We start from the raw sequence: 138,025 nt of genomic DNA on the forward strand, positions 1-138,025 counted from the left end.
CAGAGTGCTGAGTCAGTGAGGGTGGTAGTCCTATTCCAAGTGCACCAAACCGCCTCATTTACATATCTAATAAACTACAAAGTTCCCCAAAATGGCGCCAAGGATCAAGGTAAGAAAATGAACTTCATTCTTAGCACCCTATGTGCTATAGGGACATATCAGCAGGTTAGATGATTCTAATCTACTGTTAGTTTCCCTTTAATTTTAGGCACAGTAGCAAACATTGTACTACCTATGTGTTTTTTTTTCTATTCTGACAGCTTCCTGTTATAGCTCCTCATTCTCTCACTAAAGTATCCACTTCAGTAATTTATCAATGAATATTTATTGGAAATTCGTGTCTCTCTAAATTTAGAAGTTGCACGTGGCTTACAAGCTAGAAAAGATGGGGGACAAGGGGCTCCAATAAACTGTTTTTGCTGTTTTTATGTTGTGCCGCTGTTATACTGTAGCCATGTGAAATTAGGAAGCAATGCTATGCACCTTGGTTACAGTGGTTACAAATCCCATCTGCCATCCTCTGCTTGCACTGCTTTTTGTCCAGGCTACGGCTAGGCTCTCACAACGTCTCTTTTGCCTCTCCGACTTTGTGAGTTGAAATAACGTCCGATATTTTGCAATAACGTACGTAATTTCAAAATGACAGACGTTATTTAAACCTCAAAATGATGGACGTTGTATGAACCTATCCATGCAAAGAGTTACATTATACAATGTTATATTGGGACATCACTTTCTGGTTGTGCTGTGAGACGGTTCTCTCTGTAGCTTTGTCCTTCAGGTCTGTGTAAGGTTGTATTCACACGCAACAGGATCTGCTTTAGCATTATTGTACAGGGAGTGAATTCCCCTTACATACAGAAGTATGGTAAGTAGTTTGGAGTAGTAAGCCACCATCACCATCCAGACCACTTTGTGTGCCCACTTCCTTTACATACATATTATCAGCAATCCTCTAGTGTAGGAGGTAGATTGATGTATAACTCCGCTCCCTTTCCTATTCTCAGCATGGCTCCTTATTGTACAGAAACAGTTATGGTGATTATAACATAATCCATGAAGTGCTGATAATGCAGCTCTCTAATATAGTATGTAAAGTGGCTCCAATGTAAGATAATGGCTTTATTGATCGGTCATAAATGCTGGGTAGCGAATAATGCGATAAAACCCAAGATGCTTGAGAAGTCGTCTGAGGTTTACTACAGTTTGTGTGAGATCCCCAGACTGCATTAGTCTCCATTGATGTCCATATCTAATGCCATCGATGATTTATACAGGTACATCCTGGAAATTATAACCTTACTTTATGGCTCTGTGCAAAATTACCTCTGAAAGCCCCGTCCATCCTTAAAGGGGTACTCCGGGCTGGGGGGCCTTTTTGCCTATGGCCGCGGAGGAGGTGAATGAGAGAAATAACGTACCCTTACTTCCCTGGTTCCAGCGCTGTGTCCAGATCACGCCGTTCCGTTCCGTGCTGCCCGCCCGCTTCCTGGTCTCTGCAGGCCTGGCAGCGTGGACTGGAGCATCCGGGAAACTGCGCTGGAACCAGGGAGGTAAGGGGACATCATTGCTCTCATCCACCTCCTCCCCGACCCGGAGTACCCCTTTAAATACTTGCCCCATGGCCATTACCTGCTTTAAAGGATTTCATGGGTTTCTGATACAGTGTAACATCTTGCATGAACATTTATTGTATGGTTGGATTTCACCCTGTATAATACTGCTTATTAAAGCGAATGTCATCAAGATTTATGTTTTATTTATTTCTTCTTTTACTAAAACATGTCTTCTTATTGTATTTTTCATTTTTAATTATCATTTTTGGACTATTTCATGGAAGCATCCATCCTGCCTGGGCTTCTAAATGAATGCAGTCCTTGGCATTTCCATAGAAAATGAATGGAGCTGTGGTCAGGTCTCTGCGCTGCTGCTCCAATTCAAGGTAAGGGTATGTGCACACGGAGGAATTGTAGAGGAAAGTTTTCTGCTTGAAATTCCTCGTCTACTCAGCTTAGGCAGAATAGAAGCAGAATGCAAGTAGAATGGCCCCGTTCACACTGAGCAAGAACGGCAGAATCCCGCAGTGCTTAGTGTCCCGCTGTGAGTGAATGAGAGGGCGCGCTCCTCTGCTGTCGCCACTCTCCGTTCTATGAAGTGACTTCATTTCTTTGAGCGGAAAGGGGAGGAAGCAGACGCGCGCGCCCTCTCATTCACTCACAGCGGGACACTGAGCGTGGCGGGATTCCGCCACATTTGCTTAGTGTGAACGGGGCCATTTTGAGCAGAATTTACGCCCTATTGACTTCTATAGGATTCCTTTAGCAGAATCCGCTCAAAGAATGAACCCGTTCATTCTTTGGGCGGAATCTGGACGGAAATTTTCACTGTGTGCACAGACAGACATTTTGCTCTATAGAAAATGCTGTGTATCATCATGTACTCCTCTATAGGCAGTAATGTGTTGACAGATAAGCTGTGCAGCTGCGTACAGGGACAGGCACCCCATATGCTAAACTATAGGGTTTCCATGTGCTATTGTCAGCTGTACACACAGCTCATCAGACAACTGGCATATGAGATCACATCTCCCCTTAAAGAGACTCAGTCAGCAGGTTTATGCTGTATGCTGTCCTATCTAACCGTAGCTTAAACTAGTGAGAGAAGCTGAACAGAAAGACATAACTTACACAAGTAGTCCTCTCTATTATGTGCATGAGCCCAGTAGTCAATAGTCATGAGAATCAGAAAAGTCCGCCCAGCAGCTGCTGATTGGCAGTTATCTATCTATGCTGTGTACAGGCAGTCACCTGTCAATCAGCAGCTGGAGGGTGGGGGGAGGGGTGTGACGAGAACCCTAATCTTCTGCATATTAGAAGAGCAGCTTAACAGAATGATGTCAGTAATACACTGATCTGTTCAGCAATTGTGTCAATAGTTTATGCTGCCCTCTTTTAAAGCTGCATAAACCTAGTGACAGATTCCCTTCAAGCATTTTTTTGTCATGCCTAAAAAATGTTTTCTTAATAACTAAGACTCTCCATGCCCCTTATCAGTTTAATGGGGTGTCTGTACATTTTTCATCACAAATCCTTTTAGACTAAGGCTACATAGCGATTCCTGGTCAAACTATCAGGAACCACCATCTCCCTACCTGATTTTGGACTCTCGTTTAAGTGAATGGGATCGTGTAGCCACAACTGTAATCAGTCACTCCCGGATGGATTTTTTGGAACACAGGTCATGGTCGGGTTGAAACTCCATGGACTTTAATGAAATTGGCAAGTAGCTCTATCCATAAAGAAAACCTGTCATCACTTTAATACTGCCCAAACTATGAGTGATTGGGGCCCACCGGGCTTGACTGAGAGATCTCTCCCTGTGCCCGAAGAAAGTGAGACCTATCAATCAAGACCAGCAGGGCAAGAAGAAGTCCCATGGTTTGGCCAGTGTGGAAGTTATGACAGGTTTCCTCTAAAGCTATGACATAGTGTTGTGGTTCTTATCCTAGTGTTTACTGGCACCGATATGGTCTCAACTTTGGTAACAAGCTCATGTACTTTTCTAAACTCCTCGGTGCCACAAGTACACAATTGTATATGTCGCTGCCAATAACCAGGGAGCCACTGGTTGAGGATGGGATAGGACCAGTGTGATTTAGGTGTCTTCTCTCTACAACCCCATAGCAAGTAGAGGGCTGCATCTATGGTGGGACCTACATAGATGCGGATAGTCATGTATTACTGACACTCTATATTATTCCTTCACAGTGTTACTATGTCCATCACCTTAGATCTCCAGTTCCCTCATCTAGTAATAAAGAAAACAACTATTAAAATGATAAAAAATAAATGTTATGAAAGTAAAAGGCTTTTATTGTGTGGTATTAAAAACACAGTAATGGGAATAATGCTCTATGGAGCGTGCATGACACGGTCACCCCATAATGTTCTTCTTGGAACATGACAACCTGTACATCACCTATAATGTGCACACATAACCCTGCATGTAGAATTGGATTCCGTCTTTATTTACCCAGTGCTACATTTCGATAATAGATGATGCCTTACCAATCACATTGCCCCATTCATATACATACGTTATCCCCAATCACCAAATGAAAAAAAAAAATAGATATCCCCTTAAAATACCACGTGCTACACACATCCCGTCACATAAGTTTTTGGCAATTTTAATAAAGTACAATTATATATATATTACAACAAAAAAGTGAAAATTAAAATATGTCAATGTTAATAACAGCGGGAATTTCTTTGTCGTCTTGTAAGAAGAGAATTGGAGTTTTGGTATGAGAGGTAAGAGAAGAGAAACTTATTTTACGAGTTAGCTTGGATTACTCTTAGTGAACTACTGGGGACGTTGTGTGTCTTTATATCAAGTTAATTTACACATATTTGGATATTCTTGGCTTTTACTAGTCGGTAGAGACTAAACCACTTGGTGAACCGCTCTATTAACTACATCTAGTCATTTGGTAGTAGGTGAGTGATACTGTACATGTGTTAGGCAAGTAACTTGTTACTCTCAAGGTGCTTTTATAAGGAACTGGGAATGTGAGCACAAGAGGGCCAGAGAGAAGAAACATGGTGGAACAATCGTGAAATGATTCAGACGTCTCTGAAGAGAGGGTAAAAGACTTAAGACCAACACAAGAACCAAAGAAAGTCGACAAAAGGCAAACAAGGTCTCCGGGGAAGGTGGGAGAGGTCAGGAACAGTGGTGGATCTTGACATTCTCTAGATGTGGTTTCCGAATGTTTGTTTTTCCAGGCTAACCAATAGGAAGCATCTCGGGGCTAAGCACATGGCCTTTGGCAGCTCACCTGTCATGCGCTGCATATTAACAAGAGCACCCGGCATCAGCAACTTGCGGTTCTTGGGGTTTGTCAAGTTTTATATCAATCACTGTGGTGGAGATGGTTAAGGAACAGAAATAGAACCATTTTAATAGCAGATCATATGTATTCCTGATTAAATGGAACCTGTTACATTAGAAGTGCAGTCTAGCATGTCAAGACAGTGAGAAGCTAAGAAGAGTAATATAGAGTTTTATAGGAAAAGGTTCAGTATAACTTGTTGGTTATTTATGTAAATCTTCTAGGCTAAGAAGTCAAGTGGGCGGTCCTACTGATATGTCAGAGCAGAGGTTTTACATGAATAAATGACAAATGCCTACTGAACCTTATCTCTTCCTATTCTATAACACAATGCCTGCAGATCTAATACTCACTGGGACCTCACTCATCCCCACTTTTTAGTCCTGTCTCAACATGCAAGTAATAGGAGTGTCCTGCCAAATAAATTGCTAGCCACACTAGTTATTTTAAGGTGAGCTTCTGAATAGCAATAGCGGGGATGAGAGAGGTGAATTTTGGTTGTTTTATCAATGTATTTATTTTTTTACCCCATTCTACCCCTGCTGCACAACCCCTTTAAGTTATTTACCTGATGGCCCATGTCATATGGACAATATGACAGATAACCTCTTCCTATCACCATCCCTATCTGTATGTACAGTCCTATGTGCTCTAAAACCCAAGTGGTCCCCATACTGCCCATCATGATGACCTGGTTAACTATTACTGCTGAGCGCCACCTAGATCCGCTGCTTTTGGCAGGGGAACAAAATTGTGCAGTCTTGTTTTTGTACCCCCATATTATCTTTAGGCTCACACAATTTTACCTTTATGGTCACACAATGTACTATTTTTGAAAAGAACGGCAGCAGCAGCCCTTCTTTTCAGCCTGGGCGGCATTGCATTGAAATCAATGCAATGCCACACGTTCCATGCACACGCCACACTGATGTGTGGTTCATTGAGGCCGTGCACAAAAACGAGCATGTTCATAGAACAGCAGCCGTTATTAATCTTCCATGCACTCATTGATGTACTCTGATCATCCGTGGTGTGTATGGAAATCAATGCTTAATTGATTTCTAGACATACCCGAAGGGTCCATTTTGGAAATAAATGCTCCTGCGGCTGTTAGAGCTCTGACAGGCCTCAGGAACATACAAACAACGGCCGGTGTTATAAAGTATTTACACATAGCCTAAGTTTAGAAGTAACAAAGAATATGGGCCAGTTCACACAGAGAAAAAGCAGTGGAGCTCTCGGCCACGGAGTCCCGCCTGCCTCAGTGTCACACAGTGTCTCTATGGGAGGGCTCTCACGCCTCCGCTTCTGTTGCTCTTCACTCAAAGAATTGACATGTCAATTGTTTGAGCGGAGAGCAGCAGAATCGGAGGCGCGCAAGCCCTCCCATAGAAACACTGAGGCTAGCGGAATTCCGCTGTTTTTGCTCTGTGTGAACCGGCCCTTACCCCCTCTAGACTTCTTGCATGTTAATAATAAAAAAAACAGATAAAAAATACTAATTGAATACTAAAGTATGAATGAGGCAAACAGTACAACATCTCAGCCAAAGGATACTTCCATCCTTGCTCTTCTCTTCTGTGCACTCCATGCCTGGCAGGGCAGAAGCCACCCTACGAAATAGCTGGAAAGGAAAGTGGACAATAGTCATAGAACAGGATCCATTTCTGCTACAGATCCTAATGCACCCTAAACAGGAAAATTGAGTATATTTAATATAGATCCAATGATGTCATCCTACCTGTTTAACATTGTATCCGGTTTTGGCACTAGTTTCAATAAACATGACATTCAGCTCCTTAGCTCGTTGTTCTCCTTCCTCGATGGTGATCTGTCTATGGAGGAGAGAACGTTCCATGTGATATTGTACTGAAACTTAGTTCTAGAAAATATTGTCACTAAAATTCTGAAGCAAACCAATAACTGAGCTGTATGGTCATTTCAGACGTGTGGTTTGTGAGATGTCAGACATGTAATCTCATTGTTGTCCTTGTTGCATCTAATAGTACAGTTAGGATATAGCATCTGTCTGATGTAATAGGTATTGAGCTGATAAGAAACTAACCCTAGTGGGAAGTTATTGGCTCCAAATAGTGTCAAATTGGGCTTACTCTGCTGGATCTTTGGGACTCATTATTATGTCTGGATTCACTAGAGATTCCACAAGTACTCGGATTAGCCAGTGCAACCCTGCATAGGAGACGTAGACATGTCCCTAGTTTGTGTCTACAGTACATATAGTCTCAACCCTTGTTAGAATCTTGTCTACAGGGACGCTGTTCATCTATTTTCTGTCTAGTGTATGTGTACATGGCTGTATTCAGCACATTTACAGGTTGTTGGTTATCTAGGCTTTGAAAAATGTGGCTGCTTTCATTCCAGAAACACAACCTCTTCTGTCCTCAGTTTGGGTGTGGGTTTGCACTGTTCCATTGAAGTGAATGGAGTGGAATTGTAATAACACAACCTGAGGACAGGGGTGCCGCTGTTCTTGTTTTTCAAGAAAATAACTGTGCTTTTTCTAATCCTGGATAACCCCTTTAAATTGAAACCAATAGTATTATTTAACATTTTAACTCCATATAAAATGTAAAAACATTATGCAGTTCTGTATAGAAGCAATATTACCATTGTAATATTACAGTACCTGCGCACCTATCGTCAGGTACCAGTGTAAGGTAAGGTGTGCACTTTACTGTTTCACCACTGAGTGACTCCCTATTTCTATGCACTTAGCACGGCTGAAGCTGAAAGCATTATATGGGGTTAACTATTGTGGCAGCTGCAGCTTGTACTTTCTGCTGAGGCCACGCTTGTGTCCCCGGCCGTGGTCCCTCCTCTTCCTTGGCATCTTCCTCTGGTCCGGGGCCTGTCCTTCTTCATGTCCTACTCCCACCTCCTTCTCCTGTTCAGCAGGCCGACACACACGCCCCTGCATCCTTAAGTACACATGCACCAGCTCTGCTTCCTCATTTTCCAGCCCCCTGTCTATAAATCCTGCCTCTTCCTATATCCTGTGCCAGATCTTTAGTGCCCATAGCCTATTGAGAAAGCATTCTGCCTCACGTTTCTGTACTTCGCTCCACCTCGCTACGTAGGCAAGCATGTCAGTCACCAGGGGTAGTGACCTGGGAGTTCCTGCTGCAGCAAGCCCATCCTGCCATGTGGAGGGCTCTGGTGAAGACCAGCGGCCCTTTAGACTCATCTCCCTGGTGCGGAGGCCAGTGGATCCACTATACTCCAGCCATTACAACTGTGCACTTGTGATATATTGGGTATGCCGCTGTATTGTACAATCCTTGAGCTGGGTATCTTACTCTGCTACACATATCAAAAGCCTAAGTTAGGGCCCTCCAGCAAGTTACCAACCAAATGGTTCCCTGTGTAGTATATAAGGTTGGAGATTCTAGTCAGTGTTTTCTGTATAGAGAGTGTCAAGATCCTGTTCCTGCTGAAAGTTATTCTATAACCTGGCCTGGAGGCCAGATCCCTTGTCAGTGAAACCTTGTCACAGTCTATTTTATTCTTCTAAAGTCTTCCAGTCACAGTATGTGGTGCTAAAAGCCTATGTGGGGTAACTACCTCAAAAGCGACTTATAGTGATTAATTAAAGCCCCACCTCCTTTATCCGGGCCGGTTTTACTAAGAGGCGCCACCAATAAACCACCAATGCTTACCCCTGGCGCGCTCCTGCTCAAGTCTCTTGGCCCTTGATAGCTGACGACTGCGGCAGCAATCTGGTTGGCTGCTAGGGGCAACTAAGACAATTCTACTTTACACCAGTTTAAAAAATCTCCCCCCATGTGTTTTTTTTTTTTCATTAGTTACCAAAATTGGCAACAATTTTGTGCTTCAATCAACACAGCGTTGGGAACAAGCCCTTATTGTGGGATATTGTACTTACTATACGGTGTGTGACAAGTATCTTCATTACCATTTCTATTATGTAATTTTCTATTACTCAGTAGAGATCACTGACCTCCATGCAGCTCCCATCTCATGAGATAAGGCTTCAGCTTACAGAACACACACCGTCCTATATATATCTAGCTGCTGATATTCTTATATTCTCAATTTAACTTAGCAGTGATAACCATCCATTAATTTGTAATAAAATAAATGGTAGCCTCCATGTAATCCAAGGGTTCCTGATCATAAATCAACCCCTAGCCGTATAGTTTCAGTATATTACAACTGCGTGACCCTATTCCCTTCTGTCCTGTTAATCATGATGCATAAAGAGATTGAAAGAGTGAAAAACGAGAGGCTTAAATATATTAGATAGAGAATAAAAGAAGCCCGGGGACCTGAAGGAGAAGTGATTAACCTGTAAATGAGTCCATGGAAATGTGCTGTTTAATTGTCAGCGATTAATTAAAAGTTCATCTACTAATAACTTTGCTTCAGAAACCATTCAAGGCCTCATCAGTGTGGACTTCCAGCACTTATTATAGAGGTTTCAGCAATAGTGATAAGTGCAACTTGCGCATGCTTGAGTCCGATCGTTCGACATTTCAATACCGGTGGCCATAGGCTGTATCCATATTATCTTGGATTCCCTAGGATTGCATTCAACGTCTTCAGCCACCGGTATTCAAATGCCGAATGATCGAACTTGTACATGCTCGAGTTGAGCTCATCCCTATTACTGAAACCTCTATAATAAGTGCTGGGAGTCCACATTGATGAGGCCTTGACTGGTTTCTGTAGCAAAGTTATTAGTAGATGAACTTTTAATTAATCGCTGACAATTAAACAGCACATTTCCATGGACTCATTTACAGGTTAATCACTTCTCCTCCAGGTCCCCGGGTCGTCTCTCATTCTCTATCTAATAAGATCATTACTATTCAGAAGATATTTCTTGTGACTCTATACCTCGGTATGCAGGTCCGGCTTTAGCTCAGGGCTTATCTAGGCAAGTGCCAAGGCCCCGGAGCCTCCAGGGGCCCAGAGAAGGAGAGGGGCCCAGTGTTCTGATGTTTAGCCTGCTCAATGTAGTTCAGGGCGAGGGCTGAACTTCAGTAGACAGAGAAAGAGCGGGACCTGTATACTACAATGTGGAGATCATCCGGGTAGAGAGTAAGATGAAGAAGACTGAGCTGTAAGTGCTGTGTGTGTGTGTGTGTGTGTGTGTGTCAGTCAGTAATGTGTGTCAGTCCGTAAGTGTGTGTCAATCAGTAAGGACCCTATTACAGATTATCTGACAGATTTTTTTGAGCCAAAGCCAGGAACAGACTTTAAACAGAGTAACAGGTAATAAAGGAAATTTCTTTTTACATCCACTCCAGGCTTTGGCTTAAAAAAATCTGTCAGATAATCTGTTGGTGTAATAAGGCCATTAGTGTGTGTCAGTCAGTAATGTGTGTCAATAAGTGTGTGTCAGTAAGTCAATCAGTCAGTAATGTGTGTGTCAGTAGGTCAGTCAGTAATATGTGTGTCAGTAAGTCAGCCAGTCAGTAATGTGTGTGTCAGTCAGTCAGTAAAGTGTATGTCATTGTCTGTGTCAGTAACATGTGCATTAGTAAGTGTGTATGCATCATGTCTGTTTTTGTATGCATAGTAAAGTAAACTATGCACCTGCTATGGGGTCCAGAGGGGTAAAATCAGACACTGTAATAGGAGGCCATTTCACTCTCACTATATAGATCCTTTTCTTCCTTGTACACCACTGAGTGCAGCAAAGCCCCATTCCACTGCTAGCTCTCATGTCATTGCTTGCATTAACCTCAAACTGTCTAAGGATCCATGGTGATACACCACAAACTGAGAGTCAAAGGTTAAATAAGAATCCTCTACTTCTCCAAGATGCTGCTCAGTTAAGTAAGACAATGCATCAAGATAATGAGCTCTGTATCCAGCAGCACATATATCATTGCCTTCCTCCAGCTATTGCGTTGTGTGTAGAATGAGGACGGGGACCAATGACCTTGGCGGCAGGGAGCTGCAGAAACCCATCTATATGGCTAATCTGGTTTCCAGGAAAAGGTTTCCTGAGGCTTCTTAAGATAAACTAGTGCTATTTATTTTTTCCCCCTATTTAACCCTACTTAATAAGGTATTATAATATATTTATGTCAGTGGAATCAACGTATCAGATTTTGCTACTTCTGATCACATCTTCACAGATGCATTCAGCGCAGTAAAACACTAAGGCAGTATAGCAGTACTGGTCTATGGTCACACAGATTTTAAAATAACGTTATTCGTTATTTGCTGTTAAACGATGGCAGTTTAATAAAATAGGCCGACATTTTGATGGTGTGTGAACATAGCCTTATTCTAGCAGCATGGATTCTGTAATGTCATGATGAGTTTTCTCAGTTCAGGTTTTCTATATTGGTTATAGGCATCTTTTATAGGCATCTTTGCTCCCTTATGACATAGGTCATTGCTAGAAGGGTTTGACTGTAGCTTACTGCATTTCCCCATTAAAATAAAGATGTTTGGCCACGTTGACAAATATTTGGTGATTTAACTTTAGATTTGACATGGGATTTTTTTCTTAAAGCGTATCTGTCGCAACATTTTTCTTTTTAAGAAATCAACAGGGGTTGTGATTGCAAGCAGTTTTCCAATATACTCGCTTCATTTATTTTTTAAGTCCTCTATATTTAAATGAGATATATATATATATATATATATATATATATATATATATATATATACATATATAGCCAAACTCTGGTTCATGACAATATTTGGTCTTTTCTCTGTTCAAAAAAAAAAAAAACAAACGCAGGAAGTCCCAGTGCACAAGGAAAGACACCTGTTCATCATGCAGGTTGTAAATCAACTGAGGGCAATAAACTGAGGGCAATTATATTATTAACATTTGCTAATAATATTAACAGCTATGCAGCTTACCACATGCCGGTGAGGACTTTTCCTTCTCAGTGAGTGCTCAGGAATGGCTGTCAATCAATACCAAGCCATGTCTGTGAGCGTGCAAAAGGTTCGGGACGTCTTGTGGTTGGTCTCTTTTTTTGAACAGATAAAAGACTAAATATCATCAGGGAGGGAGGGCTGCACGATTGACCTTTGTAAAGGATCTGTAAATGAGCACTGATCTCACTGATTGGCACTCGGTTTCTAACTAGGTTGGGCCATAACTGAGTGTGACCAGCTTTGGTATTGAAAGGGGAGGATAAGCTGCAGATATCAACGTGTGCTGGCCACCAAGCTGGTACTAATTTAATTGTGGAAAAAAATTGCAAACAGGCCCTCCGCAATCTAGTAATATTACTGTATGGTATGACAGGCCATGGAGCCCTAACCTAAGAAACACTTCAAGCTTGTATAGAAAGTCATTAACACATATGCTTTAACTTATTGGTACCTTTTGTCTGCAAGATCTGTTTTGTTTCCAACCAGCATTATTATGACATCACTTCCTCGCTCTGTTCTGACATCATCAATCCATTTGGATGTTTGGTGGAAGGAATTCAAATCTATGAAACAAACAGGAATATCAGGATTACTGCCAATTTAGTTGTGACTTATAAATCGTAATTGTCATGCTGTATTGTTAACACTGAGCATCTAGATCGATGTATAGATGTAAAGAATTCTGGGAGATTTTGAAGTCGGTTGTACCTTCTACGATTGTTATAGAACACCCACAGATGTACAGGGTCACATCAGGGGCGGATTAACTTTACCATGGGCCCTGGGCTGTTCACCAAGCTTGGGCGCCCCCAACCCACTGTAACTATGGCAGCACTAGCTTTAGTCTTTTTTTCTCCATAAAGCAGCCTGTAAAGGACCTGTGGTGACATCATTGTCACATGATAAGGTCCTTCAGTATGTTCTCTAATGTTACTGTTTATGTTGTCTCCTGTCTCCTGCAAATCATGGCAGAACTGTAGCCAGGAGATAATACACCACTGAAAGTATAAATCTGTTCTAGCGGCTATGGGCCCCCCCAGGAGCCCAGGGCCCCGGGCTACCGCCTGAAAAGGACCTAATATAATTCGCTACCTGGTCACATACTGAGCTCAGCATATGCATCTGGTGTGTATCAGCTATAGACAATAGTGATAAAGGAATCTACATAATGGACACCCCTAGTGATCAGGGACATGTGTGAAGACAGCTGCAAACAACCAGTCTCGGTGTCAGGACCGGCTCTAACAAACATTGCTTGTCTGAGCGCTATAATTAAAGTAATGTATCTCGCTCCTGGATCTGTGATCGCAGCTCTGAAGAGTGTGATAAGAGGGGATTAAACACGCTAACAAGATGCTAAAGAGCCACTAAATAGCAACTGTTAATTATCTAATGGGCTGATAGTGTTTCCCTGATTTAAGAAATGAGTTCGCCTGCAGGGGATCTGAGCTGCTAGTGACACAGTGCAGTGATCACCAGGGCCTGGAGGGGGCAGCACAATCACTATGTGCCCAGAGAGCCGCACGCTGGACGCCGTCCTAATTAAATCCTGCAAGCTGCCCCCCCTAACAATCTTTTCTTCTCCTCTATTCTGAAGCTTCTTATTCTGCTCACAAGCTGAATGTTAAGTATCGGGCTGGAAAGTGAACATAGTAAGTGGTATACATGATTACCTTACTTATGGGTTAGCAGGAAAAAAAAAAAAACAAGTATGTCTTTCCTTTTAGGATTAACAATTTGCATTTATTATTGCCAAAGCTTATACTGTAATAGCTTAGCTTTGGTCAGGGTATGTCCACACACTATTTTGATCCATTTTTTGAGCAGTAAAATGGTCCAAAACATCTGGTTTATGGTTTAAAAGTATCGCCGTTTTTATATTGAGTTCTACTGGATCCAACAGAAAAATGGCTGGTAATTCCTATTCAGTAAAATTTTCCACCTGCACAGTATATTATTCAAGTGCAAGGTCCTATTTTTCAGCAAATTATGACTAAAAAGAAAAACGCTGATTTCCAAAATAGACTAAAAAAGATCTAAAAACAAGTCTGGAAAAAAATTAAAGGGAACCTGTCACCATGAAAATGCTACCTAAGCTATCGCCATCATGTTATAGAGCAGAAGATGCTAAGCAGATTAATATATAACTTTGTGGGAAATGATTCCGTATAACTTTATTTTATAACTTAAAATCCCTGCTTATTCTGTGGTAAGGAGTCCAGTGGGCGGTGTCGCTCAATAGACTGGACTCTTTAGCATAGAAACATCAGAGATTTCAATCAATGAATTACTGTATCTGAATCTTTTTCCACAAAGATATATATCAACCTAATCTGCTCCTTCTGCTCTATAACATGATGCTGATAGCCTAGGTAGCATTTCCATGGTCATGGGTTGCCTTTAAATATTAAAAATTGGAGAGAAAAACAGAATGAAATATATATATATATATATATATATATATATATATATATATATATATATATATATATAGATTTTTTTACAAATTGTGTGGCCTTCTCGCCCACTAGACCTCACCCTTGTTTTGGGGTTTCTTGAAGGATCAGGCCTACTGTGAAAGTCCTGTGTCAGTGTCAGATCTGAAGATCAGCATTCAGCAGCATGTTGTAGAGATTAAAGCTGATTCAGTGTATTCAGCGGTGGAAATGATGGTTCTGCTAATGGAGAGCCTGCTGCCTATCAACAGTATCAGCAGTCATAATGACAGGGATACATCTAAAAAACCTCACTCCTCAGTCAGACCTCACATATGCAAATGGTATAGTACCTAGAGAATCAATAGATGGTATTACCATATATAATCAGACTGGTTACCTGACTTGTGACTTATAGCCATATACCATACACATACAATTTAGTCAACTGGAACTTGCCTCTAGGGCTACCCTATTACACAGCTGCATACATTGACATGGTGAAAACCAGAATATACTCACTTGTAATATCATAAACTACCACGGCCACAGTGGAATCTCGAATATAACTTGGGATGAGGCTGCGGAACCTCTCTTGGCCAGCCGTGTCCCAAAGCTGCAGTCTGACCTGAGACAACAAAACAAGTGATAGAAGATAGAGCAAGTAAAGAGCTTGTCGCTGGACCCTATCGATATCTTTAATTTAATGCGTCTCCATACCTACCTATGGCTATCTATCAATCTATCAATGGATCCAACTTGTTTTCCAGTAGGGGCCCAACTGAATTGAGATCTAGGAAATTTGGAGACCATGTTCACACCTTGAACTTTTGTCATTCTTGACCACTGTGTGTCCTGGACACATTATCCTGCCTGTACTGCCATTAGGGATTACTACTGCTATGGTGTAGACTTTTTCTGTAAAATGCCAGGACCCAAGGTCTCCCAGCAGAACATCTTTTTCCCAAGTAAGGGACACACAAGTACCCACTGGATTACATGATATAAAATAAAACATTACAGGCCACCTTCTTCCATTACGGATAGACCTTCCTGTGTTTACTAGGATTAAGCCAGACAGCTCTGGTGCAAGCTTATTTCTCCAAGAACAGAAGAGCTCGGCAGTAAAATTTCATCTCGCCTGACCCTTATCCCCACCGACATCATCTGTTGGTGGAGATTCGGAAGGCCCCCATATTTCCTATGCTTATACTGACTTTAGTATAAAGTGTATGGGCAACTTCAGGATTAAAGGGGTTATCTAGCGCTACAAAAACATGGCCACTTTTCCCCCTCTTGTGTCTCCAGATTGGGCGGGGTTTCAAACTCAGTTCCATTGAAGTAAATGGAGCTTAATTGCAAACCACACCCGAACTGTAGACAAGAGGGGGAAAAGTGGCCATGTTTTTGCAGTGCTGGATAACCTCTTTAGGATGTCTTGTTGCCTATGGAGATTGAAGCCATTTTCTCCAGGCAGAGGGAGGGCATACTTTTCACCATGCTCTTCGTATGATATATATAGTTATTCATGTTGACCCTTATATACGTCCCTTCTCAAGACTAAATAATTTTATTCTATTTAATCTGTATCTCATAACTAAGATCCTCTATGCCACATATATCACTTTATAGTTTATGTTTTATAGTTCTACGCAAGATGGATACGTTTATGTTTTTGATCCGACCAATATATTCGGTGATCTCCAATGTTTTCCCATTACTTTTCCTGCAGCTGAGCCCTCATGTAATTCATGAGGCATGAGTTACACTTTTATTGGCTGCTTTGAGAGAATTGTAGTCTCTAGTCATTACAAATTTATTACAAGTCATGTTCCATAACCGTATAAACTCAAAGCTTTCTGTGTATTATTCCCTATAAAACTAAAATGTGCTATAATAATTCTAAACAGCTGTGCTCCAAAGGAAGGCCAATGGGAATGAGGTTTGCTAATTACATTGTGATGACAATCTATACTGCGCTACAGTATATGTTGGTGCGAGATACAGTTAAAGTAAGCAATAGCAATATATATACTGCCAAATTACTTTGGTGTGACTCTCTAGTATAGATGAAAGAAAGGAACGATCCAAGAAACTGCTGGTGTAACTGTGCCGAAATTCTATTGCCTTCATTGTAGCGTAATTATACAATTATAGATTCAAACAGAAGATACGCACCGTCCGATCCTCTAGATACATTGTCTTTGAAAGGAAGTCTATTCCGATAGTAGCCTAGACAAAACAGACAAAGAATAGGGTAAAAATCTCACCTATTTAAAGGGGTTTTCTGAGTATCGAAAAATCTTTTAAAATGTATTAGAGGTGCCTTAAAAGTAAAAAAGTAGGCATACTCATCTGACCTGATCCCCCACAACTTCCAACATCTACTGGTCCATGCTCATCTCTGTTTTCTGAGAGTAATTTTTGTAGGAAATTCCAATAATTGGTTGACATGGGTCACCAGTGTAGCCAGTAATGTAGCCAATGAAGCAGCAAGGACCGTGAGTCATCGGATTGGCAGCTGTGTGTGATCAGGGTACGTCTTCTTTTTTATTTTTAATGTGCCTCCACTGCATTTTAAAACATTCCTTATGCCTGGAATAACCCTTTAAGGCTTCCATACATATTAGGGTAATAGGACTTTGGTGGGGCTGGTTAAATGACTAATATTAATTGATTCTCCCCCTTGTGAGAGGACAAGAAATGGAGATATTGGGGGAGATTTATCAAACATGGTGTGAAGTAAAACTGTCTCAGTTGTCCCTAGCAACCAATCAGATTCCACTTTTCATTCCTCTCAGATTTTTCGGACAATGAAAGGTGGAATCTTATTGGTTGATAGGGGCAACTGAGCCAGTTTTACTTTACACCATGTTTGATAAATCTTCCCAATTGAGTTTCAATACCTGACCCTTTTGTTTTCAGACCAGGCTGCTTTCTTACATTTAAGATGTTTTTTCACTTCAGCAATTAACACAATACCTGGTGCACAGCGTCACTATCAGTATGGCTCCTTCATGCCAGTGTCTCGATCACCATTGTTGTAGGCTATGGCACTTTCTTCTCATGTCAGCCATATGTTATCATTTATTTAGGTGGGGAATCTAAATGTATTTGTTGGAAAAATCTCTACCCACCATGAAAAATAGCTCCCTTGTAGTGACCCCCTAGCTTGCGAGTCAGCATCTGACCTGTTAAAGAACCTGGAAGAACTCAGTTTTTATTTATTTATGGACAGCAAAAATGGACAGTAAAAATATGGTGCCGGTTTGCTGAGTATGTGTGCTGGTTAAAAGTATTGTAAATGTCATTACATTGATGTTTTGCCTACACAGTTGTTCTAAAGGTAACCTATGCACATAAGATAGCTGTCTTCTGAATTAGCACTTGGCCAACAACTATCTACCCAAATCCCCCTGTACATACAAAAGCTTGACGTGCTTTAGAAAAGAGAAAGTGATAGATAAGCCACTGACAGACTCCTCAAAAGCGTCAGGCATTCGGAATACAACACACCCAATCTTTCTCTCGTCTGCTGTATATCCTATGATGGACTTCCCCTTCCTGATGTACACCCTAGCCAGGAATTCATCCTACGCTATATCCCTCTCTCTATACCTTCTTGACTGTGACCCTTTTTACATAGTAGTAGGGATAGAGTTGGCTGAATTCCATGCTAGAGTGTACACAGGAACTTACTCCATTACAGGATGTAAACCAGACAGGAAGTTGGGCTAATAAATAGACAACAGAACAGTATAGCATGAAAGGCCACAGAAAGATATTAAAATTACTTTATTTACCAATATATGTTAATTTTTTAGACTGTTCAAACTACTTATAAAATTTGGAAAATCCTTTAAGGTCACACGGGATGGGGGAAGGTGAGAAACATGCATGACTTTAGAAAAAATAAAATAGAGAATACCTTTATTCAGTGCTCTACCCATTCCATATTTGCATCATGATAATAGTGAATCCACAGATGTGCAGTGTGATACTTACCTGATATGTGTTGTCAAAGCTGTCATACATAAACCTTGTGATAAGAGACGTCTTTCCAACTGTAGGAAAATAAAAAAAAAATTATATATTATTAGCATAGTTAACCTGACCTAATGGTTGTGTTTATAGCAATCACTAATCGTTGGGATGTGCAATTGTGTTCACCTATAGGACCCTTGATACTCTATAGAGCAGCGTTTCCCAACCGGGGTGCCGCGGGATCCCGGTGGGAAATGTGCGCTGTCTCTTTAAGCATCCCGAGAAGCTGCGGCCGCGCAGCTTCTCAGGATGCACAGATCACTTTGATGTTCCGCCCGCTCTATGAGCGTGCGGAACATTAAAGTAAGCAAAATATAGGAGCAGGACCTGTCAGTGTCCTGCTCCTATATTCACTCCCATAGACCGCCGGCACTTCATGCCAGCAGCCTATGGGAGGCCGGGACGTGACCTCTCCGGCAGGTGTGATGATGTGAAGTCATCACGCCTGCCGGAAGTCTTGTCCCCGCGGCTCACAGGATGGAGCCCGAAGAGGAGGAGAGCTGCTGCCTGCAGCCACAGCGCGGATTAGGTGAGTAGGATGTTTGTTTGTTTTTTAGGGGAAGAGCAGGGGGCATTATTAATTCATGGGGGGCACCTCTGGGGGCATTATTAGTATATGGGGGCACCTCTGGGGGCATTATTAGTTCATGGGGGGCACCTCTGGGGGCATTATTAGTATATGGGGGCACCTCTGGGGGCATTATTAGTATATGGGGGCACCTCTGGGGGCATTATTAGTTCACAGGGGCACCTCTGGGGGCATTATTAGCTCATGAGGGCACCTCTGGGGGCATTATTAGTTCATAGGGGGCACCTCTGGGGGCATTATTAGTATATGGGGGCACCTCTGGGGGCATTATTAGTTCATGGGGGCACCTCTGGGGGCATTATTAGTTCATAGGGGGCACCTCTGGGGGCATTATTAGTATATGGGGGCACCTCTGGGGGCATTATTAGTTCATGGGGGCACCTCTGGGGGCATTAATAGTTCATGGGGGCACCTCTGGGGGCATTATTAGTTCATGGGGGCACCTCTGGGGGCATTATTAGTTCATGGGGGAACCTCTGGGGACATTATTAGTTCATGAAGGCACCTCTGGGGGCATTATTAGTATATGGGGGCACCTCTGGGGGCATTATTAGTTCATGGGGGCACCTCTGGGGGCATTATTAGTTCATGGGGGCACCTCTGGGGGCATTATTAGTTCGTGGGGGAACCTCTGGGGGCATTATTAGTTCATGAAGGCACCTCTGGGGGCATTATTAGTATATGGGGGCACCTCTGGGGGCATTATTAGTACATGGGGGCACCTCTGGGGGCATTATTAGTTCATGGGGGCACCTCTGGGGGCATTATTAGTTCATAGGGGGCACCTCTGGGGGCATTATTAGTTCATGGGGGCACCTCTGGGGGCATTATTAGTTCATCACAGCAGGGGATACTACATACAGGGGGCATCCCACATTCCTACTCGCTTTACTGCACATAACACCAAACAGTGCAGTTACTTTGGGAGCCTACAGGAGGGAGAAAGGGAAGGAAGTTGCTAGAAATGTGCGGAGCCTAAATTGTTTGTCTTGCAGGTTCTAAAAAGATGAAAAGTAGCTGGAAGAAATCATCATGGCGGATGGAGAGGAAAAGGGAAAGTGACTCCTCAGATCAAAGAAGACGTCACCTGTGAGTCACTGTATGACGGTTTTCTTATTTTGTAGAACATTATTTAGTAGGGGTGCCCCGAGGTGGAAAAGGTTGGGAAGCACTGCTATAGAGGAACCCTGCACTTAAAGGGGATGCCTATTTTGTGGCACCTTGCTTCACAGTGAACTAATAAGTGGATTTCTGGATATTTTGTTATACTGTAAGTGGTCCCACCAAGTCTAGTATGTATTACTGACAACCATCGGGACACTTTAGGGCAGTTTATCCCAGGGGAACATAGTATCTGGCATCTCTAGATCTAGATGTCCATTTTTAATTCAGATGTCAGGTTGGGGTGGCCAAACTGCCTCATGCACGTCAGTATACCCCATGGGGATCGGTAATGGCTAATTGGCTGCTCTGCATTCATGGTAATAGAAACATGTAATTTATTAGATCAACCTACAAAACGTCTCTTGGTCCTGTCGCTGTCACTAGGTGATGACAGCTTTTTATCATTGTAAAACCTAATCTGTAATTGAGGACGAACAATAACTAATAGGGAATGTGGTAATTTCAGATGTCATATAATCATTCGCTCTTTGGAAAATCTATAATATAATTCATGTCTACATATGACTGCAGTGTCCCACTGTGTGCATGTTGTTGAGTTTTTTGGTTAGGTGTTGTATTGTTTGTGAGCCTTTGCTTTTGTATTCTTATTTTACGCTGTCAATATATTGCTTATGGTTACATTGTATATAACATTAAAAAAGACAAAAATCCATCAGGTTCAACTTATATCCCTACTGTGTTAATAAAAAGGAAGGCAAAAAAATCTTTATAACACTGTTGCACCACCCTATGACTCTCCAGGTCCTCAGTGCACCAGTCCTCGGAGTGTGGGATTAGATTGTGGAAGCCCCTCCAAGGAGCTAGTGAGACAAGAGCCATGAAAGGGCTGAAGAACCATCGCTCCAAGCAATCCCACAAGTGTCTCCCTGCTGCATGACTTTGGGTTTTATTTAGATGGCCCTGGGTGACGGGTGACAAAACCTACCATACAATATGCAAACAATAACAAATACCAATACTACCAAAATGTAGTTAAAATTTGGCGCAGGCCTTTGTGAAGCTGATCAGGATGGTCTCCTGTGCACTAGGGTCAAATCTTTGCAGGTTGTGCTGCTTTGACAAGCAGGATTTAGACATCAGCAGCAGATGGCAAGCTACCTCTATCAAGTGGCTGGGAAGAGACTCGCCATTGAAGTGGGTGGCTTGCAGTGTTTTATATGAGTGATGGGGGGTGAGTGTGCAGTTAGCCTGTGAGTAACAGAAGGTAGGTTTTACTGAGGCCTAGTGATACCAGTAGAGAGAAGAAGACTACTGAGGAATTATTTGGAGGAATAAACAAAGTGTAGACCACAAGTGTCAAATTCAGGTCCTCCATTTGTTGCAAAACTACAATTTCCATTTTGGCTGTCTTTTAGAGTGGACCCTCTGTGTGTAAGGTCTACTGCTACCTTTTAATGCTTTTATTGTAGGGATTTCAATTTGTAGTACTCATTAGAGACCAATGTGAACTGTTGAATATTTTTAGAGTTTTGTTAACATTGCTTTACTTGATTGTAAGAAGTGCCACTTAGTGGCAATGTAACTACTAAGCTTTCGTGCCTCACTTAAGATTTGGAGTTAACAAAATTGCTGTATCACTCCACAGTATGCAAAGAAAGCTTAGTAAACTTGTCTGGGTGGTTAAGATTGGTGTGCACTTGTCTTCTTTTAAATAAAAACCTCACATAAGAATAAGAATAGGCTCTTTGCCACACTGATGTGTGGTGTCCCACTAGGGGTATTGCAGTTATATACACCCTTTGCAAAAGTACTTATTGGGCCACATGTATCATCCGGCGAACGGATGATTTTCGGCGGAAAGTGCCGATTTGCGTATTTTTTTATACGCAAATGGCCGATCTGCGAATAAAATATTCGCAAATCGGCACTTTCCGCCGAGTACGCCAGGGGGGCCGGAAAGGGGGCGTGTAGTGGGCGGAACGGAGGGCGCGGACTCAGAGTCCACGCGATTTACCATCCGTTCCACCCAAATGTACGCCGAAAACCTACTCCAGTCCTCAGCTGGTGTAGGTTTTAGGCGGTGCGCACCGGCGCGCACGGGATTTATGTAGAGGCAGTCCGCCTCTACATAAATCCCTGTAGCGCCGGAGCTGCGGGGGCATTTCTAAGTCCGGCGTAAAAAACGCCGGACTTAATAAATGCCCCCCATTGTGTTAATATGGTGATGAAAGTAGTACTAAAGTTTGCCACTAGAGGTCGCTATATTATGTATGTGTATATGGATACTGCACGGCTGAAGGATTGCGAAGGGTTATTGTTTTCTATGTGTCCCCAGAGTCTGTAGACCAGTAGGTTTTCTGCTTTCTTCTTTCCTATCATCGCCCTTATTTCTTCTTCTGTTGCATTCTTTTACCCACTCACAGCGCATCTTACACGCTAGAGAGGAAGTGAGTCACACAGGAGACAGGAAGAGTAGGTCAGTCTTAGCTAGTACCCTGCATGGGAAGCACGCAAGACAGCTCAACTCTCACAACTTCTTCACTAGTAACACTTCAAAGCACTATGCACTGTTAAACCCATATAACAAGGTTTGGGGCCTGTGTTACCCATTAGGAAGGTTCAGCCGAGTCTAGTGGGCATAAGGTGGTGTGAAGACTAAAGTCAAGGTCAGTACAAAGGCACAGGTGTTCTTCTTATTCTTCGTAATCTTCTTCTTCTTTAAAGTATTCTAACTCATCCTCCAACATCCCGGCAGAGCACAGTACTACATGGGTTGAGACTCACGGTATCCTCCTCTCTGCTACTCTATTTCTTATATCACTCAGTACAACTCAACCAACACAACTGTATCCTGCACTGCACTTATACTACAGATCTGGTCGTTCTATTGTCAAGTGTTTATTGGAACTTTGTCAAGTGTGTCTCAGAGACTTTATCTAAAGGAACCTTAAACTGTTGAACCTGTATTACCTGCTGCACATTTACAAGTAGTAAACCGACTTAACCATATCCACAAGACTCTGTCATTATTCGCCACCACCAACACAGCACGCACCTCAACCTTGGGACATTCTCCCCTTTCTGTGGGTTGCAGGTCCTACTATCTGGGAGGGTCACTATACCACTCTTGCCATCCGTGATACCACCCCAAGGGACCCAGTAGCAACCCGGCAGGACACTGACCAAAGGGGAAAAGGGTACAACCGGCCTTGTAAAATAAAAGCAGGCGTGCCATCACACCTTTGTGCCCACCAGGCACTGGCATCACAAAACAACATCCCAAGGTCCGGCTGTATCTCGGCCATCCACCACCAGAGTGGTGTCACACTACACCACCTAGCAAGTGACCGGCCGATCGTCCGCTATAATATCACACCGGGGGTACACCACAGCTGCCTTTATATATAGGCAGATTATAATGAGGGCAATCTGGGCTACTGCCCAGGGCCTTGAGGTCCAGCAGGCCCAATAAAATTGCCCACAATACAACACCACACACACCTCTGCTGAAGTACAATCCTAAGTGAGACCCAGACGCCAACCTGGGAATCAATAAGCCCCGCCTCACAGAGTGTATGAGTGACGTAGAACACAGGCCAAAGGCGCCAGTCAGTGCTCCGCGGAGGAGGAGGCAGCAGCGTTCCTACTGTGTGCCTGTGTGGTTACCGGGCAGAGTTTGCTGGAACACTGTTAGTGGTATGGGGGCAGGGCTAGAGGGGGTATGATTACCAGGGGGCCCACAATTTCTGAACAGCCCAGGGCCCATGGTACCCTTAATCTGGCCCTTACTATAATCTATCTCCATTTAAAGACTACAAGCACCATGAATTTTACCTTCATTTTACCAACAGTGCCAAGTAGCACCCAGTAACCCTGCCAATCATCTGTTCAGCACCCACACTACACAGTGAATGAGGCCGGAAGCAGCTTGCTTCGTTCACTATGTAGTGGTGGTGATGTGTAACTGCAGCTCAGTTTCCCTTCATGTGAACAGTAGCTGAGCTGCAGTGAACTGATACTGGTAGGATATCCTATGGATAGCTTATCAGTATGTTTTGTCTGGGAAACCCCTTTAAGGGTTTGTGCAGGTTGTGTATACACTACAGATTTCATGCAAGGAAATCCACAGGTAAAATCTGCATTGTGGCCATTTTAATTCTTTATTCTTCTTATGCACACGACATAAAACCCGCATCATAAAATCCACATTGAAATCTTCAGCATCAAATCCATCCCTGTGTGCAGGTTTCATGCTGCGATTTTACCTACAGATTTCCTTGTGTGAAGTCCGCAGTGCATATGCTACGTGTGAACACGCCCTAAAGCTGAATGACACCTGTTTATATGGAGCCATTCCATGATCAGTAAGGAGGTGCTGTGATGGTAATTGCTGATCCTTTTTTTTCACATTACTAGTTGGTTACTATATTCATTATGTGAAAATAAACCTCAATATGTTTGTAGCCAAGCAGCAACCTTAGCTGACCGAAATGGTCTGACAGGCGCTCGTCTCTTTTGTATTGTAACTTAGCAACAAAGACAGAAGGGACCTTTCAGCCTTTCTTCACGTTTTCCCCAGGGACCTTGCAGGAGAACAACCCTCACAGTAAATATCCTTAATGAAATCTTTCTTTCGGCCCCCATATCTACGAAACTACATTGCAGGAAAGGCTTTGGATGCTTTCGATGTACCATGTATAGGGGGTCGGACAGTAAGGGATACAAAATCTATATGTTCCTGTAACTGTGAAGTATTGGATTCCATCATGCATTTCTATGGCCTCAGCAGTGGAAGAGTAATTTCTCCATTGAACTAAGGTGCCCACCAACCATAAATCCCAGACTGAAGCAGGTCATTAGGATTCTTCTCAAAGACGCCGTGTCCTTCTGTGAACTGCTCGCATCCCACAGAAAGGTGATCACTCCCCATGTCTGGCCCGCGTGACTGACAGCTCCCCTATAACAACACCGACACTGTCTGCAGGAACAGCCCGGCTGTCAGGAAGCCGGCAACTACCTGCCATTATTATTCTGTGTGCAGATGAATACAGAGGGGGCCATTTTACTGGGCAAAACATATACAAGGACATTTAAAGGGCACATCTAAAATGGGAAAATTACCAATAAAGAAAGCCCTCAAGTTGTCCTTTTCTGCCAAGATTTGACATCTGGGAGGGTTTCCTTCCAGATGTCCTGGGGAACTAAACAATAAACTTAACTACTTAAGTATTGACATACATATCAATGCTTAAAGGGGTTATGAAAGTTTTTGAAAAACATGGCTGCTTTCTTCCAGAAACAGCACCACTCTTGCCCTGGGTGTGGTTTGTAGTTCAGTTCCATTAATAGGAATGGAGCTGAATTGTAATACCACACACAGCCTGAGGACAGGGGCGGTGCTGTTTCTGTAAGAAGTAGTAGTAAAGTAGCTGTGCTTTATAAGGGTTTGTTCACACTAGTAATTCTGCGGCAGAAAGTTCCGCCGCGGAATTCCGCCTATTTTACTCAGTGTGAACATACCCTAATCCTGGATAACCCCTATAAGGCTAGTAGGGTTGGGTTACAAGCCAGATACGATGGCTGCCGTATGTAGCCGTCACCAAGTCATGTTTATTTTGGGTTAAATAAAATACTGTTTCAATGGTGAGTGCATGGAAAGGGAACAAATGTGACAACAGAGAAAGAGAATGAGAAGGAGGGGAAGATGGAGAGTGATTCATTTGGAAGCCATTAACCATCTGAATTCAGCCGAGGACTCATTAAGTATTGATTACCTAGGAAGGAAATTGGTGCACTCCGGGATTAAACATGCACAGCTTGATGGCAGTTAAGAAAGGTTGTCTAAAGCATTTGCACTATTCAACCTTTAACATCCTAGAGCCTCCGATTTAAAAGTAAGCAGTTTATTTTTCTTCTCACATAGTATTAAATCTTGCATTGTCTATGAGAACTCAAAGATCTTTAAGTCATCTAAAGAGAGAAGATATCAGATATTCTCCATCAGCTGTGAGGACATGCTGGGCGTTATAATTCACCCTCATTACTAACATAGCTCCTAGGCACACGTCTGCCCTCTCGTATGACTCCCTGTTTAATCCCTTGTGTCACCTGTACCTCAAGACATCGGCAAAATCTGCCCTTTTCGTACTCTTGATTATTATAAGGCCAGGTTCACACTGAATTTTTCTGCCCACATTTGTCACCTATCATACACCAAAATAGGCGCTGAAACACAAATGCTGCGTGCACCATTGTTTTTATTAAGAGTTTGGAGTGTATTTTCTGAGCTTTAAAATTCTTAAGACTGGGGGCCCTATAACACAGAGCAATAATCGGTAATAGAGATAACGATCAGCCGATGAAACGATCATCGGACGATCGGTGGTTTAGGTTCAAACCTAAAATCATTGGGCGCCGAGCACGCATCAGTAGACAGGCCACTCAGGCGCTACTGCCACCAAGAACGGGAAGCTGCAAAGCAAAGGGAGCGGGGAGGGGTAAGGTATCAGGTATTTGGGCAAGAACTGCATAGACATCGCTAACGATGTCCATGCAGCCCTTACTGCCTAAATATTGGGCCGTCTAATAGGTCCAGTAAACGAGCGCCGATCTAGCAGATTGTTGCTTGTTTACTAAAATGATTGGGCCATAGTTGGTCCATGTAAGTAATAGTACCGTTAGTGGCATTTATGTTAAGCTTACTGCTCAGGGAAGCAGATCAGAAATTAAGGAAGCCAATCAGCAGCATTGAATATAGAGTCTCTGACCGCAATAAAAAAAAATCCAGACAAAAATGGGGAATGCTGACCAAAATAACATGTGTGAACCCATATTGGTCCTATTACATAGCCCAATATTAGGGGCAAGCAAGGGCTGACCTGTTGGGTAGGCGCTCGCTTGCTCCTTGTTCCTGGATGGCTGTTGGCACTATTACATGCACCGACAGCGAGGGGGTAAAAGTGGGAGAAGGCCGCAGGGAGCTGCAGGAGAGGCTGCCCAGACTATCTTGAGATCACCTGGGTAGTCCATAGAAGATAGTGTCGGTCTGCTGCCCCCGCTCCTATCACACCGAGGGACAGGCAGGGACACTATCAAAATTGTGCATGTCGGTTGATAGTTGATTTAAAACATGACCTATTACACAAAATGATTAGCGGCTGGAATGGCCGGTAATCGACCAAGTACGGCCAATAATTGCTTTGTGTAACAGTACCCTAACTCTTTACTAATTGATCTCTATCAAGTCTATCCTAAAGGCAGCAGCCAAGCTCATCTTTGTGTTCAGCCGTTACACCAATGCCCTAGACTGTCCCAGTCACTTCGCTTGTTGCCATTCTGATCAGCAAGCAGCTTATCAGCCATCTACCTTTAGACTCTGTTCCTCTCCCTGCCACACCTACCCGGATGTCGGGAAAAGCTGGATCCAGTCCTGGGAAACTGGGAGAAATTTCACAGGATTGGATCCTGCTTTTCCTGGCACCTGGGAAAATTGAAAGGTAGGGCGCTGATAAGCCACTTGCCGATCAAACGAAGGGCTTTGTTTCGTTTAGATGGCGATTCACTCTTCTCTAACCCTCACTCATAAAGCCCTCCCCAGGGCTGCACCTCCCTATGTCTCAACCCTCATTATCTAGTAATAAACGAAGTTGCCAAACACTCAGGTTTGTACGAACCCGAATGCTCAGCATTTAACTCCTGGTAACTGAAGAAATTTCAGTCCTAGGGCTGCCAGGATTGCATGTAACTTCGCCAGGACGCAGGAGGTTTGGACAAACCCAAAAATTTGTCATGTTCGCTCATCAGTACACCGTACCCAACTCTGCATCCTGCAAATGAACCAAGTCCAGTGTAACAGATGTCGTCAATGGTTGGGTGCGATGGATTTTCACTGCCTGACCCTTTTGTTCTTGGCAAGATAAACAAGCCTTATAGACTGGTGGTGGTTTACTCCTTGCAATGGGGAACATATGAATGTTCGGCTGTGCCTAATGTTCATGTGTATGGGGAGAACAAGAGAGATAACTGTTGGCCAAATGATTGACAGCTATTGAAGGTGTAAACATATGCTGGCCATGTACAATTGATCCTGGTGCAGCACTTGTGGTTTTCTGCATCCTGAGGCGAGACTTTGGTGAATGGGGTAAGAAACAACTAAATCAGGCACTGCCTCTTCACCTGTATCACGGGTGAGTTACTGGTGCAGCAAATATTGGGCGTTGCAGGATGTGCTATCAGTGGTAGGACGCACATAGCATGTCCTGTGTTTTTTGCTCACACTTTTGGTAAACCTTGGTCAATATGTATATGGTTAGGATACAAAGTGGGATCTGCTGACAAACTAAACTCTCTAATGTCTATGGCTCCCCATAAAGATAACATTTCCTTGAATTTTCTTTAAAGCTTTGCACATTTAGGCTATAGTGAAGGAAAAAGGACTATTGTGGTGAGCCCAGCATATTATACAAAAAGCAACTTTATTAGATGATCATAAAGTGCAGAGTACATAGAAAGTGCAATTATTCCATAAGTGTGCAATAGAGGTGTGAATGAGTTATTAAAAAAGGTAGGGTGCTGTCGGGTAAGGTGACCCTGTTATACCCTACCTATACTAGTTGAGGGACCGCTGGGTAAGGCGTCCCTCCGCCAGACGGTTTCTGGCCCTGCACTGATTCATCATATAGAGGTATGTAGGCTGTCAAGGAAGTATATATGTCAGATCGATGGCTTTAGTAAAATAGGCACCGATCGGTTGTGCAGTAAGGGGAGTTAGGAGACTAGGATGGTGTCTATACTTATATACTTATATATATATACTTATATATATATACTTACATATATACTTCCTTGACAGCCTACATACCTCTATATGACGAATCAGTGCAGGGCCAGAAACCGTCTGGCGGAGGGACGCCTTACCCAGCGGTCCCTCAACTAGTATAGGTAGGGTATAACAGGGTCACCTTACCCGACAGCACCCTACCTTTTTTAATAACTCATTCACACCTCTATTGCACACTTATGGAATAATTGCACTTTCTATGTACTCTGCACTTTATGATCCTCTAATAAAGTTGCTTTTTGTATAATATGCTGGGCTCACCACAATAGTCCTTTTTCCTTCACTATTTCTTGTTTGTACTACAGACTTGTGGGAGCCACATATAGAATTATTCAGCCAGGTACCATCCTCCTTTCTTACTCCTAACACATTTAGGCTATGTTCACACAATGTACATTTTCATAAATCCATTATTACGAAAATATACTTCACCTGGCCGTTTATGGGATCCTGGCCAGAGCATATACACATAGTATACGTTACGGACGGGATCCCTAGCGGCGCCGCAAACAACTGACATGTCAGTTTTCTGCAGCCGCTATTCAGCGAATAGCGGTCGCAGAAAACCATGTAAGTGCACACTGTGGAGTGAGTGGCTCCGGCCGCACGCTGCATAGTGTGCTGTGGGCAGTTCTGATTCGGGCACGCACGAATGCGCCCACATCAGAACTGTGCGGCGCCAAAGATCATCTGGCCGGTACTGCTATACCGGCCGGGATGATCTTTTCAGAGACTGGCTGTTCCGTGACCTGGACAGTTCACGAAACGGCCGGTCTCTTACGTTGTGTGAACATAGCCTTAAAGTGTACCTTTAATGACATAGAAAAATTAAAACCCTGGAAAATATATAGTTATAGCTTGCCTTATGTATGCTGTTGGTTTTTATTTCAACTTCGCAGCTACAGGGGTCCATTTAGTGCCCCATTGTGCTGCTCATGCTTCTGCATTACACCCTGAGCCAGTGTACAGGCCTTAAAACAACTCTGTACCCACAATCTGACCCCCCCAAACCACTTGTACCTTCAGATAGCTGCTTTTGTTCCAAGATCTGTCCTGCAGTCCATTCGTCGGTGATGCAGTTATTTTCATAAAAAAATAATTTTAAAATTGCAGCCCCGTGCCCTACGGGCGTATCTGTGGCCTGACTTTGCACCACCCCTCCGTCCCTCCTCCACACCCTCTTCATCATTAGGAATGCCACTGGAACATTTACTTCTGTTTGAACATTGCACATGATCCAGCCCATGTGCTGTGGTAACACAGGTGGGGAATAGGAAGCAACCTGCCTGGAGCATTCCTAATGAAGAGGGTGGGGAGGAGGGACGGAGGGGGTGGTGCAAAGTTAGGGCACAGATATGCCCGTAGGGCACGGAGCTGCAATTTTAAAAGTAATGTTTTATGACAATAACTGCATCCCCTGCCAAACGGACCGCAGGACAGATCTTGGATTAAAAGCAGCTACCCAAAGGTACAAGCGGTTTGGGGGGGTCAGATTGTGGGTACAGAGTCACTTTAAAGGGGTTATCCAGCGCTATATAAACATGGCCACTTTTCCCCCTACTGTTGCCTCCAGTTCAGGTGTGGTTTGCAATTAAGCTCCATTTACTTCTATGGAACTGAGTTTCAAAACCCCACCCAATCTGGAGACAACAGTAGGGGGAAAGTGGACATGTTTTTGTAGAGCTGGATAACCCCTTTAAATCAGTTAGTTTACTCATCTGCAGCAGAGCACAGGGGCGTGTACAGGAGACGATGGCCAATCAGCATTTATCTTGACTGATTCAGTCTGTGCAAAGCAGAGGAACAACTGACATCACTTTCTGAATTTGGTTTCTTTTTTTTGCTGTTACTAAAGACCAAATGGCCTTAGTGATGGGGCCTGGACTGAGACACCTAGTGACCGATTTTATAGCATTGTACAGGAAAAAAAAAAAAAAAAGTAAATTGCAAAGATGTAGTATATCACCTTTCCTGCTGATTTAACATTATTTATTGGTAATAACACTGCCCATTTAAAGGGGAACTATGAGCAAGTTAGACAAATCTAACCTGCTGATAGCCCATATAGCGCCGGGGACGCTGAGGAGGAAGGTATGTCTGTTACCGGAGCCAGTCCCGCATTTTTAGTCGGGGTAAACAGCACGGGACCGGCACAGTGGAGGAAGGTAATAGACATACCTTTCTCCTCAGCGCCCCTGGCGCTATAAGGGACTATCAGTAGGTTAGATTCATCAAACCAGCTGATAGTTTCCCTTTAAGATTAGAATAGTGTTTTCTAACTGTGTTCCTAAAGGTCTATATACTGTACTCTACTATGGACATTCTATAGGAAATCTTGGCTAAAAAGTTAGTTAAAAAAAACAAAATTACAATGTGACTTTGTACTTTGGCTGCCTTTACAATCACATCACACTCTTTTAGGGTCAGGCATGGGGTGATAGACGCTGCTATACTTCTCATATTCACATTAATGGTGCGTTCACACCTACAGGACCTGCAGCTGATTTTCTGCAGCAGATTTCATTTAAATAACTGAACACAGCATCAAATCTGCTGCAGATCTGCTGCAGATTCTGTAGGTGTGAACGCACCGTTTTCTGGCTATTTACAAAAATGCAGAAAAAGAGATTTTAAAAAAATGTACTCAGCAGGAAATCCCACCCTGGGGGAGGGGAGCCTAGATGTGACATGACTATCTGTACCTGACAGCTGATACATGTCTAGGGAGAGTCAATCATTAACATTTGGAAGAACTTGGTAAGGAAACTACACACGATAATAAAAATAGATTCTGATATTTGATGCTAATTGTAAATAATTAAAACCATGTACAAGATTCCAGTAACAAGCCTGAAGGGGCAGATAAAACAGGTCCCTAGCGGCTAGCCCTGTAGACACTAACAGATGTATACAGTCACCAGGTACATGATCCTGTTCTGTTCTGTACTCTATGAGCTGACCATTAGCTGAGGCTGTCACAGTAATGTGCTGCCAGTCATTGTGACAGCATTATCTAGCAGCCGAGCACTTGTAGTCAGGATGGCAGCTATTAGGAATATGATTTCCCTGTAGCCATATAGAATGTACAGTGACATTCATTATTATCTGTAATTAAAAGATGCACCAGTCATTTTGTGTTGCCAGAAAACATTGCCACGATCAGTGATCACCAGCTACCCATGCCTCCTTTCAATGATCACCAGCTGCTAGCGCCACCACTCAATGATTACCATCTACTAGTGTCAGCTTTCTATTATTACTAGCTGCTTTTGCCACCTATATGTGATTACCAGCTACTAGTGCCACCTATCAATGATTACCAGCTAATAGTGCCACCTATCAGTGATTACGAGCTGCCAATGCCATGTATCAAAAAATACCAGATACTGGGACCATATATTGATCACTCACTACTAGTGTAATCAGTTATTACCAGCTACTAGTGCTTTCTATCAGTGCAAGCGAGTCACTAGCTCCACCTCTCAGTGATTATCAGCTAATGATGCCACCTATCAGTGATTATCAGGTAATAGGGTCACCTATCAGTTAATACCAGTTACTAGAGCTACCTGTCAGTGATCACTTGCCACCAGTGGCACAAGTTATCAATCATCTGCTACTACTGACACCTATTAGTGCATACCAGTTGCTAGTGCAATCTTTCAGTGATCACAACCAGTTACTAGTGCCAAATTTCAGTGCCACTAATGCCACCTATCAGTGATTACCAGCTACTAGTGGCACTAATCATTTATCACTCGCTTCTAGTGCCACCTATCAGTGATACCAGCTGCTAGTGTAATCTATTAGTGATTATAAATTATTACCTACCAGTAACTACCAGCTATTAGAGGCACTCATCAATTATTGGCAGCTATTAGTGCCACCTACCAGTGATTATCAGCTATTAGTGCCACCTACCAGTGATTACCAGCTATTAGTGACACTCATCAATGATTACCAGCTATTAGTGCCACCTACCAGTGATTACTAGCTATTAGTGACACTCATCAATGATTACTAGCTATTAGTGCCACCTACCAGTGATTACTAGCTATTAGTACCACCTACCAGTGATTACCAGCTATTAGTCCCACCTACCAGTGATTATCAGCTATTAGTGCCACCTACCAGTGATTATCAGCTATTTGTGCCACTTACCAGTGATTATTAGCTATTAGTGCCACCCACCAGCGATTACCAGCTATTTGTGCCACTTACCAGTGATTATTAGCTATTAGTTACACTCTTCAGTGATTATTAGCTATTAGTGCCACCTACCAGTGATTATCAGCTATTAACTCCACCTACCAGTGATTACCAGCTATTAGTGCCACCTACCAGTGATTACCAGCTATTAGTGCCACCTACCAGTGATTATCAGCTGTTAGTGCCACCTACCAGTGATTACCACCATACACATTTTACCACCATTGAAGTTAATGGGTAAAGCCAGGTCCTACAGATACTCTTTGCCATATCCAATGTCATCCTAAAAATCACATAGGGGACAAGTTTACAGAAAACCTCCCTTAGTGAACCCCACCTCTGCATAACACTGTGGAATACAGTGGCCTATATAAGTAGAGTGATAGAGATACAGCTTCTATTACATGCTATAAAACATTGCTACAACATCATGGCACTATGTTCTATATATAATATAATAGTGAAGGTCGCTGTTACTGAACCACCTACACACCAATAGACACACACATACTGCACTCAGTCTCACCGCTATCCACACATACAAGGATTAATAACTAAAATCCTCTGTGTCTCATTTCTAAACAGCTGCTCATAAAGGTCCTAAGTAATAAAGACTGTCTAGAGGTCAAAGGGTCCCTAAATATTAGTCCTGAGCTGTCACCTCTGACCCAAAGCTTTATGTGGAATGAGAAGATGGCAATATTCTTAATGTGAAAGGCTCATGAGATTGCAATGTGCCATTCAGTCTTCTTTTGTAGGTCCATTCATATCTATTCTTTCGACGTCAATACTGTGATATTTAGATTTCATCTTTATTGCAATTTTCTGAAAAATTTTCATTGCCTCACCAACAAAAACTGAAAAAAATTGCATCCTTCCCAACCACGTATTACTGAAGGGGTACCGTAGTCATTTTAGAAAACCTATTTTCATATAACCTATTAAAGAATTTGGGGTCAATAGAGAGAAATCCTATTTGGACCATCACCTCTAGGTTAGTGTGGAGAGCTGACATAGGACCCTATTCCACCGGACGAATATCGTTCAGATTATCGTTAAATCGTTCGAATCTAAACGATAATCGTTCGGTTGAAATGCAGTTAACGATTAACGACCGAACGAGAAATTGTTGATCGCTTTATAAGACCTGGACCTATTTTTATAGTTGCTCGTCCGCAAAACGTTTGCAAATCGTTCGCATTGAATAAGACATCGTTCAGTCGTTCGCAATAGATACGAACACAATAGCGAATAAATAGCGAAGAAAAAACTATCGCAATTACGATCATAAGTAACGATTATCGTTCCATGGAAATGAGTGAACATTTTCAGGTCTTTCGCAATAGCGGTCGTTTTAAATCGTTAATCGTTAATGATTATGCAAACGATAATCGTCCGGTGGAATAGGGCCCATAGAGTTTCTCTTGGTCTGGAGGACCTTTCCTGTCCTGCATTACACAGACAACTGATGGAATACAATGGGTTTTGTGTAGTACTTTCTCCTATGATGGCAATGTAGGGAATTTAAACTCTTAGGGTGGTATTACACTAGATGACTTTTCGGCAATTAACGATACACAATCTCAAACGACCGCTATGACGCACGATCTTAATCGTTCACCCTATTACACAGGACGATGATCATTACTTACGGTCGTTCTTTCCAGGCTGATAGACCAGGGAACGAACGAAAGACGCGTTATAACACCAAATTGTGTTTAAACGATTTGTGAACGATCAATGATGAAAATAGGTCTAGATTCTATCAAACGATCCACAATTTCTCGTTGGTCGTTTAATCGTTGCCTGCTAGTACACGAAACGATTATCGTTCAAATCCGAACAATCTGACGATTTTTCGAACGATTATTGTCCCGTGTAATACCACCCTTACAGACATGTTTCCATACAGATTACAGAAGATTGTGAAGGTCACAACTAGGGAACACTTAAATTGTCAAAATTGGAAACCCCCTTTAATTTGAGTGAAATTTGCAGTGTCTTGGAGAAAGTAGTGCTAATTTCTAATATACCTACCAATTAAAATTTTTTTTACAAACCTGTTCTCTGACTTTCACCAAACTACCAGTTCCCTGCTCCTCCAATCACCAACTATTATAGGCTTGCGTTCTGTGGGATGCTAGAGCAGGAATACTGTGCAATATGTAGAGAAAATCCACTGAATGAATTAAATAAAATGAAATTATCGGTGAGTGGCGGGATTTTCTCTACATATTGCTGGTTTCCCCACCAGGAGCACCACCGACCCATGGAATGCCATCCTTCTCCTTCTACTAGGAGCACTATGCAGGCTGCTGTGATATTATTGAACGCATTGCAACAGGAAACTGCAGACATAAAGAGACTGAGTAGCTCCTTTCATCATGGAAATAAGGCTAGGTGTTAGTTTTATTAGGCCTATTTTCCTGTGTTGTAAACCCTAAGGGGGGCACCATTAGTGAATTACTGAGCCATGGATACTAATAGGCATTATAATTGGGTACATTAGGAGGGCACAATTAGTGGGTAAGGGTGCACTGAAGGGGCCCCATTAATAAGTGGGGGACTCTAATGGGCACTGTTAAAGCGAATCTGTACCCACAATCTGTCTTGGGGGCCGTTCGGCAGGGGATGCATTTATTGTCATAAAAACAACTTTTAATCCTGCAGAGTTGTGTCTAACGGCCGGGGCTTACATTTGTATATGCATTAGGCTGGCACCACCTCTCCTTCCTCCCCACCCTCCTCATCGTTAGGAATGATCCAGGAACATTTACTGCTGTTTGAGCTTTGCACAGGTGTATTAACGATCCAGCCCATGTTCATTATACACACAGGTGGGGAATAGGAAGCAATCTGCCTGGGGCATTCCTAATGATGAGGAGGGTGGGGAGGAAGGACAGAGAGGACAGAACAATGATTTTGAGGTCAGCTGAAGATTATTGCTTAGATTCGAATGATTTAACAGTTTTTTCCCCCCCGCGATAATCGGCCCGTGTAAAAGGCCCTTAATGTTGATATTCCTCTAGTGGTTTCTATTCAGAAAAATACAGAGGGATTATACAGTCACAGTATGGTGGTGGTATTAACCCCTTAACGACATCGGGCGTAAGTATACGCCCCCGCAGGGTGGGCTTTAACGCAAACGGGCGTATACTTATGCCCGATGTTTCCCTGATCGCTGTGTGTTCACACACAGTGGTCGGGGAAGATGGCCTGCTATAATGTATAGCAGGCCATCTCTGCTCGTCGGCACGGGGGGTGATTAACCCCTCCCGTGCCGACGATCGCTGCTATATGCTCATCTATACAGATCAGCATATAGCAGCTGAAAACAGCTTTCCGGGTCATCGGTGACCCGGTGACCCGGAAAGTAATGGCGATTGGTGCTGTCCGAGACAGCACCAATCGCCATTAGTGTCCCCACCAAAGATGGCGCCGATGCCACCCCCACGATCGCCGTGATAGGCCGGCCAGTACCGGCCGGCCAACATGGCGATCTAACTGTAAAAAAACTGTTTTGTCGCGTTCTGTACCCCTCAGCTAGGTAGCTGAGGGGTGCAGAACAGGTGTGTGTGGTGCAGGTGTACCATACTCACCTGATCTGGGCGTCCGGAGCGACGATCTGCGGTCCGCGCCGTCCTCGCGTCTTCTTTGCTTCACTTCCGGGTTTGGTCGTCCAGCGTCGGAAATCTTCGGAAATGCTCGGGTCCTCGGGTTCGGCGAGTCTCGGCAATCTCCGGCAGCATCGCTCTACTGCCCCCTAGCGGCTGATCAGTGAATATCATTCACTGATCAGTTGCTTTGGGTTAAAAAGATTTTGTTTTTATTTTTTTTTCAATTTTTTTTTTCTTTTTTTGCGCCCTAACGCTGCTGAGTGCTGATCAGCATCGCATGCAAGTGCGCCGCTGATCAGCAACTCCCCCTTATGGCGTAGGGGCGTTTTTCCCCCCTATATCTTACCGCCACTGGCTGCTGATAAGTGCCGCACATAAGTGCGGCATTTATCAGCAGCTCCTTTCTTGGCGAAGGGATATTTTTTCTTACTGTCAAAAAAACACGTAAAAAACACTACACTACACCACACTACATGAAATAAAGTTTTACACTACACCACTACACATTTACATACCCCATATACCAATCCCCGTATAAAGATGGCCCCCAAGGTGTTTTCGGTGTCGGACGTATACGTTATTATTGCCTCCGACACCGAAACAGCCAGTGAGGATGAATGGGGGAATCCTTCTTTCCTCCATTCATCCTCATCATCCAGTGACGTGTCTGGGGGTAGCGTAGCGTACGCTGCCCCCCAGACACGTCTTTTCCGCCAGTACCGTCCCAATAAGAGATGACGGTATGGCGTGAAATTCTACAAACTCTGTGAGCGTACCTCAGGGTACACTTACAGATCCAGGGTACGTGCACACTGCGGAATGGCGAAGGATAACCCTTTGTGCATTCCGCAACTGGCACACGCTGGCGGACTGATGCGGGCACGCGTCTCCACCCGTGTCATAGACTCCATTCTATGCACGGGCGGATTCCGTCGTCCGTCCAAAGAATGAACACATTGGACAGAGGGCAGAATCCGCCCGTGCATAGAATGGAGTGTGACAAGAGCGGAGACGCGCGCCTCCATCAGTCCGCCGGTGGGTGCCAGCTGCGGAATGCACAAAGGGTTATCCTTCGCCATTCCGCAGTGTGCACGTAACCTTAGAGTGTATGAAGGAAAGGACACCCAAATCCACCCCCAGATGCCCCCCCCCCCCAATCCTCCGAGTTAGTGGGAAGATCGTTCGGGAACTGATCTTCCCACTGCTAAAGGTTACCACCTGTAACTTTTATACCAGCGCCCCCTCTTTCGGTCCCTCGCTGCCTGAGCTACTGTAGCTTGCTGCACGATCCGTAAATATCAGAAGTAGTAATAAAGCCCTAATATTTAGCAGCCATGGAGCGGACCCAGCGCTTCTGGATATGAAGGACCCCGTATCGCACCAGGACAACATTTTCCAGGTGACGTCCCCCACACTGGAGAAAGGGAGACCCCAGAAGAAGTGCAGAGTGTGGCGTAACAGGGGGATCAGGAAGGACACCATTTTCCAGTGTGACACCTGTCCTGATCACCCCGGCCTCTGCATACTGGATCGCTTCAAGGCGCACCACACGTCATTGGGGTTCTACATTATCTAAATTCTTTCCCTTATACCTATTTCAGGGGTCACGTTGATCCAGGGATTATTCTGATCGCCATTATGGAGTCGGGAAGGAATTTTTCCCCTGTGATGAGGCTACTGTCGTCTGCCTCACGAGGGTTTTTTGCCTTCCTCTGGATCAACACAGGTTGAATTTGATGGACACCTGTCATTTTCAACCTTATAAACTAATAATTGGCCTAATACCCCCAAATAAATTAGAATGGTCCCTTTTCCCCAGCTAAATAGGTATGGCCGCCATTCCCATTAGAGGATGCCATGATGCAATTACAAAGCCTCTGTGCGGCCAGGACAGTAGAAACCCCCCCACAAGTGACCCCATTCTGGAAACTACACCCCATAAGGAATCTAACGAGGGGGGCAGTGGGGATATGGCCCCCTGGTGACGGCCACATTTGGGCCGTGAAAATGAAAAAATTTTATTTTTTATTTTCATGGCACATGTTCCACTTATGTGCCCGTCACCAGTGGGGTCCATATGCTCACTGTACCCCTTGTTGGTTTCCTTATGGGGTGTAGTTTCCAGAATGGGGTCTATTCTACTGTCCTGGCAGCACAGGAGCTTTGTAATTGCGACATGGCCCCCATCCTCCATTCCAGCCTCTAAATGGCGCACTGTCCTTTTGGTCGCTTGTCCTGTGCCCATATGGCACATTATATCCACATGTGGGGTATTTTCGTACTCAGGGGAAATTACCCTACACGTTTTGTGTTCACTTTCTTTTTTAACCCCTTGTGGAAAAGAAAAATATCAAGGCTAGACCAACATTTAGTGTAAAAAATGTTAAATTTTTACACTAAATCATTCATCTTGTCTTGATTTTTTCATTTTCACAAGGGGTTAAAAGATAAAAAAAATACTAAATGTGTAGAGCAATACCCGACATGAAGACATAAAGCGCCATGCGGGTGCAGGGTAAGCCTCCAAAGGGAAGGAGCGCCATTTGGCTTTTTGAGGCTGGATTTGGCTGGAATGGATTTCGAGGGGCCATGTTGCATTTAAAAGGCCCCTGTGTTGCCAAGACAGTTGAACCCCCCCACAAGTGACCCCATTATGGAAACTACACCCCTCAGGGAATGTAACAAGGGGTGTAGTGAGCATATGGACCCCACTGGTGACGGGCACAAATGTGGAACAATATGGCGTGAAAATGAAATATTACATTTTTTACACTATAATGTTGGTTTAGCCTTAAATTTTTCATTTTCACAAGGGGTTAAAAGAGAAAAAAAAACACAAAATGTGTAGAGCAATTCCCCCTGAGTCCGTAAATACCCCACATGTGGACATAAAGCGCCATGTGGGCGCAGGGCAAGCCTCCGAAGGGAAGGAGCGCCATTTGGATTTTGAAGGCTGGATTTGGCCAGAATGGATGATGAACGCCATGTCGCATTTACAGAGCCCTCGTGCTGCCAAAACACTGGAAACCCCCCACAAGTGACCACATTCTGGAAACTACACCCCTCAAGGGATCTAACAAGGGGTGCAGTGAGGATATGGACCCCTTGATGACGGCCACATTTGTGCCGTGAAAGTGAAAAAATGAAATTTTTCCCTTTCACGTCACATTGTTCCACATTTGTGCCCGTCACCAGTGGGGTCCATATGCTCACTGAACCCTTTGTTAGATTCCTTGAGGGGTGTAGTTTCCAGAATGGGGTCACTTGTGGGGGGTTTCCAGTGTTTTGGCAGCAGGAGGGCTCTGTGAATGCGACGTGGCCCTTGAAATCCATTCGAGTAAAATCCAGCTTGCAAAGGCCAATTGGCGCTCCTTCCCTTTGGAGGCTCGTCCTGCGCCCGCTTGGCACTTTATGTCCACATGTGGGGTATTTCCGTACTCGGGAGAAACTGCGCTACATGTTTGGTGTTTTTTTTTTTCTTTTATCCCCTTGTAAAAATGAAAAATTGAAGGCTAGAACAACATTTTAGTGTAAAAAATAGAATTTTTCCTTTTTTACACCACATTGTTCTGAAAATCTGTGAAGCACCTGTGGGGTCCAAATGCTCACCACACCCCTTGTTACATTCCTTGAGGGGTGCAGTTTTCTAAATGGTGTCCCTTTAGGGGTGTTTTTTAGGTTTTGGCACCCCAGAGCCTCTGCCAACCTGAAGTGGTACAGTCAGAAATGATCAAATATAACGGAGCCATTGAAATTCACTAGGCGCTCCTTTGTATCTGAGGCTTGTGGTTATGTCAAATAGCGCAATAGGGCCATATATGGGGTATTTCTATAAACTGCAGAAACGGGGCAATCAATATTGGGGTGCATTTCTCTCCTAATAGGTTTATCATTATGAAAGATATTGGATTACAATAAAATCTCTGCACAGAAAATAAAAATTTTCAAATTTCTTACACACTTCGCTTTTATTTCTGTGACTCCCCTAAAGGGTTAAAAAACTTTCTGGATGTGCTTTTGCAGAGTCTGGGGGGTGCAGTTTCTGAAATGGGGTGCTTTGTGGGGCTTTCTAACATACAGTCCCCTCAAATACACTTTGAACCTGAACAGGTCCCTAAAAATATCTAATTTTGAAATTTTACAGAAAATTTGGAAAATTGCTGCTAATGTTTTAAGCTTCCTATTGTCTAAAAAAAATGAAATATAGTTTAATAAATGCTGCCAACATAAAGTAGACATGTTGCTAATGCTATTTAATATATAATTTATGTGGCATAACCATTTTCTGTATAAGCAGAAAGGTTTCAAAGTTTGAAAAATGCATTTTTTCACAATTTTTCACGTTATTTTGGTGTTTTTCATAAAGATTCGTTATGAGTATCGACTCCATTTTACCAGAAATGTAAAGTACAATATGTCACGAGAAAACAATCTCAGAATCGTCCGGATAGGTAAAAGCATCTCGAAGTTATTAATGAATAAAGTGACACTGGTCATATTCATAAAATTTGTCTCTGTCCTTAAGGCCATTTCAGGCTCTGTCCTTAAGGGGTTAAGCCACCCTATGTTGGTATTATTTAGTAATAGTGTGGTGGTATTATTCAGTCATAGTATTGAGGTCTTGTATAGTAACAATGGTATGATGGTATTAACCACTCACTCTATCATAGTATTATTTAGTAACACTATAGTGGTCAATGTATTTATTAGTATTTAAAGGAGAAGCGACTGCAATTTTTTCTGAAAGAGGCAGGGGGTGGGGACAGAATAATCACTTCTCAGCCGACGTCACGACCCGGCTGATTGACAGCCCACTCAGCCAGTCATTGACTGGGGCAGGACCCCGCTCCAGGCTCCAGTCACCTATTTGCTGAGCGGGGTGTGAATTCCAACGGGGTCCCAGACCTTCTTGCACGGCGAATCGCAGGCAAGGGGAGATGTAGGCAGTTGTTCCTTTTAATTTTCCACCTGCCCCTGCCGGATATTACAATAAAAATAAAATCTCTGGTTGGTTGTTTTTCCTAACTAAAAAATGGCTTACCTAGAAACAAACCTCAAACAAAAGCATGCCAAATAATATCGGTAGCACATCCAAGAGCAAATATCAACCAAATGAATGCATATATAGTATAACAAAAATATATTTTATTGGTACACAAAGACAAATGGGACATATAGATTAAAAACACTTAAAAATGTACAACCAATCAAACAAAGTGCCATGTATGATAAACAGGCACAAAGGACAAACTGATAATTTTAAGTAAACAGGATCCCCGCTGATGTTTGGTCATGTAAAGTGCAATAGACACAAGTACAAGAAGAAGATACAAGGCAAATAGAAAAGGGCCGAAGCCCATAAGAAGTATATCACCAGACCAGAGGATCTATATCAGTGTCCACAGAACCCCACGCGTTCCGTCCCCGCTTGGGACTTTCTCAAGACCCTTGAGAAAGTCCCAAGCGGGGACGGAACGCGTGGGGTTCTGTGGACACTGATATAGATCCTCTGGTCTGGTGATATACTTCTTATGGGCTTCGGCCCTTTTCTATTTGCCTTGTATCTTCTTCTTGTACTTGTGTCTATTGCACTTTACATGACCAAACATCAGCGGGGATCCTGTTTACTTAAAATTATCAGTTTGTCCTTTGTGCCTGTTTATCATACATGGCACTTTGTTTGATTGGTTGTACATTTTTAAGTGTTTTTAATCTATATGTCCCATTTGTCTTTGTGTACCAATAAAATATATTTTTGTTATACTATATATGCATTCATTTGGTTGATATTTGCTCTTGGATGTGCTACCGATATTATTTGGCATGCTTTTGTTTGAGGTTTGTTTCTAGGTATTCCATGCCAATTCGGTTTGAGCACCCTAACTAGTTTACAGCATACTTATACATATATTTCTCACGTCGCATTGTGTGGGGTAGTGCCTTGTCCGTTGTTTTAGTTATAAAAAATGGCTTATATGACGTTGTAAACTGCAGTCACACTATCAATTGATTGACATTAGAATGAAACACATAAATATAGCAGCACAGAGGTTGATTGACACTTCACTCAGATAAAATGAATAATACATAGTAGGGAATAAAAGCTTATTTTTTTAACTAATTTCTGTTGGTTTGATTTCAGGGATTTAGATGAAGGTGGAGTAATAAAAAATGCTTTGTATAGGAATATTTTTGCCTTAGTATAATTGTAATTCCTGATCTATGGTGTACCTTATCACATGCTTACAGTCCATTATATGTCATGGATTTTCTCCTCAATATATCTGCGTAGTACTTTATTTCTCCTGTGGTGGCGCTGCAGGGAAATGATTTACCTGCTGTCTACTTATCCTAAAAAAAACAGCTGATAGATAGGCGTTCTCACAGCAGGCCACCCTGTGGTCGCCTTATTGTAGGGCAAGGTTCCCCCAGCTGTTGCAAAACTACAATTTCCATCCTGTCTGGACCGCCAAAGTTTTAGCTGAATGGCCACTATTTGACACCACGCAAAACCTTCTAACAAGAAGGTATTGTCAAAAGTGGACAGATCCTTTAAAGTTATAGTATATGGTTCCTGGGTTGATATAGGTGGCAATTCATATTCCCTGATCATATATATCAGATTTGCTATATATAGGGCCAGCATCAGCATCAGAAAAGCCCAGACACCTGTAGGCCCATTGGGATTCTGTCAAAATGCCATATGGACGCTTCACTCAGCTTTTGGAATCAGTTTGTGCCGCATGCTCCGACACTCCACATCACTTGTAACCTGTATCTAACAAAGGTCTTAGGAAGGAAGCGTAATATGGACTTTGGTTACCTGCATAAGATCCAATGGTGTGCAGCATATATTATTGCTATGCTTTCAATGGAGAATGAGAGACATTGCCAGACTCCTCTGGTGGCAGCTCATCTCTAGGGAAAATGAAAGAATCAGGCATTAAAATTCAGCATGCCTGATCCTTCTCTTCCCCAACATCATGTCTCGGTGGAGAGTCTGGGACCCCCTATACACGTTAGACAGTCACCCGATGATGTCGGCAGCTTTGGCTGACTCAGTAATGTGCATAGGGGCCTTTACAGCTGTCTGGTTTTTGCATTGCTCAATGTGTAAATAATTTTATCAATAATATGAAAATAATTTCGATAAATTGATGGATAAATCAGAACCATAACGCCAAAGCAATGGTCCACCGGACCTCACAAAGATCACTGAGCACAGTTTGGCTGAATCATTGTCAAGTCTTTGATCATCTTCATGAATTATATTATGTATAACACCTAAAATACTAAAAAGTTACAGCTAATAAGAAATCATTTGAATCATTTGCCACTAACCAAAGACCAGTTACTATTGAAGCCATTGGTACACAGCCATGTATGATGGTTGACATGTATTGATCTAGTTTTTTCCTTCAGTAAATAATCCTGAAACAACAGCTTGTCTTCTGCTTCATCCTGATAGAAATCAGTGAATATGCAGCTTTATATATAGGAAGGTGAAGTGGCCAGTGGCCGGGGGCTTTAGTATGGCAAAATGAATATATATTAATGTCTATCCACCACCTTTGACTAACACATCCTCCCCTGCTCTGGAGATAACAGAGAAGCCGTCTGTGTCTCCTGTACATATCCCAAGAGTCATTAAGGGTGTGTCCGATGGAAGAAAATGTACATTACACCATAGGAAGCCTGCAACCTGCCGTGTAATAAAAGAATTCAGGATCCATTCACTGTTGCTATATCCTCCATCAACTTATCATGATCCGTCTTACAAGAAGCAACATTAGGCCCTGACCCAGTGTAAGTCATACATGATGTTAAATAATGGCATGACCAATATGACATATGTATATGACAGCTTATTTCTACACAGGCATCTCTTCATGCTGACATCCCTGATGAAATATTGAGGGAAAAAAACATGAAATAATAAAAATGTTGGAATTAAAATTTTACCGAAATACAAATTACCATATAAAATCCCCCAAGACGGACTGATCGGTGTGGGGCGACACTTCTGCGTCAATGTGGGAGGGGTTAATACCTCACCTGTGCGCCCCTCTCTGGTTATAAATGGGGTCTGGAGCTTTGCCCGTATGAGGATGAAATGTATTCGGTAATGAAGAAAGGTCGGTAGGGGGTATAAATACAGAGACGTTCCGACCTGCAGGATTCCCATCTACCGGTCTATGGATGTAATGGGAGGTTGCGGGGAAATACAAGATAGTATTACCTGTAAATGCAATATACTGGAGCATCAATGAACCTATTGTAAGAGGAAAAAACACTGGATAAAGTGACGGCACTTACCGCTCTGTTCTCCTAGAAATACCAGCTTGAATTTCCTCAGTGGGTTTCCAAAATCTCCCCCTGCAGACATGATGCTCGGGGAAGGACCAGGAGACAGGACCAGGAAAAAGAGCAGCCAAATCCCTTCCTACAGGATGGTCTTCTCTTCTCTTGGTCCTGTGTGTCTGCTCTGGAGACTGGGAGGCTGAATGGAGGCTGGAGAGAAGGAAGAGATGTGGGTTAACTGGGTGGTGTCTGCAGTAAGGCAGGAACAGGTTAATATCTTCCCTAGGAGAGTCAGAGCAGGCAGTACAGTAGGTGAATAAGGATGCTTCAGGCTGCTCTGCTCAACATCTCTCCCCTCCCCACCCATATACAATACGCCTGCGTGTTCCTTCTCCCCCTCCTCACACACACACACTGCTGCCCAAGCTTTGCTGATGTCAGTGCACAAGCTGATTCAGGGACTGGAAGGGAGGCAGACGGGCAGGAGAATGCTGCTGTAGGAATACCTGCACTGCCACGCAGCCCGAGCAGACACAATCCCTCTAGTCTCGCCGGGCAGATTTTTGCAGAAATTTCAATTTGCACAGGAATAAATATTTTTATTATTTTGTTATTATTCGTAAGGAAGTATAATTTATACTGTAAATAGAAATCCCTCACGACTAAATCCTGGGAATATAACAATGATCATATTTTGGTGATTCCTATTGTTATCTGCAGTTCTTATATATAGTAGTTGCAATTTTTAATAGTGTTAATATTGACACTTAAAAACCTCAAAAACTAAAACAATTGCGCCTGGAATAACTGATTTATCTAATATTATATCTACTATTACTTTATAATGGATCATGACCTCTTCATATTGGACAGAGGTCATCCTGACTTAAAGAGGTACTCCAGCACCTTTTATATATAATATAAATCTTATAATATACATACCACACTCCCCTATTGTCCTCCTGTGGCGCCTCTGACCGCTTCTGCCACCTATTCCATCTTGGCAATCACAGCCTGCTCAGCCAATCACTGACTTATGGTGCGTTTACTCAGACAGATTTATCTGACAGATCTTTGAAGCCAAAGCCAGAAATAGACTATAAACAGGGATCAGGTCCTACAGGAAAGACTGGGATATATCCTCTTTTCAAATCCATTCCTGGCTTTGGCTTCCAAAATCTGGCAGATAAATCTCTCTGAGTAAAGGCACCCTAAGACAGGACAGCACTGTGACCTGTGATTGGCTGAGTGGGCTGTCACTGCCAAGACAAGTTGTAGTAAGGGCGGGGGACCCAGGGGCACTGCAGGAGGACCCGAGGGGGAGCCCGGAAAGGAGATGTTTATTATGTTTTATGTGAGGGCAGCATTATATCAAAAGTTTTAAATTGCCAGATAACCCCTTTAACCCTAGTTTATACATGAACCTAGAAGTTATATGAATAGTTATGTGAATAGTCATATCAATAATTTTTATTTTATTTGTAGTTAAATATTTTTAACTGTGTAGTTAAATCTGTAGTTAGGTTTTTTTTGCAAAGAGGATTACAAAGAAAAGTTTTCTCTCTCTCTTTCTTTTCATCCTCTCTTTCCAAGTTAAAGGGAATGTATCATTAGAAAATGACCATGATTGGTTGCTTTGGGCAGTTTACACCAGTGTATATTTTGCACCCTTTGATAAATCTCCCCATAGCATTTTAGCTGCAAGATGTACAGCATTCTGTGTACGATGGGATTGTTAAAAAACGTAGGCCTTTTATTTTAAATAGTAACTGTAATAAAAAAAAAAAAAACACAAAAAAACCTTTCAATTAGTCAAAATTTATTGATTGCAGCGAGTCTCACTGCTAAGACTTGTTGCAATAGGGTACATTCACCTTTCTGAATCCGGGCGGATAACCCGCTGCAGATTACGCCGTTCGTCCTCCACTCGCACCCGCGTGCATCTTCTCCATTCAATGGTTAGGCAGATTCCACCCAAAGAATTGACCCGACCATAGAATGGAGGCGGAGATGCGTACGGGTGTGAGCGCGGAACTCGCGGGGGGTTATCTGCCCGGTAGTGTGAATGCACCCTCACAGAGATACTGTTGGGGGGAGAGTGCAACAATGCGCTTCATTAGTCTATGAGGCAAAAGTGTCAGAATTGGTGGGCGGCCATGCTCTCTCCCTGGCTGTATCCCTGTATTGCAGTGCGTCTCAGCAGTGTGGAATGATGTGTCAAATTTTGGCTCATACCACATGATAATTTTTTTTTATTCAATTAGCCCCAAAAAATAATAATCTGATGCATTTGCTTAGTACAGTACTGTGCAAAAGTTTTAGGAACCTGTGGAAAAAATGCTGGTGCAAAATAAGGTGCATCCTATAAAGATGTGCATAAGCCCTGCAGCATTCATTGTATATAAGCGCTGCACTTACCTAGCGTCTCCACTATGAAATAACACAGGGCTTCTGGTCCCATTCACTGTGTAGTGCGGGGCACCGAGCAGATGATCAGCAGCGGGGTTGGGTGACAATCAGCAACTAATGGCCTATTCTATAGACAGTCCCAGAAAAACTCTTTAATTAGTAAAGCTTTAAAATTATGTCTATAACCCCCTGCAGATATGTTACAATTGCATTACAATAATATATTGGGAAACTTTCATTCCAGATTTGAACAACTAACTGGCTATATGTGCACACAGTATATGTATGTTGTACCTCTGTTGGTGCCATAAGTGCAAAAATCATTGTTTACCTCTGGCCCGATGTGTCATGGAAGAACCATGTGTGCTGTCATTTGACAGGGAGAGCCCCAGCTGTCAATCAAAAAAGGGAAGGGCACCACAGCGCCCCGGCCATGCCTCTATGACACTTTGGGTTGATAGTAAAAGATAATTTTCTGTAGAGGAGCTACATACAGGTACTGTTACTAACATGTATGCTAAATGCACATGTAGCCAGTTACCTATGCAAATCTGAGGTAACAAATCCCCTTCAATAGATATTGATGTAAAGATTGCACAGCTATGGATTATCCTCAATGATTCCTACCAAGCCAAACACAAGACTCCCATTGTGTCATGTGACTAATACATGTATTGTGCATGAGCTCAGAAAGCCTAATATTTCACAACCAAATTTAATGCAATATTCATAACTTATTTTATGACTTCTATCAGTGCTGTATATTTCCTTATAGCAATATAGGATAGTATATATATATATATATCTTGGTTTTAGTGCCCACAAAGACCCAGGCCTGTACAGATGCCAGGTGGCTTCTATTGCCCGAACCAAATTACAGTGCGAGTGAGCAGTTCTTTGCAATACACACATTTAGCTAATGGGACCTAATGTGATAGCATCAGATCTATCTGCTTATAAGCAAAGACCGGAGCTCATTAATTATACAGATATTTTGTAGAGACTTGTATATTATGTATACATGAACCTATTTACTATACCAACAATGCAGGGAGGTGCAGACACTTTTGTTAATTTCGTGTTCCATTGTACATGGGGAGGATTTCTCATTATGTAGATATTTTCTACTATAAATAGTGAGGTCGGAAACCCACTTTGCATTTACTACCATTCCAGAATACTCCATGCTTTGACTCTAAAGCCTATAGCTTCACTACAGCAGATGACAAACCAATCTATGGCAACATAAACTGATGACCATACCAATTATTTACTCAACTGCTGTCTTCTCCTGAGGGTCTTAACTCCTCTCTTTGCTAATGTGATCCACTTTTAAAGAGTACACACATTTATGATGAGTTAAAGTGGACACCAAGACAAATTAAGAAAAAAATTCCTCCACCAATCTGCACTTGGTAGCCCATAATGAGAATGTGAAAAAAATTTTTTTAGAAATGTTCACAAATGTATTTATTGACGTAAATATTCAGAGTCTTTGCTATAATACCTGAAGTTTAGTTCTGGTTCCTCCCATTTCTCTTGATCATCTCTAAAATGTTTCTACATGTTGATTGGGGTCACCTGTGTTAAATGTATGTGATTGGACAGGATTCGGAAATACACAGCCCTGTTTATATAAGGTTTCATAGATGACACTGTGTATCAGAGCAAAAAGCAAGACATGAGGAGGAAAGAACTGCCTGTAGAGCTCAGAGACAGGATTGTGTGGATGCACAGATCTGGAGAAGGGGACAAAAAAACTGCAAAGCAGTAAAAGTTCCCAAGAGCACAGTGACCTTTATAATTAGGGATGGTCCGAACCTGCCGAGAGTTCAGGTTCGTACGAACCCAAACCTCGGCAGGTTCGGACCATCCCTATTTATGATTATTATTGAAAGATGTTTTTAACAAACAGGAATCTTCCTAGCGCTGGCCTTCTTACCGAACCAACATGGGGTAAGCATGGTGATGAAGAGCCAATTGTCACTCTGGCTGAGCTCCAAAGATTTTGCTGATGGGAGAGATTCCAGAAGGTCAGCCATCACTGCATCCCTCTTATTATGGCAGAGTGGCCAGAAAGAACCCTCTCCTTAATGAAGCCATCTGGAATTTGCAAAAGAAAAGACAATAAATCTGATCAGCAGGAGCAAGTGAGCGCCGACCTGTCAGGTCAGTGCTCACTTGCTCCTCGTTCCCCGCTTACTTCTAGTGCTATTACATGCGGGTGAGCGGGATAGTATAGGACGGGGGCCATGGGAAACTGCGGGAGGGGCTCCCCAGACAATCTTTAGATCGTCCAGTCAGCCCATAGGATATAGCAGTGGTCTGCCGCTGCCGCTACTATTACAAAGAGTGACGGCAGCAGATTGTTGCTATCCTAGTTATAAGTTGCCTTTTATTACACAAAGCAATTATCAGTCGTAATGGCCAAAGAAATAGCTTCATATAATAGTGTCAGAATTGTAAAGTGCTGCGGAATCTGTTGGCGCTATATAAATAAAATTATTATTATTATTATCCTGTGTGGAGGAAACCAGACACCTACTACTGTTCTTAGGCCCCGTTCCCACTGAGCAAAACTAGCGGAATTCCGCGGTGGAATTGTCTGCCATGGAAAGCCGTTAGCCTCCCGCTCATAATGGGAGTATATGGGAGGCAGGCGCTCCTGCTCTCCCCACGCTGAAGAATGAACATGTTCATTCTTCAGCGCGGATACAGCATGAGCTGCATGACATACAGCAGCTGATAAGTATGGAAAGACTTAAGATTTTTTATAGGAGTAAATTACAAATCTATATAAGTTTCTGAAACCCGCTGATTTGAAAGAAAAAGATTTGCGCTGGATAACCCCTTTAAATCCAGGTGTGCCAACGTTGTATACAAGAAGACTGGAGGCTGTAATGTCTGCTGAAGGGGCTTTCACCAAGTACTGAGTAAAGGCTCTGAATACTTAGATTTAAAATGTTTCCTTTTCAGTAAATTACCAAAGATTTCTAACATTCTGCTTTCTGTTTTTATCATTATGGTACAATTTTTTTTTTTTTTTTTTTATCACAAGGCTGCAACATAAAAAAAAAAAAAAAAATCAAGAGTCTGATGACTAGTTGAATGTATTGTATTACACTACTGTATAAACACTACTCCATCAGACTCCATCACTAGAAATTCCAGTCCACTCCCAACAGTGCAGCCAAGGTCAGATTTGTCAGCAGTGGACAAGCCCAAATCTGTCCTCCATCTAAAACCAAAACAGGTTGATATTTCTGAATTTATTATTATAGATCCGAAGAATGTGCAGCCCAATCTATTTGAGGTCCACCAGTCTCAAGCAGCCATTTCCTAATCTCTAGCATTCTCATCCATGAAGATTAAATTAGGCCTCTGTTGTTCAAGAAGAGGCACTCTGACTGGATTAATGATACTATGGGCTTGTCAGTGTACCATTCACAAACTGTAAAAAAGGATAAATTGGCAGCACCTCTATGCCTTTGTTCACACTAAGGTTGCATGCTGCATGTGGCTTTTAATACTATAGAGCAGGTTTTTATAGTGTGTATCCCGGGGGGAGTATATGTGGTAAGCACTTGCACCTGTAGGTTGCTGTTGCATCTTCATAGAGTTTAGGGCAGTTCTGTAATCAATAAACACACCTGCCCACACTGTAACAGCACCACCACCACCAAAGGCAACAGTGGCTGATGTGTAGTGCTCTCTTTGGCGTCTCCAACATTGTTGGCAGTCATCAATTTAATCGACTTTCATCAGTAAACAACACTGAGACCCACATCCAGTGTAGATGCTCCCTGGCCCATGATGGACAATTGGTGGGCTCAGTGTGGTAGTATGGACCCATGGCTTGAACAACTGAGCAGAGCTAACCCTTCAATTTATGCTGAGATGGTTGAGCAGAATGCAGCAGGGATATCCCCCCCCATAGCGCCAGGGACTCTGAGGAGGAGGGCATGTGTCTTACCTTCCTCCTCGGCACCTACCCACGCTGTTAGTTGGAGTAAACTCCGCTTTGGAGCACCCTTAGGGGTCTGGAGCTCCTAAGGGTGCTCTGGAGCAGAGTTTACCCCAACTAACAGCACAAAATCAGCAGCTTAGATTAGTCTAACTTGTTGACAGTTCCCCTTTAAAGATGTGACCCCCTCTCCCCTAATCAGTTTTGTGGTGATTTTTACTCTAGAAATAAAACAATGACCATCTAATTCCACAAAGTGCCTGAATAAATGCCACACTTAGGGCATGATGTATTGGAAAATTCCACAAGTGAAGAAAATCAACTCCCCCCCCCCCCCCCCCCCCCCCCCCCCCAAAAAAAAAAAAAAAAAACTGGAGAAATACCATGTAATAACATGTCATTTTGCAGGGAATTTCCATGCAATACCAACCTAACATGTATGCATGCAAAACATCAGCACAGTTGTTTATTCCATGAAGAAAACTGGTTACCAGAACACCGCTATCTGAGAATAGTGCCATTGTACAGGCCTTATTACACGTCATGATTCTCCGGGGGAATCAAGCAACAATCTGCCAGATCAGCGCCTGCTTCCCCCTCGTTCCCTGCTCGCTGTCTGTGCTATTACATGCATAGACAGTGAGTGGGAACAGCGGGAAGGCCCATCTAAACCATCCTTAGATCCTTTTGGCTGACCATTGAAGTCAGTGACGGTCTGCTGCCACCGCTCCTATTACACAGAGTGAGGAGCAGCAGACTGTTGCTGCCATGATCGGGATCTTTCAGCATGTTGAAAAACTACGATCAGCTGACATTGTGTATGCCGACTGATTGTTGCCTTACAACATGTGCAATTACACAAAACGATTATCTGCCAAAGCGGCCGGTAATCGTCCAAGTAAGGCCGATTGTCTTTAGAGCGGAGCCTTCCCTCTAAGATTGTATATATTATACATAGACAAATAATGCTCTGTGTGACTGCTAAGTTGCCATTTACCATTCTCTGACATCTGACAATTATGCAAAAACACAAAGAAAAAAAATGAAAGTTCAGTAGAACCGGTTAGTTTCAGGTGTTTTTCCTGGGCAGAGCGATCCTTTCCTAGAGCTGAGTATACACAACTCTATACTGATAATTAGTTGTAATTATGAACAGAAGAATATTGAATGAGTACTGAACATAAGGTTTTAAAAATATGCACAGAATTCTCTCTTTTTCCCAAATCGCGCGCATGATGTAATCAGTATTCCCTCCTGCTGTCTTGGAGAATGCTGCCCTCTAGTGGATGCATCACAAATCTTTGTAATTTTGAAGAGTTCATAACAGCTGATCATGGGTTTATGTACCATATACTGCATCTACTATAAACAGCTACGTCTCCTGCTATGATCTCTGTCATTAACTGGGATTTTTCGAATCACCTTACATCACCTATACAGGAATTTATTATAAATTCTCTAATATGAAAGGTTCAAGAACTGTATGTTAAATAGATGCCTGTGATGTATGTGATACATTAACATCTGCAGTGTCCCACTGTGCATAATGCGGGCCTTTTAACGGGTGGTAGTTGATGGTGTGTTTATTTCATAGGTTTTTGTAATTTTGTATTGTTTTTGTGACATTTTGATCCATGGTTATACTGCTATTACATTTGTATCATATCTGGCTGTGAGTAAGGTGTTTACCCAGGCACTAAACATTGTCTCATAAACTTGTACTGGGAACATTTAAAATTGGGAAGAAAGTTGCTCTAGGCCCAGGCCACTCTACCGAGAGAAGAAATGTTAGTGTTAGTCTATGCTTGGCCTTCCAGACTGGTGGGATGTGCACTGCTTAGCATAGTCTCTCCTTTGGCAAGGGCTTCCAATGAGACCTAAATCCAGGATCGCTTGGAGATAAATAGATTCAGAGAATCTACTTCATCCTGGTGATTCATCAAAGTTCCTTCTTGAGAAAGGGGGAGAAAGTGGAGTTTAGGACAGAGAGAATCTATGGAGAGAAGTTGAACATGAGTCCCATGGCTAACATAGGACCTTTCAGGGCTTCAGATCGGGCCTGGGATCTGCCCCAGCTACACTTCTTCTTAGAGCCTGTACCTGCAGTGGGCATTGCTGCTCGAGAGTAAGTAAAGACTTTTTCTGGAATTTATTGGGTGACAGCTAATTGCTGTTTAACCCTCAGGGGAGAGAAAATGGTATAAACAGGACCTTGGCATTACTCATTGATCCGTTTTAAAATTCGAAAACTACTCACAACTTGCAGGAGTGAAGTACACCTTTCATATGCTGAAAACCACAAATCCCATCATTCTCTTCTTTCCCCTGTGCTCCTGTATCCTCAGAGCAGTGGAAAGGGGCTTGCTTTATTACAGTGTCATTTTCTTTGAAGGGAATTTGTCACTAGGTCTAGGTTTATGCTGCCTGAAATGAGGGCATCATAAACTAGTGACAGAAATGCTGAACAGATAGGTGTATTAGTTACTACATTCTCTTCAGCCGTTCTCCTAATATGCAGGAGAACAGGATTCTTGCCGCACCCTTTCTCCACCCCCAGCTGCTGATTGACAGTTGAATGCCTATACACAGCATGGATAAATAACTGCCAATCAGCAGCTGGTAGGCGGAGTTTTCTGCTTCTCATGAATATTTAGGACTACTGGGCTCATGCAAATAATGGAGAGGACTACTTATTGTCCAGGTTATTCAGGAATATATCTCTGAATCAGCTACACAGAAGAATGTAAGTGATACATCATTCTTTTCAGCTTATCTGTCTATAGTTTATGCCACCCTTAGATAGGACAGCATAAGCCTACTGACAGAGTCTCTTTAATGACCATCCAATGCAATGGAATGGGGATTGTGTGACATAACATATAGGATATCGCTGCACTACAGTAAGCAGAAGTGTTGTAACTTAATAGGGTGTATTGAAGTTATTGGTTATAATTTGTTGGGGTAGTTCCCATAATTAATAAGGGATAAATAAACCTCCCTATTGGACATAAGACTAGTCTTTCTTGTAGAGGGTCAGCTCTTACAGCCATGTGGAGGTCTATTTTCCATGTACATCCATTATCACCCAAAAAGAAACAGACAATACTCTGTTTAAATACATATAAATGTTTATATATATAATTTACATAACACACATAATAACAGCTTACCAGTGTTAGGTTAACAGTGAGAAATAGAACAGAATGCCCGGGTAAGACTATAACAGCTACCGGAGCCAAAAACAAAGACAGGGCAAAGCATTGTGCCCCCATATACATACAGCCTGGTACAAAGTATTTACAACAATGACAATTCTGCACCACAGAGAACGGCTTCACCATATTTTTTTCTCATGTCTTATATACACACACACTTATTGTAGCAATATTCCAGAGGTAGGCAACTTGTAGCTAGCTGGCCATAGAAGAACTATAAATCTAAGTAGACCTGGCCAGAACAATTCTGAACACGCCAGTTCTTCAGCTTGGAGACTTTGTCCTAGATGAAAAAAAAAAGAGCTACTTCCTTCCACAAACAGCGCCACTCTTGCCCTCAGATCATGTGTGGTATTTCAGCTCAGTTCTATTGAATTTAATGCGGCTGAGTTGTAATACTTCACATAACCTTAGCCCAGCAGTGGTGCTGTTAATGGACGCTATAGGTAATCCTGGATAAACCCTTTAATATATAATGGACACATTATTGCTCTGAGATGCAGTTTGTTCTTAGGTGTTTTGAGGATTTCTCACTGAATCTATTGCATCTGTACAAATAATAAACTGGAACATTCAAAGGGGTAAATGTCATAGAGTATTTAAAAGAAAAGGATACCTTATATATAAATATATAAGTTAGAATTAACCCCGATGAAGCTTCTGTTCTGTCATGGAAACATGTCAGAGGACAACCTTGTTACTGATCCATATGACAGGATCTGTACATGATCTGTGCTCTGATCTAATGTTGCATTTACATAGAGAGATTTGACAGACAGATTGTTTAAGTCAAAGCCAGGAACAGACTATAAACAGGGAACAGGTCATAAAGGAAAGACTGAGATTTCTCCTCTTTTCAAATCCATTCCTGGCTTCAAAAATCTGTCAGATAAATCTCTCTGTGTATACGCGCCATGGGAGTCTGGGCTGATCAGTAAACAATCATCTCCCTTTAAGGGGGTGTCTATATTTCCTATTATGCCATACTTATGATCCTCATCTATGAAGCAAAATGAAGAGCTGCTAGAAACAGTGACTTTTTCATAGGACACACAAAATCTGTTGGCTTTGATCAGTAAAAAATAAAAATCTGGGTGACATATTTCCTTTAAGGACTTCACTGATAATATATATGGGTATTACCCATACATACCCATACACTGACCAAACTGAGGACATTTGATGGATTACCATGAAGACAACTAGATAATGAGAACAGTACTAAGTTCAACGTGTACAGTAAAGTAGCTAAGGCAATCATAAGGCAAAGTATACGCATTATAGCGAAATGTTAAATAGTAATTCCATTCAAAATCTGTAATCTCTCTACTGCTTCACCGAGACTTTAAACATTTTAAATGGTCGGGTCTAGGTCCTCAGATTGCCACTGATTGCTAGAAAGGCCTGGAGAAGCGCTCGTCTAAGTGCTTCTCTCTCTGGCTCAATGAACTCTCTGTATTACTGAAGGAAACAAGCTCTATATACTTTCTATGGAACCTCTAGTTTCCTGCAGCGAGACTAGGAAAGCAACAAGCTAGGGAGAAAGCGCTTCTTGCAGCCGGTTCTAGCAATTATTGGGGGTCTGAACAACCAAACTTATCAAAGTCAATGTAACAAAGTCATGTCATCCACTCCTACAGTGTTCTGCAGATTCAGGTCCCATTTTCCCATTGTGCAGTCCAGTATCAGGGAGCATGATTTTCCATAGATTGTCTATATACATGTATCCTGCTTTGTCTATAACTATATCCTGCCTTGTCATTATACATCTTCTCTAAGATCTTGGTAGATTGACTCTTTGGCTTAGTTTTCTGGCTCATGAGCTTCAACTTGTTCTACCACTAGGGGGCAGAATCACAACTGGGATGAAGGGAATAAATTATAAATAGGATATAAAAATACAATTTCATCTAAAGCCGTATTACATTGTCCTTTCAATACTTTTACCCCCCCCCCCCTTTCAAATCATATCTTATGTCTAGGAGCCAAAATAGGATTTCTACAGATAATAAATATATTTTCATCTTTTAGAAAATTGCTAGATGTCAGTGGCCCCAATGTAAGATCTACTTTATGTAGTCAGTCCATAATAAATAGGAAGGCCCCTATATTAACTTCTAATAGAGCATATGGTGGGGGGATTTTGTTAGGTTGATAATAGAGAAATAAAGAAGAAGATGCTGCCTCCTTCCCCCATGTTCCTCATAAATATATACACATGACTTGACTGAGCGTGCTTGCCTATTTCACTCATCCTATAGATGGAAAGAATCAGGCATGTCGACATGGGCTCCGCCATACACTTTAGATTGTTGGCTTTGGCCCACCTACTCGACTTAATTCACACCATGTACAGCAGCACAATAAGACTTTCTGCACTCTCCAAGATTGTGATCATGGAAAAAGTTCTCACTCCTCTGGCCGATAGTGAAATGAAGTTGCACATCTGTCTTTCATAACTCCGTGACTCCAGCTCTTCGTTTTACAGGCTCGGCTTTGGTTACAGCCCAACTCTTCGGCTTTGTAGCTGAGATATTCTAGTTTGACCACTGGAAACTGGATGACGCCCTGCAGTTAGATAATAGCATTGGACTAGACCGCCGCCTCCATGTTTCAACCTCAAATAGTCAAAACTTGTGGGAAAAATGTTTGCGGCAATGGCAGATTAAATATGGTTAAAAGGAGGAGTGTGGGTTTTTTTTGGCTCTGCCGGGTATCCATAGTCCAATCTGATACGAGTCCATCATTCCAGGCTCCAACACTGTCGTTCCTTCTATGTACAGCAGCAGGATTGGGATGGTTAAATGATATACATACATACTTGTGAATATGAGTGCAATTGTACTTGTACGTCTGTGCAGCAATGGAATGGGCGCTTGCGTCTTCTCCTCCAGGTGAACTTTGATTTTCCCAACTTGTTTTACGTCCTGTCCTTCTGATCATGACTTCAGTAATGTGCATTGCTAAGAGGGCCTCTGGCAGAGCCTGCGGTGTCTGGCCCACCAGGAATACAGTTTTAAGGAAAGTCAAAGGGCTTTTATCCAGCAGCCTGAGCTATGGAGGAGGGAAGCTACGCCACACCAGAATTCTTCTCTTGTAAATTGTATTCTCTGCTCTTCTTTACTTTCCAGGCAATGAAACTCAGCAGCAGTACACCCAAGCCCTTGTATCCCATCTGGAGGCCAAGGTACCTACGGAGAGAGGATTGTTCATTTCATCTTATACCACAGTATTGTGTTGCCCTATGTAAAAGATACATGCTGAGCTCCTGCTTACTACTTCTTATGATTCCCTCGTACCCTAGGGAACCCACAGCAGCAAATGCTACGTTGCTAATATTAACTGAATGGTGATCTCTATTGTCTACAGACCTAGCGGTGGAAATGCATGCATAGTTTATCACTATGCATGCTAAACCACTGCGCCATTCAAGGGAATGGGGGCCCCTACCTGGTGCAGAGAAGATAAGATTATTTCAGTTAGAATACCCCTTTAATCCCCCACCCTATGTTTAGATCAAACATGGAGAGACAAGTCATATGTACTAATATCATATGTACAGGGATTGCATCTCTTCACTCCTCCACTGGCCTAAACACCGAAACTTTATATTACTTATAATGAGTAAAATTAAAAGCCAAGCTAATGCCCATTGTACACTAGTATAGTTAAGTACCTGCTTCTCAGAAGGTCATTGTCATAATATCGGCATGCTCCTCTCTTCTGGCTGCAAGATGTAGACCACTGTATGCAGGCCGAATCAATGGCGAGTCCAAAGAGCGCTGGGGCTGGCAGCCATGCTGAGACATAAATACAAAGACATACAGTTAGTCACCTCGTCCCATCTCTTTTAAGAAGTTATTCATTATTATTAATATTTTATTCACTATTAGAACGCCAACATACTCCACAGCGCAGTACAGAGATTCTCATCACTCAGATTGGTCCCTGTCCCCATGGTAATCTCAGTCTAGTTTCTCGGTTACCCTATCAGTATGCTTTTCCAGTGGAAGTACGGTTTATTATGGGTTAATATATGATAATTAGAGATGAGCGAAACCACGAGCATGCTCAAGTCCATCCAAACCCGAACTTTCGGCATTTGATTAGCGGTGGCTGCTGAAGTTGGATAAAGCCCTAAGGCTATGTGGAAATCATGGATATAGTCATTGGCTGTATCCATGTTTTCCAGACAACCTTAGAACTTTATCCAAGTTCAGCAGCCCCCGCTAATCAAATACCGAACATTCGGGTTCGGATCGACTCGAACCCGAACCCGGTTCGCTCATCTCTAATGATAACATTGACATGCTAACTTTATTCTGTGAGTATCTGGGTCAGTTTTTAAGCCTGAGTTCACACCAGTGGTGTAGGATTTGTTGGGTGCCTCTGTGATACAGTAGATTCCAAGATTGAATGTTGCTTTGTTTCCTAATCTTCATAACTCACCCAAAAGTCTCATAAGAAGAAACTGGACTCCGATGGCAAATGATTTCTCATCCTGAGGTACCACCCTAAAACAATAAGACAACATTATATGGTTTGTACCCTTTTATTAGTTTCAATAATATCCTCCATCTGTATATCTACATACCTTAACACCATCATGTAGAGAGGATTATGGGACAGGCAGGCAATAAGTGCGGCAAAGGATATGAGGAATATTACAGGAAGTAGGAGATGGGCACAGCTGACAGGGCAGGATCCTGACCGGGCCGTTCCCATGAGGAAACTATTACTGATACATGAGCAGTTTGTATACACCTGGATTAAATAAGAAAATATACTTTATTATTAATATTTATTTTTAAGGTACCAGAGCACTATACAAGGAATAGGGGGTGACACATAGGAACATCAAGATCAAAACACGTTACATGAATAAGGTAAATGGCGGACTGGTACATAGGGGATGGAGGACCCTGCCCATGAGGGTTTACAATCTACAGGGAGAGGGAGACAGAAGGTAAAGAGCAGCCAGTCAAAGTTTGGTGCAGGGTTATTAAAGATGTGTGAGTTCCAGAGTATGGGGAGGCTCAGACAACATCTTGGAGGTGTCTGTGTGAGGTACGAACAAGGGGGAGCACAAAAGTAGGCCAATGGAAGATTGGAGGTTGCGTGAGGGATGGTAGCGGGATATCAGGTCAGAGATATACGGAGGGGACAGGTTGTGGATGGCCTCGTACATCAAGGTCAACAATTTAAAATGAATTTATTGGGCAATAGGGAGCCAGTGAAGAGATGGGGAGGGGTGAGACGCAGAGGCAAAGCGAGGAGAAAGGTGGATTAGTCGGGCAGCAGAGTTAAGGATAGACTGGAGGGGAGCAAGGGTGTTAGATGGAAGGTCAGAGAGGAGGATGTTGCAATAGTCCAAGCAAGAGATTATGAGAGCATGAACTAACAGTTTTGTTAAGTGAGGTTTGAGAAAAAAGCAGATTTGTTAAATGTTTTTGAGATGAAGGTGGCAGGAGGTGGTCAGGGTCTGAATGTGGGGTTTAAAAGACATGGTGGAATCAAAGGTGACCCCAAGGCAGCGGACTTGGGGGATGGGGGACAGAGTGCAGCCATTGATTGTGATTGAGAGATGGATTTAGAAAGCGGGAGGAGAAAAAGGAAGATATAGCTGACAGACACTCTGGGATCCTGGATAGCAGAGAGGTGACATCTGGATAAGAGAAGTAGATTTGAGTGCCATCGGCATTGAGGTTGTCCTTGAAGCCGTGGGATTCTATGAAGTGTCCCAGGCCAAAAGTTCAGATGGAGAAGAGGAAAGGCCCTAGCACAAAGCCTTGGGGGATACCAACAGTAAGTGGGTAAGGAGAGAAAGTGGTGTGGGACACACTAAAAGTGCAGTTGTAAAGAGAAGAGAGGGCCAAGCTGGTGACACCAAGGGATGAAAGAGTTTGTAAGAGGAGGGAATTGTCAACTGTGTCAAAGGCAGAAGATAGGTCAAGAAGAAGGAACACAGAGTATTGGCGTGAGGCTTTGGCAGTTATCAGGTCTTTGGCCACTTTAGTGAGGGCAGTTTCTGTGGAGTAGTGGGAGCAGAAGCCAGCTTAATAAAATAGACAGCCTTGAGAGGACCAATAAGTATGTCTAGTTTATCTTTGTATCCATGTATCCAAGCTTTAGCATCTAAAACAGACCATCATTCTCATTGGATGCTAAAGGCTGGCATAGATAGAACAGCAGAAGAAGAAGTATCTCTAAGGATATCCATACATTTACAGACTTGTAGATTATGACATGAATATATTCTTTCTGTCTTATGAGCAGAACTGGCATTGGGGAAAGTAATTTTGTAGAAGTTCCCCCACCAATACTAGTGTCAAATAATGGATGGCATCCACTAGGGCAGGAATGGGGAACCTTCAGCCCTTCAGCTGTTGCAAATCTACATCACCCACTATGTCTGGACAGCCAAAGTTTTAGCGTTGGCTGTCTAGGTATGATGGGAATTGTAGTTTAGCAGCAGCTGGATAGCGGAAGGGTTCCCATCAAAAACATAACAAAAGTTGAGGGAAGATGGTGGTAAAAACTATTAGGTGCTGGAGGTCCCTGGACATTCACCCCTTCTTCCATTCCCATAATCCTGACTGGTATATTAGGTAAATCATCTTGGCACTGGAGCCAATTTTACAATTATAAACTTGCAGGAATGTTAACAATGCTATGTGGATTACTCACCGATGATGATGTATTGAAAGTACTACATCCGGCATGGCAAGGAGACAGGTATTCCACTCCATCAGACCCACACACTGGGTGGAAAGCGTGTTCTGGGCAAGCACATTGCTGGATGCAAGTCACATTTGTTCTGCAAAACATTACAATTTTTCAGTTGGATGCGATTTAAAAGGCAGCTCATGAGTGATTTATTATGGTGGATTACTGACTTACATGTACTCAATAAAAATAATCAATAGAAAAGTACATATGGAAAGTTACATGGAGGGAACTACAGTTTCACGATACAGTATTTAATGTCAAGCAGGTTATATTATATCCCTGCCAAATATTCTAAGGCGTGTTTGGTATTTGGGCAAATATTACGATGTCTCATAAATCTAATTTACAATGTTTATATTGGAGACACATTTCCTCCAGAGGTGTCAAGTATTGATTTTTCTTTGGTCAAGTATCAGATTACATTCCATTACCTAGTTATGTTCTCTAAGGGTATGTTCACACAGTGCAGATTTGCAGTAGGGATTCCACAGCATATTTACAGGGCAAGCAACCCTGCCCTTGGTATGACAGATGCATAAGGGGAAAAGTAGCAATTTTTCCACAAAATTTGCAACTTCCCATTTTTTCATTTTAATATCTACTGTATATTATAAAATAATCTTGAAATCTTGCAGTTTTAATTTTGGACACTAGACTTAAAGCGAATCTGTACACAACATGTAGCTGCCCAAATCACCATTACGGCCTCACGCTATGTTTGGAGTGGGGGTCGGCCTTTCTTTGGTGCCTGTATTTTTAAGAAAAACTACTTCTGTTGGCGTGGTGGGGCAGGGAGTCAATTTGGCATGGTCTAGAGCACCCATGCCCTAGGGAAGAGGCGTCGCAGGCCTAGGGCAAAGATGCTGTAGGCCACACCAGATTGACTCCCCGAACAGCTGAGTCGCAGCAATAAAAGTATTTTTTCTTCAAAATACTGGTCCCAGGAGAAAGGCCGACCCCCAAGCTGGACACGGCATAAGAACCACTACAACACGGTGTAGTTTTGGGGGCACTGTCAGTACAGATTTTCTTCAAAACTAAGCTGAGACTTGCTGTTCTATATAGACAACTTTTTATATGTGTCCTCTTTATTACAGTTAAAGGTGACACCGGTATATAAATGAAACAGAGTTTGTGCCTTCACGATAGATGACGCTCACAGCCCAGCCTCCATACACAATAGCCTCTGCACACATAACATAGAATGCCTGAGAAACTCTCCCATCGAATGTGGGGTCAGTCCCAGTTTATTGTTTCCTATGTATATGGAGCAGTTTGACACCCTGAGTGCCAGGCTTTGCATGAAGTCAATCAAGCCTGAGTGAGCAGGAAGGGAAGACGGGCCGAGAAGACACTAGATTCCCCAGCAACCATGACCATGACCATGACCCGGGACAGCCAATAAAAGTTGTTTTTAATAGAAGTTGGGCATGATAGAAAGCTTATGCACATTGTGCCTCTGCACTACAGCTAACAGATAATGAGGGCATGGGGCATTAGGGAGCTGACAGGTTGCCTTTAAGGGGGTCATCCAAAGATTAAAAATGATTCCCTATTCACAAGGTAGGTGATAACTTGTTGATCAGTGAGGGTGCGAACACTTATTACCAGTAAAGAGTGAAATTGCTGAATGTTCGGGTTCGCCTGAACTTGAACACTCACATTTGACTCCTGGCGGCTGGAGAACAGGAAAGCAGCCCTAGAGCTGCCAGGAAAACCTGGATTCAGCCTGTGGCCTATGGCTGTATTCATGTTTTCCAAGACTTCTTAGGGCTGCATGCAAATTCTCCAGCCACCTTGAGTCAAATACAAGTATTCAGGTTTGGGTGAACCCAAACATTCGGCAAGTTCGCTCATCACTAGTTATCACCAATCAAAATAAAGGTCAATTGTCCCCAAAACATGGCAACATAAGTATCATGGCTACTACACAATAGTGGTAGATATTTGTACCTGCTGCTTAAGTTTCCCAGCTTCTGTGTTGGGCAGGCCATGAAGAAGAGAGGTATACAGAGCATAATAGATGTAAACAGAACAGTTACTGCAAAGCGAGGAATGGTCTTGGCAGAAAAACAATATTTCTTCATTATGATTCCTCCAATGAGCATTCCCAGAGCAGAAGACGGTAAATTCACAGCACCTGCATACACAATACATTTGATTGAATTAGTATTAAATCAGTTAAACAACCATAAATAAAATAGGTATGTCAATTATAAGTAAATAAAAGGTGACATGTATTCATCCTAATGTGACAGCACCATCACATTACTGTGTGTATGGATCCTAAGTGTAATCTATGGGAGAATTGCAATCTGCAGAGTGGATCATGCTTCCACAGCGATAGCACTTGTAACTGAATTGGGGCAAGGTTGTTAGTAGGTCCTAAGACCAGGAAGTATCTATCACTGATTTTCCACCTTCTAACACCATATAATTTTAGGCTGTAAATTCTTTCCTGATTCAGTTCATGATATATTTTTGGTTGCAGCTCAGTTTTCCAGATACAAAGCTCAGAATCTCCTGCATTTACATTTAGTTTAATGATAAAGTTGTTAAGGCTTATAGCCAACACTGAAATGACACTTAGGAACTTACTGCATACAGATGTCTTATTGAGTTTAATGTATAAACAGTATGCAGTATGCGCCTAAGCTCCCCCTAGTGGAGGCCATATGCACTTGTGGTGTCAATGTTAAAAGGGGAGTTTGACGAAATTTTTTATTAAAGTATTGTATTGCCCCCCCAAAAGTTATACAAATCACCAATATACACTTATTACGGGAAATGCTTATAAAGTGCTTTTTTCCCCTGCACTTACTACTGCATCAAGGCTTCACTTCCTGGATAAAATGGTGATGTCACGACCAGACTACCAGAGCTGTGTGGGCTGTGGCTGCTGGAGAGAATGATGGCAGGGGGACACTGAGGGACACAGGGCACTGGAGGGACACCAAACATTCCCCTGCCATCATCCTCTCCAGGAGCCACAGCCCGCACAGCTCTGGGAGTCGGGTCGTGACATCACCATGTTATCCAGGAAATGAAGCCTTGATGCAGTAGTAAGTGCATTTCCGGTAATAAGTGTATATTGGTGATTTGTATAACTTTTGGGGGGCAATACAATACTTTAATAAAAATTTTCGCCGGACTTCTCCTTTAAGAATTTAGAGCTCAGTATCAGAAAACACAACGCTATAGATGCTATAAAGATAAAGCAGGAAATTAATCATCCCAGAATTTAGTGAGGGTGGACACTCACAAACTTTGCTTGGCTTTTAGTGTGTTCCCTGGCACACCAACACCAGCATAACTGAGTCCAATAACATTTCACTGTATATCTGCCTCCAGAAAACCTGGAAACCATTAGGTAACTAAACATTACTTTCCTGTTCGGGCTTTCAAGGCTTCTAAATACAATGATGGATGTTTCAATTATTAATTTTTTTCTTTAAAAAGCATCTGCATTCTCACATTGCATATTTTAGATTCATAAGACAATATGTGCTGAGAAAAAAAGCAAGGTTTCCCAAGATTCTTCTCTGACAATAAGAATACGCTGCCAGCTGGAAGAAGATGAATATTAACAGAAATCCATGAATTTCATGAGTTTTATTTATTGTTCTCCATAGTGCATCCACGTTCTCAATGTCATCATGTATCACTTACCAATGAGAAAGTTGGCGTATGAAGTGCTGGATCCATATTGCTTCTCTAGATATTTGTTGAGGAAGGTGGACAGGGCAGCAATGACTGATGAGAAACTGCACTGAGACAGGACCAGGATCATGAAGAGCGGGTTCATGAGCAGACGCGCAAAGTAGCGGGGGAACTCTGCAAATGGAGAAAGTAGCATTTTTTACCAAATCATGAAAGTATACATCTGTGGCCATAGACAAGTCAGACTCTTACATATAACTAGTAGATAATTCAATGTAAATATTATCTCCACCCGTTCAACCCTTCCAAATTCTTTATAGACATAAACATTTGGCATGGCTGAACAGTCATGTGTTCTCTATGGGAAAGGGTAAGCTTCAGTTAGACAGCTCTGACACTGGCTTATCCCTCTGAGAACAATAGGATCAGGTAGAAAAAATCTAACAAGACCAACCCTTATCTCCACCGAAATCATCTATCGATGGAGAGTTAGTTGGCTACCATATACCTTGAACAGGAGGCACCTTCAGCTTTTTTTAGTCTAAGTGTAGGGGCACCTTTAGCTTGGTAGGACAACCCTTAAAGAGGTTGTCTAGGGATAACTTGAACTTTGCCTGCAGCCTCTGCCTGCCATAACACAATAAGCCAGCCATAGAACAGAAGCGGGCACATCAGAAACATGTCAGGAACAGAAGATCACAGAGAAGAGGAAGGGGGAGTAAGTATGCCTCATTTGTTGTGTTATGTCAGGGTAAAGTGGGTGGCGCTGTGGGCAAAGTTCCCCGGATACCCTCCCCCATATTGCCTATATACAAAGCCAAGGTTGTCATACGTATTCCTGTTCTATATCAGAGTATGACTGTGTGACCTTACCTTTGTAAAGGACTTACAGTAAGTTCTACTCTCTTTAGTTCCCTTTTTTTTTTTGTTATAAATGGTTATTACGACTCCAATCCCCACCGACTTGCTCTTTACCTTTATGTATGTTTATGTGTTATTATTCATGCCTTAGTACGGTTATACCAATGGTTACATTGATCATCTTTCACTTTCTACTTTGGTGACTGATGTTTGCCTCTGTATGATTATTGTCTTATTGGTATTAGTACTCTCATTGGTTTTGTTCATGTTGTTATTCGTGTATGTTTATTCTTTATCAACAAAAAGAAAACCTACTGTAACAGAATCCTGTTCTTTTACTGTGAATAACTAAACATGTCCCTGCCACTTCAGTGGGCAAATAATCTTCAGGGATGTTAGGGTGCACGTCAGTGGGCCAACAATGCAAATAGTTGGCACCCAACAGACCTCAAGAATAGACACTTGACAGCATCTTTAGTGTAGAAACCTCAAGTGTTTACTTGGTCATAAAGGAACATACAGTACATGCAACATTTTATCATTTGTCAATGCTTGACAATGACTCTTTTGGGTCGAAATGTTGCCTGTATTTTCTTGGTGAAAAAATAAATGCTTTAAGTGTCACTGTTGTTATAACTTTCAAAATCTAAATCGACAGTAGATGTGATAAAGCAAGGTTACAATTAATATTCATTATTTTTTTTTTCTTATCATGCTATAAAACAAATCTGAAGTTACCAGAAATTAGCCTAGTGCTGGTTGAAAAAAAAAAGAGTCTAAACATGAGGGGACATTTATCAAACTTATGGCTGGGGTGTAAGCCAGGGAGAAGGCGCATATTTGCCCCTTCTCCCTGGCATATATGCCTGCCTTATCCCCCGCTCCCTTATAGGTGGGCAGAGGGTCTCGGGGAAGGGGGGTGCGGCAAGGCAGGGAGGAGGCGTGGCCTAAATCATGATTCAAATCTATACCTGCTGGAAGCAGGTGTAGATTTGTTGCACCAGGCACAGTGTCAGACGCACAGCTGGCCGGAAGCATGCGCCTATTAGTGAATTCGGCCAGGGAAAAGGAACCGGCCACGGCTCAATGTATCCATCAATCACATGACTGGCCTTCTCTGTGAGTGCAGATGACCTGGGAACACTGGACTTCCTGCGTTTAGACTCTTCGGGGAAAAAAAACACAGGAAGTGCCGTGTTTTCCATGTTAACTAAAAAAAAAAGTAAATTGAACACTTGCTTAATATCACATCTACTCTTGATTTAGATTTTGAAAGTTATAATGACAGCGACACTTTATGGTTTTCTGTACTTGAGGATGCTGTTGTATCTCAATTCTTGATTTGAAAAGTTTTGATTGGTAGGGGTCTGGGTGTTCAGATTCTGGGTGTTCGATGAAGGGAATCAATAACCCCAGAAAAGACTTATTTGTAAAAAGCACTTGACTCCCACCCAAGTATCTGTCACCAGTCAAGTTGCTTGGTTAAATACTGATAACTAATGCCCGACCCTTGGCAGCCACATTTCTTAAAGTCTTTGAAGTGGAAGTGGCTTCCTGCCCGGGGATAGAACAATCTACTTAACACATGTCAAAAGAACAAGGTTCCATAGGGACCCCAAGATCAGTGCTTGTCCTGAAGAAACCCTATGAAATGGATAACAAGTCAGTTTATAGTAACTTCAGCCAAGTGAAAACTGAGCTGTAAAAGTTATAGAGCAAGGTTTATAAAGCTTGACTTCTGAGTACGTAAACTCTACGTGAAGTTTTGTGGCAGTTTTCGGCTTATTTATCTAGTTACATTTGACATGTCTTGAGTTATTAAAGGCTCCTGGACAATAGTCAGCACATGCTGACCCTCACTGCCAAGTTAGATGCATATGCAAGCGTGTTCTTGCCAAAATTCTTCTTATTACTGTTCCTGAATGGTTGTGTGATTGACTACGACTAGCGCCAAATATTTCTTGGAAAAGTTATGGTCATTGCAGCAAACAAGAGAAAGCTTTGTGTTGGGACGCTCATAGGTTGTGCTAGAACTTTACACTTTCCTGTTCTCTCATAATGGCTTCTATGCTGAAGTAAATCCCGTCACATCTGCTGCCAAGCTATAAACCTTACCTGTTCAGCAACTAAAACAAATATTAATTCCTTAATCCTGCCAATGAACTGACCATAAAGATAGACTTTCTATTGGTTCTACTATGCAAACAAATGGAAATATCAAATAAAGAGTGTTCAGGTTGGCCTGTCTGGTGGCTTCTTGAAAATGATCAGTTTGAGGTTACTGTTTGTTAATAATTTTAAAAGTCATTCCATGTAAAGTAGCCCTTAAAGGGAACCTGTCATCATTTCCATGCAGCCTGAACCACAAGTCAGCAGGTCAGTCCACTCCAGCTTCTCTCCACCACACCGGCCTTGATTGATGGATCTCTCCCTGCTTAGTTATAGAGAGAGCTCTTTCAGTCACGACTGGTTGGAGAGGAGAAGCTCTCAATGACTCAATCAGGCAGAATGATAATAATGACAGATTCGCTTCAAGCTGATCGTAAACTTAAAAATTTTGCCACCCAGATCCTTTGTTCTTCTTTAAGCTAAATGATGTCGTTTAACACTTAAGGCTATGTTCACACAACAATTATGTTCTATGGCCGTTATTTTAGATTTAAAACGACGGACTGTTTAGCATACTTTGGTGGTAACATTGGATTTAGTGGAATAAAAGGTTAAATAATGTCCAAAAAATAAATCATTGTGCGAACTACTAAAAATAATGGCTGCTATTTGCTAAATAAGGCTCGTGAATTTATGTTATGAACAGTAATTTGAAGGCCGATGTGACTAACGGATGATATTCAATATACTGTGTGAACTGACGGCCGTCGAGGTCAGCATCGGTTCCTCTCGAGGGTCTACATTGACTACTCACTGTATAGACAGTCCAGTTTTATCGATGGGAACTGTGTAATGTTTCATTTCACTTGTAGTGGCACTACTGGGAAATGAAACGCTTGTTGCCTGGTTTCTATGAAACCAGAAGTCCATGAAGTTAGCTCATAGCTATGAGACACCCCTTACAAAAATGAGTTGCCCAAATCAACCAATGCCATAGGTCCGGAGAAAATCCGAGGAAACGCCCTATCCCTGATGAAGGTGTCTGTGTACACTGATATGCTTAGGATATCTTTTGGCCTGCAGTAGGATCAATACCTAGGGAGAGTGATGCCACTCAGAAAATTGAACTGTGTGAACTTGCGTGCAATGCTATCGGCTGGAGCATCTGCCCAGTTCAGAAGATTTCTCCCTGTTAACCCTTTCACGACCTGGGATCATTGATGCCTCAATGCCCAGGTCGTGATTTTACATCAGCTTATGGGATCACAAAAATCCCATAAGCTGATGTCCCCTAGCTCTGCCGCGTCTCTGATGTCCCCTGCCCCTGTTACTATCTTAAAAAAGAGGCAGGGGAGAGAGGGGAGGCGGAAGAGCTTACAGGCGTGCGCCTGGCACGCGTTCTGTCCTCCCTCCCTCCCCCTGCTGGCCTCCGTAGATACAACCATCGGGGCTTTGCGATGAGTTATCATGTTTGATAAATTTCCCCCTTACTGTTAAATTTAACAAAGAGACCCGATCTCTACGGGTCCACTTTTTGTGATTTGCTATTTTTAAAGGGAATCTTTTTTACAAAACAGAGAAGGCCCTTAAAGGGAAAAACCTCTTTGAATGACAGGTCTAACAATAGAACCCTGACCCACTGTTACTTGTCAAAAAAAGTGACTCTATATATGATCCTTACAAAAGTCATCATGTATTCCATAGTTAACATGGTTTAGTTTACACTTACATCGGTGGTGACTTCCACCACCCAGGCCTGTACCTGCCATGAGGTAAGATGAGTATTTCACCTCAGGCGGCAGAATGTAGACTCCCTGAAGGATGGCATGTTCCATGGAGCCATAAATCATACAGTAAAGCATGTATATCTACACACTCTTTATTCTGCACTGTTGCCAGAACTGACCCCATGATCTCAAATAATGGTTGGGTATAGAGGTGGAAAGCTGACCAGCCAGGACTAGGACTATTATATTATAGAGGTATACAGTACACTTTGCAGTTACTGTACTGTTGGGTTGAGCGCACCATTTCAGTTATCACCTCAGGGAGCACAAAAAGGGCCTTTACTCCTGACCTTGTCCTATCATGTCCAATTTAACAAAAGTAAAGTATCTATAGAACTGGTATTCTTACAGTTACTTTTTCCAGCACTATTCATTTCATTACAAAAAAAATGTATCCGAATGTAAGTTTCACTGCTAGAAATCTAGAAATATTTGGGCCAACATTTTAAAGTGATGAGAACAGTAGACGTGGTCTCATAGGAGACATAGTTTAGGCAACAGTGGATAAGAAAACAATTCAGTTACAATATTCTATCCAGTTTGGGCCAGGAATTCCACATTGGGCAGCTTTTACCTTCCTAGTCATGAGATTCATGTTATTGTTAATCACTGAACTGTACTTCAAGGACAAAAATTCACAGTGTAAGCAACCGACAGGATTATTTTCATGCACTTGAGGAATGAAATGTGCTCAGCCCTTCCTGTGATATGGCTGGCCGTGGTGTCCCTGTGGTGCCGTCTCCTTACTTTTAATAAAACCGGATAAAGAACTTTCCTCGTTGGTTGCATCCGGGACCTTTCTTAGAATGTTATCCTCTGTATTTGACTTCTGCCATGAAAAATACAAAAAAAGAAACTTAGTCATGGTGTTTTTGTACATGGTAAAAAAAATATGACTCCAATGGTTACACAATGTCATGCTATCTCCATATGCTAACAATAGAAGGTCAGGTCAAACTGAAAAGTCAGTGATGCGGTAGGACAGGATGTCAACTTTTGAAAAGGCTAGTTCATGAAATTTCTTCATTGCTGATAATGGGAGGTGGAAATATTTAGGAGTAAAGGCCCTATTAAACCAATCGATTATTGGCGATATGGAAGGAGGAGTCTGTATCCTCCGAAACGTCCGCGAGGAGGACGTACTTGGGCGTCCGGATGTGAGAGTCACATCAGCTGTGAGCATGTAACTTTTGGTATGCTGCATCTATCTACATAAGAAAATAAAAAAGATTTCTGAAGTCATATCGACTCTGTGAGTATAGTGCTCCACATAGTTGGAGTATATTGGGTTTCACTACCCGAAGATTGCGGCTACGTGGTGAGCGAATCACTTTCCTTCACATTTATTGTATATATTGGATTGCTTGACCGGACTGGTGGAGTTCGGGAGTGTGGAGGGTGCTCATGAGCATTATAGTGCGTGGTCATTTTGTTGAACAATAGGGAGACAGGCCCTAGCAGAGCTGATTTGCCCATTTTTTCTCATGGAGCAAGGCTAGATCTTTTTTTATAACAACCAGTGGTTGACCTGGAACAGAGTCAAAGACATCTCATCTAGCCAGCACGTACTTTGCTCTATACTGGTAAAGACCTCAAACAGATAAAGTTACATTTCTGAAATGGCTTTTCCATATATAAATGTTAAAAACTTGCATCTCTTTACCTTACTTGTTGTCATATGTTTCGGAAAGAAAAAATAAGGGATGGACGTAATCACAAGACACCCGCATGCTATGAGTAGACCTAGCCACCAGGCTCCTATCCATCGAGGGTCACGTGGGTTGATGTCCACTTCCTCTGAAAACACAGAAATAGAAGTTGCCATCATCATTTGAATAAATGTATAATGCATCAAAGATTTGAGATTTTTTTTAAACTAATTATTCCAATTACCAAACATAGACAAGTTACTAGGATATATTGTCTGTTGTCATCTCTACTTACCGAGGTCAGTTCTTCCAAGGTCAACAAACGTTGTTAAGACCACGGAACTCAGAAGGTACCCAAATGCTGGACCAAACACTGATATCGCAAAAAGTATGGCTGAAGACAAACATGCACAAAGGTTAGACAATGTACATAGTAAATAGAAAGAATGTTAATGCTACATTTTGGTCACTTACCAATATACAAGGGAGAATTGTTTGGTTCTGCGAAGTCATCTATATAAGAGATGCCAAATGGCTGTATGGGAACAGTGCCAATTCCAGCCAGTAGTTGCCCAACAACCATTATCGCCCACATGTTGCTGGACTGAATGTTTTTTGTTGGTGTTGTTTGTTGGCCTTGTGTCCTTGGACAATATGAAGTTCTGTTTTCTCCTGTACATAATTCATGAAGATTCTTAGTTCCTGGCCAAAAAAAATCAAGTATCAAATTAGTTATATTACTATTGAGCATTAATTCAATGACAAATCCTTCAAGTCAGATTTAGTATCTAATAACAGTCAAATAGCATGCTGCTGAGTTTACCACCGTAAACCTCCTCCCTTTATGTTATGATGTCTTTCCTCTCTTAAAGGGGAACTATCAGCAGGTTAGACAAATCTAACCTGCTGAAAGCCCCCTATAGTGCAGGGACCCTGAGGAGGAAGGTAAGACACACGGTGCTGGTCCAGCGCTGTTAGTCGGGGTAAACTCCTCTCCGGAGCACCTTAGGAGCACTGCCACCTCATCTGGCCTGCCCCTTCTAATGATAATCAATGGCGGGTAGGTGCTGGATGACGCGGCAGTGCTCCTAAGGGTTCTCCAGAGCGGAGTTTATCCCGACTAACAGTGCGGGCCCCCAGCACTATAGGGGGCTATCAGTTCCCCTTTAATGGCAATGTGTCAGTAAAAAATTATGTTTTTATGAAGTTTTTATCTTAAACATATTTAGACATAAAATTTGTTAAACATATTAAGATTTTTTTGTGATGTTATTTTCTAGTTCTCAAATTTACTTTCTATAATATAAAATAATCCTGAAATATTTCAGTCTTCATTTTGGCCACTAGGCTTAAAACTAAGCAGAAGCTTCCTGTTCTGTCTGTGATTAGGAGGCTGCTACAAAGTATTCTGTACAGCATTAGGGTATGTGCACACTGAGTAATTTAGACGGAAAGTCCGTCGCGTAATCCGTCGCTTGGGCCCGCTCGCGGACAGCGGTGGGCGCGCACTTCTCCGCCCGCGTCATAGACTCCATTCTATGCACGGATGGATTCCTTCCTCTGTCCAAAGAATGAACTTGATCATTCTTTGGACGGAGGAAGGAATCAGCCCGTGCATAGAATAGAGTCTATGACACGGGCGGAGACGCACAGGCCCGCTCGCGAATATGCGATGGACTTTCAGTCTTAATTACTCAGTGTGCACATACCCTTACAGTGAAAGGTAACACCAGTAGATAATTGATAATGTTCACAGCTCAGTCTCCTCTTCCCAGTCGAATGACCTTTGCACAGACCACAAAGCATGCTTAAAAATGTGTCCCATACAAAGAATAGGGTCCGAAGATCTTCTTTATGTCTATGGTCCACAGAAAGTCCAACAGCATCCAAACTTCAGTTTATTGACATGGTCAAATTAAGAGCACAGCAATGTTTTGACCACTTTTTCAAGCCTTTTCTTCATGTCTACGTTCATGATGCTTGCCATAAATGCTATTAATACTGATAAGGCGAAAGAACATGATTCAGTATCAGTGATATAGATGCTCAACTTTTGGGGACTACACTGTCTATACTAGTGATAATTACAATAACTGTGATGACCAATACAATTTATGATATAGATGGGAAGTATCCAATGCCATCATAGAAGTTGGGAGGAAAGACACCATAGTTAGGTCGAAGAAGGGTCAGGTGGGAAGGGAAAAGGTATGTTCGGAGTATGGCACAAGGCTATGGGTCACTATGAATAGGCCTGAGAGAGGACCTGACATACATTGGAATGATGGGTATACTGGTCAAAAACTGCAGCACAGTCACCATTCAGCTAGGAGAAAACTAATCATGAGGATGAAAATTTGACTTTTTCAAAGAGCTAAAATAGTTAATGGAATATCAGCAAGAATGAGTATAACCCTGTCATCTTCATTACAATCACCTGAACACCAGGAGCAAAAAATGTTCAGTGCACAAATCTCCAATAACAAGAGCTATCATTCAATGTGAAAAGTAATGGTCAGCAAGATGTTGGTGAGGAATAAGGCTATTACCATCCAATTGTGAGGTTAGGTATTCTGGGCCATACAGTAGTTACAGTAATAAAGATAAGATTCTATTGGGGTACTAATAACAGGTTTATACTTTTTAAAAATAAGAATTCATATAGTGTTTATTCATCCATCTAGTGTTTTCGTCTATTAGGTAGAGCAGATAGGTAGTGGCTACGAGTATTTCTTGCTTGGAGGTCTTGGATACCCCCTTTAAAGGGATTCACCAAAGAAAACAAATAGGGGGAGATTTATCAAACATGGTGTAAAGTGAAACTGGCTCAGTTTCCCCTAGCAACCAATCAGATTCCACTTTTCATTCCTCACAGACTCTATGGAAAATGAAAGGTGGAATTTGATTGGTTGCTAGTGGCAACAGACAGTTTCACTTTACACCATGTTTGATAAATCTCCCCCATAGTTTTCAAATCAACTGTTGCCAGAAAGTTATACAGGTTTGTTATTTACTTCTTTTCAGGGGCAAAACTAGGAATGGCTGGGCCCCATAGCAAACTTTTGATTGGGCCCCTCTTCAGATTGACCACAAACCTGTCAAGCATAGTCATGCCCTTTAACATTTAACAGCAAGTGCTTGTTAAAAGCACTTGGAGTTAAATGGACTTTTGCAGCACCCTAAAGGCCTGCTTGGCCAGCAGATGCTGCAAATGATAGGGGCTCAGGGGGCACAGTGTATTGCAGGAGTGGGCCCCTTGATGCTACAGGCCCAATAGCAGTCACTATGGCTGCTACAGTGGTAGCTATGCCCCTACTTCTTTTAAAAAATTTAATGTTTTCCAGTACTTATCAGCTGCTTAATGCCATGCAGGAAGTGGTGTATTCTTTCTAGTCTGACACTGTGCTCTTGGCTGCCACCTCTGTCTGTGACAGAAGCTGCCCAGAGCAGTAGCAAATCTCCATAGAAAACCTCTGCTTCTGTAGGCAGTTCCTGACATGGACAGAGGTGGCAGAAAAGAGCACTGTGTCAGACTGGAAATAATACACAACTTCCTGAAGGGTATACACAAGCTGATAAGTACTGGAAAACTTGAGTTTTTAAAATAGAAGTTATTTATTAATCTCTATAACTTTCTGGCACCAGTTGATTAAAAAAAAAATTCTCCGGAGTACCCTTTTATGACTTTTTATTTATTTATGTGATTTAATTATACTGTAATTAGAATATAATGTCAATGCATAATACAAATGGTGTTTAGTTGTCAAGCTAAAGTAGAACGTACCATTTTCTAGAGATGCGTACTGATACTTCTCCGAGAGGAAGTGCGGTACTGTCAGTAGGAAGGTCCCGAGGGCCAGTAGTAAACCCCCTATACCAATAACACGAGGCCGATGCACCCGACTTCCAAAATAGCTTATGAAGATTATCAGCACCGCATTACTAATCTAAAACAGAGAAAGGGAGATATTAGTCCAACAAGAACAGAAGGTCACTGGTGAAACCATCACAGCGTTACCCCATCTAGTATAAGATAAAATCCACCATAATGGAGAAGTGGGAGTTTGTACCGCCGGGCCGAGAGAGTACACAGGGAGTCATGTATGAGATGAGAAAGCTATGGTCTGCTTCTTCTCCAGTGCCGCTCTTTAGCATGGCTGTCTGGTATGGGTTGCATGTATTGACAGATTATGCCTACCTACCTCATGGATACTTGAGAGGAGGCCAGAAGAAGAGCTGGAGAGGCCAAAGCGTTTCTCAATTGTGGTCAGACTGCTCTTAAAGTAGGCGCTGTACAGGAGCTGAGAAAGCTGCAGAAGAGCGTGACAAAGTACAAAAACCTGTAAGAAATACAGAAAGTTAATCATTTTTCAGTGAAATGGAAAAGAGTGTTGTTGTTGTTTTTTCTTATCATATATAGTATAATGGTATATACAGGATATGGTGCTCAGTTTTCCTACTCCATATAAAAGGCCCTGATGTTTGTTTTCCTTTCCCATGACCCTTTTACGAATGTCTCACGCCCTTTTGCGCTAACAATGCAGTTCCTATGGAAAGGGGAGTCCTGTCAAATAACAACAAAGAGGACGGGATAAATAAGGACTGGGCCCCAGAACTGCGACAACTTATACATCATAATGATTCTTCATCTAAGTCAGCTGGAGGGCCGCAGGTTCCCCATTCCTGATCTAAGTGAATGAGAAAATACTGCCTTAAAGGGGAACCCCAGCAAAAAAAATTTTTAAATTAACTGGTGTCAGAAAGTTATATAAATTTGCAATTTACTTCTATTTAAAACTCAAGTCATCCAGTACTTATCAGCTGCTGTATGTCCTGTAGGAAGTGGTGTATTCTTTCCAATCTGACACAGTACTCTCTGCTGCCACCTCTGTCCATGACAGGAACTGTCCAGAGCAGGAGAGGTTTTCTATGGGAATTTGTTATTGCTCTGGACAGTTCCTGTCATGGACATAGATGGCAGCGGATAGCACTGTGTCAGATAGGAAAGAATACACCACTTCCTGCAGGACATATAGCAGCTGATAAGTTCTGTAACATTTTTAAACATAAGTAAATTATAAATCTGTATAACTTTATGACACCAGTTGATTTGAAAGAAAAAAACATTTTGCCAATTTGTCCCTTTTAGTTTATATATACATTACTAAAAGCTCTTTTTAGTTTGTGGGAAGCCCTAGAACTTGTAGGTGGAGAAGGAAGGGAGTCATGTACTGTAGGTTGTAAGGCCTGCTTCCCTGTCACATCAGGGGGTGTTTGATGTCAACGAACCAGACACGGATATTTTACTCCTTGTCAGGTCTTTGAACCTCAGGGACTACAACCAGACTACAGCTAAATAGCACACTATAGGGAAGCTAGATCCATATATGTGCTACAGCTATTGTACAGTACAATTGCGAACAACGTAAGAGTGTTCTATGGTGCACTTGTCTACATACACATATATTAAATCAATTTAATATTAAACCAATGTGAACCTAGCTCTAGGAGCCTGGCTATAAAGGATGTGGAGGTGGCAGTCACATTTAGGGCCCTATACACCAACAGATTGTCTGACAGATATTTTTGAGCCAAAGCCAGGAATGGACTATAAACAGAGAACAGGTAATAAAGGAAAGACTGAGATTTCTCTTGTTCTCATATTCATTGCTGGCTTTGGCTTAAAAAAAATATGTTAGATAATCTGTTGGTGTAATAGGGCCCCTTAGCCACATAAGAAGACGCCATTATAATACATATCCAATGTTGGCTGCACAAGATCATGTCACTGTTGTCAGGCAGTTCGCTTGCTCTATTCTCACATTGGGGGGAAGATATCATGCTCTGTGTCTGGCATAAATCATCTAAAATTAGCTACATTTTTGTGACTTTGGGACTATCTGAACCACATTTGATGAGTGGCCAGGTCTTGCCACATTTGGGGATGTGCACTGGCATGATTTACAAGGGGAACTATCAGGTTCATATGCACAGCTGATGACACGCTGGAGGGGGGCCGGCATGAGGGAGGGTTGCAGTGGTCCGGCTGGCCTCCTGAAGATGACGTGTTCGACCCAAGATGGTGGCCTGGGTCAACAGTGATTCAGTGAGTATAATGCACCACACTTCTGGGGTGGGGGGAACACGGGGAAGGGGGGCATTCAGTCAAAGGGGTTATCCTGCGCTACAAAAACATGGCCACTTTTCCCCCTCTCTTGTCTCCAGTTTGGGTGGGGTTTTGAAACTCAGTTCCATTCAAGTAAATGGAGCTTAATTGCAAACCACACCTGAACTGGAGACAACAGTAGGGGGAAAAGTGGCCATGTTTTTGTAGCGCTGGATAACCCCTTTAAATAACTTTGTAATGTGTGTTATTTAGTGAATAAATGTTGAACACAGTACTACCCCTTTAAGGGAGTCTTTAAGCCATTAACTTTAAGCCATTAGGCACAATGCCCCACAGAGCCCAGGAGTTGCTGTACTCCACAATTGCTCTACAGCTCCTGTACTCCTGCTCTACAGCTATGCAGTTCATGCGTACATTCCATTCACACTGTATATTGAATTCAATTAAAGAAAAGTATGCAGTAATCTCCTAAGCTCCCTCTAGTGGTGGTTGCAAATGGCCTGACATTTGTTACTTAAATTGCAGAGGACTTGGAGCTCTGTAGGAACAAAAATACTAAGTAATTAATCAAGAGAGAACACTATATCTAAAAACAATATATTGTTAAAATGTGGAAATTCCTTTTAAAGTGTTAAATTAGGTTTGGAAAAATCCTTTAATCCCTCATGCATTCCTTTATTATGGGGAAAATTTTAACTTTTATAGCAGAACAGCTGAATCCACTGCAGAAAATGACAAATACTGAGAAAGCCATCTAAATAATATGTAAAATGTTATTCGTGCGCACAGTCCCCACCGCACAGGGCCTCTCTGGCAGGAGAAGAGTCAGGTCATGGGTTGCTATTTGTTCACTATTTCCCCAGCAATAGAAGAAAATATGAGACCTGCCTAGTATACAGCATGACAAAGTCTAAGGCTATGAGACACACAGATACAGGACAAACAATATCCCTGAACAAAATGTTCTGTCTGAACGCTGATGTGTATCCCCCCTCATGTTCTTCCTTTATTTTAATGAATATTTAAATCTAAACAGGAAAACCTTTCTATCTGTATGAAGAGAGGTGGTCACTTGTGCTGTATGTGCAATAAGGGCCAGTTCACACTGAGGAATCAGCGCTGAGTCAGCGAGGAAAGTGTTTTGGGCAGAAAGTGTTCTCACTGAATTCTGCACAGAATTCTCACAGAATTCCGTGCAGACTTCGCGAGAAAAGTGTTCAGCGCGGAACCACCTCTGGCGGAATTCCGTGCTGAAAATTTTCAGAGCAGAAACGTACTTCTCAATTCATTTCAATGGCATTCAATTCTTCGGGTGGGTCCACATTGAGGAATTCTCGCGGATAAACTCTAAGGAATTCCGTCGCCTGTACGCGCTCACGGACGCCGCCTTTCCGCCGGCTCCATAGACACCATTCTATGGGCCGGCTGATTCCGCATTCCGCCGAAAGAATCGACATGTCACTTGGTGAAAGGCGCGCGTACAGCCGGCAGAATTCCGCTGAGTTTATCCGCGAGAATTCACAACGGGAACCCACCCTTCAGCTACGTAACTACAAAACACGTAGCAAAACTAGCAGAATTCCACGGCGGGATTGTCCGCCGCGGAATGCCGTTAGCCTCCCTCTCATAATGGGAGTCTATGGGAGGCGCACGCTGCTGCTCTCCCCGCGTTGAAGAATGATCCGAATGATGATCCGAATGATCCGAATGTTCTTTAGCCCCACAGAGCTCTGATGCGGGCTCATCCGTGCGATCAAGCATCAGAACTTTCCACTGCATGCTATGTAGCGTGTGCGGCCAGAGCCGCTCCCTCCCCAGTGTGCACTGACAAGGTTTTCTTTGGCCGCTATTCACTGAATAGTGGCCACAGAAAACTAACATGTCAGTTTCCTGCGGCGCCTCTAGGGATCCCGGGATATACACTCTAGCCGGGATTCCATAGGCGGCAACGTCACGTATATTTTCATGGGCGTTGTTGCAATTGGCAACAATGGCCGTAGTTTTACGAAAATATACATAGTGTGAACATAGCCTTAAACAGCATTTAAAGATATGCTTTACAGCAAGTCCTATGGACGTAGACATAATGGACTTTCCCAGGTCCTAACCTATTGTGCTATTTTACAGCCTTCAGACAAATAGGGGTACGATAACACATTTTTACCATAACTTGAACAATTGAAAAAAAAAAATAGCGACATTTTTTACACAATTTTAAAAATGTTAGAAAAATGCAAAACTGCACAGTATGAAAGCTGAATGAATAAATCACATTTTGCACGGGTAAAGCCCTTCTTCCTGTGTTTTTTTCAGCTGTTACAAATCCAAATCCCAACATTCCCTTAACAGCTGGCATCTAACATGGAAGCTGGGAGCTGTGGTTTTACAAATAGACAAACACTGAAGAATACCGAAGAATATCATGACAACTATAGATACATAGGTTGTCATATCTTCCTCCCAGCTCTAATTAGTAGATTGTAGGACAAGGTCAATACCCAGGTTGTACAGTAGAGGGCAGTGTCATTTGGCAAATGACAAAATATATAGATTCCACTTCTAAGATTAACTCATTGCAGGTAATTGATGATAAATTATAATCAGAAGTTGTAGTAAGGTTGTAGAGCAATCAGAAGCTGGGTGAAGTGGCAGCAGTGAGATTTACATGCCTGCTTATTGCCAGAGACCAGGCTCCATTATAAATCTATGGAGTCTTCTGCAGTGAGTAGGATCAGGTGGCCAGCCCCCTGTACACCTAACCTAACTGATGGCCAGTACCCTGTAAACCTAACTATAACTAACTATAACTTACTAGGATCCCGACTGATCTTAACTTTTGCACACGTCATTTAAATGACAGGGAATCTGTCACTAGGTTTATTCTGGCATAAATGAGGGCAGCATAAACTAGTGAAAGAAATGCTAAACAGATCGGTATATTACTTACATCATTCTTTTCAGCCGTTCTCCTAATATGCGGGAGAATAGGATTCTTGCCACACCCCTCCCCCAGCCCTCCAGCTGCTGATTGACAGTTGACTGTCTATACACAGAATAGATAGATAACTGGTGGGCGGAGTTTTCTGCTTCTCATGAATATCCAGGACTACTGGGCTCACACACATAATGGAGAGGACTACTTATTGTCCACATTATTCAGGAGGATATCTCTGATGAATCAGAACAATGTAAGTGATACATCATTCTGTTCAGCTTCTCCGTCAGTAGTTTATGCTTCCCTCAGATAGGACAGTATAAACCTGCTGACAGTCACTTTAAGGGGAATTTGAACCCCCCAATAAGGCACAGGGGGCACAGAACTGCAGCAATGACTGGATTTCTGTATTGTGCAAAAGAATGAATGAACATTAAGCCTGCCCGCTCTCAGCTGATGAATTATATGGACAACACCTTTAAGAAGTGGTATAGCTCTCCTATTGAAGTCTGTAGACATTCTTGGAATAGTTAACATTATATACGATATTTCCTTCATCTGCTGGTATGTCAGCATAATACGGATATTCTCCTACCGGCAAAAAAGCTAAAATGAAAAGTCGCATTCTCCTAATCTCAAGGAGCTAAAAAAAAAGTTGTGATGGGGAAGTTAGCAGAAATGGAGAACAATAGCTGTCAGAGAACAATGCCTGTTATTAGGATCATAACAGCAGCTCTTATGACTTCTTATGGAGGGAAGGTTTTTGGTTGTAGGCGATGAGTTCCTTTTGCTCCTGTTCGACCTGTCTGCCTCTCAAAAACGGCCAGACCAGTTTGTGATGGTTCGGCAGACATCACTCATAAGTCATCTCCCTCCTGAGCACATATTCTCCTTAGTTCATCCTCAAGCCCATGTTACCATAACTCTACTGTAAGTGAAGCTGAGAAATGAGCTAGGACTTCTGGATGAGACTCGGTAGAAATTCAGTGAAATCTCCATAAAAATAGTTTGGCATTTTTACAATAGGAAATTCCATTGTGGGGCATAGCAGGCTTCTGCGCTTACACCTCCCCATCCTAGATGACCTTTTATTAAGGCAACCTGACAGCGCTTCCTTTATAATAAAGTGCCCCAGGGTGCTATAAAAACACCATGCACCCTTTAACATATTTTCCATATCCATATATTATAGTGTTTTTGGAGGGCGGCATTTAGAAAGGGCGACACTGCGCTCACTTTAATGTTTACTTTTGGGCAGTTACAGCCATTTACACCTATGCCAATGTGCATGGTCACAGGGGGTCTGACAGCTGTGATGAACTAAAGGCTCGAGAATGCTGTGCCGAGTGGTGAATGCATGTGCAACAGGTGTCAGAAAGTTAGGTTTGTAAGCAGGTTTATAAATCACTAGTATAAAAATAAAAAACAGTCAAGCCATCCAGTACTTAACTGCTGCTGTATGTACTGCAGGAAGTGGTGTATTCTCTCCAGTCTGACACAATGGTCTCTGCTGCCACCTCTTTCCATGTCAGAAACTCTCCAGAGCTGTAGCAAACTCTCCTGCTCTGGACAGTTCCTGTCATGGACAGAGGTGGCAGCAGAGAGCACTGTGTCAGACTGGAAAGAATAGACCACTTCCTGCAGGACATACCGCAACTGATAAGTACTAGAAGACTTGACGTTTTTTTTGTTTTTTTTTTAAATAGGAATAATTCAGAAACCTATATAACTTTCTGGCACAAGTTGATTTGAAAACAAAGAGTACCCACTTTATTTGCCTCTCAGCATGACCATACTGGGGAGGAGTGTGAATAGAGCAGTGGTCACATGTGTCCTCTGCGGCAAGCAGTTCATAGACTTCAAAGAAGTTTTTCAGAAGAAAATACCCTATCCACAGCTGCCTCAGCTCCTATTGAAGTAAACAGGATCTAAGTAGGCAGCAGGCATCAAATAACTTTAGAAGATTCCAGGTATCTGCACCCTGTAGTTCCAAAACTGATAGCCTATCCTGTGGATAGGATATTAATTGATTTTTTTTTCCTGGACTCTTTTCACATGGAGTAAAATGCAGGAATTCCGCGGCAGATTCCGCCAGTTGTACACTGTGTGAACAAAGCCTTGGGGCCACATTTATCATCCGGCGGACGGATGATTTTTGGCGGAAAGTGCCGATTTGCGTATTATTTTATACGCAAATGGCCGATTTGCGAATAAAATAATCGCAAATCGGCACTTTCCGCCGAGTACGCCAGGGGGCGGAAAGGGGGCGGAAAGTAGGCGGGAAGTGGGCGGAACGGAGGGCGCGGACTCGCGAGAGTCCGCGCGATTTATCATCCGTTCCGCCCAAATGTACGCCGAAAACCTACTCCAGTCCTCAGCTGGCGTAGGTTTTCGGCGGTGCGCACCGGCGCGCACAGGATTTATGTACAGGCAGTCCGCCTCTACATAAATCCCCGTACCGCCGGAGCTGCGGGGGCATTTTTAAGTCCGGCGTAAAAAACGCCGGACTTAATAAATGCCTCCCTAAGTATTTTCAGTCAACCCTATAGATATTAAAATGAGCAGCAGGGACCACATCAGTGTTAATACTGTGACCCCTTACATTTAGAGTTTGGTGATGGTCCATCACACAAAATGATGGCATATCCTGGCTATAGGCTATCATAACCTGCTATGGTAAAAAATCCACAATGATATAACTATGCACAGTATGCTTTCATCCACAGCGAGCTCAGACTGTGACCAAGTAAATTGTAGCATTTGATACCAATTCTTCTTTGTTTCTCTCTGTTTTGTTTCCTATCCTGTTGGTTTGTACTACAGTACTCTCTGCACTCTATTGACCCTTGTCCTTTACGCACGATAAATCAGTCCCGCCCATATGACTCACAATGACGGCTGAATGTGATGAAAACCACGAAATACCCCGACAAGATGTATGAGGTTCCCTTTCCTAACCAAGTTATGTGCATTGGATGTTCTATGATTTCTTCTAATTACCATAATTCTCAGGCAGTTTAGTTATGTCATGTTACCACTGTAATTGAGATAGGCCCCAAGGGCGACCCAGTTGGTAAGAGTTTTTATTGTGACTATTGCAGCCTCTTAATGAAATGTATCAAAGGCTTCTGTTCACTTAGTAATTTATTAGGAATTTTAAGGCATGAAATTGAAGTCGATGTGAGTGACAGCTGAACAATAGGCTTTCAGGGCCGGGGTAATTATCAGACACAGGTACTTGTAGCTTTTCTTGACCCCCTTGGGTTGAATCTGCTGATATTTCTGGGACAACCAGTACAAGAGGTCAAAGAACAAGCCTAGTGACACTTTAATGTGAAATAGAGCATGTGATTTCACACTTTTGCTCTGCAATTTGAGGTCTGAAACCAACACGCATTCTAAGCTCGGATGATTTATGACAGTAAGCCACTAAGACGGCCAATAAGACTTCATCACACATATCTAATGCAGGGGGTACAACATGCAGCTGACATCGCCCCAGCCAAATCCAGTACATATAACCTTAGTGGACCATAATGAAGTGTTATTTTAAAGAATATACGTTTAGATGTTATTTCACATTTCCTAATTTAAATATTGGGGTAAAGTAATTGATGAAATCTTGGAATGAATTATTATCACTTCTTCTTACTCCAGAGAAAACTAGTGCCATAAACTTATATAGATTTTTAAATGATATTTCTATTCTATAGTTCTATATAAAAAGTCTGATATGCAGCCGCGTCACCGAGCAGGTAATGTATGCTTTCAGCGGTGGGCTGGGGGGCTGCAGGCGGCAGGGGGTTAACGCACATACAGCGGGATGTCAATCCCGCTGCGAGGATGTGCTCTATAGGGATGAATGGGACTGGATCTGCAGCGAATCTCGCTGCGAACCCCCAGCGTGAAATCCGCTGCAGATTCGGTAGGTGTGATGGTACCTTAAAGATGAATCTTTTAAAGAGGATGTACCACCAGGTACATCCTCTTGAATTTAACAAACCGATAGAATGGCGCCGTCATAAGGAAGCCAGTGCCGTGGTCCATTTTTCGAACAGCAGCCCGGTTCCCGTGTAGGGCGCCGTTCTATCCAGCGGTACTGGGCCAAGCTGAAGCACTGGAGGTCGGCCCGCCCGCCCCCAGTTGGAGGGAATTCCCTCCCCTCTATGAGGCGGCTTACTTTCTTGCAATCCTTAAGGGAAATTTTGTTGTTGCATTATGGATGGGTAACTACAGTAATTCTGCAGGTGTGCGACCTCAATACAAAAGAAGCTACAACACTGTTGTATATTATTTGCCAGGGATTGAAATTCCCCAGAGCCAGGTAGTCAATGACTTTAGTTGTTTGGCACTCATGTCTACTCATTATTATTTTGATACCTTCATTTAAAAAAAAAACTTTTACATTTTATTGATCATATAGTATTGGATTGGTGAATAGTACTTAAAGGGGTTTACATCAGCTGTCTCAGAAGGGAGGGGGGAGGAGGGGAAGATAGAGAGAAAAGCTCACACACAGATTGTTGTGTCTTCAGCAGAAAGCAGCAGCTGAGAACTGGGGGAAGTAGACTGAATAGATAATAACAAGTATGGAAGAATTTGTTCTGTCACCATCGGGAGCAACATATCAAAGGTTATATTTGAGTGGAATACCCCTTTAATAAGGCCTCATAGACCATTATAGTTATCATACTTGGACTAAACAATTGGCTCACTTTGAATTTGTTCTGAAGTAATGGAATGTATTGACCCAGCACTCATACAGTTAACATTTCTATAGCCCACAAGAGGAAGGGTGGGACACGTCTATGCATGATATATGTATTAGTCTTGCTATTACTGTAACATAAGCTAAAAAGAGTTGGAGGTGTAGGCAATCCCAGTACGGAGATTAGTCTTTCAGTAAATAGATTGTATCCTGAGCTGATAACTTATTCCTAGAGTAGAAAAGACCTGCAAAACTACAAGAGAACTAAAGGAGGTGGAGATTAGGTGACCTGAGCTAATACTGATAATAAATGTATACAGAAGCATGAACGGAGACACCTGACACTTTATAGGAAAGCTGCCACGTTATGAAGAAGCTGGGATTGTAGGAGAAGACAACTTTTTCACTAATAGGGAATGCTACCTTAAATACATTTACAGAACCTGGCTATGCTTTCTGCCCCCCCCCCCCCTTTAATGGACGTATTTTTAGACAGCCGTATTTTTGGTGCCATCATCTGCATAATATGGCTGTGTTTTAGCCCCAAAATAATGGCTGAGCAAATATGTGTTACATAGCCATAATTATGAGAAACTGGAACAGTTCCTTAGCAAAAGAATAAAAGAAGAGAAAGTCAGGACTCCTGACGAAGCTGCAAGGTGGCAGCGAAACACGTGGGGTTCTCCCAACCCTCTGACCACCCGGGTATTGCCTATTACAGGTTGTATAGTCCCTCGTGTATTTACTTTGATTATATATTTATTATTGTGCAATTTTTTTATATACATTTGCCCTCATGCATTTATTTAGATTAAATATTTATCAATGTGTATTTTTTGTATACATCTATCCTATACCCGGCCCCTTATTGCGGATGAATTTGATCCCTGTTCAGTGGGGTGTACACCCTTTATCTCAGGGTGTTGTTTGGCATGTTTTTAAATGTTTTTGATGTTTTTTGGTTGGGCTGTATCCCTAATAAAGTATATACATTTTTTGCTACTAATTTTGGTGTGCACATTTCTACACACGTACTTCTTTATTCTTCTCTTTTACAATATGACCACACAGTATGTGAACAGTCTATTTTCTACTCCCCTTCTACGGCCGCAGTGAACAACAGCCATAGTTGATGCACTGTGCGCACAACAACGGACGCTATTGAAATCAATACATTCAGAAACCTATGTCATTGTGGTCAATAAACTATTTATGACTTATCCATTTTAACAAAACAGCTGGGGTGCTGGGTGTAGGGCTTTAATAGTATATTTCTGGGAAACCCCTTTAAGAAATGGCTCTGCAGTTAACCAAATACGTGGGTGTCCTCAACAGCAGAGTCTAAGGCAATTGGACTGCATGTGAATATCTCTACTAGCAACACTAAAGTGATTAAAGGGAAACTATCAGTAGGTTAGACTAATCAAATCTGCTGATAGCCCCTTATTACGCACAGGACGCAGAGGAGAAAGGTATGTCTCTTACGCTCCTCCTCGGCGCTGTTCCCATGCTGTCCGCAGGGTAATCCTTGGTCCGGAGCACCATTAGGAGCACTGTCCACCTCCAACGCACGAGCCGGCTTGCTCATTCTAATGGTAATCAATAGGGCAGATGGGCCGGATTGGTGCTCCTAACGGTGATCCAGATAAAGGATTACACTACTAACAGCACGGGAGCAGCGCCAAGGAGGAAGGTAAGAGACATGCCATCCTCCATGGTACCCCATGCGCAATAGGGCAATAGGGGGCTTTCAGCAGGTTAAATTTGTCTAAACTGCTGATAGTTCCCCTTTAAAGTGTTCAAAATTTTATTGAAAGATTTCACACTCCAACTGCATAAAGAGAAACTGCTTGGGAACTGTGACCAAATTCCAACCATCTATCCTAAGTACTGTAACTTCACAGCCCTGTAAGAGAAGTCATTGCCAAAATTGTTGCTCTCAGTAAAGTTTTCCACTCTTAGTTATAAGTATGTCTGGACTGTTTGGTCGCACACATCATGGATACACCCCCAGACTCCTTACACAAGCGTACCCCATAATCAAAGACTTTACCTTGTGCAGATCCCAATGACAAAAGCAACAAGGTACCAAGGGAGGGATCTACATGGTCAGCCAGCCACAAGACTACAGGTCCCATTTCTAAAGACTTCTCTACCTATCATCTCTATGGGTACTAAATAGATAGACCCTTTCAAGACAAATCCATAATCATGTAAACCGCAAATAACTTTAATGCCAGTGCCAAAATTGTCTGGGACTGACTTATCTCCAACATCCTTCCAATGATTCCCCTTCTCTGCATCCTAACATTGTGGTATCTGAGGTGAAGCCCCTCACCTGGTCACTGAGGCTGGGGGGTTAGCCCTGTCACACTTCTATACAAGATCTGTAAGAAGCCCATATTTCTCTCTATGCTTGTGCTGATCTACAGATCTGGAAGATTGATTGACTTCCTATACTGCATGAGTATATATTGTGAGCCCTGGGGGACAGGGAGCAATGATAGTCTGTGCACGACACTGCAGAATATGTTGGTATTATAGAGGTAACAGGAAATAAATAATATACAACCCTAATATACTAATGCAGAGGTTTTCTCTATAGGGCCTGATTTCTGCTATTACACATGATACTAAAGCCCCTGGTTTTATAGAAGGGGGCAGGAGCAGGTTTTGTGTAGTAGGAAACCTGTTTTGCTGTTATTAAATTATGACTTCAGGCAAAAGTTATTTAGCGCAGGACCCAAAGGAAAGCGAGACTCTCTGTGGAGTACCTCTGGCTAGCAGCCTGGTGATAAGGAAGGAGATATATTTGATATCTACATATTTTTTATATTATATATACATACAGTATATGCACATACATTTTAGCTTTATATGCACTGGCCTGACCACTGCTTTTAGAGCAGGTTGGTGGTCGGTAACCAAGGCAAGGAGCCCTCAACAATTGAAGGTTAAGATCAGGAGAAGAATTTGATAAATTGTAAAAATAATTGATTTGACGAGTCCCAGTCCTAGTTTAAAGTCAATGTACCATCAGGTACATTCGCTTTAAGTGTAGCATATCAATAGAACACAACGGCATGGGGAAGCTGGTGCCGCGGTCCTTTTTTTGAACCACAGCCTGGTTCCCGCACACGGCAGTGGTCTATTACCGTGGCACCAGCTTCCCTGTGCCAATGCCGTTCTATGATTTGCTGCACTTAAAGTGAATGTACCTAATGGTACATTAGCTTTAACTAGTTTAACCATCACAACCCGGTCGATGGACTGCCCGCTCAGCTGGCCAATGACTGGGGCAGGATACCGCTGCAGTCACTGATTGGCTGAGCGGGCCATCAGCTAGATCAGGCATTTTCCCCGAGTCCCACAGGGAACTCGGTCCCACAGGGCTTTGACGCAGTGCTTCATGGGCTTCATGGGGAGAGGTAAGCAATGATTGTTTATTATGTCCCCCCTGCCCCTGTCAGCTGACAATTTTTTAAAATTGCTAGATTTTTCCTTTAAGTATGTGTGAACTTACCCTTGAAGGGATATTCCCATCTGCACATATATAACATATTTACAGGACACACTGTAAATTTCTCATAGATACAGGTCCAGAACAATGGCTCCCCATCCCCACATGTCCTGCTTGCAGCAGCCAGAGGTGGTTCTGAAGTGGAATACAGCTAAACAGGCTGATAGGGTTACAGATTGTAATGTAATGCTGTTTACACGATTCCCTTTTTTACAGTTTTATAAAGTGGGTAAAACATGCAGTTTGACTGGTTTTATTTTCTTAACCAACTCAAGCAGAGCAGACGACAGGGCCAGGGAACCCCTATTCTTGAGATAGCTCTAGGTACATATCAGATGTAGATGGCTATGCCATGCATGTACCAGATGGAAAGCCTCATGACAACAGACTGGATATCCCCTTCACATCACTATATATATATATATATATATATATATATATATATATATATATATATATATATATATATAATGTACAAATACAAAGCAGAATGCAGTGGAATATACCAGACACATTTATCTCATGTTTAACCTGTTGTTTGGTTTGCTACGTCTTCTGCATCTAATGCAAAGCTTAGACTTTATGCAGTGTGATCTAATATGTCTAGCGTCAGCACTGCTCGCTTTATGGGGGTTGGGTGGGGATTTTCCAGAATAGAATAAGAACACACTTCATGTTGCCTGTAGCTTCTCTGCAGTCCATGTTACAATAGACTCTGATGTGCAATAGGAAGAATATGGACCAACTACTCATAAAGCACTGGCTCGGACTATTGGGGAAATTTGTTGTGCCTATTATAGAGAAGATCCTCTTTGTTGCTTGTACCAACTACTAACACCTTAGCTTTTATTTCTCAGATTGCTCTGGTAGATTCTTATTATAAGACAGCTTGATAAATTCCCCCCCATATTTCTTATTTTCTCTGCCCTCCTTAGAGTCCCCATACACAACGCTGGGTATAAGGTGTATGGGGCTTTCACGATGGTCCATCTATAGATCATGTTGTTGGTGATAGGGGTTTGGCATGATGGAAAATCACCACCCGGCCCCTTTGTTCTGAGAGTGATAAGCCGTTCTCTGGCTGCAGCTTAACCCTCCTCATAGAGAATGCAGACATGTTTGGCCATGCTGAATGTTCCTGTGTATAGGGAGGACAGAAGCTGGTTACGATTGTTCAACCATTAAACAAATATATGTATATATATATATTGCTGCATATACCGATACCTTTGTTGAAAGCGACTCTGTACCCACAATCTGCCCCCCCCCCCACCCCAAACTGCTTGTACCTTCGGATAGCTGCTTTTAATCCAAGATCTGTCCTGCGGCCCGTTCGGCAGGTGATGCAGTTATTGTCCTAAAAAACAACTTTTAAACTTGCACCACCCCTCCGTCCCTCCTCCCCACCCTCTTCATTATTAGCAATGCTCCTGGCAGATTGCCTCCTATTCCCCACCTGTGTAAGCCTGGCACATGAGCTTGGATTTAAGGCACCTGTGCAGTGTTCAGCATGGAAAAAATATTCCAGTGGCATTCCTAATGATGAAAAGGGTGGGGAGGAGGGACGGAGGGATGGTGCAAGGTTAGGGCACAGATACTGTAAGCCACGGCTGTTTGACACAGGGCTGCAAGTTTAAAAATTCTTTTTTAAGGCCAATAACTGCATCACCTGCCGAACGGACCCCAGGACAGATCTTGGATTAAAAGCAGCTATCTGAAAGTAGTTTGGGGGGGTCAGATTGTGGGTACAGAGTCACTTGAAGTTGTTCAAATAATGCTATTACATTGAAAGATTTATTTCCAGGAACAGCACCACTTTTGCCTGCAGGTTATACCTGGTATTGCAGCTCAGCCCCATTCAGGTGAATAGGATTTAGGTTCAATCTTATAATGAGTCCATAGTCAAGAGTGGCGCTGTTTCTGGAGAACAAAAGCAGACATATTTGTAACCCCTTATTTACAGCCGATACATTTACATTACCTGCTCCTCCTACATGTCATTGATCTTGATATACACTCAGCATTTCCTATCCCTATTAATCACAGCAAGGTTAACCCCTTCCATGCCTTATTTTTCCTCCCCGTGACTATAAGAGATAAGGCAGGTAATTATAGAATCCTTGGCGTGCCAATGTGTCATTCCTCTGACTGGATCTGATGTCACTTATAAATACTCAGGTGTGAAGCAAGACCCACAAGTGTAAGTGATCCAAGGGCAAGTATCACCGAGCAGGGAGGTTTCAGCAGTCTCTTATCTGAGCACTAGTGACTGTCACCAGGGCACAATGTGTTATCACTAAGCACACATAGGCTGATAACTTTGCACTTTTCATGTTGGAATATAGAGAGAACATGTTTGCATGGGCATAACCCGATCAACGTATGCCAAGAAACCTTATAGCGCCATCTACGCACTGATTTGTCTGCATGGCAAATAAGGTAACCTGATCCGTAAAACCACAATTCCAGATCCGTCTCGGAAAGTTCATCCCAGGAACCACAGCTGGACGGACGGGATACTGTATGTTTATATACAGTCATATATAAATGCATTCCCAGTCCCAGTCCGTGCACACAAGTAAACAGCCAACCCACAGCCTGCAGCTGCAACCTACAAGAGATGTGCAAATAGTTTCTGCTCTTTTAATGGAGCCCTATTTCTGTACACCCACACCTTGTCCAAGAAGCTTGTCAAGGTCTTGGAAATATTACCCATATGTCATCGCTGTCATGGATGGAAGTGGAAGTAATCATTCTGGATATCTGATTATGAATCTATCACTATTTATTAGAAGCCCATAAAGGTTTGTCATCAAGGCAAATAAACAGATCAACCCTGTGAGCTCTGCTTCATCCGAAGGAAAACAGATGAGGTTATCAGCCTGTTACTACTTATTCTCCTCCTCGTGTAGATGAAAACTCCAGCCAAACTGATTGAAAGCAGATCCCCATGTGTTCCCCAGCCCAGGATCTGCAATTCATGCTGAATACAGATCACTGCACTATAGTGAATAGGTTTGTAGGAACAACCTGCTGATAGCTGTAGTATGTTACGGACAGCTCAATCTAAAGGAATCTGCAATAATGTGAACGAGAAAGAATAAGACCATTTGTAGGAACAACCTGCTGATAGTTATAGTATGTAATGGACAGTTCATTGCAGTAATGTGAAGAGTACAGAATTGAGACTATAAAACTATGGTACATAATGAAATGGACAATGGACAATGTAAAAGAACCTGCAATGATGTGAAGCATAAAGAATAAGATCATAGAGACCCCTGCTGATATCTATAGTATGTAATGGACCGCTCAATCTATAGGAACATGCTGTATTATGAACAATAAAGCACTGAGACCATTAGAACCCCTGCTGATATCTATAGGATGTAATGGACAGCTTAGTCTATAGGAACCTGCAGTAATGTGAATAATAAAGAATTAGACCGTAGAGACCCCCTGCATGACCTCCTTAGTATGTTAAAGACAGTTCAATCTATAGGAACTTGCACTAATGTGTATTATAAAGAATTGAGAGCATGGAGACCCATGTATAGCATATATCATATGAGACCTATCTATAGTATGTAATATCTCAAACTATAGGAACCTGCAGTAATGTTAAGTGTAAAGAATTAAGGCCACAGAGACCCCTGGTGTTATCTATAGTATGTAATAGACCGCCTAATATATAGGAACCTGCAGTATTGTGAACAATAAAGAATTAGACCATAGAGACCCCTGCATGATATCTATACTTAGTTATAGACAGCTCAATACATAGGAACCTGCAGTAATGTTAATGATAAAGAATTAGACCATAGAGACCCCTGCTGATATCTATAGTATGTAATGGACAGCTTAATCTATTGGACCATGCCGTATTATGAACAATAAAGAACTGAGACCATATAGACCCTTGCTCATATCTATAGTATGTATCATACAGCTCAATATATAGGAACCTACGGTACTGAATATGATAAAGAATTACACCATAGAGACCCCTGTTGTTATCTATTGTATGTAATAGACCGCTCAATATATAGGAACCTACGGTAATGAATATGATAAAGAATTACACCATAGAGACCCCTATTGTTATCTATTGTATGTAATAGACCGCTCAATATATAGGAACCTGCAGTAATGTGAATGATAAATAATTCGATCATAGAGACCCCTGTTGTTATCTATAATATGTAATAGACCGCTCAATATATAGGAACTTGCAGTAATGTGAATGATAAATAATTTGACCATAGAGACCCCTGCTGATATTTATAGTATGTTATGGACAGCTCAGTACATAGGGACCTGCAGTAATGAGAATGATAAGAAATGGGACAATGGGGACCCCCTACTGATATCTGTAGTATGTTATGGACAGCTCAATCTATAGGAACCTATAAAAATTGAAACGATAAAGAGCTGAGACCATTGAGATTCCTGCTGATATGTATAGTATGTAATATGCCGCTCAATCTATAGGGACCTTAGTGTACTACAATATACCTGCCTATAGTATAACACAGTCCTGTAGAAAAAGAGACAATGCTATGATATTCCTCAGCTCTGCTACATCTGCAACTTTCATGTCAAACTTTGAAATCTATGAGAAATCTGTACTTCTTCTTACCTTGATATTGCTGAAGACCCCCTTACAGCAGCCTCCTATGGACCTAGCCTGGGACTTGTTATCTCTAAGTTTCACTCCCATTGTGGTGAGCTGGGTGAAGTATTCCAGTAGATGTGTCTATGGAGAGAGAGGAGGACAGGTCATTGGCCCTCTACCTGCAGATGTGTGGGGTCTCTGGTGGGCTTCAGTCAGGGTCTCCTGTGCATTCTCCAGCCCAGGCAGCAGAGCTTTCTCCTCTCAGCTCAGGTGTCTGCAGAGGTTTAAGTAAAAAGTGGGAGGATTTATAAGTTTTCCACTATGACAGATTCCTTCGCTCTCCCTCCTCCCACTTTTCAAACAATTGGGAGAAGAGAGAAATGCAGAAGTGTAGAAGGGAGACAGACAATAAACGTAAAAATAAAAGCCGCCTGGGAGGACAGAATACAAAGTCCTGTTATCCTGACACAATTCCTGGCAATGCTGCAATGGATAAGGCACCTTGGACTTGTGAAGAATAACAGGATGAATGATTTCTTACACATTAGCTACATTCTATAGCATCCTATCCTATAACTATTGCTAAACTACAACTCCCACAGTGCCCTATAGTTATATGCCATATGCTACACAATGTATAGAGAAGAAACACAAACATGGCCCTATCCAGGAGACTAGGTCTTCCAGCTACCTATAAAATGACCTATAGCCTAAGGAAGACAACCGGGAACAGGTCCTAATGTAAGAAATACATTGTATCTAAATTCTAGAAAATCCATAAACATTATGAGCATCTGATACTGTCATAAAAGCAACAAGTTGGATAGAATGCGCTATGTGCTGTTCCACACCTTTCCTCCAGGGGGTGCTCCTAAGTGATGGAGTGCAGCAAAAAGTTTTAACACAAGTTTACTAGTTTAGATTCACTTTAAGTAAATAAATCTGCAAGTGATATAACACAACCCCCACTGTGAATGATGTATCATTATTTTGTACATACATACACTATCAATACTACCAAAGCCAATAACACTTTAGGGGTCATTTATGTAGCATTGTTCTAGTAGTAGCATTAAATATGTAGGGGACAGCAGTCATATATATATATATATATATATATATATATATATATATATATATATATATGTATGTGTGTGTGTGTTTTTTGTTTTTTTTACTTTTAATCTTTTTATCCAGTTTCTTAACTAGATAATGGAATAAAGGGGTCTCCCCTGGAACAATAGAGGTAGGACTCAGTTAAAGGAGAAGTCTGGTGGATTACAAAATCAGACAGCTGGCAGGGGCAAGGGGAAAATTGATTATAAGTACTTCCCTCTCCCCGTGCCCGCAGTGAGCAGCAGGATCGGCCGTGGGACCCCCGCCAGAAGGCATTTCCCCAGTCACTGACTAGCTGAGCGGCCAGTCCATCAGCCAGATCGTGACATGTCAGTGCCAGAGATCCTGGGGCCCGGCGGGGGTCCCGTGGCTCGTCCCACCACTCACCGCGGGCATGGGAAGAGGTAAGTTAGTACTTATAATGAATTTTCCCCCTGCCGGCCACTGGATTTTATAATCCACCGGACTTCTCCTTTAACACATTTTCTGTGATGGAATTCAGAGGTGATCTCTGGGACCACAGGTATAAATTGTTTTCTACACATCATCTATGGATGAAGGCTATTTCCCCAACGATCTAGGTAATTCTCCCATCTTCTATAGATGTACATAGATGGTATGTAAATATTCCTGATTCATGGATGAGGCATATGCAGAGGAGTTAACCCCCTTGAAGCACTGATCCCAGTGATAACATGTTATAATAAAAAAAAAATCATTGTACACCTTGTGCTTTGGTAATTGAACTATATTAATGTATTCCCAGAAATCCCATAGTATGAATCATTCTTCATCAACACAGAATTTTCCATATATTATGCTGGTGGTTCAGTACATAGATGTGCCCCAGAACCTCTGGACCCAGGTTATTGAGAGACCATGGTCAGTAGCTTATAGATTTCTAAGTAAATAGGTAGGGGGAGGAGACCATCAAGAGACTTTATGCTCCCCATCTAACATTAGACATAGAAATAACATTCTTCCTATTCAGCCTATGTCAAATACAGAAAATTATACAGGAAAATAGTAGAAATGATTGAGATTGGACATATTCAATTGGCTAAAAAACAGTGCCAACCTGGCCCATAAGGTGTCTAGTATAAGAACTTAGTCCTTATTACTTATATGTAGCCAAGCTGTAATTCCTGGCTCCGTTCATATACGGCGGTGGTGCTGTTTCTGGAAGAAAGTAGCCACACTCTTCTAGACTCAAACAACTTTTTAACCTGTGTCCTTGTTCCTGTGTCCTGGTCGAAGTAGTTTCAGGTGTTGCTATTGGAGTATATTTACAGTCTGTATCCAAGTTTACCTGGCAGGTGCGCTCTGTGGTTTATAACAGTATTCAGGGTATTTGTTCTTCTGTGGTTAGCTCCTCTGCAATGATAGATGATTCATATATAGTATAGAACAGGAAAGTATGGTACCTGGGGCCAGTCACATAAACATAGCAAGTATGGAGCCTCCTCATCTCTTCTACTTGGTCATCGCTAAAGGCACAGAGCTCCTGCAAGCCACCAGCATTGACAAACACTACTAAACAGCATCCAGGTCTAGAAGGGTTAAAGGGGAACTCCGATGATTTTCTTCAAAAGTTTGTCCAAAAGTTATATAGATTTGTAAGTGCTCTCTGCTGCCACCTCTGTGCATGTCAGGAACTGTCCAGAGAAGCAGCAAATTACCATAGAAAACCTTTACTGCTCCGGACAGTTCCTGACATGGACAACGGTGGCAACAGAGAGCAGTGTGTCAGACTGGAAAGAAAACATCACTTCCTGCAGGACAAACAGCAGCTGATAAGTACTGGAGAAAAATAAGTAAATTACAAATCAATATAACTTTCTGTGAAAGAGTTAATGCCACATCCCTAGGGTTCTACAGAAGTGAAAGGGTTAATAAGAACTCCTTTCATAAAAAAAAATTGAGATGGGAAGTGCGCTACTGAACACTTCTCTTAGCTTGTTCTTCTGATCGGTGGGGGTCACAACAAGGAAACCCCCACCTATCAGAAGAACGAGCCAAAATAGGTGAATTGTAGACACCTTTTACTTTCCAGCTCGCAGCAATTTCCATCTAGGAAGCTCCATTATAAGTCAGTAGGGCTGTTTCCTTTTCCATCTCTTCATCAGGTACACTTTAAGAGCATTGCACTGGTTAATATGACCTGGAGAGAAAGGGGCTGTTGCACATCACACCTATGTGAACCAGGAGAGCGGCAAGTAGCCGAGAGGCATTAGTGTCAGCCATAGGTGTGAGGTGCAATAGCTCCTTTCTCTCCATGTTGTATTGGGGCGGAAAGGGGGCGTGTAGTGGGCGGAACGGAGGGCGCGGACTCAGAGTCCGCGCGATTTGCCATCCGTTCCGCCCAAATATACGCCGAAAACCTACTCCAGTTCTCAGCTGGCGTAGGTTTTCGGCGGTGCGCATCGGCGCGCACGGGATTTATGTAGAGGCAGTCCGCCTCTACACAAATCTCCGGAGCTGCGGGGGCATTTTTAAGTCCGGCGTAAAAAACGCCGGACTTAATAAATGCCGCCCCTTGACTTCAGGACCTGCACAGTTTTGGTCATGTGATCATATATGCAAAGGTCCTTCTAGAGTAACAGGTCCTACCAGGGGCGGTCTTAGCATTTCTGGGGCCCCAAGCGAAGTTATGTCTGCCCCCCCCCCTCAACGCGCGCTCCACAACAATAGACCGCTATGTGCTGCCCCCAGTAGTATATACCCCTTGTGCACTACTGCCAGTAATATATACTCATGTGCTGCCCCCAATAGTATATACCCCTTGTGTGCTTACCCCTGTGTTCCCCCAGATATATATAGCCCCCCGTGTGCTCCCCTAGAAGTATATAGACCTCCTGTGTGCTGCCCCAGTTGTATATAGACCCCCTGTGTGCTGCCCCAGTCGTATATACCCACTGTGTGCTGCACCCAGTTGTATATACCCACTGTGTGCTACACCCAGTTGTATATACCCCCTGTGTGCTCCCCCACTAGTATATAGCCCCCCTTTGTGCTCCCTCAGGGGTATTTAGCCCCCCTGTGTGCTCCCCCACTTGGATATAGACCTCCTGTGTGCTCCTCCAGTTGTATATAAACCCTCTATGTGGTTCCCCCAGTAGTATATAGACCCCCTGTGTGCCCCACCAGTATTTTATAGACCCCTTGTGTGCTGCCCCAGTAGTATATAGACCCCCTTTGTGCTGTCCCAGCAGTATATAGATCACCTGTGTGCCTCATCAGTAGTATATAGACCCCCTGTTTGTTCCCCCAGTAGTATATAGACCCCCTGTGTGCCCCACCAGTAGTATATAGACCCCCTGTGTGCTCCCCTAGTAGTATATAGCCCCCCGTGTGCTCCCCCACTTGGATATAGACCCCCTGTGTGCTGCCCCCAGTAGTATATAGACCCCTCTGTGAAGCCCCAGTAGTCTATAGCCCCCCTGTGTGCTCCCCCAGTTATATATAGCCCCCCTGTGTGCTCCCCCCATTTATATAGACCCCCGATGTGCGCTCCCCCAGTTAAACAGACCCCTGTGTGCTCCCCCTCCCATATAGTATATAACAGAATAAAACAAAAACCTTATACTCACCTGGGTCCGGGCGTCTCCTCTTCTCTTCACTCTTGTGGCAGCAGGAAGGGTTTTCCCTGCGATCACAAGAGGCCGCACTCCCCTTGTCCTGGCGCTGATGCTCCAGTGATGTCACTGGAGCGCCGACACCACAAGGACAAAGCGGCCACTTGTGACCGCAGGGAAAACACTTTCTGCAGCCACAAGAGTGACTGACAGGAAGGGAGACAATGGCTCCCGCCCTGTCAGTGCTGCTGCATGTAACTATGAGCGCTCATAGTTACAGTTCAGATGACAGTAGCGAGCGAGGCAGCGGCCCTGTCCAGCCGTCTTGAGCACAAGAGCAGGGCATGGGGGCCCCCTTGGATGTTGGGGGCCCCAAGCGATCGCTTGGGGTGCTTGGTGCCAAAGACCGCCACTGGGTCCTACACATGTTTGCTTGAGGACCTGCAGACCCCTGACCCTGTCTGGGCCTGACAATGTTAATAATGCACTAGGCCAGTGAATCTTTACCCTGGGTGAAGGGTCATCTAGTCTATGAGTCTGCACACCAGGTTTCACGTGTTTCTGATCTGTTCTTTCCTGTCCTTTAGGCCATATTTAGGCTGAGTTGATCATGTATGGCCTGTGAGGGCAGGATGGAACAGTTCACAAACTCTAAGGAAAAGAGAGAGATAATGGAAAAATAGAGCAAAGCCAAAAACAGCCTAGAGATAACCTGACAAAACATGGAAGTAAAAGAAGTGAGATAATAGCATCAAAAAGTAAATATAAAAAAGTAGTATTATGTGACTGTAAACAACACAACAGGTTCACGCCAAGTGTAACCTACAACCTATATAGGAAACTCCCAGTGTAACAGGCCAGAGTATACCCTCAGTCCAAACTATACCTGTACCTGGGGTTAAAGTGATTTAGGCTAGATTATACCCTGGATATATTTTGGCCTAGGCTAGATTATAACCCAGCTATATTTCAGCCAAGGCCAATCCATACCCCCTCAGGCCATATTATACCACCATGAAATCAGTAGCATTGAGTGATAGAAACAAGAATTACTTAATCTTTCACCACTTTATTGGGGATTCAGCTTTGTTAGATTTTGCACAAAATAATTCACTGCAGTACTCCACTCCTACCATAGCGTAGTTTTTTATCCAAGCTGTTTTAGGCAAAAATATGGCCCAAAAATTGCAGAAGATTTATCAAGGCCTTTGCGCCTAGCGATAATTTTTGTGTAGCAACCGTAAAATTTTGAGCAGCTCATTAGAAGCTCCTCCTGCTCAAAAAAATGTCGCAGATGATAAATTCTCCCATTGACTTTTATTACTTCAACCAGAAAAACTTGACTGTTCATAATATAAAGAAGTCAAAATGTCCTGAAGGTCATTTACAAAGGGCAATTATCGGCTGAACGTTTATGGGTCAGCTGATCAGCATATGAAGTGTCATACACTAATCGAGTGGCCTGGAATCCCTGTGGAGACAGCGCACTTTACAACAAATTAGAGACAGTGAGAAAATCAGTGAAGTGATAACTTTATGGCTTTGATGGGTATACTGTGACCTAGGCTATTTTACACCCCCGGTTATATAGTTTAGAGAAACATACATAACAAGGTATAATACATAACATCTATGCACTAATGGGACAGCGCCATCTACTGTCAGTTTATTGTTAGCACTGTACTGTGTTTTCCAACAAGAGGAAGCAGCTGTGTGTCTGAGTAAAAGATCTGCCCACTTTTCAACAATTTAGAGATATGGGCGGGGTGGGAATTCATTAAGACTGACATTTGTGTATGCCAGTCTTAGATCAAGCCAACCCCCATTCACCCCGCAGGATTCACTAAGAGGTGTTTGTCTTTCAGGGAATCCGGTAGGACTTGTACTTGGCGCAGAAATTGCGCAAAAATTTGCGCTTGCTCCAGAGAAGGTGTACATTTTGGCCTGGTTTACACCTGTTTACAGGCAAAGAGCTTGATAAATGATGTGCAGGAGGAGGAGGCCACACCTCCTCCCTGCCATGCCACGCTGCCCCTGCCCGCCCATCAGGTGAGCGTGGGTTACAGCAGGTTTACACCACAGAAAGGGCCACAATCTGCACCTTCTCAGTGGCGTACACCAGGGGTGCATCTTTAGTAAATATGCCCCAGAGTGAGAAAGCCAGTAAAGTGATAACATTATGGCCTGGAGGGAAATAGTATGGCCTAAGCTGTTTTACCCCCCCGGGTATAGATATTTCCTAGGGGAATAATGTGGCCTGGGCTACACCTCCGGGTATAGAGTTTATTTCCTGGGGTATACTGTGGCCTGGACCAGAGGTTAGAAAACCAGTGAAGTGATAACTTTATGGCCCGGAAAGATATAGTCTGGCCTAGGCTGTTTTATACCCCCAGGTGTATGTGTAGAGTTTATTCCCCGGGGTATATTCTGGCCTGAAGGGGTATAGTTTGGCCTAGGCTATTTTACACCCTGGGTTATAGTTTGGCCAAGGACAATTCATCAACTGGGGTCTACTTTGGCTTGGTCCAGGTTTAGGCCACATTCACAGAACTTAAATTTTCTATTAATCACGGCTGTTGCTGCCGAATTGCAACAACAGCTGTGATTAATAGAAAATTTACATTGTGCTGCAGTCTATGGAATCACAGCCGCCCTAGTGACTGCAACGAAAACTGTCCGCACAAGTGTGAACGTGGCCTTAATTTGGAAAGGAGGTTAATCTGGCCTGTTGCACCAAGCCTCACATGATGCTGGTGTTCTGTCTATACTTTAATAACTTAATAACTTTATTAACACGTCGTAATGATAGTTTTACACTGTGTTGTGTCAATAATACAAGAACATCACCACTGCTTGTGTCTATCACATGAACTGTTACTAATGTTCTTCTGTAATGTTTTTCTTGTTGCACAATAGCAAATAATAAGCTCATATAAAGTATCCACTTCATTCAGGACACTAGATGTACCTGAGTTTCGACTCAACTTCAAGTGGTTTCTCTAGATTAGGAACAGAAATATGCATCTGTGGTGAGGCAGTATGTGGTGAGGCAGTACGTCCGGTCACTTGCCAGATCGTTAGGTGTGACGCCAGTTCTATGGTGGTTGGCCGAGATATAGCTGTGCCCAGTGGTGTTATGCCGTGACACCAGTGCCAGTTGGGCACTCAGGTATGGTGGCACATCTGCTTTTAATTTTAAGAGGCCGGATATACCTTGTTCATCTGTGGACAGTGACCTGCCAGGTTGTTGCGGGGTCCTTTGGGTACTTATCATGGTGGTCTGGAGTGGAATAGTCATCCACCCGGACTATTGGTACTGCCACCCACAGAAAGGGGAGATGACCCAAGGAATGTGTGTGTACTGTGTCGGTGTTTGACGAGGAACCACAAAGTCTCTTTATCATAAATAAAATATTATTTACTCTGAAGATTCTTGAGGTAGGCAGTAGATCATACAGCTTTGCCTTGATATAATACTTTACACTTGATAAGACCCTTGATACTTTAGGATCCAGATCTGTATTGAGAGTAGAAAGAGTGGTACAGATGTGCTGACTGAGCTGAGTGCAAAGAGGTATAAAAGAGGCAGGGACAGCCTTAGGGTATATGGCGCCCTGTGCGAAACTTTCCTTCGGCGCCCCCCCCCCCTTGGTACCCCCTAATAGTCACATAGACTAAATCCACAGCCTCCCACCCCTCCAGACAATCTCCACAATCAAACCAGGCTGAGGCTGAAGGACTTAGATATGATAGACTAAATCCTACTACAACAAACGCCACCCCTAAACCCCAGCCTCCTAAACCACCCGACTTCCGATAAAGGTACTTACCAGCACACAGAGGGACAGGTGCCTCCGCGGCCGTCCGTGGCCTTCCTGATTGGCGCTCCTGCAGACAATTGCACACAGGGACGTAGCTAGGGGTTCAGCCTAGGGGAGGGGCGAGCGTGTCTGAGTGGGCCCCCAACCGATTATGTTACCCATATGGAACATAAGCAGGTTACAATGCCAATCTATCTCTCTATCTAGCTGGGTGACCTCCATCATGCTGACTACTATACAAGATGCTGGGAAAGCTAGATGACCTCCATCATACTGACTACTATAAAAGATGCTAGGAAAGCTGGGTGACCTCCATTATACTGACTACTATACAACATGCTAGGAAAGCTGGGTGACCGCCATATACTGACTACTATACAAGATGCTAGGAAAGCTGGGTGACCTCCATATACTGACTACTATACAAGATGTTGAGAAAGCTGGGTGACCTCCATTATACTGACTACTATACAACATGCTAGAAAAGCTGGGTGACCTCCATTATACTGACTACTATAAAAGATGCTAGGAAAGCTAGGTGACCTCCATTATACTGACTACTATACAACATGCTAGGAAAGCTGGGTGACCGCCATATAATGACTACTATACAAGATGCTAGGAAAGCTGGGTGACCTCCATATACTGACTACTATACAAGATGCTGGGAAAGCTGGGTGACCTCCATTATACTGACTACTATACAGGATGCTGGGAGAGCTGGGTGACCTCCATTATACTGACTACTATACAGAATGCTGGGGGAGCTGGGTGACCTTCATTATACTGACTACTATACAAGATGCTGGGAAAGCTGGGTGACCTCCATTATACTGACATACAGGATGCTGGGAGAGCTGGGTGACCTCCATTACACTGACACACAGGATGCTGGGGGGAGAGCTGGTTGACCACCATTATACTGACATACAGGATGCTGGGAGAGCTGGGTGACCTCCATTACACTGACATACAGGATGCTAGAAAAGCTGGGTGACCTCCATTATACTGACATCCAGGATGCTGGGAGAGCTGGGTGACCTTCATTACACTGACATACAGGATGCTGGAAAAGCTGGGTGACCTCCATTATACTGGCATCCAGGATGCTGGGAGAGCTGGGTGACCTCCATTACACTGACATACAGGATGCTGGGAGAGCTGGGTGACCTCCATTACACTGACATACAGGATGCTGGAAAAACTGGGTGACCTCCATCATAATAACTACAATAAATGATTGCTAAATAAATCATTGCCAATCACAAATGCCATATAATGTTAGTAGCCCAGGAAAGAATCCTTCCAGCCACTAGCCTGTTCCCAGCACACTGAGGGATGTGGCTGCTGCTATCTCCCTTTGCTATTCTCACTGCCCCCTCCCTCCTGGATCTCCCCCCCCTTCACTTGCTGCCCCTCAGCAGGACGATGAAGGCTCTGTGCACTCAGTGTCCCACTCACGGTCGGCGTCGGGGGGCGGGGCTTGTCGGCAGGGGGCAGAGACTACAGGGACATACCCGGAACAGTAATTTGCCGGGTCCCCGTAGGCTCGGTCGGCCCAGGTGCGCCTCCCTACTGGCTGCACATCTAACTTAGACATATCAAGCTCTAAGCTAGATGTGCTGCCTGTCTGCAGGAGCGCCCCAAAGCAACCAACATGGGAGGAGGGGAGGCGGCCAGCTGGAGGGGCGCTCCAGCAGACACACAGCACATCTAACCTAGAGATTCCTATGTCTAAGTTAGATGTGCAGCTCTCTGTCTGCCAGAGCACCCCCTAGCTGACCAGGAGTGATGCGCCCTGTGCAATTGCACAAGTCGCACACCCCAAAGGCCGGCCCTGGAAAGAGGATCAGAAGAGTAGAGAGGAGGATGTTGAGAGAGTCCCAACCCAAGTAGTACTGTGCTCTGCCAGAACTTCAGAGGTAGAAATAGAGGAATACTTGAAGAGAGAGAATACTTGTGCCTGTGTTTTGACTCTTTGGTCTTTGCACCACCTATTGCCCACCAGTGTCGAGTGACCTGTCCTAGAGGGTGACACAAGTCCCAGAGCTTGTTACCTGGGATGAGCGGAATGCTGAGGGTTCCCTGCTTACACCCGTGCTGCGAGATAGAGTTCATAGGCTTCTAGCAACTTAGCTCTATCCGGATCAGTTCCTTTACTTTCTTTATGGATACTGTTCTGCACTGTGTCTTTCCTTGTCCACGGCGTGGGTTGAGATGATCCCTGACTTGTCCTATCTAGTGAAGGTTTAACACTGCATAGTTTTGAGTGGAGTTACTTGAGAAGAAACTGTAGGTAGTTGCATGTGCTCTGATCTACATCAAGACTGCACACTTATACTGTGGACCTGGCAGGCTCCAGGGCCCAACTAGACCGCTGTAGAGTGTTCTGACTTGTGTCCTTCCTCTACAGAGTCTAACATCAAAAGACACTACACTTCCTCTACCCATGTGACTTCCTTCCTACAGCCCCTGTAAGGTGTGCTGTGAGTGGGTGAGGAGTGCATATGTGAGAAGTTAAGAGAGAGAGGATAGGTGAGAAAAGGAAAGAACTCTGATTGGCTGACAGATCCATGTGACACACAAACAAACAGTAACCCATTAAGTACTACAGCTGTGCAATAACTGAATACACATACACGACATCTAGTGGCGAAACTTTGGTACTACTACATCACCACTTACACTCAAAAAGTACAGGCTTTTACGAAGGGTGTAACCAATAGCAACACCCGTGGTGGGATACCACCCATCAATATGGCCTCATGTACCTAAAGGAACATAAGACCTTGCTGACCATAGCAACTAATAATAATGTTATAAGCATGATCTCTATTGCTTGTGGTCTTTGCCTGGTATTGCAATCTTTCCCATTTCATTGATGGGGCTGAGCTGCAATACCAGGTACAACCATTAGAAAAGATTGGTGCTGTTTCTGGGGGGACTTGTGAACAAAGATACTTCCCCCTTTAAGGTCATGGCATGCAACATCATGTGTTATATCACAGAATATACCAGGGAGATGGAATAATACGCGTGTGATATGGATGGTCAAATAATACACCGAATAGGTAATAAATGCTAAATCATGGGGTCTGATCACTGGGACCTGCAGTGGTCGCTTGAATAGTAGTCCAGTGTCTGCCAAATAAATGGTGGCAGTCAAGCAAGCAGGCCCTGTGCTCTTCAGTTCAAATGTTCAAAGCAGCAGTTCTTTAGAGTTAATAAATTGTTGTTACTGGAATACCCCTTTAAGAAAGGTAAATGTATATACAGTGGTACCTTGGTTTAAGAGTAACTTGGTTTAAGTGCGTTTTGGTTTAAGAGCTCACAGTTTTTTTAAATTGTGACTTGGTAAGAGCATTGCTTTGGTTTAAGAGCTTCCTGTACTGGGTGGGAGCGCAAGTGGGGGAGGGGCATGGTCTGCATAGCGGGGTCTACAGCCCTGTTCTCTGACCCAGGAAGTCTCCCTCACCTTCCAAATCATAGCAGATCCACTTCAGGCTGGGGCTTACATCAGGGGACTGGACTGTGGAGGTAATCTCTTCATAGCTGTAACCCCTCTCTCCCCAGACAGAGAGCGCTGCTATACTGTGCCCACATCTGCCCTGCTCATTCCTTCATACTCCCTGCAGTCTCTGTCCGCCCTTGTCTTTCCCATCCTCTCCATTCCTGTACAGTAACTTATAATATTACATATTCTGCTGTTATTGAATGTTTGTTTCATCTGTTTTACATGTTATGCAGAATAATAAATCATTATTTTTGGGGCGTGGAACCAATTGTCTGCATTTCTATGATTTCTTCTGGGAAAATTTGCTTTGGTTTCAGAGTTGATTTGGATTACAAGCGCAGTCCCGGAACAAATTATGGTCGTAATCCAAGGCACCACTGCATATATATTTATTTATTTTTAAAGTAAGATTTATTAAAAGAACATTTACACCACAATTTCCAGCAGAGAACACAGTCACAGGAGCCGGTAAATGACAAAACATATGCAGAAAGTCTCCATTTGCTTGTAGGGATCTAGGGCAGGAGGAAGAATATATTTTATGCATTTTAAAAAGCTTGGTAGAACAGGATCATTCTTTGAACGGACAGTGGAATCCACCCGTGCATAGAATTGAGTCTATGGCACGGGCGGAAATCCACGCAGCCAGCCAATAGCAGAGATGAGGGCATCATGGAAGGCTTTGAGCATTTCCTCTGTATCCCCATTATCCATCAGCATAATTATATTACTCCATCTATCCATGGCTCAAATTTATGTATCTGAGGAAGTGGCCGTAGAACATAGGAAGGGACTTGACCAGGGGCTCAATGACTACCCATGCCTGTAACGGCAAGGTGCACAATCTAACATTAAATCCTTTAAATTGAGATCACAGAGCAAAATACAAATAAAATATGTAGAGTAAATCTAAGGTTCATAGGGACTGAAAACTTCTTCCTAAGTTGGTCAAAGGTTGCAATTTTACCCCCCCCCCCCCCCCCATTACCACATCAACCAAGATACCCTCATTGGCCAGGATATGGAATAGAAGTGGGGTGTTAGGGGAAAAAGTGTCATCAAGTCTGATCAGTTTGGAATAAAAGTAGGGATCTACTGCTAGATAGTTAGATAGTATATGGCTGGGAAGAGGAGCCTGCCTATACAAGCAGTTTGTAAGACCTCTATATGAGCCTATTAGGAATACCTCTAATTCCTCTAAGGGGTTGTTTATCCACCAGGATTTCTACCATTGTTTATTCAGCTATTGCTGGTACTATTATTGGCTTACAAATTGCCTAATAGCATCTGCTGTGACAAAAAAAAATCATAAAAAAGACTTTTGAGCAATTTTTTTCATGAAACACTACTGCTTAAAGGGGGTGTGCAGTATTTCAAAAACATGGCTACATTCTTAAAAAAAAAATAAAAAAAACAGCTCCACTCCTGCCCATGGCTTGTCTATGGTATTGCAGCTCAGCTCAGTTATGGTACTTTTACACGGAGCGATAATTCCCCCGATCGCACGATTAACGATTTTGAATGAACAATGTTTTTTTTTATAAAGATCAGCGTTTAGACGGAACGATACATTGTACGGAAAAATCGTTTTGCGATCGCTTAAGCCTATCTCACACATAGGTGAAATCGTTGAAAGAATGTTTACACGGAATGATCTGCGATTTTTTTGCGAACGACCAACGATAATTTGAGAACATGTTGAAAGATCAAAATGAACGATTTCTCGCTCGTCGTTTGATGGTTCGCTGCGTTTACACGTACGATTATCGTTCGAATTCGATCGTTGTCGTGCAAAAACGAACGATAAATCGTTCCGTGTAAAAGGACCATTAAAGTGAATGGGGATCAGTAGCAATACCACACACAACTTGTGCACAGGAGCAGAGCTGTTTTTGGAAGAAAGTAGTTGTGCTTTAACAGGCAGACTAAAAAACTGAGTGTGCACATAGCCTGTGTGGTTTTTGTCTGACAACCTACACAGACTTACAGTGACTGTGCAGAATGTGACAGTTCCCCATTTTTTATTCTATTTTGGGAAAAATGGCTACAAACGTTACGACGAGGTGAGTAATGCTCGCCTTTCTGATTTCTGGGCGTTTGACATCAGCTGGATCATTCACACTAAGGGAAGAAAATTTTATAACATATCCTTGTCTAGTGACTTAATGCCTATAGTGACGCTTTCACAGGGTGGTAATAGACTGTGTGCAAGTCAGATATCAGAGCATGAGTCCAACCTTCAGATTGTGACTAACCTGTATATGTCAGTCTCACAGAGATGTGTAAGTGGTTCCATCACACCATCCAGGCCAATAGGAATGATGCCATTTGTACTGTATATAAATGAATGAATAGCTTTGGTTGCTAGAACGGTGTTATGGTATTGTGGGCAAATAGTGTGACTCAACTTGTCCTAACACAAAAGTGACAGAAGTGCCGACCATAAACCCTGCAGGTTTATACAGGGACAGCTTTGTATATAGAACGTCATCTTCTGGAAACTACACGCATCCCCTTTTGTTAATAAATTAGGAAGAGAATGATAATTTATGGAATATATATATATATATATATATATATATATATATACACATAGAGAGAGAGAGAGAGAGAGAGAGAGACAGAGACAGAGACAGCGCCCCCTAGTGGGAATTATTCATACTATAGTTTATTCTAGACAGGCTAGTATTCACTTACTATAGATTTATCAACCACATCTGCTGGAAGTTGTCCCAAGCATCTACTACTCTTTCAGTAAGGTAATATTTTTTCATGTTGCTTCCAATCTTTTCCCCAATAACCTAAGATTGTGCTTTATTCCCCTCCCCCCGTTCTTGTGTTTAGTTTCTTATTAAAATTTGTGTCTGAAAAAAAAGTATCAGGTATCACAGCTATCATATTCCGCCTGAATCACAAAATTTTCAATATATCTACGTCAAATGCTAGAGGTAAGAAGCTTGTAACTTGAGAAGAAAAATTGGGAGCTTTAAACGCACCTGTACTTTCAGAAGAGTTAAAAAAAAAAAAATCTGCAGGTTATTGTTAGATTAACCCTTTAGAGTGGTGACAAATAGAGATGAGCGAACCTCGAGCATTCTCAAGTCCATCCGAACCCGAACTTTCGGCATTTGATTAGCGGTGGCTGCTGAAGTTGGATAAAGCCCTAAGGATATGTGGAAAACATGGATATAGTCATTGGCTGTATCCACGTTTTCAAGACAACCTTAGAGCTTTATCCAACTTCAGCAGCCACCGCTAATCAAATGCCGAATGATCGGGTTCGGATGGACTCGAGCATGTTTGAGGTTCGCTCATCTCTAGTGACAAATGATATTAGTGTTATCACTGCTGTTATTCAGTCCCCAAGAGTCCTCTATGGATGTCAGCTGTTTCTTATTCTCCATTCCAGGAATCAGGGCCAGAGCTGGGCTGTTTGTCAGCAGTACCCACACCTAGACTTCCTTCCCTTACTTTTCAATTACAATTACCAGAGAACACCTATTGACAAGCCCCTCCTCTTCTATGCCGTGCATAATGCTGGAAAATGCACTGAACCAAGCAGACTGGCACTGTGCTACTGGATGACTTACAAAGTATGCCTCTATAGATGTTATATGGTGGAAAGTAGGGATGAGCGAACTGGCCGAGGTTCGGGTTCGTATGAACCTGAACTCTTGGCTTCTGATTCCCGCTGTCTGCCCACTCCGTGGAGAGGGTGAATACAGCCTGAGAAGCGCCTAGAAACTGGGATACAGCCATAGCCATATGTTGTATCCCAGTTTTCTAGGCGGTCCTTAGGCTGTATCCACCCTCTCCACGGAGTAGGCAGATAGCGGGAACCTTGGCCGGTTCGCTCATCCCTAGTGGAAAGGGCCTAGGGGTTATTGATGCACTGGGTTTGCAAAGTGAAAAAGAGACATTTTCTGCCATAAGATATAAGGGGGAAGCCTTGATTTACCTTTCCGGCACAGCCTGAATTCTATGGAGGCAGATATTTATACATATACACATTCCACCCTTTATTAATCTTTCTAATCCTACCCCTGCTTCCTGTATTTTAACGTTGTCTCTCTGCTGCTAAAGACAGAATTCTCCTAACAACAAGCAGTGCAGAGCAGATTGCAGGGAAGTGAGACATCTCTTCGGGCTTGGAGCTTTTAGATTTTTTTTCTGGGTTAAAGAGTCTTTTTTTAGTAAATTAAGTGATTTACAAATATGCTATGAATCATCTAGGCTATAAAATGGAGGAACACTGAAACAACAGCGGCCATTTAAAATGTAAAGTGCTATATTAGTCTTGTGTTCTAAAACATTCTAGAAAAATAGTATGATAAATTAGTAATGACTGCTAATGCAAGAAACAATGTAAACCATCCATAATCTACAATATTTCATGGCATGAAGAAGTCATGATTTCCTACATGAGTGAAGTAAGCATAACCCGCACTCCAATACTCACTATATCTAATTCATGTGACTTTCCCTTATTCAGATCAGCAGTTATACATAGAATAGGCTTCTAAAATCAATGGGCAGTCTATGTATATAAAGTAAAAACTGCATCCTCTAAAGAAGAAGCCGCTCCTTTTAAGATTACACCACTTCCTGCAGGACATACAGCAACTGAAAACTACTGTAAGACTAGATATTTTAATTGTAATTTGTAATTTGTAATTTACAAATCTCTGCCACTTTCTGGTACCAGTTGATTCAAAAGAAACAATTCTAAAATTTTAGGGATTCACATTAGTCTCTTCTGTCACATTGTAATTCACATTAACCTTTTTTTTCTAGTGTGGTTTTTTATTACCAGATGTTATGTTGGTATTGGTGTTTCAGCTCAGCCAGAGGTGTTATAAGTCGTGATGCGAGTGCTAGTCCAGCACACAGGTGTTATGTTGATACCTGCTTTTGTAGTACAGCTGGCTGTGTTCCCCAAATGGTCGGTAACCTGCCGGGTTGTCGTGGGTCCATTGAGCTCTTATCACAGCAGTCCTGAGTGGCAACTAACCCACCCGGACTGTCAGTACTTGTAACCACAGAAAGGGGAAGAATAACCCAAGGTGTGTGTGTAGGTGAAGACAGAAGATGACCCCGTGCGTTGTATAAAAATATAGCAACTTTACTGTAGAACTTTGCAGGTTATAGTACACGGTTTTACAAGTAATAAATCTTAGCACACTTGAATGCTTGACCTTAGTGCTTGAAGGAGGTTCTTGAGAGAATTAAGAGAGGTAGTTGTAGCGGTGCTTGTAGAGGAGAGAGTAGAGCATAGGAGGGGAGTTTGCCAGAGGAGCCCATTGTACTCTGCCAGAAAGTTTAGTGAATATCTTGAGTGAAGTTATACTCGTACTCACATCTAGATACTGTCTGACCGCCTTTCACCCTCTGGTAGCCTAGAATCGGTCCCAGTAAGGTAGTACGAGCCCCAGCCGTGGTTATCTGGATGTAGCTAGGTGTCCGAGGTGTCTTGTTCAGGATACTGCCCTGCTCTTTTTAGATATGTTTCTGGCGTGGGTCAGGGTGTTCCTTGGTGACTACTCTCCCTGTTGTGTGCTTAGCACTGCATAGCGAAGATACTAGTTTGGTTGGAAGAACTGTTGGTCTCCAACTGCATCTACTCGTGGCTAGACTGAACTGTGTCCCTGACAGGGGTCCTGGCATCAGCCAGGCCCTGGCTTAACTTCTGCAGGAACCGTTGTCTCTTGTGTCCTATCATACTGAGAATCTGGATAAGACTCACTGTATTTCCTCCACCAGTAAAACTTCTTCTACAGTTGCCCTCTGTATGCCTGCCTGTGAGTGGTGGGGATGAGTGTTCTTAAAAGAAAGAAAAGAGAGTATAGGTTGAGAAGAAAAGAGCACCTCCTATTGGTCAACATAAAACACATGGTACACAGATAAACATTAACCCATGACTTACTTCAGCTGTACAATACATAGAAGGATACAAAATAGTGGCACCTAGTGGAGAAACTTAAAACTTCATCCACCACTTAACCTATGAGGAAAAAGCTTTTTAACGGGTGCATAGGAGAGAAAGAAACACCAGTGGTGGGACACCACACTAACATTACAGGATCTGTAGTGTCCACTGCAGGGAGACAGTCCTGCATCATGTCTGCCTGTCTTATTCTTCTTCATTGTTTGGATTTTTCCTGTAAACCTAATTCCTGTATACTATTTCTACATGAAGCCTACTTGTCTGCCATCCCCATTCTTTCCCGCCTGTCCTATCCTGTCTGTCTGCCGCATTGATGGCGGTATAATTAAACATTAAGGGACTAATCGTTTTCTAATAATAACCCCCTTTCCTCACACTGTTAGGCCATGACCCATCTGTGTCTATTTCCTGAAGACACCTCGAGAACGATTCCTTTGATAGTAAATCTGTGTAAACACAATGAATGGCGGTGTCTTCTCCACCCTCCACTATTCCCGTCTCCGAGTGGGGAATCCTGCAGAAATTATGATTAATACAGTCAGGTCCCCTGGGCCTCATCAAAAGGAAATGGCCTCTTTACTTTCCTGTCTATGCTTAATGTCTTAGTTTAATGATCCTAGTACTATAATCATCACTAAGCTCCTCTCTCCTGTAGTCTCTGCAGAAAGACAATACATTTATAGAGCTTCATGCTCTTCATGCTGAACAATCCTATGAGATTAGACCATGTTGTCAGCAGCTGAGATGTTTATATGGGTAGGCAGAGAAATGATGGTGTCCTCAGGGGGCGGAGCCTGATGGGGGAGGAGCCGAAATGCACATCTTACTAACTTCTGCTTTATCAATGGCAAATATGCTCTACCGAAACAGAGTGAAACCCTGGCAAAGCAAGGGGGTCCAGCAGTGACCCCCTGACAGATTGAATGACCCAAAAAAGACAACACAATCCATATTTCTTCGTCCGAACTTAAGATCGCTTTACTTTCCAGATTCACATAATTACATGAAGCTTAAAGGGGTTATCCAGCGTCAGAAAAACATGGCCATGGTCATATTTATTCGGCACATCAACATATCAGTTTTTACACAAAGGCTAAATACTTGTGCTCCATTTACTCTGGTAACCTGCTCACTCTTTCCAGTTCTCCTTACTTTGCTTACTATAATGAGTTTTTCCAGCCCCCTCCTCCCAGCAATGATTGACAGCTCTAGCATCCAATCATGAGACAGAGCTGTTGAGAGGAGAGGCCAGGTAAGTATACAATACAGAGAGTTTAGGGCACCTAAGTAGAAGAGCCTGTCTCTTAAGCACTTACTGAAGTAATTAGCATTTCAAATCAGAGACCCCAGGTATCATTGCACTCCCCAACCTCTGTATATAGCTGTCAGCAGGTACTACATTGCTGCTGTTGCATTAAAAACAACAAACATCCTTTGCTTACCTCTCCACGCTCCCCCGGTGTCCTCTTTTGGAGTTGCCGGTGTCCCTCGCTGACTGCAGAGCCTCTGTTTACTAGACAAACTCATCTCATCACTGACTCATCACTGGCTGAGACAGGAAAGCCCCGCGGGCAGTGATTGGCTGGGCGGGCTGTCACTCCAGAGATGCTTTTATCTCAGAAGTGGAGGCTCTGCAGTCAGTGGGGGACACCGGCGGCAACACCAGGGGAGCGCATGGAGGTAAGCATGTTTATTGTTTTATATGCACCAGCAACAGTATGTTAAAAAATACAGAACATCTCACAACCCCTTTGTTGTTCCGAAGGCTTGTTTGTAGTCACACTTGGGTAAATACAATATAATATACATAATAAAATATAGGTTGTCCCTTCTTAAAGGGGTTGTCTGTGATAAACTGGTAATTAGCGATCCTGTCTGGGCTGCGGAGAAAATGATCGTGAAACTATGGAAGTGGTGTTTACTTACCTGCCTCTTGGAAATGGCAGTTTACATCACTGTCATGTCCCCCACAGTCCCAAGAGGATTCCCAAATATGAATTTATCCTGGACAACCCCTTTCCTGGACAACCCCTTTAAGGTGTAGAGGACCTTACAAAACACACATATTGAGGTTGCACCCAATATGGAGAAACGCTCATGCCTAAACCTTCTGTGCTGTTGTATATAAGGCAGAGCAATCTACTTGTTTGATGAAGCTCTGGCACTTTCTAAGATCCTGGAGACCACTAGTCCACTAATAAGTATGTGCAGCTTGTTATACTGCCATAGAGGTCCTTTATGGTGTCAGCCATTATCAGTTCCATGGTCACAATAGTTGTGAACAGTGGATGTTACATGTGAACAGCCATCAGATGCTTCCAATCACATCCTTTTCCATGCCAAGTGCCCAGACCAAACATCTTCCCTGGAGAACTGATCTAAAAGACAAAAGATATGTCCCAGGAGAGAGAAGGTGTATGACGAGTCTTCTTTGAGCATTAGACGGAGGAGCACACCTAGTTTTTAGTGAGCTTTACATTTTGAATTACTTCAATGATAAAAGATTATTAAGGGCTTCAGCTACAGGGTGTTCCCAGAACTATGGAAGGTAAAAAGCTTGTTTAACCCTATAAAAGTTCTCTTTCATCTGATAGACACAACACATCAAACTCAGTGAAACCAGACTACTTTCATGGGTTTTCCAAAAAACATCATATATATATATATATATATATATATATATATATATATCACATTATCAACTCTTCACATACACCCAAATTTTCAATTATGTTAAAAAACTGAACCAATAGTAATCATTTAAAGGAGAAGTCCGGGCATTTTTATCTTTTGGCAGTTGGCAGGGGGGAAGTTATTAGAGAACGCTAACTTACCTCTCCACGTGCCTGCGCCGCTACCCCCACCCCCACCGGAAGTAATTTTCCCCCAAGTTCTGATAATGTCACGACGAGGGGGAAAATGCATTCCCGGGTGATAGATTGCCCGCTCAGCCAATCAGTGATAGCAGCAGTGTCCCGCCCCAGTCACTGATTGGCTAAGCGGGCAGTCAATCAACCAGTTTGTGACGTTGGCTAGGAGAAGATCCCGGAGCCCTGTGGAGGTCCCAGAGTGGCAATCCGACGCTGGAGAGGCACCCTTATCAATATAATATTCCACTAGAATAATGTATATTTCAGAATAGTAATTTCACATCACTAGTAGATGTTATTTTCCTGTCTTTTTCGACTACAGCAGTTTCATTTAGCAAAATAACATATTGTCTGTAAGGTTTTATAAGGAATTGTTTTGGGTTTGGTGTAGAGTATTTTTTCCCCGAAAAAAACAGCATTTATGAATTGTGTCCATATTGCAGTTCAGCCCTTTTCACATGAATGGACATGGACCACAGAACCATACACAGCCTATAGACACGTATGCTGCTGTTTTTTTGAAAAAAAAAGAAATATATTTTCTAATCCTTTACATGCCACATAACAATATTCAAATCGTATTTTATTACTTGTACTTAGGCTCCGAAAGAGTTCCTGGAGTGATGTTCAGTGTCTTGAAGATTTCCTCCACCCTATTGAGAACCTGAGTCACTTGGCTGTGTAGAGCATCCTTTCCTTCAAGACTAACACAAACACCTCTCTTCCTCATATTGGCAGTGATTAGTGTCAGGCCAGTGTCCTGATAGAGAGATCACACACCCAAAGTGTCACCGGGCCTCATGTTGCCGGGAATAAAAGGATTATGTGCCAGGCAGTGTTTAACTCTTAAGAGTGATTGACAAAGAGCAGGATTTAGTGCAATGATCTCCATTCAAACACAGTCATTTAGTCATATGCCCTATATAAAGATGTTGGTCCAGAAGTATTAATCTGCCTAAAACCCAAACTGTCTGGTTTTACGCATAGCAACCAATCACAGTTCAGCTTTTATATAGCATAATGAGCATTTGGAAAATAAAAGCATAAAAAATTAAAGGGGTACTTCACAGGTAAAATAAATTAACTGGTACCAGAATGTTAAACAGATTTGTAAAAAAATAAAAAAAACAAAAAAAAAAAGTCTTCCAGTACTTAACTGATGCTGCATGTCATGCAGGAAGTGGTGTATTCTTTCCAGTCTGACAGAATTCTCTCTGCTGCCACCTCTGTCCATGTCAGGAACTGTCCAGAACAGTAGCAAATCCCCATAGAAAACCTTTCCTGCTTTGGACAGTTCCTGACACAGACAGAGATGGCAGAAGAGAGCACTGTGTCCTGCAGAGCATATGCCGTGGCTCGGGGTGCTGGATACCAGTGTTTTGAATCAGCCGGTGTTTTGGGGCGACACAGTGGCCAGGAGTGGTAACACGGGCACTGGACACACGGTCACCAGACCTTTGGTAGAAGTAGTGTGAGGTGCAGGGTGCGGCAGAGATGACAGAGTCCCACTTAAATAATACTTAACTTTACTTGTAAATATCTTTAGTGCAATACAGTTCTTTGATACTTAGTGCAATAAACAGTAGTTGATATCACAAAAGCAGCTTGAGGTGAAGGAAAGTAGAAGAAATCTATAGCAGTATATAGGGACCGGATAGGAGCCCTTGCCCTATTAGCCTTGTACTCTGCCAGGATGTCTGTGAAGTGTGTGACTTGAAAACTCCTTGTACTCATGTTTAGATAATTCTTTCTTATCGGACCACCTTCTGTCTTCCAGTATTGTTGACCGCCCTGCGAGGTAGTATGAGTCCTAGGTCTCTGGATGAAGCTAACTAGTAGAATTTTTCTTACATAGTCGAGCGTAGTCCATAGAGAGCGGCTAACGTGCATCTGTGCTCTACTGCGGATTAGCCTTTTTCCCTATCCTTCTCAAGGGGAGGACTGTCCTGAACATAGGCAAGGGGGTTACTCCTGTAACTCCAGTTACCCCAGGGTGGGGTTCAGCAGTGCATGACTGCTGAAGTCTCTCACACTGGGAAAACAGGTATTGTCTCTTCCTAGACTAACTCACTCACTAGGAAGTGGTGTGAGAGTATGTGTAGCAGGCTAAACCTTCCTTCCTACACTGCAGCTGTGCACAGGGGGAGTGAGACACCTAGTGGCTGGAGTAGGGTACAGCAACTAACTGTGGCACCTGACAGAACTAGTTTTACCTGGGTGTGTAAAGATAGAAAAACCACCCATAGCGGGACACTACACATATAGCAGCTGATAAGTACTAGAAGACTGAGATTTTTTTCAAATAGAAGTAATTTACAAATCTGCATAACTTTAGACACCAGCTGACAACAAGTTTTTTTCTGGTGTTAAATTTCTATAAGTTTATGATGAGATTGGAAATTAATTGGGTATAAAATAAGATATAATATAAGTCTAGATGGATAACTGCTTTGGCTGTCCAGGCATGATGGGAGTTGTAGTTATGAAACAGGTGAAGGTCCGAAGGTTTAAAATCCTTGATATCGTGGGAGCGAGATAGAGTTAACTACAGCATACAGCTAGAGCGTACAGCAGGAACAGGAAGTCTGTTGCAGGATGTATATCAGACAGGATGTTGAGCTGAAGACAACAGAGCAGACAAGTTGCATTGGAAGCAAAGTGACAAAGCAAAAGACAACATAAAGGTAGTAAATAACCTTATTTATCAATATATGTTCATTTATTAGAAAATAGGTTTCATCATCAGACAAGCCCTTTAATTTAAAGGGAAGATAAATATAATAGAAGGATTTAGAAAGAATTATCTTCTAACAGGAGACTGCAGAGTATTCAGCACTGCCAGTCATAATAGCAAATAATAAATCAGGAATATTGTAATAAGATGATATCAGCATTGGGGGCTATTTTATGTTATTTGTCACTTATAATTTATCATGTCTGGGGAATTCCAATTTTTTCTGCAAAAAAAATACAGATTTCTATCATTTCTTCCCCATCATATGTCTATATCCTTCCATCCTGGTTTTCTACAGATGTGAGATGTTTATACCTAAAAGGCATAGCTGACATATCAAATTCCTAGGATGAAAAGTATACGGCCCAGAAGCATCCTGTTGGTATACCAGATACTATACAGCCAGCAACCCAATGATACTAAAACAGTGATTCACTGGAAAAATTCCAATATAAGGTTCATAGGAATCATATTTGCTATATCATTTCATTTCCTTTGTGCTGCTTTTGCATATTTTTTAGTTCATTTTCACTATATATGAAATAAAATCTGGAAATGTCAATAAGCTGCTGTTGACAGATCCATTCTGCTTATTGTGTGTCTCCATTTGGTGCTTGAAGGTTAACAGTAGTGTTACGCCTGGTATCCACATCCACATCACATACTGAGCCCCTTCTGGATGGAAACGGGCCCCTTTAGTTGCTGGGCTGAAAATAAAAAATAAATTAGCTTTAAAGAACCCAGAGGGTATGTCTACAGTGGTCAAGGCCCAAAAACAGACCATTTAAAGGCTTTTTGAAGCTTAAAGGGGCACTACGGCGAAGTATTATTATTATTATTATGATTATTATTATTATTTTATTTTTATTTATTTATTTTTTAAATCAACTGGTGTTATAATGCTATACAGATTTGCAACTTACTTTAAAAAAAAAATCTCACGTCTTTTAAGTCTCCCAGTACTTATCATCTGCTGTATGTCCTGAAGGAAGTGGAGTATTCTTTCCAGTTTAAGACAGTGCTCTCTGCTTCCACCTCTGTCTGTGTCAGGAACTTTCCAGAGCATTAGAGGTTTTCAACGAAAATTTGCTACTGCTCTGGACAGTTCCTGTCATGGACAGAGGTGACAGCAAAGAGCACTGTGCCAGACTGGAAAGAAGACACCACTTCCTGCAGGAAATAAAGCAGCTGATAAGTACTGGATTTTTAAATAAAAGTAATTTACAAATCTGTATAACTTGCTTACACCAGTTCATTTAAAAAGTTTTTTTTTACTCCAGAGTACCCCTTTAATACACAGTAATAAATTCACACATAACAAACAGTAACTAGCCGAACTCTAAAGTACCTGTATAAGTTTTGGCTGCAGAAAAGGAACCAATTCACCCGACAGAAGCCCCCATGGCCATGGACTACAATTACGACACTGATAGCAAGCGGAGCTTTGAAGTTTATTTTCTTTCTTTTTTTATTTTTTTATTTCTGCAGATATGGGCTTTTCACTGTCAGACTAAACATTTTCAAAGTAAATGAGGTTAAGGACAGTGAAAATTCAGTCTGGTTACATGTTCCAGCAGTCATAAAAATAGCAATAAATAATCCAAGAAGAAGAAAAACAAAGGAAGCAACATTGTGTTTGATAGCGGCAGACACCAGGGACAAACGTTTAAGAAGCAGGGACTGTCCCTGAAAACCAGGGAGACATTTGGCAGCTGTACAGATGAACGGCGGAGGTAATAGGGACAGTGAGTCCTCTCTGATGTTTGCTCCTATGGACTCACGGTTATGGTTGGACACCTTGTACACAAGAAGGCGTTGCCAAACCCAAAGCAATGTGTGTAAGTATTGTTGAGCAAACTTGCCAAACTGTTTAGGTTCGGCAACGTTCTCCAGACCCTAGAGAGAGAGATGGGAGAGAGAAAGGGGTGTCAGAAGAGTGTGACAGACGAGTCCAATGGGCTCTGTTAGTCTAGAAAAGGTGTCAGCCAACAGTTAAACTATGTCTATTGCCAGTAGAAGAGTCTAATTGGTGGGACCTGAATAAGCATGGACTTGGCAGAAAAACCAGAACAAAAGACATAGCAAGTGCTGAGCGGACCTGTTAAACTGTTTCAGGAACATACACCAAACTCGAATGCTCGCCGTTTAATTCCCCATGGCTGTAGAAGTTGGATGCCGCCCTAGTGAGTTTTGGAAAATATGGATACAGGTATAGGCCATGTTCTCACAATGTACGTTCCGTACTAATCACGGCCGTTGTTGCAACGGATGTGATTGGTATGGAACCTACGTTGTGCTGCAGGCTGAGGGAATCCTGGCCAGAGTGTATACACATAGTATACGCTCCGGCCGGGATCCCTAGCGGCGCCGTAGAAAACTGATATGTCATTTTTCTGCGGCCGCTATTTATTTAACAGCGGCTGCAGAAAACCCTGTCAGTGCACACTATGGAGCGAGCGGCTCTGGCCGCACGCTCCATTGTGTGCAGTGGGAAGGTCTGATGCTGGTGCGCATGGAAGCACCCACATCAGAACTCAGCGGCGCTAGAGATCATCCGGCCGGTAATGCAGTACTGGTCGGGATGATCTTTTCTGAGACAGGCCGGTCCGTGACCCGGTTGGGTCATGGAACGGCCAATCTCATACTAAGTGTGAACATAGCCATAGGCTGTATCCATGTTCTCCTGACAGCCCTGGGCAGCATCCAACTCCTGCAGCCGTGGAAAATCAAACGGCGAGTGTGGTGAATGTTGCCGAACCCATACAATTTGACAGGTCCGCTCAGCACTAATAGTGAGCAGTTAGAATTAGGGACTGTCCAGTTCTCTGAGGAAGGATTCATAGCCAGAAGCCAGAAGACGACTCAAGTAAGAGAACCAAACAACATGCCAGGGATCCAACCCTTAACATGGAACTAATATTAAGAAAGTTGTTGCCTTCCTCTGGATCAACCCAGTTGGGTTCCTCTAGGTTGAACCTGATGGACTTCTTTCAACCTTATTAACCATGTTACTATGTTACTAAGTTGTATCCAAGGTTAGTACCATCTGATCCTCCAGTGATCCCAGGCTCTTATATAGTCATGGGCCAAACAGGTCCAGTATTTTGTATGGTCTGCTTCCTTATATTTCTGTACTGTATATTACTATAATTATTATAGTTATAATATTCATATTGCTAGACTCCAATACACTTCTGAATTGTTTTACTTAGATCTTTTCCGCCCTCATCTATAAGAGTGATCCTACATATTCGGTCAATGTGCATGTTTATGTGGGATGATAAAACAACTTTCATCTGGTGCTCACAGCGTGTTCTTTCATGTGTACATCCACAGCTTAAAGCGCACCGTAGAAAACAGATTGAGTTGTTTCTTGGTTTTGTGCACACCTTACACTTTTATTATGTTGGTTATCTGCTCAGAGCATTGTTGTAGTGTTTGCTGTTTCATATATGGCTGTCATATTGGTCCTGTCCACATTTTATGAGATCTGGAGAGTCACTAATACTCCTTCCAGCTCAGACACACCTTAGGCATTTATATTGTGTGAGGATTACACAGATTGACAATAGAGTTTCAGGCAGAGATGAAAAGATTATTTGGAGGAGTTGAACAATGGATATTAGACGGCTGCTCTCTGAATGAGTCGTCTTTCGTGGGTGGTCTTTGAAGGGTTTTGTAAACTTTACAATTAGTAGATTGATGTCTGTTCTGGGATCAGGTGGGATTTACATCATTCCACATCTACTGGTTAAAACTCCAATGAAGTACTCAATCAAGAGTCTCCACTGATGCCCCCAAAAATTTAAATATGCAAGACAAGAATCCGTGGAGCCTCAGTTGCAAGTTTCAAAACTTGGGATAGCCAGATATCTCTAGCCTGTTGCCACGGGGTGCCTCCGTGATGGGGAGAGCACCACACCACCCTGATAGGTAGCCCCTTAAGTCCCACTCGGTTGCAAGTATTGGAACATAAACAGGGTAACAACAGGGTGTCCCCTTTTTGTCAACGTCTAACTCAAGGTATGAGTATTGCAATCATGACAAGGGCTTGCCAAGGCAGGCTTCCATCCACAGACAGCCATTTCGGGGTAATTGCCCCTCATCAGTGTGGAGCAGGATTCTGGCTGGTTGGGGCAATGACAAATCAACCAACAAAACACAGTAATCACAGAACTCAAGGAGATTAGTGAAAAAATTCCAATGAAGTACTCAATCAAGAGTCTCCACTGATGCCCCCAAAAATTTAAATATGCAAAACAAGAGTGCGTGGAGCCTCGGTTGCGAGTCCCAAAACATGGGATAGCCAGATATCTCTAGCCTGTTGCCACGGGGCGCCTCCATGATGGGGAGAGCACCACACCACCCTGATAGGTAGCCCCTTAAGTCCCACTCGGTTGCAAGTATTGGAACATAAATAGGGTAACAACAGGGTGTCCCCTTTTTGTCAACGTCTAACTCAAGGTATGAGTATTGCAATCATGACAAGGGCTTGCCAAGGCAGGCATCCATCCACAGCAGTGGCGGTCTTTGGCACCAAGCACCCCAAGCGATCGCTTGGGGCCCCCAACATCCAGGGGGGCCCCCACGCCCCGCTCTTGTGCTCAACACCGCTGGACAGGGCCGCTGCCCCGCTCGCTGCCGCCATCTGAACTGTAACTATGAGCACTCGTAATGAGCGCTCATAGTTACATGCAGCAGCACTGACAGGGAGGGAGACATTGGCCCCCTTCCTGTCAGTCACTCTTGTGGCCGCAGGAAGGGTTTTCCCTGCGGTCACAAGTGGCAGCTTTGTCCTTGTGGTGCCGGCGCTCCAGTGACATCACTGGAGCATCGGCGCCAGGACAAGGGGAGTGCGGCCTCTTGTGATTGCAGGGAAAACCCTTCCTTGCGGCCACAAGAGTGAAGAGAAGAGGAGACGCCCGGACCCAGGTGAGTATAAGTGTTTGTTTTATTGTGTTATATACTATATGGGAGGGGGAGCACACAGGGGTCTGTTTAACTGGGGGAGCACACATCGGGGGTCTATATGAATGGGGGGAGCACACAGGGGGGCTATATAACAGGGGGAGCACACAGGGGGGCTATAGACTACTGGGGCTTCACTGAGGGGTCTATATACTACTGGGGGCAGCACACAGGGGGTCTATATACTACTTGGGGCAGCAGAATGGGGTCTATATCCAACTTGGAGAGCACACAGGAGGTCTATATCCAAGTGGGGGAGCACACAGGGGGGCTATATACTACTGGGGGAGCACACAGGGGTCTATATACTACTTGTGAGGCACACAGGTGGTCTATATATAACTGGGGGAGCACACAGGGGTCTGTATACTACTGGGGCAGCACACAAGGGGTCTATATAATACTGGTGGGGCGCACAGAGGGTCTATATACTACTGGGGGAACCACACAGGGGGTTTATATCCTACTGGAGGAGCACACAGGGGTCTATATCCAAGTGGGGGAGCACACAGGAGGTCTATATCCAAGTGGGGGAGCACACAGGGGGGGCTAAATACCCCTGAGGGAGCACACCGGGGGCCTATATACTAGTGGGGGAGCACACAGGGGGTATATACTACTGGGGGCAGCACACAGGGGGTCTATATACAACTGGGGCAGCACACAGGAGGTCTTTATACTTCTGGGGGAGCACACGGGGGGCTATATATAACTGGGGGAAAACACAGGGGTATATATTACTGGCAGTAGCACACAAGGGGTATATACTACTGGGGGCAACATACAGCGGTCAATTGTTTTGGAACACGTGTCGAGGGGAAGGAGCCCCAGACATAACTTCGCTTGGGGCCCCAGAAATGCCAAGACCGCCCCTGATCCACAGACAGCCATTTCGGGGTAATTGCCCCTCATCAGTGTGGAGCAGGATTCTGGCTGGTTGGGGCAATGACAAATCAACCAACAAAACACAGTAATCACAGAACTCAAGGAGATTAGTGAAAAAATTCCAATGAAGTACTCAATCAAGAGTCTCCACTGATGCCCCCCAAAATTTAAATATGCAAAACAAGAGTGCGTGGAGCCTCGGTTGCGAGTCCCAAAACATGGGATAGCCAGATATCTCTAGCCTGTTGCCACGGGGCGCCTCCATGATGGGGAGAGCACCACACCACCCTGATAGGTAGCGCCTTAAGTTCCACTCGGTTGCAAGTATTGGAAAATAAATAAATAGGCTGTCTGTGGATAGATGCCTGCCTTGGCAAGCCCTCATCGTGATTGCAAAACTCGCACCATGAGTTAGACATTGACAAAAAGGGGCCACCCTGTTGTTTCCCTATTTATGTTTCAATACTTGCAACCGAGTGGGACTTAAGGGGCTACCACACATCTACTGGTTGTCATAAATTACTTTCCAAGTATGCCAACAACTAAACCCAAAAATAACCCAAATAATCCATGATTTCCACAGTGGCAGAACGCCTCCTACCCAATGACCCTTTTTACAGAATACAACATTACACTGTTCTTTGTGGATATAACAAGAGGCCGCGGTGGCATTTATTTACCACATAAATAATACAATTTTATAAACCAAACAATTAAGGGGTCCATACCCCAGGAAGAAAGTGTAGAAGGAGAGGACCGGGAGGCGGATGGGTAATTTATTAACTGTTTGTTCAAATGCACGCCTGACGATTTTAGGTCAGGGCCTAAAGAAATGATCAGCAGATGATAGTTTCATCGGCTGATCATTGTCTCTATTACACAGAGCGATAATCAACCAGATCAGCTCGATGTGGTTGATTATCCCTTATGTAATAGGACCATAAATGTTGCATCTATGTTCCACCAAAGCCCTGTGATCTGAATAAACAAGACCAGGCTTCCCCCTTTCCATCCACACTATGGTGGAGATTTATCAAACATGGTGTAAAGTGAAACTGGCTCAGTTGCCCCTAGCACCCAATCAGATTCCACCTTTCATTCCTCACAGACTCTTTAAAAAATTTAAGGTGGAATCTGATTGGTTGCTAGGGGCATGGATACTCGGGTGCTTGATTTGAGTAACAAAGTTACAAAATTAATGGGAGACTCGTGCATTTTTTCAAGAGCATTCTAGTCAGCACCTGAAAACCTCAGAAAGTGATGGAAACAGCAAAGAAGAGGAACTGGCACAGTAGGGGGAGCATGCGTGGATCCACTAAACACTCCCAGGTTGCTGAATTACACCACTTTTACAGACTGACAATATCGAGCACCCACCCCAAGATAAAGTCCTATTTAATGTGGGAAAAAGTTGTGAAACACTCTTTCCTGTACATTTACTTGTACAGGAACCAGTGTAGCACAGTATACAGCGGCGTATACTTAGTTACCACCCCTAGACTGTCACACTATGACACTGGTTAGACTGGATAACACTGGTATTATACTGTATGCAAAAAAAAAAAAAGCCTTACAAGTCTCAAAAAGCGGGACTAGCCAGATATCCCTCCAGGGAAGGACGTAGCAAAGGGAAGGCTCCTGTAGGGAGACCACCAAAACTACCATATTAAGTGGCCCTTTCAGTCATAATCTAACTCAATTACAAGTCTGATGATATGACCAGGGAAATACCAAAGCCAGGTATCCATCCACAGACAGCTGTTTCGGGGTGTTGCCCCTCATCAGTGTGGAGAAGGATTCTGGCTAGGTGGAAGCAATGCCTACTAGAGCCATACAGGAAAAAGATCACTGATCTCAGGGAGACCAGCCAAAGAAGAAACTTGGCTGCTGGTTAAAGTGCAGTGCTCAATGGTATTATACTGTATGGTAGATGATTTTTTGTGCTTTGTTTTCCCGAAGGAGAAATGTATTCAAGTTTTGGACAGTAGTCATTACTAACTATATACCAGTATACTATTCCTCCCAATATTGGTATATTGAATGGAATTAGCTCATTCAGTCACACTGACTTACTATTAGGGTATATGCACACTATGGAAATCACGCAAATAACAATACATTCTGTGCGTGCTCCAGCAGATTCCGCAGTTGGTGGAATCTGTCTATTACAGTATTTATTATCCCTGTGCTGTGACATCACTGTGTGTATTATCCATGTGCTGTGACATCACTGTGTATATTATCCCTGTACTGTGACATCACTGCGTATATTATCCCTGTACTGTGACATCACTGTATTTATTATCCCTGTACTGTGACATCACTGTATTTATTATCCCTGTGCTGTGACATCACTGTATTTATTATCCCTGTATAGTGACATCACTGTATTATCCCTGTGCTATGACATCACTGTATTTATTATCACTGTGCTGTGACATCACTGTATTATCCCTGTGCTATGACATCACTGTATTTATTATCCTTGTGCTGTGACATCACTGTATTATCCCTGTGCTATGACATCACAGTATTATCCATGTGCTGTGACATCACTGTATTATCCCTGTGCTATGACATTACTGTATTATCCCTGTGCTATGACATCACTGTATTATCCATGTGCTGTGACATCACTGTATTATCCATGTGCTGTGACATCACTGTATTTATTATCCCTGAGCTGTGACATCACTGTATTATCCCTGTGCTGTGACATCACTGTATTATCCCTGTGCTATGACATCACTGTATTATCCCTGTGCTATGACATCACTGTATTATCCCTGTGCTGTGACATCACAGTATTTATCATTTCCGTAGACTGACATACCTATATTCCTAGACAGCAATACATCCGCTATATAGAGCACATTAGGATACCAGCACAAGGATATACTGACATATACGGCAGCATACCCAAAGTGGACCTACTGAGTTTAATGGACTGGATGTCACCTACTAGTGACTACACTCAGTCTGTTTTCCTTCGTAGACTTTTATTAAAAGCACATGTTCAGAAAATGGACCAAACATAGTAACTAGCAGACTACGTTTGTTCCATTAATGGCTGTGGGCCTGCTGTGAGTACACTGTGGTATTTGTCAGCATAGCTTTTAGCTGGTATCCTGATGCAAGCCTCCAACATACCGCCAGATGCAGCGACCACGACTGATTGGGGGCACCGAGCTAGTGTATTCATTGTTCTATACAATGTTGCCTGGAGGGTTGTGGTTTCAATCGAGCTCTGTATTATAACATAGCCAAATATTTGCTGTTTTTAAATAGTTTTAGTATTTATTCAGTGGTCCATAGGATTATAGGGTCTGTTTAATCAATTTGTGCCTACAATGTGAATGCGGCCTTACCCCTGTACTATGACATCACTGTATGTATTATCCCTGTTCTGTGACATCACCTTGTTAATTTTTTCTCTATTATGACATCACTATTCTTATTATCTGTGTCACGTGACCGCTCTTTGTGTACAATTCCTGTACAATCCTTTTAATTCTCTCTGTACTGGAAAATCATTGCATTGATCGCTGTACAGTGACTTCTTCAGTATATGTATGATTTTTGTAGTGTGAGTTTTTGCTGTGATGACTTTATTATAGTGCTTGAAAAAGCACTACATTGTAATCCGTATTCTTCTTCCGCTTCTTCGTCTTCCAGATATTTTTCTGTCAATAATACAGCCCGATATAGTACGTCCGTGCACTCAGTATTCTTTGGTGCTGGTTGTGTAATAAATCATAAGTAGAATGTGTATCAACCGCACCTGACTCCAGCAGTTAATTGCTTAACAGTGCCATCTTTTATTTTTATAAAGATGGCACTGATAAGCAATTAACTTCTGGAGTCGAGTTGCGTTGATACATATTTTATTTAATACAGCCCGGACCGCTTTGCTCACAGACTTGGTTCAAACTGCATTTCGAAGAACAGGTGGTGGCAAGTGTGCTAAGTATTTTTGGTTTTGATCAGATTTGTCATTTTTAAGAAATTTACGTTTAAAGACCCCTAATTTCCCATAAGAAATAATGGCCTTTAGAAAATAATGGCCACACAGTAAAGCACTAACAGCCAATCACAGCACATATGCAAATAGCTGAAATATAGCAGCCAATAGCAGTCACTGTGTTTACTAACTTTAGGCTGGGATGCCCCTATGTTTGTTATCCCTGTAGTAAAAAATGATTGTGTGTAATATTCAGGTCTTCTTCCTATCTTCATACAAGGTAAAAATATTTTTAAACATCCTGTTCATGCTATGACAATTGCTTAGTTTCTCGATTATGTTGTGCAATTTATTTCCAGTAACCTCGTTCCTGTCTTCCTGCCTGGAGTCTTTGAAGTGGTTTACCCCCCTTCCCCCCATTAAGGTTTATTCTGACTGCAGACACCTACTCAGGTCCATATCTAGAAATCAAGCTGCCTATGTAGGGCCACATTCACACATCAGTCTTTTTTTTTTTTTTTTTTTGCTGACTGTATAATCATTGATCAAACGTCTGTATTTGTTTGTCTGCATTTGTTTGTCCTGCTAAAAAAAAGTCCACAATTCCTTCTTTTTTTTTTAGACAAAATAAGGATAAGACCTCTGTATTTTATAGACCTCCAATGATTCCCATGGATGAATCCTTGCCGCAGTTATGGTCCACACTATGGCTTGACAGTTTTTGGGGCCCCATTACAGATCCATTGTGCAATGTGGATATAACTGACAACTACTAATACCTATATCCACAATACTGTTCCTTCCAATATTGGTATATTGTATTAGCTAGTTCACTCACACTCACTTATTACTACTAGTAGACCATTAAGGGACTGTTGGATATGTAAGCAAATTGCCTACCTAACTCTATAATCTAAGCTCTGCACTACCTCTGTTCCTGCTCCAGCAGCTTTTTCTGTCAGCTTATAAGCCCCAAGTGATTCGAGCAATTCGAGACCTGGCTCTATATACACTCAGGTCACCTGATGCAGCCGGCCAATCACTGCTATGCCAGCAGCCAATATAGCTGCTACCTAGAAGGACCTCCCAGTCTATTCCCCCACACGTTTATTGGTTTATTCGAGCACCATGTGTGGTGAGCCCCCGGAGGATGTTATAGCGGTGGGACGGTCGGTCACTTGCTAGATGGAAGTGTGACGCCACTACTGTGGTGGATGGCTGAGATACAGCCAGACCTTGTCAGTCGGTTTTGTCCCATGACACCAGTGGCTGGTGGGCACACTCGAACATAAAACCACCAAATACTCGAACATAAAACCACCAAATCTGTGTGATTAGTGCTGAGTAGGATATAGTAGAGTTGATAAGGTTGTATTGAGGTAGCGTAGTGGAGAGGAGGGTGTCGTGAGAGTCTCAACCCAAGTAGTAATGTGCTCTGCTTGGGATGTTGGAGTGTGTAGAAGGATACTTGTAGAAGAAGAAGAATAAACAACCTGTGCCCATGTATTGACCTTTTCCTATAGTCTTCACACCACCTTATGCCCACTAGCTTTGGCTGAACCGTACTAATGGGTGACACAGGCCCCAGACCTTGTTACCTGGGATGAGCAGAGTTCTGAGGGTTCCCTGGCTGACACTCGCACTGCGAGATGGAGTTCATAGACTTTCCAGTAACTTTGCTTCACCCGGATCAGTTCCTAGCTCTTTATTGGATACTGTCCTGCATTGTAGTACTCCTAGTCCTTGGCGTGGGTTGAGATGATCTGTTGGCTAGTCCTCTCCTGAAGGGTTTAGCACTGCATCGTGCAGGGTACAGGCAAAAGAAGAAAGAAGTTTTCGAGAAAGAAGTTTGTAAGAGTTGACTGTCCTGCGTCCTACCCATGCGGGGCACTAAGATTGCGACTTTAGCGGGGACCTGGCAGAGGGCCAGGGCCCAGGCAGAACCACTGTGGAGAGCTATCTAAGCTGTGCCATTTCTCAACAGGATCTAAACTAAGACTCCTCCTTCACCCAAGGGACTAACTTCCTAACCAGCGTGTGAGACGCGTTGTGGTTGGCTGGAGAGAGTCCAATAGAAGAGCAGAAAGAGAAAATCTGATAGGCTAGAAGAAAGTAGAGATCCTACTGGTTCACATAATCTGGTATACACAAATACAATAACCCTTTGAGACACTTCAGCTGTGCAGCTTCCACACTTCAGTTATACAATACAGCGATATCTAGTGGTCATCTTTAGAAATACTTCAGCTGCAATAAGACCACAAAAGTACAGACTTTTACAAAGGGTGTGGATAATAGTAACACCCCTAGTGGGACACCACACATGCACTCATGTACTTTCAAGAAATTAAGGTTGTCATTACAAAGTACAATTGATCCTGCGAAAAAAACAAGGCCTCATGTGTCTCTGAACATTTTCTTTGACACTAAGGGGTTAAAGATAGTTATTTGAAGACTTTTTAGATAGGGAATGTTAGAGGGCCAGTGGCCATGTTTCCTTTATAATCACGCCCTGACTGCTGCAAGTTAACCACGAAGTGTGAATAGGACCATACAGAAAGCCATCTCTTTGGTAACTCAAATAATACAGAACTAGCCAGATCCTGAAGAATTCATCTTGTTTTCTACAATGATCATGGTAACAGTCGTATTGAATGATAGGAGGCCTGCAGTACGTCCATACTGGGGCACAGGAGTTAAATACTAAGAACATTTATTTCATGGAAAATAATGGAAAACCATTGCTGCTAAAACTGATTTTCTGTAATTTTTTTGTTAACATTTAACTCATTCCCTGCTGGCGACAAGTGGGACTAGATTTACAAGGCGCATTGTATTCCATTAAAAACATCCAGATGTTAGCTGGGAGCGCTTAGGAAAATATTATTTTCCTTTTACCTACCTTGTAGTTTTACAGCATCCACTGAAATCACTTTGGGTCCTACAATCCGGGAGCAGCTCACTGGATGAGTGAACTTACAGCAAGTTCGGGTTCACGTGAACCTGATTGCTCGGCATTAGAATCCCACAGCCTGGAGAAGATGGATGCAGGCCTAGGGATTGAGATACAGAGCAATAAGGTGACACCCAAACAATCTATTCATTTCCACTGGCCTGAGTCCAAAACTTCCTATGAGGTTCATACCAGTATATATGGACAGAAGAGTCTTGATTTAATAACCCAGTTCAGAGATGCAGAAGCAATGTAAATGTGCATTTCAATATACTGCAAGCAAGTGATTCACTCTTTAGCAGGAGTAATATAGTCATGCCCCACCCCCAATGGCGTCTCCTATGGTCTTAAAAGCAGTGGATAGAGCAGGGAAGCAAAGGGTAAAAGTATTTAGGTGAAGTTTAAGTGGGGATTAGACTAAGTTTAAAAGGAACCAATCAGCCCAATCTGATATAATTCCCTGAGCCGCAGCTGCAGCAGGAGCTGTATACCCGAAAAAAAGCTGTTTAATCCCCCTGGCATGTGACAGGCAGCGGCAGGGAGGTAGTCATCTGGGCGGCTCTCTGCCCGTATCTAGTCACCGCCCTCTGCCTGTCAGCGTGCTCCGAGGGATGATTGACAGCCAGAGAGGTCCCTTACTGGCCTCTCTGCCTCTTGCCCAGATGACTATCTCCCCGCCGCTGCCTTCCAGGGGATTAAACTGCTTTTTTGGGGTATACAGCTCCTGCTGCAGCCTCGGCCGGTATGTGCTGCAGGAGCTGTATACAGCGGTTCAGGGATCCATATGAGCCCAATTTGGCTGATTGGTTCCCTTTAAGCCTTCATAAGTGTTCATGGGATGACGTGCATCTTGTCGGTAACAAGACTGTATTTAGTGGTAGAAGTTGGTGCCCATAGTTTTGTTGGGAAGAAGTCTTTTTGAGGTTTGATGACCATCAGTAAGCCAGGTCCCATGGGTTGGCTTCATAGGAAAATATCAATCCAAATTATACGGATTGGCATGTCCTGGCAATGCTATGGTGAAGGCTTTCTTGGTCTCAGGGAGAATTTTATTTGGGGTATTGGGGTGTTAGGGATCAAGTATAATTAAAAACGAATGTTTCATATGTCATATCATTTTGATGAAAAAGCTGGGATGGCCGAATGACTCCTATCATGGTCATGTGCTTTTATATAAAGCCAATAAATTGATAATGAGTCATGGTATCAGAATGAGCTGACGATATCTACCATGTGATGTTCCACTTCTCATTTCCCAAGCCCAGCTACTGTATGTGTGAACGAGTCCATTAGATGTCACATGACGCACTAGTATTGCCGTATGCATCATATGAGACTGCTCGCTGTTTTGTACCTTTAAGCTTTGGTAAGCAGCAGGTACCTCCCCATTCCGCACAGTCCATGTGTTTGCTTTGTTGGTAATTGTTTTCTTGCATCATCACTATTCTCGTCATTAATGTTCTGTTCCCAGGCCGCATTGTGAACACATGACATAAGTGAAAGGGAAGGGCCGCTCTCAGTGTCCAGGGACATCCTCTGTGATAAGATAACGCCATAGAGATTACTGCTGCTATCCGTATTATAAGCACTGTGATAACATGAAACATAACATGATGTCAGGGGTAGAAATGTGGCTGAAAAATATAAACACCGACTTACGCAATGATTGTCTAACCGATTTCGACACTTTGGATCCATCTGCCTGTGGTAGGTTGTAATGTTAGTGTAAGAACCCTTGACATGGGTTGTAAGCCATTAGATTTATATAGTAGTTCTATGCATATTGTGCACAGGTGTGTGATGCATACACATTGCCAGTCACTATACAAGCAGCATAGAACAAAAACTCCACAGGTGGAGCAGAGACTACTGTCAAAATCTGACATGAATACCCTGATGCATTTACTAAACAGTAAGCCAGCAATGCTTTATGCATCTCTGACTTACTGTTAGTAAAACTTCCTGGGCAAGGAGCTTTATGCCTAACCCAGAGAAGTCTGCGCCACCACTACCCAGAACCTGAGCCCCTTGCATCTTCCAGAACACACCTAGCAGATAACAGATACAGTAGGACCAAGATACTTTGTGATTTAATTGGGTCAGAATCTCTATGTCCAGCTCAGCAGGTATTCTAACTAGCCAGACAGGGCTTTGTGAGCTAGTAGAATGACCATGAGCAATGTACACTTTCCCCAAGAGCATTGGTTTATTCCTTCGCTAAATTACCTATTATACCTTGTATGTCTACTTTATGCTGGAGAAGGTTTTTTTTTTTTTTATAGATTCTAAAGGAAGGCAACTGAACAAAAGTACTGGCTACATCGTGTACTCTTATATACTGGAACCTGTTTGCTGTGTACTGGCAGCTTAAGGTAAACTGTATAAAATGTTTCCTTTTGTTGCAATAGAATCCTTAAGGTGTTAGTTCACCCAAAAATGTTTTCTTTCAAATCAGCTGGTGTCAGGGAGTGTCAGAGATTTGTAATTTACTTCTATTTAAAAATCTCAAGTTTTCCAGTACTTATCAGCTGCTGTATGTCCTGCAGGAAGTGGTGTATTCTTTCCACTCTGGAGAGCGGGAGAAGTTTTTTTATGGGGACTTGCTACTGCTCTGGACAGTTCCTGTCACAGACAGAGGTGGCAGCAGAAAGCAGTGTGTCAGACTGGAGAGAATACACCACTTCCTACAGTACACACAGTAGCTGATAAGTACTGGAAGACTTGAGATTTTTTAATACATGTAAATTACAAATTTCTGGCACATTCTGGTGCTAGTTAAGTTGAAAGAAAAAAAAACATTTTGGTGAACAAGCACTTTAATGGATCCCCCTGGGCCCTAACCACGCTCCAAGTTGGGGGGCCTACTTTGGACTTTTATAAGGCACCTTCTCTAGGCTCAAATAAAATAGATGGAATTTGCTAAATATTTGCTTAATATCTGTGGAACCCATGACATTTTTTCTTCATATTAAATAGTAAATAGTACAAGAGGCATTTTATTTTTTCTTAGAAATATACAGCCATTCTGCGAGCGCTCTTAAGGTTTAGTGATGTTTACAGGAGAGAGGCGGGAAAGCCATGGGAAGTATTTGACTTCCTGTTGGTCATAAAACCATTTTTAACAGTATTTATGACAACATTAAAAAGTAGAGCACAGCTGTCCCTGCATGATATTACTATGGCTAAATTCACACTGAGGTTTGTGAATAGAGGGATTGGGTTCCACCAAACACTCCAGTCGTACTTCTATGCAGTTGCAATGGATGGTTACCGTCTATTTCATGCAGTTGCATTGGAAATATAGTTGCCTGTAGGGCTTGAGCATGAAGGAGCGACGGAATCAGTGGGAACTTCTCTGCGCAGATTCCTCAATGTGAACCCACCCATAATCGTTCTTAATCGGGGCACAGAACTTAACTCAACAGGTTGGAGGTTATAGTTGCGTATGTGGCGGTTCTTACTTCTCACTTTTAAATGTCTGACGTTTCAAAGTCTGTAGCCGTTCAATAAGGCTATGTTCATAGAGTTCAATACAGTGCATTACTTTATGGCAAGAACAGCTGCTGTTTTAATTGCGAACAAGGGCTGTTTTTGTCTTAAAAAATACAAATATGAACGTAGCCTAAATCTGTATACTACTCAGCCAAGCAGATACGGATGGGCAGAGCACTAAGCGGAGCGGTTATTCCGCTCATTTTTGAACATCAACCATTATCTCAACACACAGATCTCCATTGACCAAAATGTCTGAATAGTATGTACACGATACACTAATGGCAGCAGTAAAACAGGTCCAAAAAGTAGTGATGATCGAACAGCGGGAATTTTCAGGTTCATTCGAAGGCAAACCATCGGCTTTCCATTCAAATCCGATGGTTCAAGTTTGAACGAATCTGAAAATTCTACCAACAAGCCCAAGAGGTTGGGTGGCAAAGAGCTTGATGGTTTGTTCTGCACCTTAAGGCAGCGGGGTTGTGGGTTCAAATCCTACCATGGTAACATCTGTACAAATAAATACTCCAACAGAAAGATTAAGTCCTCTTATTAAAGTTGCTTGACATTATAAAAAGCCAATTGGCATTTTTTGAATGGAAGGTATCAGGCCCGGACTGGCCATAGGGCAGTTCTGGCAAATGCCAGAGGGGCCGCCCCCTCCGTGGGCCAGTCCAGACCCCCTCCATACCCGGCTATTTCCTTCCCCAAGTCCTGATGCTGCCCAGCCAATCACACGGCCCTGCAGCATCAGGAGGTTACAGGCTGTCTGTCTCACTTGCAGTGCGGTGCAGCCTCCTTTTCTTCCTGTCCCGGTAAGCCCTGCCGCCCCTGCCGCCCCTGTCACTGACATGCAGAATGAGCAGTCATTGACTGGGCCATGCTCATTTACATTTAAAGTGTCACTGTCGTGAAATTTTTTTTTGCAGAAATCAATAGTCCAGGCGATTTTAAGAAACTTTGTAATTGGGTTTATTATCCGAAAAATGCATTTTTATCATGAAAAAGCAGTTTGAAGCTCTCCGCCCTGTCTTCATTATTCTCCTATGGAGAGAGCTAAAGAACAGACCAAAACAGGACAACAAAGAGTTAATCTACAAATCCCTCACCCGTTATCTCTTCTGACCATCACCAGTGACCTGTCTGAGCTCGGATTACAGCTGTCACCCAGCTCCCTGCCTGTAATCCTCTGTTATCTGCTTTCTGCTGCCGGCTAACTCCCTCCTTCCTCCTCCCCCCTCCCCTCTCCCTAGAGCAGACAGGGGACGTCTCCTGCAACAAGTCACAATTTTCAGATTTTTTGGAGTGGATGAAAAAGAGGAAGGAGGGGGGGACCTGGGAAAAGGCTTTTTACATGCAGATAATGGCAGATTTGGCTAATAAATCCAATTACAAAGTTTCTTAAAATCGCCTGGACTATTGATTTCTGCAAAAAAAACTCTTTAAGTTCTGGGTCCTGCAGAGATCACATGACCTCCCCTGCAGAGATCACATGACCTTCTTTGCAGAGATCACATGACCTCCCTCACTGAAGGCCCGGAGCCAGGGGCAGTGTCTGTGTGTGACTCTCCTCCTCCCTGCCAGCAGAAGCAGTCGGGACAGAGGAGGAACCATCATCATCATCATCAGCAGCAGAGTGTGTGAGTAATGGAGGCACTGGGGGAGGTGTTATGTATGGGTTCTCACTAAATCACTACTGCACCCACAGACCACTACTACACCCATCATTATGGCCCCAGACCACTACTACACCCACGATTATGCCCCCAGAGACTACTGCACCCACCATTATGTCCCCAGACCACTACTACACCCACCATTATGCCCCCAGACCACTACTACACCCACCATTATGCCCCCAGACCACTACTACACCCACCATTATGCCCCCAGACCACTACTACACCCACCATTATGCCCCCAGACCACTACTACACCCACCATTATGCCCCCAGACCACTACTACACCCACCATTATGCCCCCAGACCACTACTACACCCACCATTATGCCCCCAGACCACTACTACACCCATCATTATGTCCCCAGACCACTACTACACCCACCATTATGCCCCCAGAGACTACTACACCCACCATTACCCACCACTACTACACCCACCATTATGTCCCCAGACCACTACTACACCCACCATTATGCCCCCAGACCACTACTACACCCACCATTACTGCACCCACCATTATGCCCCCAGACCACTACTACACCCACCATTATGCCCCCAGACCACTACTATACCCACCATTACCCACCACTACTACACCCACCATTATGCCCCCAGACCACTACTACACCCACCATTATGCCCCCAGACCACTACTACACCCACCATTACCCACCACTACTACACCCACCATTATGTCCCCAGACCACTACTACACCCACCATTATGCCCCCAGACCACTACTACACCCACCATTATGCCCCCAGACCACTACTACACCCACCATTATGCCCCCAGACCACTACTACACCCACCATTATGCTCCTTAGACCACTAGACCACAGGGGGCCTTTCTATTACATAGAGGGAACCTGGCTCTAAATACTACAAGGGGCATAACGTGGGCGCTGTAACAACGTGGAGCAATATAGATGGGGAGGTTGTATAGAGGTGATGATGGTGCTGGAGCTAAGAGCCTATAATGTTTGTCTGGTAGATGCTGCATAGAAGATGCATAGACGACCCCGTACGGTAAGTGGGCCTGTGTGCTTTGAAATGCCAGGGCCGATTTTCAGTCCCAGTCCGGCCCTGGAAGGTATAGGGCAATAGTGAATAGCATATGAAGATCATTCATAACTAGTGTTGAGTGTAGTTGCCTAACTGTTCAAGTTTGGCAACGTCGTCCGAACCCGAAAGCTTGGTCTTTGACATCCCTGGTGTCTGGAGAAGTTTGATGCTGCCCTAAGGAGTCCTAGAAAAAATAGATACAGACATAGGCCTGGTTCACACACTATATATATATATTTTTTTTTATTAAACAACAGCCATTGTTTAATGAGAGCGGTCGATCGCATTTACCCCTATGGAATCCTGCTCGCAGTGTATACACACTGTATACACTACGGCCAGGATTCCATGCGGCTGCACAGAAAACTGCCATGTCTATTTTGTCAGTGAACAGGGGCTGCACAAAATAGACTAGACACACAATGTAAAGTACGGCTCCGAGCCGTACTTAACATTGTCTGCTATGGCTAATTGGAGTACGGGCACGTACTAATGTGCCCACATTCCAATTTAGTTCATATGATGTTCACCCAGTTGATACTGCAGTATCGGCCAGGTTGAACATCTCAGACAGTAGCCGTTCTGCCATGCATGAACATGGCCTAAGGCTGTTTTCCTGGCAGCCTTAGGGCGGCATCTAACTTCTCCAGACGCTGGGAAGTGCTAAACCCGAACACTATTCATAACTTATGATGTGGCTATTCAGTTCAGTAATGTTAGCAGCCCATCCACTGTCTAAACAATCAACAATGTTTGTTTAGCCAATAATTAACCCATGTAACATGTAAAAGGCCCTTACGTCCTCCCATGGTTCTATCACCTGTATCCTCATAGCCGCCGAAGTAAGAATACAAAAAGCAATGACATTCCCATAAATGTATAATCTAGCATTAAGCAGCATAATTTAGCAGTAGCTCTAGTATTCTTTATGTGGGTGACAATCCCTGTGGAGGTGTAATGACAGGCGCCTTACTTTCCCGTAACAATGAATGGCCGCATTAAACAGTTCAGTATTTCATCCCCTTGTTTCCTGTGGATGTATTAGCCAAATAAAGAAATCTCTACTGTTACAGGAGCTGACGTCATTTTTAATGTCTACTAAGAAATCTTATTCCAATGACTTGTATTAAACATTTCCTCAGGACAAGCTGAGGACAGGATGCGGAGGTTTGTATTAGCCATGACTTGGTTCTGGAGAAGTATGACATTAGTAGAAGACATCCTTACAGGAATGGGCAGCATGTGCTAAGTAAACATCTATACCAGTGGCTTTACCTCCTCCTAATATTACATGTAAACATTGGGATTCTGTTTTCCATTTAGATTGTAGGCTGTAAAATGTAAGGAGGGAGATAAATGACTAGAAATAGCAACAGGCCGGGAGCTCTGCAACCTGTCTGTTATGTGCAATATATCACATATAAAAACTTATACTCTATCCTGATCGGGGAGGACAGAACATTTGGGCAGAGTGCAATACCAAAGGGAACGCCAGCCTTCTAGTCAGCGACAGCACAAGGTTTCCAATATATACAGTATGTATGTGTGTGTGTATATATATATATATATATATATATATATATATATATATATACACACACACACGCACAAATTTATTTTTCAATTTGGTATGGTTATTAAAAAATAGAATTTTTTTTGTGCTTTTTTTTTTTTTTTAAACAGATGGGTTCCATATTTGTGCATGTGTAATCTTGTGCCACACCGTTGGATGAGTCTGCCCAATGATTTGTATTGTTAGCTCCATTGAGGCGTTAAATAGCCAGCAACTGATATTTTTGTTGTGTTTTTATTTATTTATTATTTTTTGCTGTCCGGTCTTGGGAGGGCATGGGTGGGACTGGGAAGACTATATGATATGGTTTTGATTTCATTTTATGTACTTTATGTATTCTGGTATATTTCCTGTTTGTTTTCATGGGATTTGTGTATAAAGAAAAATAAAAGATTAACGGCTAAGAACCTATTTGCAAAAAATAAAATAAAAAAATAACCAGCAACAGAGATCGCTCTGTGCTAACTATTAGCAGTGGCTGTCAGCAGCTGGTAGTCATTAGGTATGGAGAGTTCTTGGCTCCCAATCCTACACCATGCACTCTCAGGCTATGTTCACACAACGTATGCTTTCGTAAAACCATGGGCATTGTACAACGAAAATATACGTTAAATAGCCGTCTATGGGATCCCAGACGGAGCA

The 138,025-nt window shown here is 42.8% G+C and overlaps 2 protein-coding genes across 5 annotated transcripts; both read right to left on the reverse strand.

Annotated features, from left to right (window-relative positions):
• Positions 1 to 3,872: 3,872 nt before the first annotated feature.
• Positions 3,873 to 53,813, reverse strand: RAB6B (RAB6B, member RAS oncogene family). 4 transcript variants are annotated; one of them, XM_069975651.1, is made up of 10 exons: positions 53,572 to 53,813; positions 47,360 to 47,477; positions 44,957 to 45,151; positions 18,223 to 18,281; positions 16,396 to 16,449; positions 14,740 to 14,845; positions 12,234 to 12,345; positions 6,636 to 6,729; positions 6,452 to 6,518; positions 3,873 to 4,922 (listed from the first exon to the last, which is right to left on the reverse strand). In XM_069975651.1, exons 3-10 carry the CDS (start codon positions 45,024 to 45,026, stop codon positions 4,858 to 4,860), a joined length of 627 nt encoding a protein of 208 aa, XP_069831752.1. In that variant the 5' UTR covers positions 45,027 to 45,151; positions 47,360 to 47,477; positions 53,572 to 53,813; the 3' UTR covers positions 3,873 to 4,857. The 4 variants fall into 4 exon arrangements, with proteins under 4 accessions (XP_069831752.1, XP_069831753.1, XP_069831754.1 ...); XM_069975652.1 differs by lacking the exon at positions 47,360 to 47,477; XM_069975653.1 differs by lacking the exons at positions 44,957 to 45,151; positions 47,360 to 47,477; positions 53,572 to 53,813 and adding an exon at positions 24,806 to 24,831.
• A 928-nt stretch (positions 53,814 to 54,741) lies between these two features.
• On the reverse strand, positions 54,742 to 93,566 carry SLCO2A1 (solute carrier organic anion transporter family member 2A1). The gene is made up of 14 exons (XM_069975650.1): positions 93,254 to 93,566; positions 75,527 to 75,664; positions 75,109 to 75,271; positions 71,799 to 72,026; positions 71,620 to 71,718; positions 71,339 to 71,472; positions 70,423 to 70,504; positions 64,928 to 65,092; positions 63,212 to 63,398; positions 61,217 to 61,346; positions 59,124 to 59,293; positions 58,979 to 59,043; positions 58,206 to 58,329; positions 54,742 to 57,720 (listed from the first exon to the last, which is right to left on the reverse strand). Exons 1-14 carry the CDS (start codon positions 93,332 to 93,334, stop codon positions 57,600 to 57,602), a joined length of 1,887 nt encoding a protein of 628 aa, XP_069831751.1. The 5' UTR covers positions 93,335 to 93,566; the 3' UTR covers positions 54,742 to 57,599.
• Between the last annotated feature and the right edge of the window lie 44,459 nt (positions 93,567 to 138,025).

This window comes from Dendropsophus ebraccatus, chromosome 6 (genome assembly GCF_027789765.1).
Source record: "Dendropsophus ebraccatus isolate aDenEbr1 chromosome 6, aDenEbr1.pat, whole genome shotgun sequence".
Taxonomy (NCBI): Eukaryota; Metazoa; Chordata; class Amphibia; order Anura; family Hylidae; genus Dendropsophus; species Dendropsophus ebraccatus.

What these genes read in the sequence shown, in the direction of transcription:
- SLCO2A1 (XM_069975650.1), bottom strand. Translation starts at nt 93,334, where the DNA reads ATGGGAGTGAAACTTAGAGATAACAAGTCCCAGGCTAGGTCCATAGGA. An exon ending in CTTTCAATACATCATCATCG is followed by an intron (nt 59,294 to 61,216) that starts GTGAGTAATCCA and finishes TATTTAATCCAG; the next exon opens with GTGTATACAAACTGCTCATG. An exon ending in AATGACCTTCTGAGAAGCAG is followed by an intron (nt 57,721 to 58,205) that starts GTACTTAACTAT and finishes CTCTCTCCGTAG; the next exon opens with GTACCTTGGCCTCCAGATGG.
- RAB6B (XM_069975652.1), bottom strand. Translation starts at nt 45,026, where the DNA reads ATGTCTGCAGGGGGAGATTTTGGAAACCCACTGAGGAAATTCAAGCTG. An exon ending in GGTAGTTTATGATATTACAA is followed by an intron (nt 12,346 to 14,739) that starts GTGAGTATATTC and finishes TTTGTTTCATAG; the next exon opens with ATTTGAATTCCTTCCACCAA. An exon ending in AGAGAAGAGCAAGGATGGAA is followed by an intron (nt 4,923 to 6,451) that starts GTATCCTTTGGC and finishes TCTCCACCACAG; the next exon opens with TGATTGATATAAAACTTGAC.